The sequence below is a fragment of the Sphaerodactylus townsendi genome, linkage group LG12 (assembly GCF_021028975.2).
Source record: "Sphaerodactylus townsendi isolate TG3544 linkage group LG12, MPM_Stown_v2.3, whole genome shotgun sequence".
Taxonomy (NCBI): Eukaryota; Metazoa; Chordata; class Lepidosauria; order Squamata; family Sphaerodactylidae; genus Sphaerodactylus; species Sphaerodactylus townsendi.
In genome coordinates this window covers 8,062,603-8,204,576 of record NC_059436.1, presented here as the reverse complement: position 1 = coordinate 8,204,576, position 141,974 = coordinate 8,062,603, and the positions used below count along the sequence as shown (strand labels likewise).

At 45.1% G+C, this 141,974-nt stretch overlaps 6 protein-coding genes and 1 non-coding gene across 9 annotated transcripts in view; 3 read left to right on the top strand and 4 right to left on the bottom strand.

Moving 5' to 3' along the window:
- The window catches only part of ATP6V1B2 (ATPase H+ transporting V1 subunit B2), a 17,892-nt gene extending 984 nt beyond the window's left edge, over positions 1–16,908 (bottom strand). Inside the window, exons 1-14 of the mRNA XM_048512860.1 lie at positions 16,764–16,908; positions 10,362–10,417; positions 9,452–9,550; positions 8,718–8,811; positions 8,530–8,607; positions 7,119–7,258; positions 6,424–6,525; positions 6,118–6,215; positions 5,085–5,208; positions 4,082–4,232; positions 2,733–2,815; positions 1,861–1,965; positions 840–969; positions 1–750 (exon numbers count right to left, since the gene is read on the bottom strand). The exon at positions 1–750 is cut by the window's left edge and continues 984 nt beyond it. Coding sequence (XP_048368817.1) covers positions 608–750; positions 840–969; positions 1,861–1,965; positions 2,733–2,815; positions 4,082–4,232; positions 5,085–5,208; positions 6,118–6,215; positions 6,424–6,525; positions 7,119–7,258; positions 8,530–8,607; positions 8,718–8,811; positions 9,452–9,550; positions 10,362–10,417; positions 16,764–16,887 — 1,527 coding nt within the window. The 5' untranslated portion in view covers positions 16,888–16,908 and the 3' untranslated portion in view covers positions 1–607. The remainder of the gene's footprint in view (positions 751–839; positions 970–1,860; positions 1,966–2,732; positions 2,816–4,081; positions 4,233–5,084; positions 5,209–6,117; positions 6,216–6,423; positions 6,526–7,118; positions 7,259–8,529; positions 8,608–8,717; positions 8,812–9,451; positions 9,551–10,361; positions 10,418–16,763) is intronic.
- Positions 16,909–22,477: 5,569 nt separating this feature from the next.
- Positions 22,478–41,620, top strand: SLC18A1 (solute carrier family 18 member A1). The gene is made up of 16 exons (XM_048513037.1): positions 22,478–22,558; positions 23,826–24,021; positions 24,396–24,756; positions 25,982–26,040; positions 27,424–27,507; positions 27,757–27,849; positions 29,721–29,810; positions 31,000–31,043; positions 31,358–31,418; positions 31,667–31,762; positions 35,992–36,070; positions 36,341–36,392; positions 36,920–36,983; positions 38,029–38,148; positions 39,238–39,371; positions 40,613–41,620. The coding sequence occupies exons 2-16, from the start codon at positions 23,898–23,900 to the stop codon at positions 40,724–40,726; spliced, it is 1,575 nt and encodes a 524-aa protein (XP_048368994.1). The 5' UTR covers positions 22,478–22,558; positions 23,826–23,897; the 3' UTR covers positions 40,727–41,620.
- Positions 41,621–45,944: 4,324 nt separating this feature from the next.
- Positions 45,945–53,756, top strand: MAK16 (MAK16 homolog). Its single transcript, XM_048512285.1, has 10 exons — positions 45,945–46,082; positions 46,975–47,024; positions 47,283–47,392; positions 47,894–47,958; positions 48,166–48,317; positions 48,493–48,547; positions 49,891–49,965; positions 52,425–52,535; positions 52,947–53,003; positions 53,305–53,756. The coding sequence occupies exons 1-10, from the start codon at positions 46,068–46,070 to the stop codon at positions 53,500–53,502; spliced, it is 888 nt and encodes a 295-aa protein (XP_048368242.1). The 5' UTR covers positions 45,945–46,067; the 3' UTR covers positions 53,503–53,756.
- Positions 53,747–62,189, bottom strand: TTI2 (TELO2 interacting protein 2). The gene is made up of 7 exons (XM_048512283.1): positions 60,841–62,189; positions 58,027–58,213; positions 57,108–57,200; positions 56,615–56,802; positions 56,358–56,501; positions 54,741–54,903; positions 53,747–54,010 (listed from the first exon to the last, which is right to left on the bottom strand). The coding sequence occupies exons 1-7, from the start codon at positions 61,521–61,523 to the stop codon at positions 53,891–53,893; spliced, it is 1,578 nt and encodes a 525-aa protein (XP_048368240.1). The 5' UTR covers positions 61,524–62,189; the 3' UTR covers positions 53,747–53,890.
- Positions 62,190–62,499: 310 nt separating this feature from the next.
- LOC125442326 lies at positions 62,500–62,597 on the top strand. The gene has a single exon (XR_007245979.1). It is a non-coding gene; the product is annotated as a small nucleolar RNA U13 (small nucleolar RNA).
- A 5,077-nt stretch (positions 62,598–67,674) lies between these two features.
- RNF122 (ring finger protein 122) lies at positions 67,675–103,373 on the bottom strand. 2 transcript variants are annotated; one of them, XM_048512287.1, is made up of 6 exons: positions 103,013–103,373; positions 81,082–81,238; positions 75,924–75,969; positions 73,268–73,309; positions 70,209–70,288; positions 67,675–68,716 (listed from the first exon to the last, which is right to left on the bottom strand). In XM_048512287.1, the coding sequence occupies exons 1-6, from the start codon at positions 103,035–103,037 to the stop codon at positions 68,602–68,604; spliced, it is 465 nt and encodes a 154-aa protein (XP_048368244.1). In that variant the 5' UTR covers positions 103,038–103,373; the 3' UTR covers positions 67,675–68,601. The 2 variants fall into 2 exon arrangements, with proteins under 2 accessions (XP_048368244.1, XP_048368243.1); XM_048512286.1 differs by having other exon boundaries at positions 70,209–70,291; positions 103,013–103,367.
- A 14,892-nt stretch (positions 103,374–118,265) lies between these two features.
- On the bottom strand, positions 118,266–128,669 carry DUSP26 (dual specificity phosphatase 26). Of its 2 annotated transcripts, none has more exons than XM_048511959.1 (4): positions 128,485–128,669; positions 121,937–122,207; positions 120,156–120,370; positions 118,266–118,941 (listed from the first exon to the last, which is right to left on the bottom strand). In XM_048511959.1, exons 1-4 carry the CDS (start codon positions 128,648–128,650, stop codon positions 118,817–118,819), a joined length of 777 nt encoding a protein of 258 aa, XP_048367916.1. In that variant the 5' UTR covers positions 128,651–128,669; the 3' UTR covers positions 118,266–118,816. The 2 variants fall into 2 exon arrangements, with proteins under 2 accessions (XP_048367916.1, XP_048367917.1); XM_048511960.1 differs by having other exon boundaries at positions 121,937–122,211; positions 128,485–128,611.
- Between the last annotated feature and the right edge of the window lie 13,305 nt (positions 128,670–141,974).

Below are 141,974 nucleotides of genomic sequence, written 5' to 3'. Positions count from 1 at the left end.
TTGCAACTGTTACCGAACAAGCACCAGGCGTACAAACATTTGCAACTTCATCACTCTGCATTCTCTCAGCCAAAATTGCAACGAGCGGTGATCTGTGAGTTCAATGTGCCACGGCAATCATCTTGCTGTGTTATGGATGCCCCTCCTCATCCCTTCAGCTACTTATAGAATAACAAATCTTTGCTACACTGTAGGACAGTCTGGAAAAAAGTTGTGAATGGACCAGGATGACCTGAGGAAGGAAGAGATTTTTCCCCTTTACTTGCTCAACTCAGCCTTTCCATGTGACAAGTGTTCACAGTTCCAATACCCAAACAAAAATGCAGCCTTCAAGCATTTCTAAATGTCGCCCCAATAAATCAAGCGGGCAGAGCTAGTATGATGCAATGGTGAAGATGGACCAACCCCTGGCCACCCCTGCTAATGTAAACCATTCAGGACCCAGCTGTCTAAGAAGGGGGTATATTTTAAACTCTGTCAGTTTAAGCCCATCAGCAACACTGGCACAAATATGTCACTTATTCTTGGTTTAATTACAGGGAGGACAAGTAAACACCAACACAAGGGAAGAAAAAAACCAGCATTTTCACAAAGCTAGAAGGTGCGGCTAGTGCTTTGCAGTGGAGTCTCGAGGATAGAATTCTGCCAGGGTGCTCTGAGGGATTCTCTTCAGCATCTCCTTGGGGAAGATGCGCAACAGCTGCCAGCCGATGTCCAGTGTCTCGTAAACAGTGCGGTTTTCATAGGGCCCTGAAAAGATAGCCATTGGCATGATCACATACTGATAAGGGCTGAGACTCCCACAACAGTAATAAGGGCACACGTTGCCCTACACCTACCCTGAGCAATGAAGTTCCTTTCAAATTTCTGCAGGAATTCAAGATAGAGAAGATCGTCTGAAGTAAGGGCTTCCTCCCCTACAACAGCTTTCATGGCTTGAACATCCTTCCCAATGGCATAGCAGGCATACTGAGAAGAAGAAAAGAGGGGTCAGAGATGGTCAGCTAAGATGCTACAAGTCAAGCTATATTGAGCAGAACAAGGCACCAAAGCTAGGAATTTTCCCTGCAATGGTTCGCCTGGCAGCAAGTCTGCTGAGCTTTAGGCACAAGATCTGAACTTGATCATTTCCCCAGGCATTTGGTTTAATGGCACTGTTTGTCCTGAACTGATTTTTTTATCACCTTTTGCCTTTGTCGTCTCTAAAAGCCAGATCAGCAAACTAAAATAATTTCTGCTTTGTTTTGCATTACGGTTGACACTGGCTTCACTGTTTGCTGCTGTTTAAACTGTTCTCATACAGAATCCATTTTATTGATAATCAATAAATGGTTCAATGGCCGGGAACAGCACTTCTGCTATGCCGCTGCACCACCTCCAGAGGACTTTCAGGTGGCATAGGGAGGCAGCTGACACAAAGAAAACCTTGGCTGCCTGGAAAGCCCTCTACAGCCTCAATGGAGATGACATAGTCCAAGGCCCTGGCCATGGTACTCCCAGCCCCAAAGCCCTGGTGGAAGCTGACTAAAGTCAGTTCCACCCCTGGGAATGCAGCAGCTCACCCTCCCCTGCGCTGGTGTCCACCTGGATGCCAGCACAACTTTGTGGTGGCACCCCACTTCTGAAATTTATCACTGGAAAGGTAAGGAGAGGCTGGATCCTGGCATATTTGCGCTCTTTGCTGCCAGCGGGGGGTGCCCCTTGCGGTGGCAGAGGAGGCAAACATGTCAGCATAAATCCACTCTGCTCACAGGAGATGTTTCGCCCCCCACCCTTTGGATCAGGCTGTTTAACAAACATGTTTAATATTTCCATTGCACTGCACCTCTGCCTGCACATTGGAATTAAGGTCACACCTACCAGCTGGTTTGAAACCTCAGCATGATCCTTTCTGGTCATCCCCTCTCCAATAGCAGACTTCATCAGTCGAGACAAAGAGGGAAGTACATTGATAGGTGGGTAAATCTGGAAGGAGACAGACAAGTTTAAACAATGGCTGAAAACAAAGAACTGTAGGTTCATGTGTGGCTGGCAAGAGATTAAACCTGCTAATTTAGGAAAGTGAATGGAATCCTTGACCAATCCCTGCTTGTCACTGGCTGATCTTGGACCAATCATTCTCTTTATGCCAAAATCCACTGCACAAGGCATTTGTGAGGATGAACTGGATGGCCATGTGTCCTCAGAAGCAGGGAAGGATAAAAGTGCTGTGGACAAGGCAATGAGCCAGGATACTGCTCCCAAACATACGTCTGCCTGATATCTCTTACCCTGACCTCAAGGAACAGTCCAGATGGGCAGATGTTACTATAGCAGCAAAACAAGAGTCTACAGGCACCATAAAGATTAATACAATTTATGTCAGTATTAACTTATGACAGATCTTAAGGTGCTCTGGACTTGCCTTATATCAAGGGACGTGACTCTAAAAGCAGGTCATTTGCTTCCAAACAGATCTAAATCAGTGCAGGAAACCTTCCAGCAGCAACGGAACAATAGAGCTTCCTGCAGTCTTAAAAGAACACCAGTATTCCATGGCTGAACTGAAACCTGGTTAAACCACTCAGTGGCCTTCAAGTTATGTGCTAATGATACACTTTTTGTGATCAAACAACCTGAAATTTTGAGGCATGCAGCACAGTGTGAAACTACAACTGCCAGAGATAGAGAGGAGTTTCATTCCATAGCCAACTCAACAACCCACCCCCCCAACCCGCATCCAGCAGCCTGACCTGTCTGTTGTGCAGTTGCCTTTCCACGTAGATCTGGCCTTCTGTAATGTATCCCGTCAAGTCAGGGATGGGGTGGGTAATATCTGTGGAAGGAAGGCATGTTAATGTTCCCCATCTTCCTCTGGCCATGTCAGAGGACAGCAGCAAGACTCAGCCAATATGAGGGATGGAAACAAGACTGGTGTTTTCTTCCAGTAGCCAGGGAAATAGCTGCAGGATTGTTGACAACTGAGCTGTCAGCCAGCATCAACAAGAACAGGGATTCTCATAGGACAGGGAAGATGTGTAATGCCTGGGAAGAAGACTGAAAAAGAAGTCACTAGATTCTCAACCAGGGTTCCGTGGTACCCTGGGGTGCCGTGAGCATGTCCCAAAGGTACCGGAGCAACACTACCGGCCCCCCTCACTTTTGTGGTGTCTCCCGTGGGCAGCAGCAAGGACATGGAGCTGGCCCAGGAGGCAGGGCCTGTTGCAAGGTCAGCAGCCAATTCCCACCCACCCCCAGTGCTTCCCTTCACCTTGGGAGGGGAAGGTGAGGGGTGGTGGTGGCAGGGGCACTGAGAGGGGAAGGTGGGGGGATGGCAGGGGTACCGTGAGATATGAAGAGTGAGGTCAAGGGTACCGTGATGTTGAAAAGGTTGGAAAACACTAACCTAGAAGATTCTGTCCTGGCAGAAAGAAGAAACAGGAGAAGGAGAGCAAGGTGCCTAGGAACCTTTCTCTTTGTGGTGGTGTAGTGGTTAAGAGCAGATGCACTCTAATCTGGAGAACAGGGTTTGATTCCCTGCTCTGCCACTTGAGCTGTGGAGGCTTATCTGGTGAACCAGATTAACTTGTGCACTCCAGCACATGCCAGATGGGTAACCTTGGGCTAGTCACAGTTCTTTGGAGCTTTCTCAACCTCACCCACCTCACAGGGTGTTTGTTGTGGGAGGGAAGAAAAGGAGATTGCAAGCCTCTTTGAATCTCCTCACAGGAGAGAAAGGGACAGGGGGTATGAATCCAAACTCTTCTTCTTTGACCACAGGAATGCAAAATTCTGGACACCTCTCAATCTTGCTATGCCCAAACAGTTTATCATCATTTCTAGAATACAAGGGTATTGAACAGGGCCTCCTCGAGGATCTTATGTGAAAGCCACACCATTTAAAGTGCCAAGTTAATGCTCACTGCCATCAAGAAATGGTAATCAGCTTTGGTTCCTCATCTCTTCTAAACTCTTAACTGCACAGGAACTGGGCTGCCCATCGATCCCAATGCAATTACCACCCTGCCTGTCAGAAATAGGGCTATCAATCCCATGCAAGGACGCCCACTTAGATATAAAAGCCCATTCAATGAGGACTCACCATCGTTGGGCATAGTAAGAATGGGAATCTGAGTAATGGACCCATTCCTGCCTTCTACTCTTCCAGCTCGTTCATAGATAGTGGCCAGATCTGTGTACATGTAACCAGGAAAGCCACGGCGGCCCGGAACTTCTTCTCTGGCAGCTGAGACCTGAAGAAAATAAAAAAGGAACTTAGCAAAAAAGCGTATGGGGAAAGGAGGGCATAAAAAGCAGATCACCTGCACCAAAAATCCCTTCAATCCTAGGCCATACAGCACCCCTCCCCCCTCCAGAAAACAATGCTGATCAGAGGCCCATTAAAAGGCCAACACCCACTCCTCCTCTTTACTTAGACTCCCCTTCTTGCACAACAAAGCACCAAGTACACTTGTTGGATGCTTAACCAACTCTTACAACAGCTGTGCAAAGCCTGCAGGACAACATCTCAGGACATCTTTATGGAACAACTCTTAGATGTTGTGCTAGTAGCAGAACACCAAACTGGAAGCTTGGGAAACACAGGAAGAATCCTTCAATCAAAAAGTGAGCATTTCTTCTGCTTCAGGCTCAGAAAACCAGGTGTGAAAAATACCAAGGGCAGCCCTCAACCTTGTCCAGCCCCCAAGATCAGGAAGAGGGGAAGTTATGTATTGCAAGGTTTGCAAGTTTATGACATGCCTTTCTAAATTTCATTCAGAGCCTCTTTGTGGGACTGTCTTAGAGGTAAAAAAGGGGGAAAGGGAGTGAGTGCACAATCAAGCGTTCAAAAATTTTATTAATCTAGAACAATAAGCAGGTTTACTGCAGTAATTTTTGAACACAGATTTCATAATTGGACAGAAAATTCAATAATTTGGTACAATTTGTTTTCCATTCCTTGAATATGATTTTGTTAACTTGAAGTCATTTATGGCCAGGGATACTACTCAGTCTCTGGGAATTAAGAGTTTCCACTTTCTAAGTCATCGCACCCCACTTTGGAATAGCAGAGGCATTATATACTGAACAGGGTCAACAAATACCTCTCTCAGCGCTTCAGCATAGGAGCTCATATCTGTCAGGATAACTAAGACATGCTTCTCACACTGGTAAGCCAAGAACTCTGCTGTGGTCAAAGCAAGGCGAGGTGTGATAATGCGTTCGATGCTGGAAAAGAACATCAGAGGTTGATTAACAGAGTCTCAGACAGTCAGCTAGTATTAAACACAAGCTAAAGGGCACTCCCTGAAAAACCAGTTAAGAAAATAGAAATTAGACTCAACAGTCAAGGAAAGGGACAAGGGTTTCTCCCACATACTGAACGGGAGGATATTACAAGCACAATATTAAACTGTGTGCAAGATCCAGACTTAGTTTTCCAGCAGTGGAACAGAATTTTCCAAGTTTAAAGTTTACTTCACTATAGTTCTCACTTGGGAGCTAATTACTGTTATATACAGCTCGTTACTGTTTTTTATCAACTTTTGTCAACAGAGCCATTCATGCAAATTAATTGTTACTAGAACAGAACTTTCCTCCCCCCCCCCCCCCGGTTCTCCACAAAATGCTTCTTCTGGAGGATAGGAGACCCCCAGGAATGTCATGGGGTGGGGGAGTTGGGTCTGCAGCAAGAAGGAAAATTGGAAGGAACTGTCAATGTAGTCAACCCTTCAACTACAGACAGAACACAGAACAGGATTGCACACCTATACTGCAAACCTGTTTCCTGCCCACTTCTCAGTACAGGAATAAGAGCTCTTTGCACCGTCTGATGACATTAGGGAGCTTCGTGTGTATTGCAGGTCATTTTTCTTTTAAGCAATCGTTCTCAGTGCCTGAGATGGGACCATGTGACTTTGGGCTTTCAATGATGGCTGTCCCGTGTCACCTTAACTGCACTGTAGGAAACTCTACTCTTTCAAATGAGGGAAATGCACAAGTGCAGATTGGAGCTTCTGAGCCGTTCATGATCCACTCCGCTTGCTTCTCCCCACAATGACTTCCTTCAGGAAGAAGCCTTTTCTCATTTCCCATCTTCCTTCCTGTTGGGATTAGTGCCACGTTTTACCTACTTACGTTGGATCGTTTGCCAAGTTCAAGAAGAGGCACACGTTGTCCATGGAGCCATTTTCCTCGAAGTCTGATTTGAAGAACCGGGCAGTTTCCATGTTCACCTACAGCACAGATGATTGGTTGCAAAGCAAAAAGGTGACTTAGACTTCAGTTCTCAAAAGATTTCTAATGCATCAAAAGGCTCAACAAGCTTTATCAGCTCAGACTGCTGTTAATTCATAAGGGATGATTAATTTATTCCAGCTGCTTGCAGGAAGAGCAGGCAGAGAGACCTGCTTCCATTTCCCTCCTCCCCATTCACCCACTTACTCCCATAGCAGCAAACACAATGGCAAAATTCTGTTCGCTGTAGTCCATCACGTCTTTGGATTTCTTCACCAAGCCTGCCTGGCGACAGATCTGAGCTGCTATCTGAAAGAGAAAGGTTGAAAGAGCTGCTCATGTCTTCCACACACAAGGCATTCACTTCCATAAAGAACTAAAGAGGCAGGAGGGAGACACTGGAAACAGTCTGCATTCGCATGTGTCAAGAACAAGACAGCTGTTACGTAGGCTGGAATTTTTCCACTCGGCACCGAGAAGTAGAGCAACTGAAACTCAATTAGGAGAGTGACAAATTCTTGGAAGGATGGGAATTTTTTCCTCCTTGTGTAGAGAAGTTGCTTTGATTGTGTGTTCCTGCACTGCAGGGGGTTGGACTTGATGGCCCTTGGGGTCTCTTCCAACTCTATGATTCTAAGTTAACTGCCACACCCATGCACATCTCTCATACCTGCACACATTTTATCTCTAGATCAGTGAAAGCTAGCTTGAAAGCCAGCTGCAGGAGAAAAGACTGTAGTCTGGAAAGCACTAGAAGATGCGATTTCTTTTTAAGAATTACTGATCTGGCTCAAAAAGGCAAAGTTACAACTAGGGAAAAACCCCACCAACAAATAGTTCCAGGAAATGTACATACAGAAAGCTAGGATTCTTATTGTTTTCAATGTAGTTAAAGCACATACCTCATTATGGGGCAAGCCAGCAGCTGAGAAAATGGGGATTTTCTGTCCTCTGGCAATGCTGTTCATGCCATCTATAGCAGAAATTCCCGTCTGAATCATCTCTTCTGGGTAAATTCGACACTGAGGATTGATAGGTTGACCTATTTCATAAGGGGGGGGGGAATCATTTGAAAGCCCATGCTTCATTTTAACAACAGATTAATACAACTTCAAGGAAAGGATATAAAATCCAGCATTTTGACCAAGAGGCTTGATGGCTTTTATCACTTTTACTTTTATCAATCATGACTGCTGATCAAAAATGTCAGACATTTAAACATAGGTTGAAGGAAACATGGCTGGGTACGTTCTATTAACCAACTGCAAATAAGTCACTGTCCTGTTTAGATACCTATATGCCGCTTTTCTTCCCAATGGGAATCCAAAGCAGCATATATCAAGGCTCCTCAGTGTGATGCTCGTGAGTGCCATGTTACCTGTTCTGGCACCCGCCAGGTGTTTTTAGGAAGTGGGAGGGGCCAAGTAGGACTTTGCCCAGCAAGGCTTCTGACTGACTATTGGATGGGCCGAACAGATTTTTAAAAACATTGCTTTCACAGCAGCTGCCACCATAGCACAAGGATCTATGCTGTGTTGCTGAAGTTAAGCTGTGGCTATTGTTCTGTGGCTGGCTCAGCTTCCTGCGGCAAACGTTTTGTCGCTGTGTCCATCATGCGGCTTCAGAATTTCAAATGTGCCTGCAGGCTCAAAAAGGACGGGGATCCCTGGCTTATGTCATCATTGTCACTTTCGTTCTCAAAACAGCCCTTCAGGGCAGGTTGGTTGCGTGGACCCAACTGGCCTAAGGTAATCCAGAAAGCTTCGTGGCAAAATGGGGATTTGAATCAGCACTTAGTTTGACTCTAACCACTGCTTTTGAAATGGGCTAAAAAGCTGAACATTTCTTGTTTGTTTTGGGTCTTGCTGGTAGATTTCTGCATTGTAACTTTTTTTAAAATTAAGACAGTCACCATTTTGTTTGCTATTTTAAAATAGTAAGAGAATGTTTATCAATGTTTTCAAGAATGTTTGTCATGAGAATAGTTGAGAACATTTGTCAAGAATGCAGCACAGAAATGCTAAAAATACCAAACAGAAACGGCCAACGAACATAACACAAGCAAACTAAGCTTGTGCATGGTAAATGCCATGATTAAACCAAACCTAAAGGGCAGACTTGAAAAGGCCATTTTGAATGCCATTCTCTGAAAGGGTACAGTACAGATTGCCTAATTTGGGGATCAGTACAACAGATATTAACAGAACTCCTTATTTATGCTGGGAAAAAACCTATACGCACTACAGCTGTCAGTCCATTTGTGAACATCAGACTTGCCCCCTCAGTGTTCAATGACATTTTCTTCAAACATACCCATGATATCAAGGTAATCTTCAGCCAAGACCATCGGACCTCTGTCTATGGGCTTTCCTGATCCATTAAACACACGCCCTTGAAAGTCAAGGAAAAAGCAGCAGTTATATTAACAGAGCAGCAATTCTTGCTATATGTGAAAAGCAGGCATTCATGGGAATACTGTCAGTCCAAGGTCTTGTACATACCAAGCATGTCTTCAGAGACTGGGGTTCGAAGGATATCCCCAGTAAATTCACAAGATGTTTTCTTAGCATCAATTCCTGATGTTCCTTCAAAAACCTTTAAAACAAGGGTATTTTTTCAAAAGCTGTGAAGTCTGGCAATGGAAGTTCTTGCTTCAATAATTAAGCAGGATACTTTTCTAATCAACGTAGACACTAGCTAGGAAAGCATTCGGAGAACCTTGTATGTCGATGATGTAGTAAGGTTGTTTTGATTTGAAAAGAAAGGGAGGGTAACTACACCCCTCCCTCCCTCCCTCCCTCTCTCCCCCCCTTCACACAATCACAGGCAAGCTGTACTGCACCACCTGTGGGATGGTCTCTAAGTTTCTGTTCAGTTCATGCTTAAAGCTTCCTTCTCTCAGCAACCAAGTTCTTTGCTCCCAAGGGGGGGTGGGGTGGGGGGTGGGGAGAGAAAAGACAACTTTGTATTTTAAGTTAACCAGGGTGAATAAATCAACATTGCCACCCAAAAATAAAGCTTGGCCCATGTAGGACAGATCGGGTGGTTGCATTTGCAGAAGAATTTGGTGATTTCTGCAATAACTACTAATTACTGCTTAAGGATTCTGTTGATCTAGGTTCCTGAATAAAGGGTTCTATACATCTGTAAGACACCCAAAAGGTCTTCGTCTACACAAAAAGAGAGTCAAAGGACAGGCCATCCACACTACCCAATGTGCTGCTCTGCTTTTTACCTGGACCACAGCTTTGGATCCGCTGACTTCCAACACTTGCCCACTTCTCCTCGTTCCATCAGGAAGTGTCAAATGCACAATTTCTGCATATCTAGGAAACTAAGCCATGGGAATCAAGGTAAGGTAGGTCAACAGTTTCTGTTCAGAACATAAATGAATGCAAACATCATTCGTACCAAATTGTTCATAAAGTTCAGACACCTCAGATTCAAAACAATCATAATTTGGGTGCATGTTACAGTTAGAATTCCAGAGTTCAGCAAGTGTCTGCCACCTCATTCACTTTGATTGAGCCTGGAATTCTAACACTAAAACCAACAAAAATCAGACATAGCAGTGCCCCCTTTCCCAAAGTTTCTTCCAGCATTTTATACCTGATAAATAGTAGTACTGCTAGGTTGGCTTCCTATCAAAGCAAGCCCTGTCTGTAGCAGCTCTCACCATGATGAAAGCATGGAACACAATCTACCTTCATAGCTCTAGAAGATCAATGGTGCTCTATCAGAAACATTGCCTGACACATTTCCTGACACAGAGAGGAAACCTTGCTCTCTGGAAATTCTTCCCTTGGGCTCTTCTACAGACTAAATGACAGGCAGGTGAAACAGGTGACAGAGCAATGCTGTTACATGCCCCACAAAGGCTCTGTATTAGCACTGAAATCAGGCCTCTTGGAAAACATTCAATTGCACAAAATTCTGACTGATGCTTAAGATGCCAGCTAAAGTCTGTAAATCATGAACAGAATATGACCCTTTCAATTGTGGCTGGTAGTTTACAGTTAAAGGCTTTCTATGCATTTTAATTTTGGTACAAGCCAAAGGAAATGCAAATTAGACCTTGCTTGAGTGCCCAGCACAGTGCTTCCCAAACTAACAATCTGTACTATAAAATGTATTAGAAGTCTTACCTTCACTTGATCCAAGATTACTAGTGGTCCATTGACTCCGGACACTGTCTTATATGCTGTAGAAGTTAATCAAAACAAAACCTTATTTGGACAAAGTAATAAGTTTTGGATGAAAACCACATTGACAGAAGGGATGATGCATTGTTCTGCAGCCATGGAGGCAGCACCTATCCCTCAAAGACACCTTTTCTGCATGGGTTCGGCCCTCAGCTCCAGCCAACTACTAGGGGAGACCTCACAGTTCAAAGGCAGGGCCTATGTCTGGCATGCACAAAATCTGAAGTTCAATGCTTAGTATTCTCCAGATGAGGATCTCAAGTAGCATGGCCAAGAAAGACCCCAATCAAGGGAGAAGTGCTGCAATATGCTACATGGCATTATATGGATCAGTGGTTTGACTCCAGGGGAAGTCAGTTTCAGATGAACCATTCTGCTGCTTAGGTTGCAAAACCCTTTTCTTTCAGATGAGTATCATTTGTCCTTTATGAGTGCACAATGCTGGATACAAAGGACTCCTTGCCAGGAACACCAGAAAAGGTTTTTTGAAATCCCGGTTTTTGCTACTACCTATATAACTCCTGGAGAGGACAACAAACTCCCTTTCCTTAAAAAACTAATGCAATAGATTCCCAGCATGGCACAAACTTCCTTGGGAACTCAGCCACCTTTCCATTGCTTCTAACCTCAGGAAGAATGCCTAGGTATAAGGAACACCAGTGTATCCTACATGACTTCCTTCAGAAATTGGCAAGGAGATGGGTGGGGTAAAGACCTATTAGGAAGGAACAAAAGTTCTTCACTTAGGAATTTTCTCTTACCCTCCCCAGGGTCATCAAATGTTTGAGTTCAGTCTCACATGATCTGCGAATACAGAAGTGTTTCAGTGAGCCACAAGGCTCTGCCAGGCTCACAAGACAATGGGCTAATCATGAATCAACCAGCCCTGGAACTTGGGGAAAAGAGGAACAGGCCTGTTCCTACAACAGCAGAACAAACTAATATGATTCATAAGGCAATTCTAAGCACAGTCAAGAGACACAAAACTTAGCAGAATTTACAACCAGGTAAGCATGAACGAGATGAAGCTGAAAGAGCAACATTTGCCAAGTACAGGTAGGACTAAAATGTCAAGCCCATCTGAATGCTGGGGGCCAGTGACTTAAACAGGCTCAGTACGTGTTGAAGAACTGAAACCAAAGCCATTACATCAAAATAGTGTATTTCTAATAGTCATGATCAGCTATTTTAAGTGTTTGAACATTTAGCTAAACTATCCAGCAAATTCATGTAGGTGATGTTTTTTGTTTTGGGACACTTAACTAAGCAACTCAGGGCTTAGCGGCAGAGCAATAAAAGCATGGCCAGTTCAGGTCTATTCCAGGGAGGAATGCACATAAAAGTGGTGTTGTGTCAACACAAAATATTTACACTGGAAATAACAAAGTAACAGTTTTGCTAAGAGATGCTTTGGCCTAAGACAAACCAACCTGAACACAACCTGCCCGCTACATTCAGTCAGCCAGTACTGAGAAATATTCCTCGTAGTTAATTCACAGCCACAAACTATTTATCCCAAAATCGTGCCCAAGTTTATGGCCAAGCCTCTTTGAGGTGTTCAAAAACAGACAATGTGGCTGACTTTTGGCATCTTGTTTTACACCAGTCAGACCACCAATGTAATAGCAAAGGCTTGGGTCCTGCCACTGATTAAAGCATATCTCTGCCTGTCCTTTCTTGTGCAGCCCCCTCCCCAGAATGCTCTCCCAGGGGAACTGGAGGTCTGCCACAGCATGAAAATCACCCCCCGCCCACCTGAATAATGCAAAAATACTCAGCAAGATACAACCCATCATGTGCTGACTGACCAGGTCTTTTTGTTGCATTTGGGCACCTATATGTAGGAAGAGACAGAAAGCTTTGCTGATAAAGTCTGCAGTTGAGAGTATTTTGACGACTGGCAAGGGAAGTTTAGAGCTCAAAGCTGGATTATCCAGTCTGCCATCCTTTTCTTCTCAAACCAGAGAAAATCTCTTAACTCGTGACTCTCTGTCAACACTTCCTCCCTCCCTCCCAATACTGGGCAAAACACTCATTTCCTGGAGTTTTCCTATAGTCAAATTTCTTTCGTTTAACTAGCTGCTTAAAACCTACACACAGAACTGGTATCCTTGGAAAGATGGGGTTTCAGCCGGGGACATTTTAGCTATTCATGAACCAAGAAGGAAGGTGGGATATAAATGTTTTAGCAAACAAATAATAAATAAGATACCCACAATAGAACCTTTGGTTCACTTAGCCTGCAGCCATGTACACTGGAATCATAGAGTTGGAAGAGACCCCAAGGGTCATCAAGTCCCCTGCAATGCAGGAACATATAATCAAAATACTCCTGACAGATAGCCATCCAGCCTTTCTTTAAAAACCTCCAAAGAAGGAGACTCCACCACACTCCAAGGTAGTGTATTCCACTATTGAAAAGCCCCTGCTGTCAGGAAGTTTTTCCTGATGTTTAGGTGGAATCTCTTTTCCTTCACCTTGGAGCCATTACTCCTGGTCCTAGTCTCTGGAGCAGCAGAAAACAAGCTGCTTCAAAATCACAAGTGCTTGAGAAGGGAGAGGGCAGACACCCCAAAGGAAAAACATAGCAGAATGACAACACTAATGAGAAGGAAGTCAGGCACTTAAAGCTGGAGGACAGAATTGGACTTTAAACTTCAGTCTAACAGGTATTCAGGAAGATATCTTTGTGAAGGGAAAAAGCAGTCTGCTAGTTTAGATGCAAACTCTTGGCAAAATTACAGTGCACAAATATAATCCAGTCTGCTTACTTCTGTTCTTGCGCAAGGCTGGGAAGCCCAAGCAGTCTCTGTGCTGCCAGATTTCCCCCTTCCACAGGCTGCACAATTGTAACAGCTTAGTGTGCGTGCTTGTATATACCCCTCCTGCCTACAAATGACAGAAATGGGATCAGGATATACTATTTCAGCCCAGCACTGATCGCTTGAATAGAAAGACAAGCTTAATTTCCTTCCTCATTGGTTTTGTGTTTCTCTACACCTCTGGACACATATTATCCATCACCCAAGCGGGTGGTTTATTTTGCTGCACTCGCAGCCTGCCTTTCCTTCAAGAACTCAGACTGGTTGACAATGCATGGACAAAGCCATTCAGTGAGACTCACTGTAGAAATGAAGACCAGCCAATACGGTAATTCAGTATGAAGCAGGTACACCACTGACTGCAGCCCTAAAAACAAAGGTGATGGGAATTCATGTTGGGTATTGCTTGCCAGGGTTTGTGGATAAAGAACTGGCTTAAAGAGGCTACCTGAATCTGGGCTTCACATACCGTGACTGCGACAAATACACTGTAGCTTGATGACAAACCTGTAATCCTCCTTGAACACATCTAAGTATATGGCACAGAATATTTAGTACACTTGAAGTTATGCCAAAACTGAGCAAGCGTTTAATACCATATATTCTCCAGTGGGTAAACATCAATGAACACATGTCTAGCTTCAACAGGCAAGCTAGATTAAATACAGAACAAAATAGTCCAGGAACATCACGGTCTTTAATCGAAAAGAATAGGAGGATCAGAGAGGCACTGTGGTTAGATTGTTCAATGACTATCCAGATGAGTCAAATCCCCACTCTGCCATGGAAGCTCACCGCATGACCCTGGGGCCAGGCACCCTCAGTCTAACTTGGCTCACAGGGATGTTGAAGAAAAATGGAGGAGGGTAGAATGATACTGTAAGCTGCTCTAGGTTTTCATTGCAAAGAAAAGCAAGATATAAATCATGATTATTTAGGGGAATATGGTGAAAAAAGCACAGGACATCCACAGAGCCAGGGTGGTGCAGTGGCTAACAGCAGGTGGACTCTAACCTGGAGAACCGAGTTTGATACCCCACTCCTTCACATGAGCTGCAGAGTCATAACTGGTGAACTCCTTTTGTACTCCTGCATTCCTGCTGGGTGACCTTTGGGCTAGGTCATGAAGCCTGTACTCCTGTGCATTCTTAAGCAAGCACTTTGGGCCAGCCTAATAGTTTGTTCAGGTCCCTCTCTCAGCCCCACCTACCTTATAAGGTGGTTGTTGTGGGGAGTGGAAGAGAAAGGAATTTGAAAACTGCCTTGAGTCTCCTTACAGGAGGGGAAGGGGGGAGGTATAAATCCAAACTCTTATTCTTCATTGAGGTAAAACATATACATTCTCCATGAAGACAGTGCCAAGATTTCCCAGCCCTTCTGGGAAAATCTCCCCTTTCCAATTCTAAAATGTTTGATCTCTTGTGAAAATCAACACACTGTTTTCAAACCTCATGATTGCTGTCACCTACAAGCTTACAAGTCTTGCACAAATTTGCATATATATTTGGGGAGGGGCCATGGCTTAGTGGTAGAGCACCTACTTGGCATGCAGAAGGTCCCAGGTTCAATCCCTGGCATCTCCAGTTAACAATCTGGTCATAGATAATAGGAAAGACCTCTACCTTGGCATGCCACTGCCAGTCTAAGCAGACAATATTGAGGTTGATGGACAGACAGTCTGATTTAGTACAACCAGCTTCAAATATTAATGTGGGACCAGAGAGATCCTTGGATATTTGCTTGACAGTAAGTCTTACTGAATCCAATGTAATTTACACCGACATGTGCATAAAATCACATCCTCTATTGCCTGAAATGTTCAGCTGGTAAAGCAGGAATGATATAATGGGGCTTTCAACCTTTGTGTAACACCCTGATTGATGCTTCTCTCACTTTTAGATACCACTGAGAAACTCCACAAAGAATAGCCTCTCTCATGTAACAAGATACAGTTATTATACACTTCAGTTTCAATTCTGGTAGCTCTGTTTATCCTCCTCCGCCACATTTCTGGAAGCAAATGACTTCCCACGATGAATGCATACTTGTGTCTTTCCTCCTAAATTTTAATCTGGCAGCAACAAATCTACTTGTCACATGCCTAGGGTGAAATAACAGCTGTTTACACATGCTAGCTTTTTATGCACTAGAATGTTAGTCTTAGGCATCCCATAATACTAGGCCATCTAGCCTCTCTGGGCTGCTACACATTCTGTTTCATCCTGCAGTATGCCACATGACCTTGAGACTCAGAGCAGATTAGTCAACCTACGGAACAAATATTTCACAACCCCTTATTCTTATTTCCCATTCAAATAAGACCCAGAATAGCTGTGTTTGAGGAAGGGAAGGTAGCTTCTTCAAGTCACAACAGAGAGCTGGACCCACCACATGCCCCTTCAGTTGGTATGGAAACAAGAGCCAGACAGCGGGATTCTCTTGTGCACGGAACGGCACCTATCAGCACCAGTGACAAAACAACTTAGCAAGCACAGCCTATTTCAGGCCTTCTGGTTCTTATGCTGTTTTACACCTTTGCACCACCAGGTGAGAATTCCTTTTCTCCACGCAAGTTGCGAAACCTACTTCTAGGTCCTGTTACTCAAAAGCAAAAGTCTCTGTACTCAGTGGGGCTCATTTCCAAGTAGGGAAGCTTAAGACTGCAGTCCAGAAACCGGCTGTTCAAAGCAAGGCTCCAATCTCGTGCCACAACCAAAGCACCCTGAAGCTCCTGGTAAAGCAGGCCTTCTAACCCGATTACCCTCCCTTTCAAAACCATCTGCCCTCTCATATTTGCCCTCAACTGGCACTGCAGCAAGCCCCACATCCGAGTCATAGAAGCAAAAACGTGATAGCCGATCACTCAGACACAAAGGAAAGGATAAGGGCAAAGAAACTATTCTCACTAAACACCCTCCCCCCCCCCCAAAAGGGGGGGGGGAGGCAAGCTATAAAACCAGAAGGAAGCCTGCCGGAGGAATAGGGAAAAGAGAACACACAGAGAACAGAACCAAGACAGACAGCAGGAACCAGGAAGGAATCAGGTCTCGCCAGAAAAGAAATACACAGGGAGATGAGAAAATAGGAAATCGACCTTGGATGTCAAAAGACATTATTGCATCAATATTAATTTAATCCCTCCCACCCACCCACCCAGGAGATGAAGGCTGCACATGCCGTCCCCTCCCATTCATATTTTATCGCCTAGGCTGAAAGAAAATGACTGGCTCACTAAGCTGGGTAGGGAGTTGCAGATACTTTGCACATGCTCAGGAGCACTGTTTACACTGCAGAAACAAATACCAGGTTTTCAGACTGAACCCTAGCCTAGTACCTCCCACTCCCCAAGTTTCGCAGCACCCGCTGCCCTGAATGAGGAGAAGGTTCAAGAACGGAGGGAGGGGGTCGCCTAGTTGCTGGGGCCACACACTGACAGCAGCCTTGCCGCCCTTGGGGAAAAAGACGGGAAGGGTGCGCGGACAGACCTCCCCTATTTCCCTCCCCTCCTAGCCTTGCTACTCACTGAGGCGGGGTTGGGACAGGTAGTCGCGGGTCACTGCGGCCGCCTGTTCGCGCGCGCCTCCTCCGCCGCTCAGCTCGGACACAGCTCCGTTCACCATCCCCCGGATCGCCCGCAGCGCCGCCATCTTGTTTCCCCGTCTGGGCTACGGTGCTACTGCGCAGGCGCTCAAATAGGCTCGCTTCGTTCCCCAGCCCCTCCCTACTGCGCAGGCGCTGAAATAGGCTCGCTTCGTTCTCCGCCTTCCTCTTGTTCAAGTCCAATAGAGCCGGAAGTGCCGGGCGGGGAGAAGGAGCTGGCCAGCGTGCTGATGGGGAGGACCGAGAAGAGCTTAAACTCCTTGGTGGGTGGGTGGAATTAAATTAATAGCGATACAGTAATGTCTCGACTCTCTTGTGGCTCTTTTGACGTCCAAGGACCGAGGGAAGGAGGCTCTCCGCGGGGATGGATTATTTCCACCCCCAGTTCAACAAACTGCGGTGCTCTTATGTACAGGAGCATGACGGTGATACCGGGTGACTTCACTCGGATACGCACTTATATCGTAAGAAAGTTTAAAATGGTCGTTGTTGGTTTTCTGGGTTGTGTGGCAGCGGTCATATAGCCTAAGGTATGTGACATTGTGTCATGGAGAGAAACATGCCTTTGAAGATGCCAGTGGTAGATGCAGGTGAAATGTTGGGAGCAAAAACTACCAGACAACAGCCACACAAAGCCCATAACATCCAGTTGATTCTGGATGTGAAAGCCTTTGACTATACAAAGCTAAAAGTCTTGAGCATGTGCAGAGTGCCTCCTCCCTACTGTAGAATAATGTCAACCAAACTCAAATATGTAAATAGTTTCAGAGGGTAGCCATGTTGGTCTGTAGACCAGTTAGATTCAAGTCCAGTTGCACCCTAGAGACTAGCAAGACTTTCAAGCTGTAAGATTTTGAAGTCTCAATTCCTACTGGTGTCTGATTTGAACTATAACTCTCAAAAGTTTATATCCTAAAAAACTTGTTGATCTTTAAGGTGCTACTGGACTCAAATCCAAATATATAAAGTAATAGAGCTCAGTGCCACCTATCTTCTGCTACAGAGCTTTCTCAAATGCATCCCAGCACATAAAGTAAAAAAGTTTACTGCTTTTGAGCATGTGCAGAATTCTTCCTCTCCACTGCTGCAGAGTAATGTCAACCATAAATGTAAACATAGGAGATAGTGCTTCTGAGAATCAAGCTGAATAAAGGGAAATGAATACTCAGCACATTTTACTTCCTTTTTCACAACCACAACAGTCACACTTTTCTTCTCCTTTGTGGTGGTGGCGGCGGCGGCAGCAGACTAGGGAAAGAAAAAGAATGGCAAATACATGGTGTGGGTACATAACTTTTCCAAATAGAATGAAGAAGTTTTTAATTTGTTTTGTTAGTGTTTAAATACTGGCTCATCATATAAGAGAAACTATGTTTTCCTGGCTCATCATATAAGAGAAACTATGTTTTCCCTCCAGATCGGATCTGTCAAAACAGTTACTTAGAAAAGGGCGCCATGGGAGGGCACAACTGATCAGCCCAACTTTGCATTTAATGCAGGTGGTTTCCTGCATATGGTATGATAACCTGCACACTGTAGCTGTTTTAGGACAATCAATTTCAATATGGTTTGATCCAATCAGTAAATGCTCTTCTCGAACAGTATGATAGGCAGTAACTAGATTATCTACTCAAAATCTTATACACATACATCCTAAAGTGTTCCTTTAATACAGGAGCTTCTTTAACATGATTTCTCCCTCTGAAACATAAATGTTCTGTTCCCCACACGATAGAGAAGAGTGAGTTTTGGAGAAGAGTTTTGGATTTATATCCCCCCTTTTATCTCCTGCAGGAGACACAAAGGGGCTTACAATCTCCTTGCCCTTCCCCCCTCACAACAAACACCCTGTGAGGTAGGTGGGGCTGAGAGAGCTCTGAGAAGCTGTGACTAGCCCAAGGTCACCCAGCTGGTGTGTGTGGGAGTGTACAGGCTAACCTGAATTCCCCAGATAAGCCTCCACAGCTCAGTCAGCAGAGCTGGGAATCAAACGCGGTTCCTCCAGATTAGATACACAAGCTCTTAACCTCCTACACCACTGCTCCTCCTCCTTATGGCCTCATATTCTACACATGGTAGAGAACTGTATAGACTATAGGACTAAGATCTGGAAGAACTGGGTTCAAATCCCCACTCTGTTGGTTAAGTAACCTTTGACCACTTACACAGTCTCAGCCTATCCTACCTTACAGGGTTATAATTGTGAGAATTTATTTATCAGCAATAAAACGCTAAGATGCTGGGATGATTGAAAAGAATACTAGGAGTAATTGCTGCATGTAACTGGGAACTTCTGCAGTAACAATCATGCATTACTACAGATCAAATTTGGTGGGAAAATGTAGTTCTTTGTATGTATGTGTGGGGGGGGGGAGCTACATGTTTCTGTTCCTTCAGATGATGGTGCCTGCTACAGGAATTGTTTTTACTTCCATTTTGGGTTGGTAGTTCTCAATACTAGAAATGGAGGCTGAAACATTTTTGAATTGCCTCTTCAAAATGTAACTGTGCAGTAACACTAGAGTGCCTGTTCAAAAGAAAAAAAGGGGAGGGTTGTTCTTCTATGTCACAGATAACATCCTACCACCACTAGGAATAATTCATTTGCAGCAATAGCATATGGAATAAATGCAACAGAAGAGACAAGGAGAAGAAAACCCCAAGACAAGAGTGGGAAAGTGAGAGGAGGTGAGCAGAAAGATTTCACAAAAAACTTTTCCAATGTTTAACCCCTATAGAACACTGTCTCACAGTTAGTAGTGGATATAAATAATAATAATAAACATGATAAACAATCATCATCATAAAATCTCAGGTTGCATCAAAACTGCAGGGACCAAGATATAGTGTTCCCTTTGAAAAATATAAGTTCTGGTAGTAGTCTGGAATTCGTCTTGCAGACGCTGATTTGAAAATAGTCCTCTCAGACAATTCTTACAGCAGCAACAGGTTGTTCTCCAGAACCTCTCCCTGCGGCCTGATGTTCTCACAACACTATTATGCAATTGTAACCCTATTAGTCTTAAAAGGTTCTGGTTGGTGATTGCAGAATTCAAAATCTGACCAACACTTAAACAGCTTTTATTGAATGGTGGGGAAAACAGTGGGCTTACAGTGGGAGTTTTACATGAAACTGTGTGATTAATAAAATATACTGACCGGGTCCAAAGCCAGAAAAGAGAAGCAAGTTTCTTTAGCCCCTGGGCTCTGACTCCCAAGGTGCAGACAAATCTCAGTGCACACTTGCAGAGGTCTCTCTTCTCTCTTCTTCACAAACTCTGAGAAACTCCTTTTCTTCACAGTCACAGCAGAAGAAGGCAAGACCCATAAAAACTCAGGGTCAAAGGTCAAACAGAAGATGGCCACTCTTTTGCCAACTGTCCTCCTCTGGCTCTCCGGGGTTTTTTCCGTCTGGAACGTCTTCAGAATTTCTCTATGCCCTAAGGAGAAAAAAACCTTTGATTTTCCCTTGCTCTCCTTTGAGGTCCACTCCCCCTCCTTCTCATGTCCTGTTGTCAGGCAACCCCCCCACCCCCCGCCCCACACTTCCCTAAATCACTTCTATTTGAAGAACAGTGTTTCCAGACCAGGGCCCAACCCACTCACAGACTTTAATACATAAAAATTTTACAAGGCTTGTACAATAAATATACATTTGTTTCTGGTCTGTTGCACAATAGTCCAGCTTCCTCTCCCGGCTGTTGTAACTATCATGGGAACATGGTATCTGCACCAGGGAAAACACAGCTCTTTCCCAAGCTAGTGTGTTCATGGCTGTTATGTTAGCTGTGCATGGAAAATGGTTGTGAGTCACCAGCACAAATAGGATTTGTCTCTTTCCGTGTGCGATCTGCAGTACGGCATTTGCTTTGCCATAACTGGCTGAAAGGGGAAGTGTGTATATCTGACTAGTCATCTTTTACTGGCAACATAAGGAGGAACACTCTTTGCTGGAGGGAAAAATGAAACTCTTTCAGCAAAGGTGATGAGCTGCTGTGTGACCTTAGCTTTCATTGCACAAGCTTGGCAAAGCAAACAGGCATACATGGAAACTCTTCCTGAAAATACCTAACACCTGTATTTGTAAAGAAAAGACTAATTTTCTTTCACATGAAACACCCAACAGAATCATTCCTTTTTTGCATGTGTGCATATTTGTGTAGTTAAGGGAGTCTACACAGGCTTTGGAATAAACCACGTTACAGGCAACTATAAAAATCACAGGAAGCAACAAAGCTCCCCTCATCAATTCTTCCCCCTATGCTCACACCGTTCTGTAAACAAGAAATATGGGCTGGATCTAGACCTGCCTTGTCATCCAGGGTTATAGCCTCCTTAAACTCACTGACTTAACTGGACTTGGAAGGATGTAGCCCTGTTTAGGATTGCACTGTAAATTTTCCATAAGTTGTGTGCAACTTTCCTCCTCCTTCTGCATCCCGGTGATCTCAATGAAATGCTGCTCGTGGGAACTCTGATGAATGGCATGAAAGTGCTCTGCAGCGGAATGGGGGAATCAGTGAAAGTTTCCAATTTATTTGAAATTGAACTCAATGCTTTTTTTTTCTTTGTGGACTCCCCCCAGTTTGTTACTATATCAAGCTTCTATTTTGCATTGGCTTTTCTCTTTCCACCTTTACCAGAAGCTCCTCCCTTCCTCCCTTCCTGTTATATCTCTCTTTCTCATAAGACTTATGGCAGCTCACATTGGCAACAATAAGTTGCAGGGAAAATACAACACCACAACAGAGTTATTGTCGAAGGCTTTCACGGCCAGATTCAACTGGTTCTGGTGGGTTTTCCGGGCTCTGTGGCCGTGGTCTGGTGGATCTTGTTCCTAACGTTTCGCCTGCATCTGTGGCTGGCATCTTCAGAGGTGTATCACAGAGGGAAGTCTGTGTGTAACACAGTGTGTAACAGACTTCCCTCTGTGATACACCCCTGAAGATGCCAGCCACAGATGCAGGTGAAACGTTAGGAACAAGATCCACCAGACCACCACGGCCACAATGTCTGGAAAAACCACCAGAACAATAGAGTTAATTTAAAATGACGTCTGTTTCTGTCATTACTGGTTTTATTGCTGCTCCTCTTTGTACTACTACTACTACTACTACTACTACTACTACTACTACTACTACTACTACTACTACTACTACTACTACTACTACTACTACTTTCAAGGCTTGCCAACTTCCAGGTGGGGCCTGGAGATCTCCTGAAATTACAATTGATCTCCAGACTACAGAGATCATTTTTCCCAGAGAAAAATGGTTGGTGGGTGGCAACCCTAGCTCTCTTCCCTCCCCAATCTCCACCTTCCTCAGCCTCATCCTTCAATCTCCAGGAATTTCCCAAGGCAGAGCTGGCAGCTTTAGAGGCTTCTGCTGTTTGCTGTCTGAACACTGTGACAACACATGCATCTAAGAGATAAACCCTGATAAAAAAACCCCATGGATTGCAGGTGCTTCATGCTGAAGATAATCTCTGCAACTTCCCCCCTTCCCAGTCCACATTCGCCCTTCCCAGCCTCTGACGCAAACAGAGCTACAGGGCTGAATAGAACATGTTTGAGCTTCCAATTACATCTTCCTGGATGAGGATTCCTCATATCCTCTCCAGATAAAAGGCTGTAATAAATTTACCAGGAGGGGCATTCGCTTTCTATGCCACCATCAGTGCCAAGGAGACAAGCAGACTGTAAGGCACTCAATAATGGTAAGGATCCCATTTCTAATAGTGAGGCAACAAGTTGGAGACTGAGAAAGAGAATGGGAGCCTCAGGTTGAATCTTACCTGCCTTTTGAAACTGGGAAGATAGCCGGATGAAAGGAAGGAAGCATATGATAGAATATAAGGCATGAACTACAATCTTATTTGCTAGTAAGTAAACCCTGTTTAATTAAATGGGAAAGAAAAGATAGTTTGGGCTGCAGTCTGAAACTTATGTGCAAGTAGAGGAAAGCAAGATCTGTCACTTATATAATTAACTGGCAATATTCAGACAGTTTAGATACACTGATTGTCTAAATGGGAGGGGTCTTGTTATAAGGCTGTAATGACACTGGAGCAAAATATTGGGGAGGCTCCCAAATAAGAGGTAAACAGTATGATGTAATTGACATGATGTTGTGCTACATTTGTTGGCAAAGTCAAAAAATGAAGGTGCTGTGAATGATGATAAACAGTAAGAACAGAAATTGAAAGAGGTAGGCTAGTTTTTTTAAAGAAAGAACACTACAGAGAGTAGATGCATACTGAATTTTCACTCTTAGAAATGTTCAAAGTGAAAGGGGATGCTAAACAGCATCATTGCCATGTTTCTTCACAGATCTGGATTTCTCAATTGCTACACTGGTACAAGGGGGGGGGGGTTATACTTCCTCTACCCCCAGTTATCCCAGTGAACTAATAGGGATGCTTAGTTAAAAATGTCCAAATCAAGAGCCAGCCCAAACAGTGCCCATTTATCAATAGCATAAATGCTCCAATTCTGAATGGAATTATTTCTGACATTTGGAAAGCAATTAGAAAAATTTCTGAACTGTAGGTTATGTTGAAGCTTTGCTATTGGATTTCCTTTTAGCTGGCAGTGGGAGGCATGGAGTGGCAAGACTGACAGTGAAATTGCATGCAGCTGTGTAAAACCTTTTTATTTTTTAAAGTCCAGCCAATGTAGCACAAAATAGTGTGCAAATGTTCAGGTTCCACAGAACTCTTTGGATATTAAAAAGGCAGGAAAAGTGGGAGGCCACAAGTGTAAGATTTTTTTGCGAGCATCCTGCTTAGACTGCCAGGCAAATCTGAATAGATTAGATGGTGCTGGACAGAGCTGGTGCCAGGATGCAAAGGCAGGAGCTATTTAGACTGCTCTCAGTAAAAGGTACTGCTTTTGTTCTGGGATTTAACACTAAACGCACATTCATTTAGGATGTGTTTATTTTGGAAGCTGGATAAAGGTTTGACCAAGTTCTTTCTCTTGCAGGTTCTAGGCTCATAGACTCCTCAAGAAGAAGGGGAAGAGAACCCAGAAGTTGACTACCTTGTTCTTCCAGGGATGTCCAGACTCATGGCGTGTGCTCCCTGGACCTGGCTACAGCAGGGGAGGGAATCTCGGAAACTGGTGCTGTTGGTTGTCTTTGTTGCTCTGCTGGTAGACAACATGCTGTTGACAGTCGTGGGTAAGTAGTGTGCTAGGTTGACTGTCTTTTTCTCAGGGTAGTGTGAGAGCCAGTGGCATGGTGTATAGAATGCTGGGTCTAGGGCTGGAGATACCATCAACAGCAGCCCACTTTTTTTCTGAACCTCTCTTAACTGGCCTACGGCATGGATGGGCAAGGACATACAGGGGATGGGGAAAGGAATGGAGTCATTGGCAGATGTGGCAGAGACATGTGGACTGGCAGCAAATCTGTTTCTTGGAAATGGTTGTCAAGCCCACAGGGAAACTCTGGAGAACCTTGCATGATGGCCATCTGGAAGGAATGTTGTTCAATGATGCTAGGCTGTGTGTGACACCTACTGCAGTCTAAACCTTTTACTGCTTTTCTTTTAGTGCCAATCATCCCTTCCTTCCTGTTTACCACCTACAAAAGTGCTAGTCATTCTGCTGCTCTGAAAAGCATGGTTCCCACAGTGGTCTCTACAGCTGCTTCCTACAATGCGGTCTTCTCTTACTATGACAATACTCCAGTGGTCATCTCGGACCATACTGCCAATATGGATGCAAACAGCACAAGCAAGACCCAAGGGGAAAATGTATCTCATCTCCCTGAGACTGCTTTGATGCCTGGTGACAACTGTACAGAGGGAGCTGACTTTATGACTAAAGAGAACATGCGTGTTGGATTGCTGTTTGCTTCTAAGGCTTTGATGCAGCTCGTAGCCAACCCCTTTGTAGGACCCCTAACCAATCGGTAGGCCAGCTTTTAAACAAACCAGTTTGTATGTGGGTGTGTGTGGTATGATATTTATTGACATGTTTTGTTTTTAACCTCACTTTTCAGAAAATTAGTTCCAAAGCAATTGGCAGCGATTAAAAGCAAATATAAATACTTTATATTCTAATCATTACGTGTGTCTTAATCTGTGAATACTTAAATCTGTGGCTCAGGGCCACACTGACATAAACCAGATAAGTTTGCAAACTTAAGGGATCCCATTAAAAACTCACATGGGGGGGAGCGTTAAATGTCCCCTAAAAACAAATGCATTGTTTGCATATGCACTGCAACATGGGTGCTGGAGGGGGAATGGCTCGTGGCTACAGCAGGCCTGATAGTATTGGTGATAATATGGGTGTGTGTGTGTGTGTGTGTGTGTGTGCGTGTGTGTGTGTGTGTGCGTGTGGAGCTGGGAGCACCAGCAGATGCAGTGGCAGTGAAGGAGATCAAGACACCTAAGAGGGGGAAGAGATTCCCCTCTCAAGTATTGCAGGTCCCCACTTATTAAAGTGTTGCTTGAATTAGGTTGCCATTCAGGCACGATGGAAGTCTGCCTGCCTGCTGCTTTGTCACTGACTGACTTTGCTGAGAGGAACTGATAGCTGCCTGGGAGGAGAGGAGCTCTCAGCTGCACTAGATTCAGAGGGAGGGATACCTGGTCACTGCTTCTTCTCCCTCTCGCCTTAGTGATGTAGTGACGGGCCGCAGAGAACTGGGTAGAAGGAAGTTGTCAGCTTGGGCTGCATCTAGGCATGATTCTGTTTTCTGCCTCTTTGGCCCAACTAATAGTAGCTGAAGGGAGGGAAAGTTGCTAGAGTAGGATCCAGGCATGGTGAAAAGATGCCTCTTCTGTTTCTGGCTTCAGTAATGGCAGATGGCAAATTATTCAGGATAAGTGAACATGTATGAAAGAGATCTCAGACATCCCCTCCCACTCCAGAAAAAAAAGCAGTGTGTATAAAGCTGTTTTGGAAAACCGCTCCAGGATGATTTGAAGTCTCTCTTAATCTTTACAGAAGACTTGACAAGGTCTCTCTGGCCTGTGAATTAATTGTTTTTATCTTGTAACTGAATTAGATGTATTTTAAGCACTTGCATATTATTGACTCCAAGTTGCACTGAGCATTTTATGGCAATGCAATGGATAAATGCAGTTTTGAAAATAAAGGATAGACATAGATTTTCTTTCTTTTTCTAGGATAGGATACCATATTCCCATGTTCCTTGGGTTTGTTATCATGTTCCTCTCCACACTTTGTGAGTATTTTGCCTCATGTTTTTCTGATGGTTTTTAAAACTTATCTAATCTATGTGATCCTGAGAACCATAATGTAAATGTCTGAAAGGAGAATCAGAAATGGGGGAGGAAGACATTCCCCACCCCATGGACTAATTAACTGCTCAGCTACATGTTTATTTTAAATTTTATTTATTTATCAAAGGCAGACTCCCGAATTGCTTTATCAAGGAAAATGGTGGCTTGGGGACAGAGTGAAATTTGAACCCTTTCCTCCCCTGCCATATTATTTTTAGGAAAAATCTTTTCGTTTCGCTGAGGAAAACTTTTTCCCCAGTGGGTGTAAAAGCAGCTTAAGGGTATCATTTTTCAAGGACAAATAAATGGGAGGAGAGGGAAGAGTTTAAGTTTCCCTCTCTCCACACCCTACTTTCCTCCTCAATAAAGCAATCCCGGCAACTAAATTTGCAAAAGAAAAGCAAATCATATGGTAAATTGAGCCCTGTATAAAAACCGGGAATTTTCAAAGGGAAAATGGATACTATTTTGCATATTGTAGTCAAACTCATGTATATGAACACTAAGCCACCATTTAGTGTGCAGTCTGCCATTTCGTACGTGGCAGGTGCTGAGATATCTTTTGAACACTGATAATACAGTGCAGGACAAATTGTATTTTTCTAATATTTATTTATCAGAAGAACAATCTTATCTTTTAAATGAGCCCAACGCATGAATATAGTATACAGCAGACAGAGAAGAGCTCTTGGTAGTATAAATGCTGGGAGGGAGGATTTGAACAGCAATACTTGATACATGAATAAAGGTGTTATATGCACATCTCTATTTACATCTAAGAAATGCTCTCTGTGTGTGAAAATGACCTCCAAAGTGCGATATGAATGGAATACAAATGGTGTAAAGATATCTGAAGAAATGACAGGAAGAAAAATGGGGTGAACCAAAACAGAAGGATGCAAAATTAAAAAAAGAAATTAAAATGACCAAATCAGTTCATCCCCACTTGTTGTACCTTAATCAGAACAGTGACATCATCCAGAAAAGTCAGAATAGCATCCGGCAGACCCAGGTTCAAATTCCCTGCTTGTGCCGTGAAAGGTTGTTGGGTGACCTTGGGCCAGTACACCCTCTCAGTTTAATCTACCTTGCAGTGTTGTGCGGATAAAATGGAGGGCAGGAGAATGACATAAACCACTTCGAGTCCCCCAGGAGGACAAAAGTGGGGTACAAATAAAACCAACAAACAAATAACTCATCATCACCAATTTTGTAATGTTCTTTAGTTTTATGTCCTGCTTGTGTTTCAAGGCCATTAACATATTTCCTCAGTGACTTGAGCTTGTACAAGTCCTGATTCTGCTGTATTTCTCTCCCTCCCTTAGTGTTTGCTTTCTCCAGTACCTACGACTTACTGTTTGTGGCCCGAGCACTGCAAGGTCTTGGGTCTGCTTGTTCTTCTGTTGCAGGTAAGCAGGGTGGTAGATGTCACTGGCTAAAAGACTAGGTGGGATAGTGTGCAGGTTCCAAGAAAAGGCATTGCATTTAATTATTTGAGACTATAGTATGAACATTTTTATTTCGTTTTAATCTTGCCACTTAAAAAAGTGGGCTAACCATTTCTTAGAGAAACAGATAAGTGGTAGACACTACTAAAACAGGTGTGGTACCTGGAGAGAAGTTCAAAGCAGTCTTGACTTTGCTTCCCCTGTTTTCAGGTCTTGGGATGCTGGCAAGTGTCTATACTGATGATGAGGAAAGGGGAAGTGCTATGGGAATAGCCTTAGGTGGCTTGGCTTTGGGTGTTCTTGGTGAGTAACTCTTGGCCCACAGTGTAGAACTTTTATCATATTACCAGATCACATTTGTTGATAGTTCATTTTTCATGTTGCTTCCATCTCAGCTGCAAGATTCCTTTTAGCACCTGGATATCCTCTCCAATGCTTATTTCGTGCTCATTTCTCTTAAACATGGTGAGCATTGGTTGAAAACCATACTAATCTCCTATTTGAGATGGGCGCACATTAAAAAAAACATTGATGCAAGGAATCCTACAACCATCTTGACTTCCTGAGTGACAGCTGTGCCCGAGTAATGTTCCAGGTTTTCTCCAACAAGAAAAATCATGGATGGATGTAGCCCAGAACTCCACACCACGAGACTTAGCTCACATGTAATTTGTCTGTGATGATGACTTGGCAATAGATGAAACATCCCCTTAAATGTCTTCCCCCATGACATCACAGATGAAGTTTCATAGTACAAAATTCAGCAGCTGCTTAAGACATCTGAACTCCAGCCTGTCATCATGACAAGTTCTCTGTTAGTTTTTATATATCACACTATAAGTTTGACAAGTACTTGAGAACAGATGACTCATTTAAGGTAACAGGCTCATTTAAGGTAACATTTAAAGTAAGAGGTAACAGACCTATTTCTCAGGGCTTAAGTAGATTTGAGAAATCTGTGACTAGATCCTCAGATGTCTTTAAAAACAGCTATCAGGAGTACATGATTGCTTTGGATCAAGGACATAGTACTAGGGCACAGTAAATCTCCCCCTTGCCATTTCCCATTTAGCCATTCAGTGTGGGGATTTCTATTAGCCCCAGTAGGGAGAAAAGGTGAGTGGCTTAATTCTGCCCCCACCCCAGCAGCAGCAGCAGCAGCAGCTACTTTTACATGACATTTAAGATACCAGAAAATCTGACTATGGTTTTCCTACAGTTCATCTGGTTAAACTGTTCCTGAGGTGGTAGACCCATGTCTGAACTGTTATGCTTCAGCTGGAGGTTCATACAAAGGAACTGTTCTCTCTACAAAAATAAAATAAAATGTGGGTATGCACAGATTAGGAGAAATGGTTCTAGTCCAGCCTCATAGATGATGGCTTTCTGTCTACATGGAGAAGGAATTGTCCAGTCCAAGGAGATTCAAACCCATGACAGATTCAGTAAAAGCTTATTCACTAAACAAATAGGTAGCAATGCCAGTGACTTAGACCAGGAACCAATGTACAAGGAAGGAGCAGAAAACAAACACGACTGGGCATTGGCTTTTCAGCACCAAGGATAGTTCTCAGTCAAAAGATTATTTGTTCCGTCAAACTTTATTCAAACTGAGCCCTTCTATTCCTCATCTTCAAAGCCCTAAAAGGCCCTAAATATCTTTCCCACTACATCCCACAAAGAGCACTGCACTCATCTAACAACAATGTGATGGTGATCCACCTCTGAGGGTTCCTGATTTCTGAGACTCCTCATAGTACTTGTAGAGTCTGTACCTGGCTTTTCCACAGCTTATATTTCCAGGTTCCCAATGAATTTTGATACCCATCTTTCCAAGTATGTGTCTACATCATTGTTCAGGGCTCAGGTCATGGTAAGAAACTTTTTTTTAATGGTAGAGCACCCCATCATGTGAGATTACCTGAAATGTTACTGCCTAAAACCCATGTTTATCACCTTGGCGAAACTGAGTCTCCATTGTGCAAAACCATCCCTTGCTATCTGCTAAACTGGCTTTGCAGAGTATTAACTTTCTATGCTCACCCTGTCATATATATGTAAATAATATTTTCTGCATCAGATGAAGCAACTTCCTTGCTAGGGCCTTGGAAGAGCCAAGCACTATTTTTTCTCCTGACGACCTTGTTTCTTTTATTCCTGTTGCTTTTCTACAGTTGGAGCACCGTTTGGGAGTGTGATGTATGCGTTTGTTGGGAAGTCATCTCCCTTTCTGATCTTGGCATTCTTAGCCTTGTTGGATGGAGGTGAGTTTTCTTGGCATCCTAGTCATATACATTCACAACTCTGGTCGAGGCTAGACAGGTTGGAAAGGGAGACACAAGGACAAAAGGAAGCTTAACTGTTGGATAGAAATAGGGAGACTGTCAAAGGTCAGGAATAGCAAAGCTGAAATACCATTTCAAAAAGCAAGCTGGCACTGAGAACCGGTGTTATGGGCCATCCTTTGGACCGTGAAGAGGCCTCAGGGGATGTGCAGAGTCCAGTAAGCTCAGACCAGGTTGGGAGCCCACAAAGGCTGAGCTTGGAGCAGCCAAGGCCCCTGCAGGTTCTGCAGGATGAACAATAGGCTAGCCAGGACTCAGAGCTGAAGTGCCTGCAGAAGCAGGCCATGCACCCAACCCTGCCCCAGCTGAACAGCTTCAGGCACATACCTCACCTGAGCTCATGCGACAGCAGAGGCAGCGCCACAGAGAGCTATTGCAGATTACAAGGAAAAGTGCATGCTTGCTGGCTCAAAGAAAGTACCTTCTATAGCAGGGAGAATCCAACTTCTCGTGGGATGAAAGCTAGTATCCTGGGGGGCCCTATATTAAGGAGAATTGCAGTGTGCACCAGTCTGGATATAATGAAGCACATGACTGCTGTATTGCATCCTCCTACTTGTTGACTGGGTTGATTCTGATCCTTGGTCTAGAGTAGACCAGGGGTCTGCAACCTGCGGCTCTCCAGATGTTCATGGACTACAATTCCCATCAGCCCCTGCCAGCATGGCCAATTGGCCATGCTGGCAGGGGCTGATGGGATTTGTAGTCTATGAACATCTGGAGAGCCGCAGGTTGCAGACCCCTAGTCTAGACCTCTTGATGCTGAACTTGTTTAATGGACTCTCAACATGGCTTTCTGTGACTCCTGCAGTCAGCTTCCTGCTTCCTTCTAAGATGCAGCTCTCTGCTGTCACCCAACACACCTGGCCAGCAGCTTAACTCAGGACAAGCAGTGTGGTGTAGTGGTTAGACACAAGGAAGCTGAGGGCAAAACCCTGCTTGACTATGAAGCTCCCTGGCAGATCTTGGGTCAGTCCCTCTCTCTCTCAGCCTACCTTACTGTGCAGGATTTGTTGTGAGACTAAATAGAGGGAGGTGAATATTATGTATTCTTGCAGGAAGGGTGGAAGAAACCTGTAACAGATAAATAATGTCATTTCTCTTTTAGCTTTACAGATGTGCATCTTGCAACCTTCAAAGATTTCACCAGAGGTAGGCACGGCAACAAGAGAGAAAGCAATGAACAGGCCGCACTTTCTGTCTTGATCAGATGGGGCAGGCACCTGGCCCCACCTGCTTTCTAGAAACCCTTGGCGGGTGCCAGTAATGGGGTTGGCTGGTGTCATGGCATCTATGGGCACCATGTTGGGGACCCCTGTCCCAGATTTTAAACATTTTCTACCAGCTGAGACCCTCCCCAGTTCAAGCTGGAGAGAGTTTGTACATGACTGATTGGGGTTGACAGTACTGGGTCTACAGGGTGCATCATGGATCCCTTTGAGCAACCCTCTTTCCCTTTTGTGTAGAGTACTCAAGGGACCCCACTGCTTACCTTGCTATGGGACCCCTATATTCTGATTGCTGCAGGTAAGTCACCATATTGTTCCTATGGGGTTATTGTGGACATTCCAAGGCAGAGTTGAAACTGGGGATTTAAAAGCTTTAGGAAACATTTAGTGAAAAATGAATTATTTCAATCCCAATCATGGGTTGTCTGAAAGAAAGCGCTTCAGAGCATCAGAGACCCGTCCTTTGCTCTGCTCCTCTGCAAAAATCATCAGCCACACTGACAGGTGATAACAAGGACACCGATCCACCATGTTTCCTCTCCCCAGGTTCTCTCTGCTTTGCCAACATGGGAGTCGCAATCCTGGAAGCCACTCTGCCTATTTGGATGATGCAAACCATGTGTTCCCCGGAGTGGCAGCTGGGTAGGCTTCTTTTTATTCCCCTCCTGGTTATTCCTTTGCGGTGGCCAACTGTGGCTTAGGGAATTCTTGGAGATCTGGGGGTGGAGTCTTAAGAGGGTCAAGTTTGGAGAGGAGAGTGCAGCAGAAATGTGACGTCATATAGTCCATCCCCGGACACGGCCATTACCTTCAGAGGAACTGATCTCTATAGTCTGGAGATCTATAGTAGTTTCCAGAGAACTCCAGATTCCACTTGCCGATTGGCAACCCTACGACTACTCCAAGAGTGGCATGTCTGCGTCATGATCAAAGGTGGGTAGCACAATTCGTAGCACTTGGGATCTGCATCAATTACTGCTGGATTGTAGTTAAGTGCAGATAAAACAGTAGCCTTAAAAAGATGCAAGCAACATCTAATGAGATCTGTCCCTCAAACCAGAGGAAGGGGGCACAACTGAATGATAAAGTCCTCGGAGGGATAATTGCTTGTTTTTTCTGTCTGAAGCTGAACAATTTATGCATGCAAAACAATCCTATGCCCTTTCATGAATAGCCCCAGGCTAATTTGATCTCATCAGATCTCAGAAGCTAGGCAGGACTGGCCCTGGATGGGCAACCTCAAAGGAATACTAGAGTTGTGACGCAGAGATAGACAATGGCAAATCCCCTCTATATGTTTCTTGCCTTGAAACCCCTACAGGGTCACCATAAGTCCACTGGGACTTGCCAGCACACAAAATTCCCTGTGCAAATATTTCATTTGGATGCTTTATGTAGGATCTAGAGTTTCTTGAGACAGCACTGGTGACATTTTGCTTTTAAAGGAGAACTCACACAGTTCTGCTGGTATTTTATTCATAAAGAGTCTTGCGAGGATCTACAGCTTAGGGTCACCAGGGCATAAAAACAAAAGGACACGTACGTTTTGTTCTGTACCACAGACTCTTGTCAGATTTCTCTAGATTATCACTGTCTTCAGACTTCAAACGAAATATGTGCCTGACTCTGCAATAGGTTTCATTAGTTTTGCTCCTCTCACTGCGGCTAAGGTGTAATCAATGGCTCCAATTTACAGTGCAATCCTAAACAGAGTTACATCCTTTTAAGCTAATTGAAGTTTATGGACCTAGAAATGTGTAACTGTGTTTAAGGCTGCACTGCTAATTTGATCCATGTAAGTCTTTTTTTTAAAAACCCAGTTCTTTTACTGCTTCTGGAGGGTTTTCCAGGCTGTGTGGCCGTGGTCTGGTGGATTTTGTTCCTAACGTTTCGCCTGCATCTGTGGCTGGCATCTTCAGAGGTGTATCACAGAGAGAAGTCTGTTTCTCACTGTGTCTAAGTGAGAAGGGAAAGTTTAGTGTGGTACATTGTCCATGTCCCAGGGTGGGAAACCAATCATTAAGTGTTTGGGTGGAACTTGCTTTGCAAAGTTGTGGTTGAGTGCATTGTATTGCGGGTGGGGTTATCAGTCCATTTTTTAAGTACTGGGAGCCAGGCCACAGATGCAGGTGAAACGTTAGGAACAAAATCCACCAGACCATGGCCACACAGCCCGGAAAACCCTCCAGAACCAGTTGAATCCGGCCATGAAAGCCTTCGACAATACCAGTTCTTTTAGTTTGTGGCTTGACTGAATCCATTTGGAAAATGGAAGATTCTTATAAGAATCAGGGGAAATTTATTTTGGAGATAACAGATCTTGATGTCACAAGAACCCACCACTCAGTGCTTGCATAGCCCCTTTCTCCACAAACTGACAAAATCATCAAGAGATGATTGCAAATGTGATAATCATATGATGTGTGCACTTTCCTGATGAATGTCTCCTGTACATCTAGACTCTCACCATTAGGAAGCTGTAATCTGGAGAAGGCGGAGATAAAGAAACAATCCTGCTCAGAATTCACTCACTCTATCCTATGAGGCTTTCCCCCAGGAAAATATTTTTAGTGTTAGGATGCTTGGGATGTAGTTACAGTCTGTCAATACAGTCCTAAACAGAGTTACATCCTCCTAAATCCATTAATTTGAGTGGACTAAGAAAATTATAACTCAAGGTGGCACTTTTTGCTATCTGATTTTAGTTCTTGCTTCTTGTTGTTTAATTAAAAGAAACCTATTTTGATGCCACTGACTATGTCAGTTAGGTTTTTCCCCTTGTTATTGGTCACATGTTGTCTGCTTTGACTGTAAAATTGTAATCTACTTAGGGTACCAAATTAAGTAAAGAGAGAGTGGGATGGAAATATGAGATATCTGTTTGGTGCACGTATGCATCATCAAACAGGTGCATGTGTGTTTTTACACGTAACATTTGTGGCAGCTGGGAGAAAGGGGCACTTTAAAAAAAGCTGGGTCTTTCAAGGGAAAAAACGCATGGCTTTCACAAAGGCACCTACTGATTAAAAAAAATTGCAGAGGCAGGAGGAGGACTGATCAGTACATGCCAATTTACTGCTGCCTAGGATACAGGTCAAGATAATGAGATAAAAGTGCCTACTTTTGTTGCAAAAACCACTGAAATCCAATTTGTGGAGGAATGACCTTTGGGGATGCTCTCAGCAGCACTTACTACCCAAATGGAGCAGCTACCTTGGGTGAGCACCGCCACTGACAGCTACTAATCATGTGATTAGCTATTCATCCAGGAGGATCCCTGCGCCAGATAAGGACATCCCATGAGGAGGGGTGGGGGGGAGCTTTTTTCTGCTGGCTTCTGATTTCCTGGAATGGGCAGCACAGCAAAGTTGGGAAAGGTTGCCAAAGCTTCCCAAAGCACTCAAGAATAAATCTGGACCAACACAGATCAAACGTGGAAACGTGTGCTCCAAATAGCTTGTCACACTTGGAAGCCAGACTGCCCCCAGATAGTGTTTAAAGGCAGGCCACCCCATGTATCATGCATCATAGGAGTCAAGCCTAGAACATGGATGTCATGCAAGTTAAAATAACTCGATTGCTGTTTTGCCATTGTACTGAGGAGCAATTGTAACTTTAGATGAAGTTCTTTATTATTTGTGGGAGGCGTGGTAGGGAAGTTAGATACAGAGGAGTCACCATCCTTGTACTGAGTAGTTTAAAAGCGAAACAACACATCAGTTTGAATGGCTGCTTCTGTTAGTTTCAGTGGCATTTCTCAGCAAAATGAGCAGGAAATAGATTTTCCTGAGAACCTGGAAGATAAATTAAAGGGACAGATGGAGGAAATTAAATGTGAATGATCGTTTCAATAAGAAAGAGGTGTTTTATTGGAGCAAACAGAGCAGTCTGGGAGGCATTTATAGTCCTCAGGGGAGTAAATAAATAATAGGCTACTGTCAATCTATAGGAGTCAAATATTTGATTCCAGTTGAATTGTGACTGTAGAGCACTGTGACTCTGGTATGGAGTAAGGGCTGGACATGGAGAAAAGAGGGCAGAGTTTCATTTGGGCTGGGCGCCCAAAGGAGCCAACCCATCTTTTCCAACACTGTGCAGAGGAAAATACAGATATGGGTTGCCAACAGGCTTAGAGAAAAATGTCCTGCCCCTTTAATGGAGCTGAAGCTTTTCACGGCATGGAGATAAACATTGTCACCTGGAAATAACATCCCACTAATCTTCTGTTAAAGAGATAGGATGTTTTTGTCCAGCCATTTGGCAAACCTGTCAGTCCCTGGAGCATTCACATTCTGAATTCTCATTCTAATTATTAGCTTCCAAGGAGTACCACCATGCACACAGCTCACAACTGGATTCTGGATTCATGTCCAGAATCCAGACATCCACACATGGCTCAAAACTGTATTTTGGAGAAGAGCAATGTAAGCTGTTGTAGGTCCCCATTAGGTTGAAAGGTCATGTACAAATGAAGTACATTAAAAAGGCAAATAAACCAGAGGCTATGGCAAAAGGGACAATAATGCTTTTTAATGATAATGATTAAATGCTAATATTTTCTAGATGAGCCTTCCCTGATAGAAAGTAGATTTATCCAAATACCCATCAGTGACCTCCCTCTTCCAGGTGGTGACAAGCATGTGTTGATGTGAAAAGAAACCCCAGTTTTAGATTCTAACAGAAGCAAAGAGACAGTGCTGTGAGTTGACAGGAGCGTCTTGCATATGGGATAATGGATGTGCTGTGCCTCTGCTTGTGTACTCTGCGAGTACATTTGCAAATAAAGCAGATGCTATTAAAAAGCCATAACCCTCCCCTGAGCTCTGCTATCTCTATTACCTTCATTTAAATCTGGTGGTTCTGTTTTGCAGGGGTAGCTTTTCTGCCTGCCAGTGTATCTTACTTGATTGGTACCAACCTATTTGGGTTTCTGGCCAACAAAATGGGGCGGTAAGTAGAATCTTACTAGAAGCTAAGCAGGGTCAACCCTGGTTAGTATTGGATGGGAGATTGTCAAGGAAGTCTGGGTTGCTATGCTGAGGCAGGCAGCGGCAAACCACGTATGTTTGTCTTTTGCCAGGAAAACCCTACAATAACTTTCAGTTGGCTGTGACTTGACAGTGCTTTCTGCCACCAAGCGGAATCTGTCTGTCTGTTTCTTCTTCCTTCCCCTTTGATGTTTCCTCATTTTGTTCCTAATACCTTTTTTATTTTTAAAAGGTGGCTTTGTTCCCTGATCGGAATGGTGCTGGTGGGGATCAGCCTCTTTTGTGTGAGTATGATGAGTATGATCTATACTCCGAAATTGTCGCACAGGGTAGTCAGCTGGGAAACTACAAATAAATCCATTCTGTCTTCCACCACCTGTGCTGGGACAGGAACCTTGGAAGAGAATTTGGTGGTGGAAGCTTAGGTGAGATTTCCCATTCGATGGGATGAATACAGGCATAGGCTCCACTCTTCCATAGAAATCTATCCTTGAAACAGTATGGTTAGAAGGTGGGTCCCCTTAAAGAATGAAACATGACTGAACATCTTTATTAAATTTGTTAATAAAAATCATGCTGAGTGCTTGAATAGTTATGCTGGACTGAAGGACACCTTCTCTCCTGTTTGTTCCTGCTGCCAGCAAGGCAGAAAAGGAGGAAAGAAAAGAGATGGTGCCCCCCCCCCCCACATACCTGAATGTTGCATTTGTCCATCCACTGTATTAGTTTGTAAAGCAACCAAGAGATAGTGCTGTGAATTGTAATCAGTTCCCTGTGCCACCTTTCTCCTTCCTTTCTTCTTTCCCTGCAGATTCCCTTGGCTCCAAATATCTATGGACTCATTGGGCCTAACGGTGGGGTTGGTATTGCCCTTGGTAAGATTATGAAGGGTTCTGGAGTATTTGCACCGAGGTGTTCACAAGCAACGCTAAAATCATGAAGTCATGCATATGTCTTGGGCAGGGGCACACATGCAGTAACTGTGCCTTAGGTAGCAAGAGGTTGGACCATGTGTTCTGTTCAGGAAATGCATCCTACTGTGATATATTTTCTTGACTCACTGGTAAGAAATTCAAAGACTTGAGAAGGCTCTTTGTGAGGTGATATTTCACATTTTGGGAGGAAGGCTTCACACAGTATGTATATGTATTTATGTGATTTATAGCAAAATTCAAAGGTCTGTTCTCAAAGAAACATAAGATTCAACTAAAAAAACAGTCTATTTTAAGATCAGTTGCTATGGTTATTTCACAGTAGCCTGAAATATGTACCCCAAAAGAGTAATCTTATGTGGAACATGGCTTGCAACATGGGGTGCTTGGCCTTTTCTACACATGCCATTTATGTCATTTTGAAGACATTTTGAAGACATTTTCAATCCCAATGTTTACGATGTAGTTTGTCCGCACTACCCTTCTCAAAACATCGTTTCCTGCATTGTTTTCTAGCCACCAGTTTTTTTCCACTCATGCGCTGTAGCGATGCTTCATAGCATCAATGATTTGTTAATACCAAAAGTGGGGGGGGGGGAGCACCAGAAATAATACAATTTTCAGAGGAGACGGGTGAAACTGAGGCGAGGGACCAAAAAAGTGGTAGAGCAAGAGCTGAAACTGAGGGTTGGTGATTGCACAGGAGTTGTGGGAAATGGGCCATGGTTTTGGCGGGAAAAATAAAATGTTTCAGTATGATTGCTCTGTGAGGAAAGCCAGCTCAGAAACGTTTCAGCAAAAATAAATGCCATAAAAGTGTTTTCAGAAGTGTTTTGGAAACTTTTCCAAACCTAAAGGAAGGGAAAGCAATGAAGAACTCAGTGAACTAAATGTTTTATTTCTAGTCTGAAAATGTCATAAATGGCATATGTGGAAAAAGCTTATGTATTAATTTCTCATTGCATTTTTCCCCCTGTTCTGCGGATAGGCATGGTGGATTCCTCAATGATGCCGATTATGGGATACCTGGTAGATCTTCGGCACACCTCTGTCTATGGCAGTGTTTATGCCATTGCTGATGTTGCCTTCTGTATGGGCTTTGCTATTGGTATGAATGAACATTAAGTCACTTTGATGCTGGTTTTGTTTATTCCTTTCATTCCCCTGTTGTTCATTTCCAGTTTTTCAATCTCCCCTCCCCAATTTAAATAGCTTTTAGGGTTTTGGTTTTTTGATCAATTGATCTTCAGAGCACTGGCAATAAGCTTTTGATCTTTTAACAAGCAGCCTTAATGCAGTCAGGGGAGGCAGAGATATGTATTATCCCAGACAATGAGGACAGTTTCCGCTTGGGTGCACCAACCCATTGACAATGAATAAACAGAACAATCTGGGTACTGCACTTCCCCTAGCCAATAGCAGTGCACTGAAACAGCATGGGTTTGGTGGGAAGATGCAACAAGTATACACCATAAATGGGGGCGGTGTGTTTGTGTAAGTGTTTATAGTATAATTCACTATAGAGCCTATAGACCTGATTTCTACGAGGTTGCATTGGCGTAACTGCCAAGAACTATACTCTAGGAGTTAGTGAACGGGTACACAGATGAGTAGAAAAGGGAAGTTAAATGGCACTGAATTTGTGCAAAAAAGGAGAGAAGATAACATGGAAGATTGCTGAGTGGCTTTGGGCCACTCACACACTCTCTGCCTGACCTTTCTCACAGGGTTGTTGTGAGAATACAACAAATGAGAGGAGACTGACGAAAGTGACTTTGGGTCTCTATTGGGGAGAAAGGGGGGCACAAATGTAGTAAAATAATTTTTATATAAAGAGGTGTCTTTTAATTTTTATGCATGTTCAGGGAGATCATTTTTCATCCCACTGATTTGGGGGGGGGGGCATTTTCTTGCTTTCAGTTGCTTCCTGGATGGTGTTTCAGTGCTATTGATACATAAATTGACACAATAGCAAGCATCATTTTTAACGGCAATATTTCTTATTAAAGTTCACTCAGGTCTTAGGATAAAAGGTGATGGCAGGTATGTTTTAGGTGTGGAGAATTGGAGAAGAAACTTGTCTGGATAGGAGACCACTAGGGAACCTTAGGTATGTTGCCATTGGTCCAATGAAGGAAAGATGGGATATAAAAGTGATAAAAAATAAACAATATCTTATGTCATTCATTATTTCCAGGTCCTTCTACCGGGGGTGCTCTTGTACGAGCCATTGGCTTTCCCTGGCTAATGGTCCTCATTGGTGGAATCAACCTTTTATATGCCCCCTTGTGCTGGTTCCTACGGAGCCCTCCAGCCAAAGAGGAGAAGATTGTAAGTTTTCCTCTGCAACTTTAAACTGGCTGAATCCAAGGAGTCTTCATATTTTGTAGGTCACACCTACCTAGGAGTTAATCTCATGTCATGTATGACTCCTCTATGCAATACTGGAATTGCAAGAAACATTCTTCAAGAAGACTGTGCAAAGCGATGACCACCCAAGTCAGTCTTTCTAGAACACAGGTGTCAAACTCGCGGCCCTCCAGATGTTATGGACTACAGTTCCCATCATCCCCTGCCAGCATGGTTAATTGCTCGTGCTGGCAGGGGATGATGGGAACTGTAGTCCATAACATCTGGAGGGCCGCAAATTTGACACCTGTGTTCTAGAAGATAGATTGTAACTTTTTTGCATAATTAGGACAACGCTTGGAGTTGAGGAGGAAACACAGAGCAAGGGATCCTTTCTTTAGATAATCTATTCAACTAAATTATCAAAATATTATGATTGCCTCCTTTGGGGTTGCTTTAGCTTGGGTTGCAACACCCTAAGCACCTGTTTACAACAGCTTAGGAATTTATTTGCAAGGCACAGATGTACCTATAATTTTGGAAAAGCAAAGGAGTTGGTTGCATATAAGGTGTTCTGGAAAGATGTCAGGAGAAACTATTGATAATATAACCTTTTATGTGCCTTTTCTATGGGGTGAGGAGCAATTTACTTTGATTTTTATCCCGCCCAGAAGTCATTTTTTATAGGGGAACATTTAATCAAAACAGACTCTATTGGTACTTCAGTCCAGGCACATTTATCCTCTCAGTAAGAACTAGAACTTGGATTCTGCAGAACTAGGGAGAGTTTCTAGAGAATGTGGAAGTTGCTCCCATGGTGTGCAAAATGTACCTGAAATCTTACATGCACAAGCAGAATAGGATGGCTCTCATAGGCCCCTTCCACACATGCAGAACAATGCACTTTCAATCCACTTTCACAATTGCTTGCAAGTGGATTTTGGTGTTCCGTACAATAAATCCAGCTGCAAAGTGTATTGAAAGTGCATTATTTTGCATGTGTGGAAGGGGCCATAGTGTCATTCCCCATAAGTTGCAAAAAATTTACAAAGGCAACACTGTGGCTTAGAGCCATGGACTGTGGCCCTAGCTGTCACTGGGTAGAACCAATAGGTGCATCAGTCTACCTAGAACATTTTTTCATTCTTTATAAGCATCTAAACTGATCTGACTTAGTGTAAGGCAGTTAAATGTGACAGTACCTTGTTCCCTTCACCCTTCAGGCAATTCTTAACGAGGGATGTTTGATGCAAACCAAAAGCTACACCACCCAGAAAGTTCTCCGAGACTTTCCATTGACCGACATGAGTGATGAGGAAGTGGAGAGTGAAGAATAGAAGGAAGCTCTGTCAGAAGTCCCCCGTTAAAGCCATGAAGCCCATCTCACCTCCTCCAACAAGTGGAGAGCTCCTTGGTTTGCTGTCTTACCTCTGTGAGTCTATGGGGGCCTCTCAGCATTGGGTCAAATGCCAGGACTTTTGGATTCCACCTGTAGCTAACCTGCACCTTTTGCTATTGGAACTCAGAGACAAACATCAGTTAGTTGCCTGTCTGCTTTTCATCTAGACAGCAGCAGAGGCTGCAAAGCAATTTCCTTCCACGGTATCACCTGTGCCAGGGGTGAACTCAGTGATATCAAGATGTATTGTTTAGTGTGTACAAAATACTTAGGATTCATGGCTGAAACACACTTGCGGCTGCGAAATAAAACAGGAGTTCAGCAGCCCCTGAAAGACTAACAACATTTATTGTAGCATAAGCTGTCAAGAGTCTCAATGCATCCAGTGCGTTGACTGCTACAAGCAGGTTCTCTTTATTTTTTTGCCTTGCCCATTATGGGTTTCCTTGATTTAGAAAATGTACAGGCTGCCTCTCCAGAGACCTACTCAAGTCACAATACAATAAAACCCAACAAGCCATTCAAAACGCCAAACACTGTGCTGATTAAAACAATATTCATAAAACAGTCTTCAAGTCTGCAGGGCAGGGTACCATAAAACCAATTTTTAAAAAGATGGAAGCCTTCGATTAAAAGACTGGGTGCAATGAAATGTTTTGACCTGGAGCCCAAAGGAGAGTAAGGTAGGTACCAAGTGATGCTTAGCAGGGAGGGGAATTCCAAATGTAAGGTGTCACTCACCACTGAAAGACCCCTGCTGCCACAGGCCTCTGCAAGCTAGGCTACAGAGAGTAACTGGTAGGTTGCAACACCATGAAACCAATAAAGAGAGCAAGATGATATGACTTGGATCAAGCTAGCAAAGTAATACCTATGTGTACTAGCCCATCATTCAGTACACTGCTCTAAGAAGTGTATCTTTATCATATATACACTGATGCCTTTTAGGGCTTTCATTTTTGATAGAAACCTTTGTAGGGGATTGAGAAGATCACTGTGGGAGAAGAGCCTTTGACCTAGATTTGCTGGATCCAAGAGGGCTTTGAGGCTGCCCTCTACATCAGACTCGCCTCACAAAGATCATCCCCCACATATCAGATCTGAGCCAGGAGAGACTGAAAAAAAGATCAGTGTGTTCCCAAAACTGATTGCATCTCTCGGTCTGTGTCACTGGAAGAACTACAATTTCTGTTTGGCACAGTCACGGCGCAGGACTGGGAAGGGAACCAGGTGACACTAATGCTGTCAGGTTTCCAAAGGAGCAAGGGGAAGGGCCATCAGAGATGACCTACTATCAGATGACAAATGAAAACTTCACATGCTTGACTTCTCCCAGCTAATGAGGATTTTTTAACTGTGAGTTCCCCCTGTGGCCCTTTAAGCAGTGAGAGCAGTTTAGGAATGCTGCAGGAAAACTGAGATTTGTCTGGAGACAGAGGCGATCTTTATTATGAAATGCAAGAAGGGCATTTGGCAAGCTGGGGGTGATCTTTTTATAAAAGGCTATACGGGGCTAATACTGAAGCATGTTCTTTATAGCTGCTTCCTAGTCTCCTGGGTAAGTGATGCAGTGGAAAATGACTGGAACAGGAAAGACAAGCCCTTCCCTGGGGTTAAATGATAAACATAAGAATCTGCCTTGTAATGAATCAGACCCATTGGTCTATCTGTTGGGATTATTAGATTAGCAGAGAGCTCAAGTCATGTCCCTGCAGCAGAGACTATCTGGTTTGTGTGTCCTGCTAGAAACAAAGTTACGCACAGAGCCTCTTTATCTTTGCAAAACTAATACGAGTCCCTTGCTGTAAGGAACTCCATTCTAGACAGAATAGAGGTAGGTTTCTAATATAGGCTAATGAGCTAGGATGAATATTGAGGCGTGCCCTGTCCTTGTAGTTCCAAGATGGAGAAAAGAGAAGTGTAGAGGGAAGGTGTCAGGTGGAAGGAAGTTTCCTGAGAGTAGCAATCTACATATCAAAGGGATAGCATCTGAGTGGTAGAAAGGATGTTCAGTGTCCTGACTTATCTGTCTGACTGTTTTGTAGTCCCCTTCTGAAGTCTGAGGTTAAGAGACAGTGCAAATTCCTTCGCTCCCAGAACTATCAAAGACAATATTGTCTACTGTGACTGGCAGTGGCTACCCAGAGTCTCCGACATAAATATTTCACATTCCTTACTACAGTAATTTTCCCTGAGTGGCCAAGGATTGATTTAAGCACTTTCTGCACTCTAAGCTGATACTCCACCATAGAGCTATAGTGGTGGGATCAAAAATTTTTAATAACAGGTTCCGATGGTGGTGGGATTCAAACAGTGGCGCCACCGCACACACGCACCTCCAGTCCCTATTGGGCAGGGAGGTTGCTTTAGTAACCCCTTCTCGGCACTCAGAAAAAATTAGTAACCACTTCTAGGGAAGTGGTGAGAACTGGTTGGATCCCACCTCTGGCTATAACAGCATCCCTTCAGTTGAGGGTTGGAGATGTCTTCAGCAGCAGCAGCAGCAGCAGCAGCAAGAATTCAGTGGTAAAGGCTGAACACTTGAAACTCATCCGGTCATGCCCAAGTTTAATGGGGCTCAATTGCATACTCCTCCACATGCTTCTTGCTGGGTGACCTAGGGCTGGTCACAGTCTGTTCAGAACTCTGTCAGCCTCACTTACAAGGTGTCTGTGGTGGGGAAAGGAAGAGAAAGGAGTTTGTAAGCCACTTTGAGATTCTATGCGGTTGTGAAAAATGGCGTATAAATCCAAACTTTTCTTCTTCTCTTCTTTAAGGATGTATGTGTGTGTAGGAGCAGACAGGTCCCTTGAATGCATGGCCTGAATGCAGGCATTCACCTTAGGACCAAAGCAAACACGACACTTGACATCTGTGATGTTTTAAAATACGATTTAAATGGAGCGAGCGGGCATGGGCAGGAATTGGATCAGGACTAAGCTCTGGGAAAAGTTTCTCTTAGGGCTTTTTCTGTGCAGTATTCCTGATTAAAATCAGTCCCTCTGGTAAAAAACAACAACTAGTCAACCAACTCATGCATAATAGACATAAAATCTATTTGGAGAAAAGTCTGAAGTTTTCTTTTTCATCTCCAGCACAATAAACAAGGTGTTTAGAAATGTTACGTTTGATCTGGCTTTTGAATAAATGGGGAGAAACTTCCATTGTGGGGAACCAGAGGCAGACATGAAATGGCCTGCAGATAAAATGAAAAGTGGAGAACTGTAAGAAAGATCTTTTAAAATCTAATGAGTCAAGCCAAGGGTTTACTTGCATATAAGGACCTCTAGTGGACAAATTTAACAACAAACCATTCCAGAAAGTGAGGGGTTATTGTGTCAAAAACCTAAATCCATGTAATTCTATGTATGAAAACCAACCAAAATGACCCAAATGATGTGCAAATTTTTGAGTCCTGGAATTCCATCAAGTTGGACATTAAAAAAGCACACACATCATGCAAACAGACTAACTTTTATATCCACAACAGAAGAAGAAGAGTTTGGATTTATACACCCCCTTTCTCTCTTGTAAGGAGACTCAAAGGGGCTTACAATCACTTTTCCCTTCCCCCGCCCTCACAACAAACACCCTGTGAGGTGGGTGGGGCTGAAAGAGGTCCTAGCCCAAGGTCACCCAGCTGGCGTGTGCACAGGCTAATCTAATTCCCCAGATAAGCCTCCACAGCTCAAGTGGCAGAGCGGGGAATCAAACTCAGGTTTCCAGATTAGAGTGTATCTGCTGTTAACCACTACACCACTGCTACTCCCTGGAGGTTACTGGTTTCCCCCCACAAACTTGTGGGTGCTTGAGACATACTGTGTCCAGGATTGTAGCATCTCCTAAATATTTGCAGACAGGAGCTGAAAATTTTCTCCCTACTTTTTTTTGTTAAAAAAAATCTGTCTTAATACAGAACTATAGACAACTCAAAAACATGCATGCTGTTTTGTGTCATTTTTGTTTGCCTTAATAAAGATGTCATTTAAAGATAATGTTTATGGATTTTATTTTAGACCAACATTTATTTTAGACCAACCTGGAACTTGTAACTGGTTACTGAAATGCTACTGGAAACTCCATATGCTCAGAGGCACTCTCTTTTTCCTTGTTACTTCACATTTGTGTGTCTGCCCATGTGTTTGTGCCCTATTCCATAATATGAGAAGTCAGGGAACCCAATAAAGATGATGGGCAGAAGATTCAAGAAAGACCCCCCCCCCATGCCAATATGTTCTCATGCATAATCACTTCATTGCACTTACTGCCACTGAATGTATTGGTGGTTACTGAGATGGCTTTAAAAGTGGATTAGACAAACTCATGGAGATTGAACTGGTTCATCAGCTAGGATGGCTCAAGCCCCCCCACGTGCAGAAAAAGTGGAAGGGCTGCAGCTCAGAGGGAACCCTAATCATGCTTGGCAGGCAGGAAGTCCAGATTTGATTCCCAGCATCTCCAGTAAAAAGGGTCAGGGAGCAGGTGATGTGAAAGACCTCGAAGTGAGATCTTGTTCAACTGCTGCTGGTCTAAGCAAACAATGCTGACCTTGATGCACCAAAAGTCTGGTTCAGTATGAGGCAGCTTCATTTGTTCAAGTGTATTGCTGAATACTATGTCCCAGAATAGCATCCACTGGTAGGGTCGGCAAGTCAGGGCTGGAAAATTCCTGAATATTTGAGAGGTGGATCCTGGGAGGGGAAATGTTTGGACAGTAATGGAGCTCAGCCACGTATCAAGTTGTGAGAAGAGCTTTGATGGTAGTACTACAGCTAACCAAACCATGCCTGTTAGGAGAAAGGAGGGATATAAATACTGTAGATTAATAAATTGTTAAGCTGTGCTGGAATTCTTAAAGCACTTTGCCTCCATTCAAACAAACTTTATATAAACGCATAATAAATTATAGACAGGTGCTTTCATCTCCTGGAGATGGCACTCTTCTAGCCCCGTCCCCTTTTCTCCAGCCAGAAACAACAGCCCTGCAACACTACACGATCTTCATCAATCCACCAAACAAGAATAAAGGGGGAAAACCACCAGTTTTCTGATTGGATATTTGGCAAGCAAAGCCCCGCCCCCACCACTGCAATCCATCCAATCCAGAATAATCCCCAACCATGCTCAGCCCCGCCTGTGCCAGGGCGGATGTTGTAGCTGGCCCGACCTTTTTTCCTGCCGGATGGTGTCGGCGGAGAAGTTATCGCGAGATTTTGTTTATGCGTAATTTCTGCATGTGCAAATGAGTTAAGTGGGTCGCCCTCGCCATCTGGAGCAAGATGCACTCCGATGATGTGAGTCCGGGCAGAAATTGGGGTCGGGGGCTGGGACAGGCACAAGGAGTGGGTTGAGGGGTGGGTTTGTGCCCGGCTGTTCTAGGTTCAGGCCTTTGCCTGCACCCAGGATGCCTTAGTTTTCCACGTGGGTAAGCTGGGTGGCTGGGCGGGCTGCAAGTTGACTCCTGTTTCCAGCCCACCGGGATCATGAACAGCATAGAGTGGTTTAAGCATGTGCAGAGTAGTCGCTGTCTTGCCATTAGAACACAAGTCATGAAAAGAACCATTGCTGGATCTAGCCCAGCTTGCTGTTTTATTCCCACGTTGGCCAGCCAGGTACTGCCAGGAAGGCCGTATATAGAACATGGAGCCCCCACTTCCCCTGTAATTGTGATCGATGTATACTGCCTCTGGAGGTTTCATTGAATCATAGTGGTTAAAAGCAATTAGAACTATCTCTTGAGAGTCGTACAAATTTAACACCAAACGGAAAGTTAGACCCTTTCCACACAGATCCTAGCCTGACACCTTAACCACTACACCATGTTGCCTCTTTATGTTACATCTTAGTTCCAGGTGAAATTAGAGCAGTAACTTTATAACATTCCTTAACGTCTGCCTATTTCCTTTGATAGTATGATAAAAACTTGGGACAGGCAGTCCAGTAATATGACTCTTATTTTTGTTCAGGGTCACATCACCAGATCATTTTTTTAAAAAATTGAGGATCTGTGAAAATTTTTTTTCTGATACAGTAGAACTCCCATTTGTGTTTTGTTCCTGATCTTCTTCTAACTCCTGAACCCATACCAAAGTTCATCCCAGACAGTGTCAAGTGACCTTTTTTTATTTGGCCTGGAAGGTTAGGATCATAGCAGGAGTAATACTAACCATACCTTCCTTTTGTCAGATTGTCTGGGATACTCTGGGCAACAAACAGTTCTGCTCTTTCAAGATCAAGTGAGTATTCCTTCCTTGACTTCTCTTGTCTTAATGCTCAGCTGCTGTGAGGGCTAGTATTCTGTGCCAGCAAAATGCAGAATTGTTAGATTGGACGACCAGCTTCTGCTGACAAGCCAGAGGCACCAAAAAAGATATTGGGGCACCATGGTGTTCACAGTGTTCACAGTTACCATGGTGCAGACCCTGGATTTGAATTAATTTTCTGTGCATAAAACTCACTGAACAAGTGACTCACTTCAGGCCTCTTTTTTGTAGGACAAAAACGCAGAACTTTTGCCGGAATGAGTTTAATATAACTGGCCTGTGCAACCGTTCCTCCTGCCCCTTGGCAAACAGCCAATATGCAACTATCAAGGAAGAGAAAGGTGAGGGTCTCGTCTGTCATTCTTCACAGTTGTATTTGATGAGTTGGTTCAATCTCTGGTCTGCTTGCCTAATCAAGGGGAGAGGAAGGTAGCATGGTTATCTGACGCACATTTTTAGGAGTGCCTTGACTGTGTGCAGTTTATTTTAAAAAAGGCTGCAGATTCCTTGGAATCATGCAGTTGGATACCGGGGGGATGTGGTCAATCCTGGTAAGCAAATCGGTTGATTTGCAGGGCAGAAATTTTCCTGTAGGTTTTCTTTGATCTGTTCAAAGAAGCAGCAAAAACAAAATGGATGTAGTCGGTTTTTGTGGTCCTAGTTCAGAAGAGCTCTCCCTTATCAGACCTGTAGTTCATCTTCACACAGTAGCCAATCGTGGATCTGGAGGGCGATTCACTAGTACTTGTGAAGCTTCAGTCTTCTGTTACATGATCTATGCTGTGTATGATTTACAGCAGGCCTGGCAGTAACGCTTTATTCTGCCTCTGTTCTTTTGTAAGGGCAATGTTTCCTTTACATGAAGACGATTGAACGTGCTGCTTTCCCCAATCGGCTATGGGAAAGGGTAAGTCATCCCTCCAGTAAGACCTCCCTTATCAAGAATGGTGGATCTCTAGTCCTTAATGTGAAAGTGGTTTGGAAATCCTGCCATAGACATTCTTTTAGGGCTAAGGTTTATATTTCTAAGGGGTCAGAAATGCAGTATTTTAAATGTGGATTTCATATATTGATTGGGTCCTACAATTAGACTGATTTGGATGAATGCCAACAGGTTCGGCTGAGCAAGAATTATGAGAAAGCGCTGGAGGAGATTGACGAGAACCTCATCTACTGGCCTCGCTTCATCCGGCACAAGTGCAAGCAGCGCTTTACCAAGATCACACAGTATCTGATCAGAATCCGCAAGCTGACACTCAAGAGGCAGTAAGTGGTGGGACTTGGTGGGCCTCTCTTTGCAGGTTTGGGGTGTTTCCATTTGAGCCGCATAGAGGCCTCTTGCTAGCGGATTTAAGGGAGTGCTCAGCCTTGATGCGTTCCTAGTTTTGTGTTGGCACCTAGCTTGCAGAATTGCTCATTAACGGCTCTCTCCCCTCTGCAGGAGGAAGCTCGTCCCCTTAAGTAAGAAGGTTGAACGGCGAGAAAAAAGACGAGAGGTAATACGGCTGTTGCAGTGGTGGCTTGTAGTTGGTCTGTCATGTTGCCCCCTTCCTGTTCTCCTTGCATGCCCGCTTTGGGGGGGGGGGGGGGGAAAGTAATCTAGGAACGGGTTAATCTTCTCAGAAGGGTGACTTTCCAGAGGGGTGTCATTTTTAGTTAGACAGTCATGCTATGGATTGATACAAAAGACTGTTAAAATTCAGATAACTAACCCCAGCAAAATTAGCACAGCAGCCATAAAGCCAGGGGTATAATGGCACGAAAACAAAAGCATACCAGCATGCTACAGACACCCACTACTGTTGATTTGGAGACCTTCTCCCTTAGGGCTTGGGACTATCCTTCCCCCTTTTCTTCTACTCTCAGAAATCTGCGTGTAAAAGTGATTCATTCGGGAGATGGGCATGATAACTCTAAAGGGGATTTGTGTGGCGGGGGTGGGAGGACAAGAAAACCCCCTCAGTACCAGTGTGTAATTGAGACTGAGAAAATACTGCATGTGTCCCCCTGCAATGCTCTTCCTGAATTGCCTGGATCGCCAGAACATGACTGGTCACACTTGAGGTCTGAGGTGCTTCTCTGTGGTCTTGAATCATGAGCTTCTGCTTGAATTTTCTTTCCGTAGTTTCTGAGAAGACCACTCATCCTACGAGACCCTCCTTAGGCTGATCTGTATTTGTGGATGCAAAGTTAGCATCTATGAAAAGATCAGGGCTGCTTCTTCTGTAGCTGCCCCGATATTGGTGGAATGCTTCTGCCCAAGAGTCTTGTTTGCCCTAGATACTCTTCTGCTTTTGGAGTCAGGAAAAGTCCTCCTTTCTCTTTGAGACCTTTTATTCGAGACCACGGTTCTGAATTTGATCTAGCTGCTGTTTGAGTAATGTTATTGGTATTAAAGTGTTGTTAATTTGATAGGAAGCTTGGTGGGAAACACCATAGGAACCAGTAGTTAAGACGGTACATGAATATACTAAGTAGATAACATGACATGGCTACCAATCTTGATCCTCTTTGATCTGAGATTGCAAATGCCTTAACAGTCCAGGTGCTCGGGAGCAACAGCCGCAGAAGGCCATTGCTTTCACATCCTGCATGTGAGCTCCCAAAGGCACCTGGTGGGCCACTGCGAGTAGCAGAGAGCTGGACTAGATGGACTCTGGTCTGATCCAGCTGGCTTGTTCTTATGTTCTTATGACTGTGGCTCTAGAAGTCCTGCCTCCTGGTAGAGCTGCCCTGTTCTTGGGTGCTGTTCTTCCCTGAGAAGGTGACTCACTGCCCATCTGATGCTCCTATCTCTGAATTACTTTCCTATTTCTTAGCTCTGTGTCTTTCCTGGCAGGAAAAAGCTCTGATTGCTGCTCAGCTGGACAATGCCATCGAAAAGGAGTTGCTGGAGAGACTCAAGCAGGAGACGGTATGGACTGCTATAGTATCTCAATGTGTTGAGCTGGGGCTGTGTATATGCAGTAGCTTGGTTACAAGTCTGCTGGCAGTCTAGGAAGGGAAATGACCCTGACATGCTTGTCTAATTATCGCTGGACTGTTTGAGTAGGATTTTGTTCGTGGTGTTCAAGCTGAAATGGTTAGGAGGGGGCCCAAAGAAGAGGGGGCAGATTCTGAATCCTCGTGCGAGCTCCTGGTGCTATTGCATTCTGTAGATTAGATCCTAATCATCGTGTGGGTGGGTAACTACCGGGAGCCCCATAAGTGGCTCAAATGTTAAAGCAGCAAGTAAATGTAACCGCTTGAATGTGGCTGTTAGGTTTACAAGATTTATTTTGCCTTGAGTATTGGGGGTCCATCACTGTCACGTTCAATGCTTAGTGGTACCAACTCAGTGGACCCTTGCCACTTATGCTGTCACTTATTTGCAGTCTAGTCACATGATGCATTCTCAAGCCTGTTTACTCCCACCATGTCATAATCAATCATAGTTAAATTTTGCATGGAACTGGGTTGTTTTCCAGCAGACCTGTTTGCAGTGATCCTGGGAATGGAACACCTGTAAATGGTGAGGGTCTCATGTAACCTCTCAAGGTACATGCTTTCCCTCTAGTATTGGAGATCTTTAGTTTGTATGCTATAACAGTGGTGGCGAACCTTTGGCACTCCAGATGTTATGGACCACAATTCCCATCAGCCTCTTCCAGCATGGCCAATTGACCATGCTGGAAGGGGCTGATGGGAATTGTAGTCCATAACATCTGGAGTGCCAAAGGTTCGCCACCGCAGTGCTATAACATCATTAAGACTTTAATGAGAAACAATGAGGGCTAGAACCACGTTTATGGTCTTAAATGAAAGTAAAGGCCACTAGGGACTTTGTCACATAATTGCTAGATTTTTTTTTTTTACAACCCCATATGCTTTCTAAATGACCTTAAGAAAACAAAAGCAGGCACAGTGAAAAAATGCAGTTCTCCCTAGTAACCCAGTATGGGGAGAGCTTTCCCTGTTTTTTTCATTTACATGCTGATCTTTATGAACAGTCTTCTATTCATAACGAAGCATGCCTTGTTGGAGCCATAGGAATATATCTAGCTGTACGCTGTCTAAGAGCATCTGCTGTTTCCCCTCAGTAGGTAGTGATTTTCCACAATGCCATTGGATACCAATTGCATCTGCTCGAGGGGTATTCTGTGGTGGCAAGCATCTGTCATTTCTCTAATGACTTGATTTTAACTGTGGTTAAATACCAGTTATGTAATTGTTTAAAACAACTTTCCCGAGAGCTATTTGAAATAAAATCTGTAAATTCTTTAATTTATGGGCCTTTCTGCCTCTTTTTTTAGATCGTCTGGATGCTATGTTTTATATTTTGTATGCTGTGTTTTAAATGGCCTTCATTGTTTTAATGTTTAGAGCCCATATTTATATTGTATTTAAATTATGTGAGTGCTCTAGTTGTTGGGGTTTTTTACGTTGTTTCTGTTGTACACCACTCAGAGCCCTCCGGGGGTGGGCGGTATAAAAGTTTAATAAATAATAATAATAAAAAAATAGCTTCCTGTTCTGTCTGTTCTCTGCAAACACACATTTTAAAATCATACCCCCCCTTTCCCCTCCAATTTGTCCCATGTCAGCCTTCCATAGTCTTCAGAGAGCCTCAAAAATGAATGCTACATTTGTGTTAACTCGATATTCTCTTATGGAACTAAAATCAGTAGCTTGGTACCTGTCATGACCCTCGCCTGTGACAGTACCTTTATAATCTTGAATTATTCAAGAGGGCTTTTCTATGCAGGCAATAATCACACTGTGCTATCTCACAAAGTTACTTGGATAAATTATTACCGACTAAGGTCTGTGCTACTGTATACAACTTGCTGAATCTTGGATTCCACGGTGTAGTTTTTGCACCATTCAATGTGTCCTGTTCATACTTCTGGTTCTTCTGTTTTTAGACTTCTGGTTGGTTTTACAGCCCTAATTTCTACTGCATTTTTCATTGGAAGTCCCATATTGTGTATTGTATTGACTCATGCTGTAATCTGACTTGAATGCAAGTGAGAAAAGTGGACTATAAATAACATAAATAAAAACAATTCTATTGTTAATGTTATCCAAGTTCAACAGCCCCTTCTGACCAGGCTAGCTTGAACTCATCGCATCTCAGAAGCTAAGCAGCATCAGCCCTGGTTAGTATTTGGCTGGGAGACCTCCAAGGAATACCAGTGTTCGGACGCAGAGGTGCCATAGATTGGCCACCCTTGCCCTATAGGGTGGCCAAAAGTCAGCTGCAACTTGACGGCACCAAAAGAAAAAAAGAGTTCTGGAGGACTCCGTAGGGTACAGAATGCCTTGGGCTATGTCAGCTCTTTTTTTTTTTTTGGCCTTTTTTGGAATGCTAACGCCTTTTCTCTTTTCTTGCAGTATGGTGACATATACAACTTCCCCATCCATGCCTTCGATAAAGCTCTGAAACAGCAGGAAGCTGAGAGCGAGTCTGATTCGGATACAGAGAAGAATGAAGAGGAGGACGAGGTAATGATTCTGAAACTTGGGGATGTTGGTCTCCTAACAGGAGGACCTACAAATCTCTGCTACATGTACATTGCACTTGTGAGATATTTCTAATGAACCCTGCTTTTGTTCTCTGTGTACAGCTCCTTTAAGGTTTGGGGGAGGGCACTATGAGATCTTTTACCGGTTTCCTCCTTCCGTAAAACTACTTCTTGTAAAAATTGTGTCATGGAAACCCTAGAGGGCGCTAGTGTTCCTCATCCACTTGCCAGGTTAGGTTTAGGAGACCAGCCTAACCAAGACAAATGCATATGGGGTATTGAAGATTGCCGACAGTATTGGAATTCAAGCATCTTGGTTCCTTAAAAACCAGTTAGATTCTGGATAAACTGTTCCTTCAAATATTCAGTTTTTGCTTGTCTTTTACTGCAGGACTCAAACAAAAGGGAGTTTGTGGAGGTAGATGAGAGCGATCTCAGTGACTTTGAGGTAAGTGCTGCCCTTTTGAGGCTGTAGTTGAAACTTTCAAAGGCTCTGTTGTTGGGAGCTCATGCTGGAGGGAGATCCTGAGCTGAACCCATTTTTTTTCTGAACAGCGGTGGCTCTGTTAATTTTGATACATACAAAGCTGCTGTCTAGGGTCAGAGAAGAAAACTCTGATGTGTAGCTCTAAGATTGTATCTCAGGAAGGACTTATTAACAGAGATGGGGAGCTTTAAAGCAGAAGCGCTTTGGCAGGGGAACTGGAAGCAGGCATGATTGTATTTAACCTCTTGGTTTCTCTGTCCAGGATATGGATAAGCTGGGAACAAGCAGCGAAGACGAGAAAGAGGCCACATCCACTGAGGAAGAGGATGAAGAGAGAATTGATCAGCCCAAGTCTAAGGGCAAAGATCCATTGAAGGGGCCAGTCAGGCGGAAACGACCCTATATCGAAATAGAATATGAGCAGGAAACAGAAACGCCATCTAACTCAAAAGCGACGTGACTCCTCTGGGGAGGAAACCAAATTTGAGAACTGTACTGGGTGAGGAGATGCCTGTGTCTCCTCATTTCTAGGACTTTTACAACTTAATAGACTACCACAGACTTCCTACCTGAATGAAAGCTATGGCGGCAAGACTAAGGAGAAACTAAAATGGAGATTTTTTGATATGTTATTTTTATATACAGTTCTTGTATTGAGGTTCTAAGGAAGCGGTATCTAAATAAAACCACATCAGCCTTGTACATGCTCTTAAATATTTTACTTTGCTGCCTTTTTTTGGGGACAAGAAACAGTTTTTAGCTGTATTGGAGCAAAAAACAACTGCCTTTCAGGCGGGATTCTTAAAGTGTAGAGGATGCTTGTTCCAACCTTGCATGCATTTTCTTCATTAAGACTTCCTCTTGGGTTCTGTAGGAGCAAAGCTTTCTGCCGGCTCCTCTTCAACTTTCCTGAGGCATTCCTTAAGGCGATCATCTTGACAGCTGAGCTGGACTCCTTGCAGGAGAACCTGGAAAGAGAGGAAAAGTAATACACGGTCAATCCCCTCAGAAGTGGGAAGCAGCACCCTTTTGCGCATCTTAAAAAAAAATTAAAAACCACATAAAGTTATGACAAAACTATACAACACAAACAACATGAAACAAACAATACAAATCAATACAAATGTTCTGCTGCATTCCCATGCCCGAGGGAGCTTGTTCATCATCTCTAGTACTCAGAACATTTGAGCCGTGGTCTCAGCTCAGCCAGATGTGCTTCCTCTCTTCCCAGGACTAGGAGTTTTCCACACTAAAGTTTCAACACACAAGGGACTCAATTCCCACAGGTCAATGTGGGGTCTCAAAGTAAACTGTACCGGGACTGCTTTATGCTCAGTCAGACCACTGACTTAGCATGAAAACACTCAGTTGGCTTATACTGAACCAGACCGTCGGTCAACGGAGATCAGTGTTTATTCAGACTGGCAGTGGCTCTCTGCTGCCTGGTTATTTTTGATGGAGATGCCAGGGATTGAACCTGGGAATCTTCTGCATGCCAAGCAGATGCTCTGCCGTTGAGCCACGGCCCCTTCCCTTATTACCCCAGCCATGAGCTACGACCCCTTCACAAAGACACACATTGTGACAGCAGGCAAAGAGAGATGCACAGGGGCCAGTCAGAAGCACTTGCGGGGATTGGGCAGCTGTCTGTGGTTTATTTTTTCTCCTATATCAGACACTTCTCTTGATGTCACTCACCTTCACCTGCCCATGGGAACACCGGTCCAGCAAGAGAAGGCACTCTGTGGCTCCTTGCAGCAATGCCGCAATTACTGGCTCCGGGGTCGAGCTCTGGTCAGTGACTGTGTCCCACATGAGCCTCAGCAAAGCTTCGAGCAGTACGGCGAGGTGGCACGTCATCCTGAAAGGAGGTGATGGGGAACAGTGCTCAGTCTGAAGGGAAAGCTGCAGAGCCACCTTGTATCCCAGGAGGACCTAGGAACACAACTGGTGGCTACTGTTTGCTACCAACAAAGCCAAATTCACTCACTGAATATCCTCTCTTATTTGACACTTCTAGCCTTCTTGTTTTCCAAAGGGACTTGAAGGTGAGTCACTCTTAAACAGGAGCAGAACTGCCTCAGCATTCCTTTTGTGGCACTGCCTAACCTCAAGGCCATTCTAAACTCTCATCCTAAAAGCTACCAAGTGACTGCAGTTCCCAGATTCATTTGTTTTGCAAAACCTCTAAAAAACCAGTAGAATGAGGGTCTTGCTGGCATCCTGAAGGAACCCCATTCTACCATCGAGAGGCTTACAAAGAGCAGAAGGTGTTCTAAGATGCCGGCAAGATGAAACTTCAGCCATTATCTGCTGGGGTGCCACCGAATTATAAAATATGGATTCTCCGAGCTTGTCTTCCTATGGTTCACCTCACTTTGTTTTCAAAGGGAGATCCTAGCCTACGGAGTTTCAAGACCCCAGCATCATGTAGTGGTTAAGAGCAGTGGATTGTAATCTGAAGAACCAAGTTTGATTCCCTGCTCCTTCACACAAAGCCTGCTGGGTGACCTTGGGTCACAGTTCTCTCAAAACTCTCTCAGCCTCACCTACCTCTAAAGGTGCTGTTGTGGAGGGGGGGAAAGGCAGTTATAAACCTATGGTAGAGAAAAGCGGGATCTAAAAGCAAACTCTTCCCCCCTCCCCACCCCCACCCCCCGTAACACTTTTTGTAATGGTAGGGAGGAAATCAGAGATCTAAGACAAAGATGGGAGCTCCCTCTGCTAACAGGCTGGGGGATCACAGCAAAAGCATCAGGAGCCATTTGCACAGTGGCAACCTTGCCAATATTTCAGTGATGAGGATAGGGGGAGATGAGTTCTGCAGTGGTTGAACTGCAGTGCTTCCCTACCTTAAAAGCAAGATTTCAGCCCAGCAGCCACTCAGGCCCCTTCCGCACATGCAGAATAATGCATATCCAATCCACTGTTTGAAAGTGGATTTTGCTATTCCACACATTAAAATCCAGCTTCAAAGTCCATTGAAAATTGCATTATTCTGCATGTGCAGAAGAAGCCTTAGAGGCCAACAGTATTTTCAGGGTTTGAGCTTTTGAAGGTCAAAGCTGCTTTAATCAGATAGCAAGGAGGTTTGACTTTCAAAAGCTTCTACCCCGAACATTTTATGGGTCTCTAAGATGCTACCGGACTCAAATCTACTTGCTCTGCTACAATCCAACGTGGCTACCCTCTGAAAATATCAAAGGAGGTAGATATCAAAGGGTTTTTTTAAGGACAGGTTTTTTTAGCTGGAGAGAACTATGCAACTAAAGAAGCCTACAGATGCTGAGAGATGCTGTGGGCTTTAAAATATACCTGGGCCATGCGTGCTGAATGGTCCGCTTCAATGTTTCCAACATTGCCAATCTAGCTGTTTCCTCTGGTCCATCGTTGACCTCCAGGTATCCCACAATCACCCGCTGCAGCCTCTTCAGATGACGAGCTATCTGGATGCCCAGCCTCTCAAAAGAATTTGTTAAATATCAGAACATTTGCACAGAGGGCTGCTTGATTGCAAAAAAAAGAGAAGCAAAGTACAAAGGGGCGGAAGGGCTGGCAGGTGCATCTCTCACCTCTCGACAAAGGCAGGCAGGTTCTTGGCATACACCCTCCGCAGAGCGAGTTGGTGCTCTGGTTCCATATGGGTCAAGACCAGCCGGAGCACCTTGTCAGAGGGCACCGCGGATGGGAGCCGGTGGGACGGCTGTCCAGGGGCCTTTTCCAGGATTGGTAGCAAGTCCAGTAAGCATGGCAGCACAACCTATTTTTGGTAACAAGGATGAAGTCAATCTACATGCTTTCAAATATGTTTCCCTGGAGGGCAGTAGAGAACTGGATAGAACTCTTTTCCTGAACGCAGGAAAAGTAGGGGGGGCGTCCATTTCCCTTCAAGACCTCACAGCCACCAATTCTTTTTCAAAACAGGGAAACCACTAGGGAGTAACCAGCATCTAACATTAGAGGCTAGGGAGGGAAGAGGCTGTGTAGTCTTGTCCTTGATCCATCAACCTGGCTAGTTCATCAGAGAATGCAGAAGACTCGAGTGCACGCCTCCCCGCCACTTACTTGAATGAGCTGGGCATCCTTGCTGTAGAGATGGTTGGAGAGGGCATGGTGCACCACTTGTGCCCTGTTAAACTGGCAGAGATCAGCTCCTGGCTGCAACGAGAGGAAGCCGTTGGGATAATGGGACTCATCGGTCTGCGGATGCATTCTTTTGCAAACAGACGTTCCTTGAAAGAGACAAGGTTCACCACCGTTCCCTACCTTAAGACACTGGGTGGTGACGAAAGCCGGGATCTAACATGAGCTAAATGAGTAACAGAATGAAAGGAATGCCGCTTACAGGCTCTGGCGATGTTTGTGATGAACAGAAAGGTTATTGCCTCTATTTGCAAGTTTTCTGAGAAAACTGGTTGGCCTCTGTCAGAGCCTACGCTGGATCCGTGGGACATGAGGTCTCCTCCAGCAAGATATTTTTCAAAGAGTTAAGACAATACGGGTCCAATATCGAAGTCTCATCCAAGAATGGCTGTAGCTGGGTCACTACTGCTCTCTCAACTACCAGAAACGGCAACTTTGAGGCTGGGTGATAGTTGGCTACAGTCAATGGATCTAAGCATGGCTTTTTCAAGAGCAGTTTCACTACCACCTCCTTCACCCTCTCCCCCAGGGAAAGTCCCCATTTCCTGAAAATGGTATAGACTCTCAGACTAGGATCTGGATCCTGGGGTTTGAATCCCTACTTCCATCAATCTTGCTGAATGACCTCGGTCCAGTCAATCTCAGCCTCATCTACCTAACAGGGCAGTTCTGAGAATAAAATGAGGAAGGGAGAGACATGAACTCCATCTTAAAATCCATAGAGGAAGAATGAGATAAAAATGTATCAGATACAAGACAACAGAAGCAATGAAGCGACTTCCCAAGGGTTCCAATTCACAGCGCTTCAGTGTTGGTGGACAGGGCAGTGTACATTTCTTACCACATTACAAATGATATGGTGCAGGCACTGCACGCCCAGGATTTTATTTTCTACCCGGTAGTCATCCGACAAGAGCAGCGATGGCGGCAGAACTTTCTCCAAATGGAGGCCAAGCCAGGGTCGAGTGACCTGCTGGAGTGTCCATGAAAACACATGCTTCGTGGCTGGATTGCGCTGCCACGTCTCTCTGATAAAGATCAAAAATAACTGTTATTCCCAAGCTCCCACCACATCGTCCAGGTATCTGATATAGCCGTGAGTCAACCCATGACCACAGAGTAGAAATGGACCTTTTAAACATAGCACATACTTTAATTTCAAGCAAGGTGGAAGAAACAGAATGAACATTGATTGGAAGTATACAACTTGAGCACCTTAGGAGAGGTTTTCCAGAAGGTACAAAATGAAACATGTGAACACTTTTCACTTGTAGGGACACACTAAGTGAGCAGTGATCAAGACAAGATAACTGCTTACAAGGGCTTCCCATCTCCAAGGCTTTGATTGGATGAGGTAGCTGAAGAGTTGCGAGGGGCCACAGCCTTCTTCTGCCCAAAATGTCAATAGGTTTTAAGTGGCCATCTTCACACATAGAAGCTTTTAATTAAATCTTTAATGAACTTCAGTTCTTGGTGACCAAGTCGTTCAGAAGGACAATTTTGTCAGCATGCAAAGATTACTAAGATGGCTGTCCATGAAGATCACGGCTTCGGCTGTGATGATGCCTTGTCTTACAGACAGCAGATACTGTCTTTCTCCTCTCTTCTTAGTTCTCCACATATCACAAACAAGTCAGAATGGAAGAACCTGCAGAATAAACATTCTGCACGGTTATGTTATGCTTAAAATACGTTTAGTTTGTTCACACTATTTTCCAGCTCTCTAACCTTAGTGCTGTGGCATTGTTTATGGGATGCCTTTCGCTGTCTGATTTTTTAAAAATCTGCTTTCAATCTTAGAGAGATAGGTGGGCTATAAATGAAATAAATAGATACTAATGAAAATAAATTAAGAGTCCTGGCACAAGAGTCCTGCCTGAAGTCCTCTAAGAAATTGAGGGGAAAAAATCAGGGAGAGGTTGGATATTACTTCATTATTTCTCTTCAAAGCATAGAAACAATGTGTTATTCATTTAGTTTTTTTAGACCATGTCTAAAAAGTTTTCAAAAATACAGCTGTATGATAAAGCTGAAACAGAATAAAGCAATAACTACACCCGCACACAAAGACAGTGGTAATTATCCAGCTGATTCCCAAACACTGGTGACAAGAAGCTCTGATCTTCCACTAAAATGAGACAAAGAGACCTTGAGGGCATATTTCCTAAATTGGGAATCACCATCACTGCTGCTTCTGCCTCCCTTTCAATGTCCAGAACAAGATGACAGAAAACACCCACCCCTAAGTCCTGTGATAATACCTGAACAAGGGTGAAAAGTCAAATATCTTGAGTTATTAACTGGAGATGGATTACTACAAGGGCCAGATGTAATACTTTACCATCTGCCATTACAAAGGGTCGATATTTATCTATCCCTCTCCAGGATTGGGTCTGTCCACATTGTAAGAATCAAGGGGAGACTCTTGCTCGTAATATGCTCGACTGTCCGAGATATACGGTATCAGAAATTTCTCTCCTTGTCTGGTCTTAGAGAAATCTGTAAGTAACTCTAACAGTTTTGCAGTGGGACTCCTGTTAAATAACGCAGACATTGTGCTCTTGGAAAAAATAGCAAAATTTATCTTTCAAGTGATGGAACTCTGTAACGTCTAATGTTAGACGCAGTTCTTCTGCCTTTGTCTTGATTATAATCTCGCTCTGTACATTACAAATGTTTTGGTAATGCATCAAACTTCATTTTATATGCCTAATAAAGGTTGCGGCTGCTGAGAAACACAAAGAAATTGTTGGAAAGGATTTCTTTTTGGTTCACAATGAGCTGTAACTTTTGCTTAGAAACAAAGTGACTTTCATTCCGCTGACCTGCAGATTCCAGTAGACAGTGAGAGTCAAGACCCCCTCCCTTTTCTCAAGGCACAGGCAGAGAACTTGGGGGAGGGCTTAATGAGGACCACAGGTAATGGCTATTATGCAGGGCTGCCAAGTCCCTCCCTGGCCACCAGAGGGGAATGGGGAGTAGGGCTGCCAGATCCAGACTGGGTAAGTCCTGGAGATTTGGGGATAGAGTCGCGGAGGACAGGGACCTTAGTAGGGTACAATGCCACCTTCCAAAGCAGTCATTTTCTCCAGGGGAATCGATCTCTGAAGTCTGGAGACTAGCTGTAATTCTGGGGGATCCCAAGGTCCTGACTGGAAGCTGGAATCACAGCTATTAGGCCAAGTGAATATTCATGGCCTCCTCTCCATTTGATGATCTCCAAATGTACAGACACATGACGCTTCCTATTTATCAGGTTCTCTATAGATTCAGGTTGCTGATTGTCTGGGGCTCAAAAATAAAAAGGGGGTATCTTTGATACTTCAGAAGTGACTGGAGATGCTCTGCTGAAGAAGGCATTGCTTTGAAGAAACAGAGTATGTGAACAATACCATGTTCCCCCTGGAAAACTTCTAAGAAAGTATCTAATGCTGGGGGTTCTTTTTGTTCATTTGAGGATAGTTCTAGGGAAACTATTGCCCAAGGTGAAGCTGAACAGGTCTGGGAGAAATCCTCATGGCTCACTTTACTGGGAAATACAAGTTGTCACAGGACACAAAGCAGAAAACACTAGTGTGCTAAAACACCTCCCCATGCTTATTTCTTAGCTTCCTCCCTTTGCCTCCATAATGCCCTTCAGAGGGTGTGCACTCACTTGGTCAACTCTGGTTTCAGGCACTGCATCACGACTGTAAACCAACCCTCTTCATCTTCAGTGGCCCCTCTGAGGAACTCAGGAACGGACTGGCAGCCCCCAACGTGAAGCAGACTTTCCAGCAGCTCCTGGGCCAGGGACTGAGTCCTGGGTCTGCTCCATGGCTTATCTGCCCCATGAGTCACAGCAAAAATATACATGGGTCCTGCCACTTGGTGCAAGAATGAGCCAACTGCTGAGTCAACCACCTTGCATCCCAGTTCCTCCAAGCCTTTTGCCGTGGCCACCTTGTCCAAGATGCTCTGGAAAACGAGGCTGACGTCCGCTGCCCGATCAGCTGCTGCCGTGTAGGATGAGTCCTTGTAGGGGAGCTCTCCTCCCTCATGTTCCTGCTGGGGCAGCGCGGCATGGATGCTTAGTGCAACCACCAAGTCTCTAAGGACAACCAGGGTGGAGTTTCCCTGGCAACCCCCCAGCAGCCACTGGCAATCTCCAGCCTCAAGGATGGCAAAGAGGTCTCTGACCATCCCTGCCTTGGCTTTGCTACCAGCCTGCTGAGCTCCCACACTTGAAAAGAGCTGCAAAAACTGGGGGAGAACCTGCTCCGCTGGGGGGTACTCGGGGACTCCTTGCCCCCCTGGGAGGGTCAGCTGCAGGGAATTCAACAGGGAATGCTGCTCCATTGCTCTGCACAGCCTCCCAGTAGGGTCGTACTCTTAAAAAAGAAACTTCACGCACTATCCACGCTTGCTGTCCTCCAATTGACACCCATCTCCCATCCTCTCCCTCTAGCGCTTAGCTTTCTTTCAGATTCTTCCGAAGAGGAGCTTCCAAGGGGATGCAGCCCTTAAGGACACATCCGGTGTCACACAAAACTGGAGACCCCTTCTGTTTTCAACACCAGGCACATAAACAAGAGCGCTCACTATAGAGACGTTAAGCGACAGAGCGCCGCCACTAACTCTCACGGCCAATGGCTGGTTCCTGTTTCAAAGCCGGAAGATCAAGTTCTTTTACGAGACTCTAGCCATAGAGATCCAGAAAGCCTAGAAAGGGTACCGCAATTTTAATCCTTCCCCCATTTTAACATCCCATAGATAGGATTTCAACATAGAGCTGACACGGGATAGAGACACTTATGCGGAATTACGACAACACGACTTCCGGTTTTATACCCGAAGTTCCGGGGGCCTCACGGTAGGCCGCGTCTGTTTTGACTGTTTGCGTCTCTCCTTGTGGAAATATGTCCCTCGTCCTAGAAAGACCTGCCACAGCTTCCCTGTCCACTTTTACACCGCTTCCAAAGACCGGGGGTGGGGGGTGGGGTAGGGCTCCTTCCTCTCAAAGGCCAACCGCATCCTCCTGCTGCCGTCAAGCATCAAACATTTTCCCGACCCTGTCGCAAATAGCTTCTGGAAGAGCCGACTTGGGGGCGGAGCCATTGATGAATATATTAGCATTATAAACACCGTAGCAAACCGTGAGAAATCAGAACATATGCTCTATACTGAGACAAAAGGAAGCCAACCAAATGTTGTCTGTGTTTGAGTATAAAGAAGAAAATGTAGTGCCGTTAGGAACAAAAGACAAGAATGTGGTCGCTGTGACCTTGAAGTTCGCTGTTCCAAATGGGTTAGCGGACGTGACAAAACTCCTACGATCCTTCAGGTTCTTAAACGTGATGAGTGGGTTGGGCACGCGCATGCGTGAAATGTGCCGTCCCTATTGTTACGACGGGGCACATCACCCATCTGATTCGAACCTATGGGGTTTCTTTCCACACGTCAAGAAAATAATGACTTGATTATAAATATGTCTGTACTCCAATACTCCAGATTTTTAATGATTTTTTTTTCTTGTAATGTTATAAATTAAGCATCTATGGTTGGCATCTTCAGAGGTACAACAGTTTGCTGTTATTTTCCAAACATTTATATACACACAAATACTTGTACATACGCAAACACAACTCAGCCAGTCTCTCTTATCTTTATGGGTTCATTTTTTCCCCAGCACTATTGAACTGAAGGAAGGTGATCTTCAATTCAGTCCTTCCTAGAAGGCAGACAGTTATTTGCCTTCCAACCATTATGTAAGTATTGCCTCATCCAGCTCTCTGCTCTGGAGCTTCAGCATCAAAGAATTTACCCTTGGTGACACAAGTTTCATTTTATTAATTTAGTACATCTTCATTGCACCCTTCTTCAAGTCTACATCAATCTCCCCCCCCCCCCATTTTTTCTTCACAGCAATCCTGCGAGGCTGGCTAGGCTGTGAGTGCCTGGTGCAAGGTGATCCAGTGAGTTCACATCAGAGACAGGATTTAAACCTGGGTCTGACAACCTAACTTCTGTACTACACTGACTCTCGCATTTTTCTTCTTTGCCTTTCACTTTAATATGCTACAAATTGAGCAGGAAAATGTCCATTGTGCCCGCCCCCAAACATTGTTGTAGCTCCTTTCACTCGGTCTTTTTGTTCTCTTGTATCGTACAAGTTCCCTGGTGAAAAGTTCTGGGGAAGTTAAAAGCTTGGTCACTGGTGACCCTTCACACTGGTATTTAGACTGACACAACCCTGGAACATGGGGTTCTGTTTGTTTATCGTGACTAATGGCTGCCAATAGGACTATTCTTCTAGGTCATGATTCCTCTTTAGTTGGGGGAACACATCCTGAGTTAAGGAGGGTTGGAGTTCACTTCAGCTCAGTCCTACAACTCATTCCGCAGGCCAGAGGCGTAGGGGGGGGGGGATAGTGCCTGGGCAACACCTGCTTCGGGCGCCCCCCCACTTACCTTTGCTGGTGGGAGCCTGCCATGGGCCGCCCCTCGATTTGGTGGAGCTGAGGGGCACCTGGCTGTGGCCCAGCCAGACTGCTCCTTTGGCTGGTGGAGGCTCTGAGAGTTGAAGGAGCAGACAGGCGGGGTGGGACCGAGGGAAGGGATATGGGGGCGATTCCCCCCCCCCCCCGTGACCAGCTGGTGTGCACCCAGGGACATGTGACCCCACATGTCCTCATATAAATTGAGGAGATAGAAAAAGTGCAGAGAAGGGCAACAAGGATGATTGAGGGACTGGAGCACCTTCCCTATGAGGAGAGGCTGCAGCGTTTGGGACTCTTTAGTTTGGAGAGGAGGCGGCTGAGGGGGGATATGATTGAAGTCTACAAAATTATGCATGGGGTAGAAAATGTTGACAGAGAGAAATTTTTCTCTCTTTCTCACAATACGAGAACCAGGGGGCATACATTGAAAATGCTGGGGGGAAGAATTAGAACTAATAAAAGGAAACACTTCTTCACGCAACGTGTGATTGGTGTTTGGAATATGCTGCCACTGGAGGTGGTGATGGCCACTCACCTGGATAGCTTTAAAAGGGGCTTGGACAGATTTATGGAGGAGAAGTCGATTTATGGCTACCAATCTTGATCCTCCTTGATCTGAGATTGCAAATGCCTTAACAGACCAGGTGATCGGGAGCAACAGCCGCAGAAGGCAATTGCTTTCACATCCTACATGTGAGCTCCCAAAGGCACCTGGTGGGCCACTGCGAGTAGCAGAGAGCTGGACTAGATGGACTTTGGTCTGATCCAGCTGGCTTGTTCTTATGTTCTTATGACTGCTCTGCCTCTGCCCAGGCCAGTTATGGGCCAAAGGGCAATCTTGGATTTTGTGCCATATCATGTAAATATTAGAGGCCTTCAGCCAAACAGTTGGTGGTGTAAAAAATATATGAATCACAGTGACATGAACCATTATGATTCTGCAGTGGTAGCTGAACACGTAACTGGCAGAGACTCCTTCCAACACAGCACTTTACTGGTGAAATACTCTTAAAATAACAGTATCTTCTCCTAAAAGCCTGGTTCCCTTTAGGTCAGTGATGGCGAACCTATGGCACGGGTGCCAGAGGTGGCACTCGGAGCCCTCTCTGTGGGCACGTGCACACAGAGTTCATTATATGGGAGGCAGAAAATCACCCTCCCACACACACACACATCTAGGCTGGCCGAGGCCACTGAGCACGACGTGCAAGCACTGCGGTGAGCAGGGAGGACTCGGCTGGTGGGCCTGGTGCCTGTGCTCCAGGTGGCTGCTGCCCGAGGGGGGGGGGCGCGCCGAGGAGGCAGAGATGCTAGGGAGGCACAGAGCGGTGCGCACTGGACTTGCTGGAGGCTACAGCAGGCTGCCCCCTGCTCAAGCGGGTGGGACGGAGGAAGAAGCAGCCAACCGTTTTTTTCTAAACTAAAACCTCAGCATTCAGGTTAAATTGCCATGTTGGCACTTTGCGATAAATAAGTGGGGTTTGGGTTGCAATTTGGGCACTCCGTCTCAAAAAGGTTCGCCATCACTGCTTTAGGTGCATAACCCTCCCCCCATCCCCTGCCAATACTTCCACTTCTTTCCTTTTCCTCTACCAGTATGTGATAACATGTAGATGACTGTGGAAGGCAATGGAAAACCATCCCTACAACATCACCTGCCTAGTAAATGTTGGCATGTAATATCAGCCCATGGGTCAGTAATCATCTGGTGTTTGCACAGGGGACCATATACCTAATTTCCTCTTGGATCCTTCATGTTTCCATTACCCGTTTTTGATTGAGGTCTTTGTTATTCAGCTGCCTTTTGCCACCATGTCTCTGGGGCACCCTCTGTCTATTTGTTGCATGTCCAGGCTGTCCTGCTCAGGGAAGTGGTGTGGTGTAGTGGTGCCTGCCCCCATGCAGTGGACTCTAATCTGGAGAACGGGTTTGATTCCCTACTCCCCCACATGAGCAGCGGACTCTTATCTGATGAACTGGATTTGTTTCCCCACTCCTCCCCACAAAGCCTAGTCACAGTTCTCTCAGAACTCTCTTAGCCCCACCTACCTCATAAGTGTTTGTTGTGGGGAGAAGGGAAAGGAGCTTGTAAGCTGGAAGGAAAGGCGGCATATAAATCCAAATTCCTCTTCTTCCCTCCATTTTATGTGCAGTTAGGTTAAGCTGTGAGAATGGTTAGCCCAATGAGTTTAATGGCCGAGTGGTCATCCTAACTTTATCATGACCTCGACACTTGCCTTGCAGTCCTGTCTCACCTCCCCCAGACACACTGAGGAGTTTCTTCAGCATGTCCTTGCTTCAAACCCGTCTCTTCAGCCTTCCCCACTATTGTCTGCTCTTTCACCAACTTAGTCCCATTTCTTAGTTCATTTCCCTTTCTGCACTCTTCTGCCAGATATTTCCCCCACGCTCCCTCTCAGCTTCTTGTCTTCTTGAGCGTCTTTCCCACCTGACGCACAAAACTACTCCTGATACTAGAACCCACGTTGATGCTTTATTTCCAGCTAAACTGACAACTGTTCCCTCCCACAAACCACTTGGCTGTTCTGAGCAGCCCATTGGTGTTGGACCTTGCAATACAATCCTGAAAAAGCCCACTGAGGGTAAAAGCGGGCGTTATCCAAGTGCAGAAAATTAAATGCAAGTTCTATGACACGTTAAAGGTTCTGGGCCTTGCTGTGTGTGTGTATAAGTGCCATCAAGTTGCAGCTAATTTATGGTGACCCTAGCGAGGGGCTTTCAAGGCAAATAAAAAGTAAAGGTGATTTGCCGTTAACCTCCTCTGTAGAGCTTTCCTTAGTGGTATCCCATCCATGAACTAACCTGTGTGTGGAGGCGTGTTGGCAACCTGCATTGCTTCCATGGGCTCCGTTCAGTGCCAGCGTGGAGGCATGCGAATGTCCCGACGGCAACAGCGGGTTGCTTAACCCTGACTGCAACCTGCTGTACTTTGCCCGTGCAAAAGGGGCCTAAGTGACTGTCACCTTGAAATGAGTTTTCGCAGATGTACAACCTGGGCAGAGGATGCAAAAGAATGACCAAGAAGTGGTATCAAAGTGAACACACAGCTATGATCTCACCCAGTGGAATCATCTTTCTGGGAATGTGTGAGTATGCACACACACACCATCTTGCAAGTGCTGGAAGGATGCACAGCTGGATTTTACCCAAGGCAGTGTCAACTGTCCAACCAAAAGTTACTTTGCAGATTAACAGTCCTCTCCCTCGATTCCTCAGCTGATTCCACATGGGGATTTCCCCCTCGGTGGTATACAGCTTGCCACTCCAATTATCTCAAGAACTTTCACATGACAGTATACTCTTTCTGAGCACGACTTGCGGGCTGTCCCCTCCTCTGCGGCAGCTGCTGGCAGAGCTTTTTTGTGAAGCCAGCCTAGAAGGGGTTTGGAGCTTAGTGCCACCTTCAAAATGGTGACGACCAGCTCCCCTTTACAGCATTTTTAGCACAACAAAAACTCAGCCACAGCTCAGCAGTAAGTCTCAGCACAGTGGCAGCGAGACTGTCAGGTCCCAATGAGCAGGGAGGGGCAGTACCAGCAGTATGTGAAAGGGGGTTGGTGGAGTGAAAGCCCTCCCCCCCGCCCCCCATGGGTGTCAATTCCATTCACTGCCCCGTGCACAGCAGAGGCAATCTTTCCCAGTCCTGTGTGAAAACTACCGGGATGGATAAAACCGAACAGCCAAAGTGGACCATTAAGGCTTCTTTCACGTATGTTGGATAATGTGCTTCTAGTGCATTGGAAATGTATTATCCAACGTGTGTGACAACAGCTCATTTGGGAGAGATGGATATAATAGCTCCCTGGGGAGCTTTTTTCATGAAAAGCAGCCTTGTGCAACTGCAGTTCTGAGTGGAAGGACAATGACGCAGAGGGGGAGGGAAATTCCTCATCCCTAAGCTGCTTTTCCTCCTCTGGCAACCCCCCCCCCCCCAAACCAGATCAGATGTGCAGGAGTGAAGTTTTGTTTTAGAAATTCGAACATGTAGGTTTCCCGGGAAAGAAGATTTGTTTATTTTTCCTGTTTGAGGACAGAAAAGGAAAGGGGGGAGGGGACTTCAAAGGCCACTTAAGAAAATACATCCCACCCATCTTTCAAAAAGAAGAATCACTTTTCTTACGCCTGATGATGCCGCCTCCTTCCCCGACAGCTGCCAACAAGGAAAGGCCAAGAGTCAAGACGTGGCCTCTTCCCACCTGCCCAAGCCACAAGTCTGAGGCAGCTGTGCAAAGACTAACCCTCTGCCCGTCTGCTAGTTGGACGGAGAGCATCTTCAGCAGAGCACATGGTGCTTTCCCCTTTGTAAACTCAGACCATCGTTTGTCAGAGAAGAATCGGAGCAGAACCTAGCAAATTGGTTTGGATCAAGCAGTGTCCTGGTGACAACTCTTGTTTCTAAATTGGAAAAAGGGATCCTTCCGCAGGGATGAGTCTGTGGCCTCGCAATGGGGGTGGAGGCCTGGCTTTCTATGAAAAGTATGTGTGTGGGGTATTAGACCGGCTAAAAACAGACGTACGAGATGCTGAGCGATTGCCTTTGTTGGTTGTAAATCTTAGATGGAAGACTTGAGCTGGCTTCTGGAGCTCACAGCTTTGACCCAAAGTGTCCAGCTTCAGAAATCTGGTGGCAAAGACTTGTATCGTCCTCATGGGAGGTGTGCCCAAAGCTCTTTATGCATCAGAGAATGGTGACACACAGCTCTTGGCATCATCCGGCATCCTCTTAAGATTGCTCCCAAGCTGCAGACGGGCAGCAAGGCCTGCTTGCCTTCCGTCTTGGCACCCGGCACGGCGATCCCCGGCAGAAGGTGTTCCTGGCTGGGAAGCGAGCGTTAAGTGCAGAGTCTCCAGGCAACAGTCCGCTTCAGCAGAGGCTTTGCTATAGGGCAGCAGTTGTGGGTGGGGGGAGGCGAACGTCACACCAGCTCATCCAGGAGGGTCCCGATACTCTGGTGAGGCTCTGCCGGGCCTGCAATGGGCTTGTTGCACATGGGACAGACACACCGGACTTCCAGCCACTTCACGAGGCACCTGTAGGCCAAAAAAAAACGTAGTGAAAGACTCATACTTGTCTAGGAGCATACCTCTCTCCTACGCCTCCTAGTGGTGTAGGAGGTTAAGAGCTCGTGTATCTAATCTGGAGGAACTGGGTTTGATTCCCAGCTCTGCCGCCTGAGGTTTATCTGGGGAATTCAGATTAGCCTGTACACTCCCACACACGCCAGCTGGGTGACCTTGGGCTAGTCACAGCTTCTCGGAGCTCTCTCAGCCCCACCCACCTCACAGGGTGTTTGTTGTGAGGGGGGAAGGGCAAAGAGATTGTAAGCTCCTTTGAGTCTCCTGCAGGAGAGAAAAGGGGGATATAAATCCAAACTCTTCTTCTCTTCTAGGATTCTTATTTTATTGGGGAGGGGGTGTTATCTGGAACCATCCTCATCTTGGCTGACTGCTGCTACTCCCCCAGCTTCAGTTTTCTTTCGATGTTTGTCCTGTCCCTCCCTTCTTTACATACCACTTTTCTCCCCGATGAGAACAGCTAAAATAGTCCACCTTTGTCTGGGCTTTCCACAATCAGTATTTGGATGGGAGACCACCAAGGAAGACAGGAATCGCCACGCTGAGAAAGGCAAGAGCAAACCACCTCTGCTCATTTCTTGCCTACAATCTCCCTGTGAATGAATTGGCCATGAGTTGGTTGCAACTCGATGGCACATTCTTCTCTCCTCCATTTTATCCCATAGCCTCTACCCTCAGAGACAGGTTAGGCTGAGAGGATGAGACTGGCCCAGGGTCGCTCCCAGTAAGCGTTCATGGCACAGAAGAAGAGTTTGGGTTTATACCCCACCTTTCTCTCCTGTAAGGAGACTCAAGGTGGCTTACAATCTCATTCCTCTCCCCACAAAAAACACCTTGTGGGGTAAGTGGGGCTGAGAGTTCTGAGAGAACTGTGACAGGCCCAAGATCACTCAGCAGGCATCATGAGTAGGAGCAGAGAAACAAATCCAGTTCACCAAATAAGAGTCTGCTGCGCATATGGAGGAACAGGGAATCAGACCCAGTTCTCCAGATTAGAGTCTGCCGCACTTAACCGCTATACCACGCTGACTTTCATAACTGCTACACCGTCCACTAACCCAGTGTCCTGATTTCTCTGCAGGAAATGCGTTAACTAAGAGTGGCTGGAAATCTAACCTAGGAGGTCATAGTTCTGGAGGCTTAATCCCCGCAGCCCTGGAACTTGAGACACTGAGGGGTTAATCCTTTGATAACAATAATAGCTGACGTCAGTGGTACTCATGCTATTATCTTCACCTTCATCATTGCCACAATCCAGGAAGCATCTGGCTGATGCCTACTTTCAGCCTCTTTGGCCCAAGCTCCTTTAATGTCAGGCTTCTTGCCAGTGGAAGTGCCCACCTCCCCTTCTCAATCACAGGCACAAAGGATGCTGAGCCAGTGCCGGGCGGTTGGCAGAGCTGTGTGTACAAAGGAGCTATTTGGGCTGTCCTTGGCAGCTACTCACTTTCTGTGGAAGGCATGTTGGCATGGCAACACTCCCAGCTCATCTTTCACTTTAAAGTCTTCTAGGCAGACGGCACAAGTCTGCTGTGGGAAGAGAGGAGAGAGAATTAGTAGGCATTACAAAGCCAGGCCATGCTTCAGCTGGTGCAGAACTCGCAGTGAAAGATGGGTCCCCAGTTCATTCACAGTGGGGAATGGAGACATGCACAGAATAAAACAGAGTCAAGGGTACCCTCCAGTCATTTTGCTGCCAAATTATTTGATACCAATCACTATGGAATAGGGCCTAGACCCACCATTTTCTGTGCCCGACGAAGGTTTCTTAGGCCTTGGCGACTCCCAGAGTAATGCACTTTGACATTGGGGGCTGTGATATTCTGACAGCATTCGGGCAAGGGTTTATCAGTCCCCTTACATTCCAGAGTAGTGGAAGTGTTTAGTCTGCTGCAGACAAAACCCCAAGAGTCTTGTGGCACCTTAAAGACCCACAGATTTACTACAGTATCAGCTTTTGTGAGCCACAGCCCATTTTGTCAGATGCTTGATGAATAAAACTGTGTCTGCATTGTGGGTGATCTCTGGGGCATGTTTATACAATGCAGCTGGTGTGTCGAGAATGTGGTTTGTGTGGGTCTGTGAGATTATGCTGAAATAGCCATGGGCAGAGATGTAAATTCTGGGAGGGCGGCAGAAAAAAATGTGTTTTACATTTGCAAGTTTAATTTTTCTGACTGCACAGATGGTGAAAAACAAACAAACAAAAACCCGAAAACCTAAGCTACATGTGCTGAGGGAGCACGGGATGCATGCATCTCTTTGCAACCCTCTCTTTAATACTGGGCGTATTTGGAACGTTGCTTGCGCAAAACATGGAAATCTGTAATTTGGATTTTATAAACAGCTCAAACAGAACTATTTTATATGCCAGCTAAACTATAAATCGTGTGCAAAGCGGCTAAAGCAGTGCCAGAAGTTCATACTTGACAAGCAAGTCATGCAGCATTTTTCATTCCTCTCCCTTTTTTTAAATAAAAAAGGTTAGTTTCCTCCTCCCCCCTCAAAACCCGTGTCTTCAAAATTTCCAGGAATTTTACTCTTCTAGTCATCAGAATGTAGTTTGCAGCTCAGCCCGTTTTCAACAGTTTGGGGCAGCTTCTGACTGTCACACTCCATTCAGACAACTGAGTACCAGGGCATTGTGGGACAAATCCAAAACAAACCCGCAAAAGGGGTTTCCATCTCACAGAGGATGTAGCTTTGGGCATGCTGCTGCATACACTTGAAAAACGATGGTTGCAGCAGTGTTGTCATAGACCACTACAAGCAGCAGCGGATGGACACACACAACAAGTGGTGCTGAAACTTTTCTTAGGACCAGTGTGTGCCCAGATTTTTTTATTGATTGACTTCTACCCTGCCCTATCCCCACAGGGCTCAGAGTGGGTCACAACATAACTTCTAAAATACAGCCATTAACTTTAAAACATTAAAATATATAATAATAATAATAATAATAATAATAATAATAATAATAATAATAATAATAATAATAATAATAAGAAGAAGAAGAAGAAGAAGAAGAAGAAGCAGCAACTGGAAAAACTTACACGATACGAGGATTTAAGGATTGAACTACAAAGACTCTGGCACAAACCAGTAAAGGTGGTCCCAGTGGTGATCGGCACACTGGGTGCAGTGCCTAAAGATCTTAAACGGCACTTAAAAACAATTGGCGCTGACAAAATCACCATATGTCAGCTGCAAAAGGCCACCCTACTCGGCTCTGCACGCATTATTCGTCGATACATCACACAGGCCTAGATGCTTGGGAAGTGTCCGACGTGTGATGTAATACAAAATCCAGCATATTGATCTTGTTTGCTGTGTATAACTGTTTTGTATCATAATAATAATAATAATAATGCAAAAATATATACTATGGTATTAAAAACCATGATGGCCGTGTATGGGGCAATACCAAAGTTTGGAAAATAAACCACCTTTTTTCCACACCTACACTGACTATTGCTGGGCATGTGCTGCGCCTACAGTTACGCACATGCGCGAGTAAGCACTGATGCCAGCTCAAGATTGAGCCTCCTTAGGCAGGCACTGCAAATGACACAAGCATGTATTGCTAATTTATGCACAAAACCAACTTAGACGACGATACTGAGTGGATCCAACCATTTACCAGCTAGCCTTTCTCTATCCTAAGGAGTCTTCCTCCATCTTAAGCGGAAGAGACATTTATTTTGGGAGGAAGACTCCTTAGTTTGGGGCAAGGCATCAAACTTGCCTTAAAGGGAAAGGTGGGGTATAAATACTTGAACAAATGAACAAACTTTGCTCAGTGAAGGGACAGGAGAGGGCTTGGATCCACCCCATTACTTCCAACAAGTTCCATCCAGGGTGGTTACTTTTTCACCTTATATAGTACAGTTTGCCCAATGGAGAAATAGGAGATCCCAGAGAATGTGGTCTGTAGGAGTTGAATGCACATTAATTATTATCACCATTATTTTCTTAAATTTATATCTGGCCTTTCTCCCGAAAGGGAATGAAGTTTACACCACTCTCTTCTCCATGCTATCCGCACAATCTCCCTCTGAAGTAGGCTAGGCTGATTGTGTGTGACTGGTCCGACATCACAAGGCTGAGTGTGTGTCTGGTTTAAGCATATGCTTCTAAGGCAGATTCGAATTTGGATCTCCTGGATCCTAGTCCAACACTCTGACTACTACCCCACACATTTGAAGACATTCAAGATATCTGGGTAAAGGTCAGTTTTCCATTAATCAGGGCTAGGATTTTCTCCTCCGGCTGCGGTTTGCTTGAATGGTTTGCATCTATCTGCTTTTGTTTAGCTCAGTTGCATGGATATTCCTCGGGCTACTGGATATTTGCGTAGATTCACAGACACATGTTTCAGCAAGTAATGATTGCCCTTTGTATTCTCTCTGCGGCCCAGGAAGAAAACACAAGGGAGCCCTGTTTTCCAAAGGCTGGGTAAAATGCCAGCCGCTTCTCTCAGTTAATCAAAGTGTGCTCTGCACTCACCCCATGCAAGTTTAGTTTTCTGGCATCACCTTTCAAAACCACCTGGGAGGAAGACAGGAAAGAGAAGCAGACAGATTAGGATCAGGACACGGTGCTAAATAACCAGGGCAGGTATTTTGATCCTGCTGATCAGCATGCAGGCAGACAGCAGCAGCTATTGAATACTGAAAATCTTGGCTTCGACAGAAACCAGACAGACTCACTGGGTGGGCACACGCCTGCAGACTATTTTATTTCCCCCGTTATTAAAGTTTCTTTTCTTTCAAACTCTTTTTGTTTTAATTTGCTCCAGCCACTGTTTTTTGTTGTTGTTGTTTGATCTCTTGGAACATATGCTCTACAGGCAACTCTATTTATATACTTTATTTATGCATTTATTTACAAAATTTCTGCCCTCACAAGGGTCGCCAAAGTAGCTTAAAACATACACTATAAAAACCATATTTTAAAACAATTAACTACCTTCCCCCCTCAGATTATTAAAACAATTTAAAACCAGAGCTAAAGATACAAAGAAAGACATAAAACCAATTAAAAACATTGGATCAGGAAGGAGGGATCACTGGAAACGCCAAACAAAACCAAAAAAGTCTTCACTCACTGGTGGGCGATCACAACAGAAGGGGATAGAGACACTCTAAGCAGCACGTCAGATCTCCAGACCCACCTGTGGTTTAGACCACAGGTGTCAAACTGCGGCCCTCCAGATGTTATGGACTACAGTTCCCATCATCCCCTGCCAGCATGATGGGAACTGTAGTTCATAGCATCTGGAAGGCCACAAGTTTGACACCTATGGTTAGACTGTACAATTTACAGCCTAATCCAAAACAGACCTAATCAGAAGTAAGTCCCATCCAGTAATAGACTCCAGGAAATATCACAGGACTTGAGTTTAAGTCATGAAGCAGGGCTGGCAAAAAACTGAACTGTGGTCTGTTAATGGACAACTTGCCACTTTCTGGGGAATCTCCCAGGTTTTATTCAGAAGTCACGGTAAGCAGCACCAATGAACGTGCTTGTTGCCGGGTGTACGCCTATACCTTGTTCCTTCCTCCTGTGGGGCTGCAAATTGGTCTGGACAAAAATATCCTGTCTTTTTAACTGAGACTGAATGTCTGAACATGGGAGGTTAAAGGGTTTCATGGAATGGAACAGCACCTGGTAAATAACAACACTTTAAGCTTCTATTAAAAATAAGACATCTTTTTTTTCTCCAGGCCAGCTGGCAATGCTACCCCCTATTGATTTAAAGACACCACTTATTACTTTAGACATGAACTTAGCTACACATCTTAACTGGAGTTAGTTCAGCCTCTGAGCACACACAAACTGAGTTTCTAAGCCTGGATTAAAACCTGAACGACAGCAGCTGGATTCTGTCTTCAACAAGGCTAAGCTTGGCAAAGGCATAAAGTTATTCTCGTGGGTGGATTTCCAGTCAATCAGAGGCAAAGAAGCGCATAAGGTTTCTGCAGAATGTTCTTCTTGGTGGTTCAACCATACTGGGAATAAGAGAAATGGTATCTGTTTCACTGATTGCTTGATTACAGCAATGTGAACTGCTTTGTGTCTTAGTGGTCTTTAGAAGAAGAGGAAGAAGAGTTGGTTTTTATACCCCACTTTTCTCTACCTTTAAGAAGTGTCAAAGTGCCTTACAATCACCTTCCCTTTCTCTCCCCACAAGGGACACCTGGTGAGGTAGGTGGGGCTAAGAGAGTTCTGAGAGAACTATGACAAGTCCAAGGTCACCCAGCAGGCTTCACATGGAAGAATGGGGAACCAAATTCGGTTCTCTGTTAGAGTCCACCATTCTTGGGGGTTTCCGATTGAGAAAAAAAAGGAAAACTTTGTGTGGGGAGAAAATAGTACACTCACACATAACATGGGGAAAATGGAGAAATAACTTTTTCCTTCTCCTCTAATTTTAGAACTCCGGAAGGGGACATTGAAGCATTGACTAGCAGAAGATTTAGAAGAGAGGAAAGAAAACATTTCTTCACACAAATGCACAATTAACCAAGGGAACTCATTGCCACAGGATGTAGTGATGGTCACTAGCTTAGCTGTCCATAAGTAGGGGACAAGACTGATTAAGGAAAGGGGTGAAGAATCAATGGCTGTAAGCCTGATAACTAAATAGAACCTCCACGATCAGGGGCAGCACACCAGCTGTTTGAGATCAACCATATGGGGAGGGTTTGGATTCCACAATTTGCATGGAAGCATCTAGTTTTCCACTGTTAGAATACCGATAATTAACCTCTGATATTGCTAACAGGAAATAGTGGGCCATATAACTTACAGAGGTGGCAAAGCATTCCTGTTTTGTCCAGAATACTCCCTCTACTTCCGACTGTGCATTAGGGGACTAAACCAGTCCCAGAAGTCTCTGAAGGTTCAGTAGGAGGAAACCCTGCTCCTTCCCATACCCATTCACATATAAAACCACTCATTTGACCTCAGGCCAGAAAACATCAGGAAAACTGGTTGTGGTCGGTTTTCCAGGCTGTGTGGCCGTGGTCTGGTGGATCTTGTTCCTAACGTTTCGCCTGCATCTGTGGCTGGCATCTTCAGAGGTGTATCCCAGAGAAAAGTCTGTTTCACACTGTGTCATGGAAAACTATTTAAAAACCAACCCGCCCAGCTCCCTTACCTCTTTGTATCCAAATCTTTCACTCTGCGCCTGGTGCCGAAGTTTGCTGCAAAGAAAATGAACATTATCAGAAACAGTTAGCAAAAGAATCCCCAGTGCTCTTGGAAAGCCCTAATACTTGCCTGCGGCCAGCCATTCAAAACACACCCCTTCCACATCAGGCATTACGCTCCTAAATAACACTCTTAGACTAAACCTCTGAATGCAAGTGCTAGGAGGCAGCATCAGGAGAAGGTCTTGGCTTCTATATCCTATTTGTTGGTCCTCTAGGGCAACTGGTTGGCTGCTCAGTATGAGGAGATTTTAGAAATGCCTTTTGAAAGTGCACAGGATTCCCTCCACTTTCCTTCCACACACCCCCTCTCGGCAGATGGCAAATATTGCCAAATGCATCCGAGTTGCAGATATTCTATATTTAGTGTAGCACCATCTGTCATGAGATTAAGTATTCTGTTCAACCTTTGTAAGTATTTTGAAGAAGAATATTGTTATCATCAGTTCACTAGTACCCTTTCCGCAGATGCCCATGCATGGAAGGCTACTGCAAAACCTCTAAGCATGTGTGGAGGAGGAATGGCATACAGGACTTGGTAAGAGAACATACCACTACATTTGGGCAGCAAAGGGTTGGAAGCATTTGTCCCCTTGTTAAATTTTTAAAAAACATCAGATAAACAGACAACGAAGCACATCAGGTATACTGTAGCCCATCTCTTCTCATACTGTGTTGGCTTCCACCTGCAAGGAGTCTGTAGTGGTGGAAGCATGCAGGATCAGGATTTTCCTCATCTCCTGCCTGGCCTAGGGCAGACCACTGCTGCAGTCTAACATTCGGTTGCCTCTTTTTGCAGCTCCTTTTTAGATCTTCATAAGTATACACAGAATACAGCAGCAGTTCAGCAGGCTTTTGCACAAAGATACACTCCTATGTTGAATCTAGTTTAGTCCTAAGAGTTGCAAAAGCAAAGTGGGATCATTTCACCCCAGGGCATTTTCAGACGGGCTCTTTAAACTGGATGCAGAGCACATTTAGATCCGATTTTGAATTTCAGATGGTTTCATGTGGTCACATTTTCATGATAGTTTTGCTCACTGTTGGTCTATGGGAAAACTGTTTCACTTTAAAAAGCTGAAAGGGGCAGGGAAAATAAAGTAGCTCATTCTATGAAGAACTACAAACAATTCAAGACAGTAATCTGCCACGATTCAGACAAGTGACAAGGCAACCAGAGAAAGGGTTAACAAAGAATCAAGCCTTCCTAAAAACGAGACACAAAATGCTTGCACTTTAAGATGTCTGAAATAGAATACCCCCCCCCCCCCGTTCTCTTTCAGGTATCAAAATAAATTAAAGAGCCCATTTGAAAGACGTAGGAGCATTCCTTCATTTCACATATAATGGAACCTCCGTTCTGTCTCTGACTGTCTACAGTGTAGGCTTATGGTACACACAAGGCTGGTCTTGGACATATCTCTGATTCACCAGCTCAGCAGATTCCACCAAATAATGCTGTATGGGTAAGAGGGAGAAGCTGACGTTGATAACAGCAGCAGCGGTCTCTCCTGCCCTTTCTTGGTCCCTGGACACCAAAACCGAACGTGCTGAGATGAGTGTTTGTTCCACCAGAGCTGGGCAGCATCCAAACCAAAGATGGGAATCCTTCACCCGGCCGTCACTCCTGCTTGCCCCTGAACCTTAGACCTAAAAACCCTGTGGTGTGGGCAGAGCAGTGTCCTCTTCCACCATCTTGGGTGTCTTGGACAACTTTGGCCCATGGGACCTACAGAGGCCAGTGAAAATGTGCAGCAACAATTTCTTGGGGCTGGTACAGATGCATCATGGTCCATGGGAAGCGCCAAAATGATGCCTATTTTTTTTCTGTACAGGGTGGGTAGCAAGCTGTGTTAACTGCACAACCTCTGCTTAATACCATTCTGAATAAGAGGGACCAGACAGGGTTGACCAGTCTCAACACATCTGGACAGCAGCAATATGAGTGCTGAAGCAGAACTGTGGGCTTAGTTTTTCCAGCAGTTTCTAACTCTCTGCCTGAGTTCTTTTGCAGCCCACATTCTACTGCCTGATCTGCAACCAAGATCTTAGATCCTCGTTTAGCCTAGCCAACCCATGCCAAGGAACTTGGCTTGATTACACTTCATTTCTCGAATACTTCCCAGAAGCTCCCACAATAATGCCAAGGAAACCTTGGCAAAGGTGTTCTGAACAACAGCACACTCGTTTCAAATCGAAGGGGTGGATGGGAAGATCAGCCTTAAAATTGGATGCCTCTCTCTCAAAGGAGTGGCTGATTGTGTGTGACCGGTCTGAGATCACAAGGCTGAGTGGGTGTGACTGGTCCAAGCGCATGCTTCCAAGGCAGAGTGGAGATTCGAATTTGGATCTCCTGGATCCTAGTCCAGCATTCTGACTACTACCCCACATGTTTGAAGACAGTGGTCTGGTCAGTTGGTCTGAAAATGCCAGATGGAACCAATCTCCTCCCACAATGGCTCACTGAACTGAAGTTCCAACAAGTCAGGAGACCGTAGCCCTATGCAATCTGCTTGGTTCTTTCTAGATGTCCTAGCTGCTGATGAATACATAGTTTAAAAATAACTTTTCCTGAAATAGAAGATGGGACCAAGACATCTTCCCTTCTATCTTCAAAACAATACACAACCACATGAACAACACCCTCCGCCAGCTTCCTGCCATTTCCTGTGATCAGAACCAGCGCTAGCTATCTCAGCTTGGCAGCGTGCCTTGCAACACATTTGCTGTTTGATGTCCAAGAGACACTGCTGCTGACTCAAACAGATGGGAGGACAAAGGTGCTATGAAGATTTTGGGAACATCTGGAACCACATCTGAGTCCAGCAGAACCTTAAAGGGTCAACAAATTTTCCTAGGAGTAAGCTTTCGTAAGTCAAAGCTTGTCATTTTTTTCTGATAAAATGAGCTTTGACTCTCAAAAGCTTATTACCTTGTAAAAAATTATTGGTCTCAAAGACAGTACTGGATGAATTTTGTTGTACTATGGCAGATTAACATGGCTATCCACCTGAAACAATCTCCTGAAACTCTGGCTAAATGTTTTTTTTAAAGAAAGAAGAGTTTGGACTTATACCCCACTTCTCTCAGTCATAAGGAGTCTCAAAGTGGTTTACAAACTGTTTCCCTTCCTCTCCACACAACAGACATCTTGTGAGGCAGGTGGGGCTGGGAGAGTTCTGAGAGAACTGTGACTAGCCAAAGGTCACCCAGCAGGCTGCATGTGAAGGAGCGGGGAAACACATCCAGTTCACCAAATAAGAGCCTGCCACTCATGTGGAGGAGTGAGAAAACAAACCTGGTTCAACAGATTAGAGTCCACCGCTTGTGCTAAGGAGTAAGGGATGAAACTTGGTTCTTCAGACTAGAGTCCACTACTCTTAACCACTGCACCATACTGGAGATTTATTCTATTTTCTCCTTCAGATTCTAGGAGCCCACCCCATTAGTGGCATGCAAAGCATTTGGGCTTAATATTTGGTCTTTTGCAAGTGATTATGTTGGGCATGGCAGTGGAAGGCCACTCTAAGCATATGATGGGGGCAGTAGGCCTCTTATGAGCAGAGCCTTTTGTCTGCCCAGCCATGATGACTTCGTCTGTGGGTTGAACTGCCATGGAGGTCAGTGCCCCAGGTCTGGCTTAAAATGGGAAGTAGCTCTAAAATCACGTTAAATTTGTATTTGCTCAAGAGTCCTAATAAAAAAGCTTCACTGTTCTGAAGTCTAAATCCAAGAGCTCAGGGACCTCACAGGACAGAGCCACATTTATACAGTCTCTAATCTATTAGCACATCCTATGTGGCACTGGCAAAGTCTCCTCCAATCAAGGCTGCACCCAGCACTACATTCCAACACCCACCAGCTGCTATAAATTCATGACCTCAACAGAAACAATAGTCCGCTCTGGTTAGGAAAAACCAGACCAGTCTTGAACACTGCCTGCACAGTTGCTTGAACTTGGACAGAGCCTACTTCCAAGTCTTCCAGGGCTCAGTCCCAGAACATATTTTGAATGCCAGGGACAAACCTCAAGACCTTAAAAATTAAGTCTGCGCAGTTCAACTGGGCTGGTGTGGGAGACCTTCCAAGGGATTGTGTGCCATGTTGATTGGACAGAATGCCATTTAGAATTCCTGCCCTGGCTTTCAAAAATGTCTTCAGCTGACTCAGAGCTCAGCAGACTGTAAAGAGATTGTGTGATTGTTCTGTCATGATTCTGGTTGGCAGGACATTTCCCACTGAGTGCTACCAACTTCAAGATGGGGCCTGGATTTCCCCTGGAATTGAACATCAGTGGCTACTAGCCTTGGTGACTAAAGGGACCCTCCCCAATCAGAAGCAGGAAACCTCTGAATACCAGCGTCATCAAGGATAAGCCTTAACCTCTTTGCCCTGTTGGACATCCAGAGGAAATGGTTGGCCACATTGTGAGACAGGATGCTGGACTAAATGGACCACTGGTCTGATCCAGCATGGATCTTAATTACAAGTTATCTCCAGATTACCTTGGAGTTTTAGGCAGAGGTTAGATGGCAACTTGATAGCAATTATGATTCAGTTAACATAGATCATGAGAAAGATGACATGAAGAGATGGACAGAAAAGAATAGGTTAGAAAGGAGGAGTCTGGCATATTACATACTTTTTGCTGTTATTGACTTGGTTTTTTTTTAATCTTTCCTGTTCTTGAAACAAGATATTGCATCCCGAAGTTTAAAACAACACATGAAGCTAATTTGTACTAAATCAGGCTGTTGTTCTATCATGGTCAACATCGTCCACTGTGAATATGTGCAAAGGAGATGCTACACCATTGGGTTTTAGTTTCTTCTCAAAGATGTGATGACCCGATTCCAATAAAGCTATTTGAATTTGACCCAATGATCCAGGCAAACCATCCGTTGACCACCATTCAATTTCAGCCCTGGTTCTGAAAGAAGGATTAATTCACTGATGGGTTTGAAAGATGTGAAGCCTCATTAATCCCGCATGACGCCGAAGACAAATAGGCAGGGCCAAGTGCAGTCAGACACCCAGGTGTGCCTTTTCTAAATTCCCCACTGCTGGACCATCTGTGCTTCCAAGTCCCCCGAAGTTATCACTCACCTAATGAAGTAGCAGCAAAAAATGAGGCTAAGGACGAAGACGAAGATACCGGTGCCAAAAATCACCATGTAGATGTTCAACGGTAAATCCTGGAAGGTGATGGGAGGCATCGTGCAGGATTTGTTAGTATAAATGAGCCCCAAACCGCAGAAGCATCCTTGAAACAAGGAAAGAGACAGGAGAAAAATTACTGGAGTGAAGACAGGCAGAGCACACAAGGAAGATGTTCTTCACCAAAGCAATAAATTTGACCCACCTCTTCTTCCCCCAACCTGCCACTCTAGGATAATTTAGAATATATACTGGTGAAGCATCAGAACTGGTTGACATATTTATGTAAATAATTTATATTCTGCCTTTCAACTTTAATGCCCTCAAGGTGGCTTGTAAACGAAACTGATAAAAACAGAGAACAAAAGGACAGAAGAGCAGCCCTGCTGGATGAGAGCAAGAGTCTGTTTAGGCCAGCATCACATTTCCCACAATGGCTCAGCAAATGATCCCAGAAGTCCATTTTTTAAAATTTAGATATTTACATCCTGTTTTTCTTCTCATTTGTGACCCAAACCAAATGACAGCAATGTTCTCTTGTCCTCCATTTTAGGCGCACAAAAACCACCCTGTGGATGTCATGCGGAGAGAGAGTCGCTGAGCACAGGTCACTCCAACAGTTTCCACAGCAGAGTGGGGATTTGAACTTGAATCTCCCAGATCGTGGCCAGACATTCCAAGCACTACACCATGCTGGATCCAAAGCCTTCCCCTGCTGTTGTCTCTCACAGCATTGCTATGCTAAGGCACGCTGCCTGTGAACACTGATAGCTACTGATGGACTGATCCATTTGCTTGCCCCCCTTTCTAGCCTAGATGAAATAAAACACATACTAATCAGTATATAATCATTTGGAAGTAGCAAAATCATATGCATCTGCTCACGAGAATGTGATGAGAAAACAGCCACCCCAAACTGGGCTCTCCATTACCATTCTGAGGCCCCTTCCGTACATGCAGAATAATGCACTTTCAATCCACTTTCAATGCACTTTGCAGCTGTGCAGAATAGCAAAATCCACTTACAAACAATTGTGAAAGTGGACTGAAAGTGCATTATTCTGTATGTGCAGAAGGGGACAGAGAATAACATGGTTTTATTCCAACATAACATTTCACGGACTGCAGTTTTATTCTGGGATAAAAACTTGGGTCTTTTAGGTGCTTTAAGTTTCCTGTTAATTTGCAGCAACAGACAAATCAGGCAACCCTGTCCAAGACTGCTTTACATTAAGCACTCTACAAAGAATCTCATGATACTGATTCTTGCAAATAGCAATAACTAATACATTAGTTGTTCACCTGCACATATGCTTATGCACTCCAGCACTCAATTTCTGTGTGCTAAACTGATTAGGTTATGTAGCTGAGTCAACAGTAGAACAGATGACTGATCAAACATTTGAAGGAATCAAAGGTGGTATCTTGTGCTCATTGCCTTTGATCTTGAAAAGGCAACTGTCCAGCAGCGCCATTTATTCCCTTCGTCTCTTCCCAACACAGTTCCACCTGGAGCGAGGAATGGGAGATCAAGGTGACCTTTAGATACACTTTATGACTACAGTACGACTGGTTTGGTCATGACTTCAGCCCATCCCAAAATCAAAGGCAGAATTATGTACTTCTGTCCTCAAAAAATGCAGCCCTATTTAATTTTTTTTTGGGGGGGGATCAAAAGAGCATGAAAGTATTTCCTATAGTGGGGGGGGCATATCAGTCTGGTGGCCGCACAACTCAGACTGAGGGCAAAGGAACTGGCTCATTTACCAATCTGATACGGTCCTGCAACCATCTGATTGGCAACATGGCGCTACAATAGCATTATTTCTGTGACAGGATCCTTGACTGTATGGGCCAATTCAAAGCGGAACACGGAGAAAAAGGCTGGGGCCAAAGCAAACGATTCATGATTAGTACATCAAAACAAATGGCCCACATCTCTTGGTGACTCAGGGAAAGGTTGGCTCTGAAAGGCTCCTACAGGAATGTACTCCATGGCCAGTGCAAATTTCGTTGGCTCAAAACCAGATGGTTTTGGATGCAGCATGAAGAGAGAGCTGCCTGTCAGCCATGAATGATGGAAGGGCGGTGGTGATAATTTGTGACAATAGAAGAAAAACTACTTGCCTTCAAATATTCATCATACCTTTGAACAATTTTTCTTATGAGAAAAAAACACACCGAAACATTGTTGTTTAACATAATATGTAATTAAACATTCAGAAAAAAAATAAAGGACTCAAAATGCAACAGTTTCTATTCATGTTTGACTGACTGGGTTGCTAGGTGGGGGGAAATAGCAGGAAGCTCAGGTTTCAACATAAGCAAAATCCTGCTGGATCAGACCAATGGTCCATCTAGTATCCTGTCTCTCACAGTGGCCAAGCAGTTACCCATGAGAGCCAATAACGGAGCATTAGAAGCCAATGTCAAGTCTTTTTATTTCTAACCAGACCTTTCTCCAAGGAACTCAGGGTGACGTACATCAGGGGAGTCCTGCTGACTTAGATCAATGGACCATCTAGTCTACTTCCTTTTTCCCACAGTGGGCAATTTGATGACTCCGAAGGTCTACAAGTAAGGCATAGAGGTCAAGGTCTCTACCTGCTGTTGCCATGTAGTAGATAGTATTTAGAGCTATACTACTATCAAACATGGAGTTTTTTTTAAGTTGTCATGGCTAAAAGCCATCAGTTGACCTGTCCTTCATAAATTGATCTGATCTCCTCTTAAGGCTATTCAACCCAGTGGCTATCATGACATCCCGTAGCAGTTAATGCAATAGTGAAATTATGAACTGTGAGAAGTGTTTTCCTTTATCCTGAACTTTTTTGCCTTTCAACTTCAACAGGAGTCTCCAAGGCATAGTACTACAGAAGAGGCAGAAAAAGATCTTCAGAGTTGGATTAATGCTCAAATTAAGAAAACTACAGTTTAGGGGGGGTCCCCAACATGATGCCTATGGGCACCTTGACACCCACCAACACCTTTTCTGGTGCCCCTGAGTGTTTTTTAAAAGTGGGTGAGGCCAAAGCCAGCTTTTACCTAGCTAGGCTTCTAATTAGCCATTGGAGATCTGATTGGGTGCATAGATTTTTTAAAAAAACCAATGAGTGGTAGCAGTTGCCATCTACTCAGTAACTGAAGGTAAGCTGTGAGGATGCTCAAAATATTTCAAAACAATATGTTCATTTAAAAAGGCTTCCTGTTAAGCAGAGCAACTGCTTGAAATGCGGAAGAGTTATTATTGAAGTTATGCATACCCTCCCTCCGTGATATTTGTGATCGGCTCCACTTCCTGTGGCAGCCATATTGTAGGCGGCAGCCATTTTATAATCGTGCCCACAATTCTGCATCGGAATTCTAAAGTGTGCAATGTCAACAAGATTGAAGACTCCTGATTTAGGTACTAAAATTATGAAAGGCCTCTGAATAATAAAAAAAAAACCCAAAACCAAGTGATCAACTGACCAAGCTTCAAGGTCAACTGGGGATTTGACCAGCAGGAAACAAGTATTTGGGGAAGTCCCCCACCCCAACTGGGGACTTGGCAGCTCTAATTTGAACCCAGAACTCTCCAGTTGTAGCTGAACACATTATAATTCATTGGCACCATACTCCCCCCCCCCAAGCACATGATATTTCCACACTTAGTAATATGAAGCAACCCCCACCCACACACAGAATCCTAAAGGTCCAAAGGAACTATGCAAATGTAGGTGCTGGTGCAAAAAGGAGAAAATGCAGATGAATTGGGACCCAGAAAGCTGGTGCAGCCCCAGCCATATGGGCACGTATGTTAATCAGTGCCAGCAGCAGCAGCAGCAGCAAAGACAAGATGGATTGCTTGAACAGCTGTCTGTTTCCTGGCCAAAAATAGAAAATGATCAAAACATGATCAAATCCACTATTTAAAGAATCCCTCCACAACAAGAGGTTATGTTGCCTTTTCTATGAGAATCGGAACTGCTGGAAAGCTTGTTACAGGAAAGCTTGTTAGAAAGCAGGAAAAAATAACAAACCCCAGCAGTGATTAATACGCATTCAGAAATCATAAACAATATATCAAGGAAAAAAATAGGATGTCCAAGCAGGGGGTCCAATTCTCTGAGAAATGAGTTTCTCTCTATTAGCAGTTGCTGAGCACCGGCCATTCAGCACCAAGCAACACATTTCTGCCAAAATGAGAACGAGAACAAGACTTCAAGGAGAAACGGCTACCTTAATTATATAGAGACCAGAAATGTGTCTGTGGGAACACTTAATTCTTGATGCGGGGGACAGCAGTGAGTTGCTGGAGTACAGAGTACAAACAAGACTGTGTGTGCACACACACACACATACAAACACTATACCACAGTGAGAATTGCTCTCTAATTCAGGTGTTGAAGGAAGAGGGAATGTAAAGTAAAAATAATAGTGAGAATTAGCCTGGAACAACCTTCTCCCTGTTCCTTCTCTTGTTCTGCTCTTAAGTTATTATTAACCCATCCTTCACTGGGTTTATATTCTTGGCTGCCATTATAGTTTACTACACTGTTTTGTAGTTTTATCATGTTAAAAGCCCAGTTCCGAAGGGGGCGGGCAACTTTTGATGCAAATAATACTCAAATATTTTTCTCAGTTACCAGCACTGTCCTGAATTGAGGGTCAACAGAAGCTTTCATAAAATGCAGTGTCCCCTTACCACTACCAATAACTAGGCTCTGGCTTAAGTCTTTGCTCTTAAGAAGTCCATTTGCTGTAACATTCCAGCTGTGTTTATTCTAGTGTAGTACAGAGACAAGCAGGAGCTTGGCAGAACTTTAAAGATTTAACAGATTTATTGCAGTAGCAGCTTTGGAGGGCAACAGTCTGCTTCATTAGATGCAAGAGTGTTTAAGAAAGGTCAGCTTGGACAGAGCTGCCATGCCAAACAACAAGTCTTGCTTTGACAGCCAGTCTTGCTTTGACAGCCAATACCCAAGCTGAACTAGGTACCACTGATTAAGAGGGAGAACAAGGTGGATTCTGCACAGGCCAAAAATAACAAATGTAGGCGCAATACAAACTGATTTGGGGTGGGGGTGGATTTCGCACAGGTCCCATTCCCAAAACGAGTCTGGCCAGCTTTAGTTCCCTCAACCCAGGATTTCTGAAAGTCGCTAAACTAGCAATTCTTTTGCAAAATCCAGATTTGAGCCAGACAGGAGATGCTTAATTTCACTCCCTCCCACCCAGTCATTGTAAGCTCCTACTGTCCTCCACTGGGGAGAATGCACCCGCCTGCCATTCTGTGCGGATCACCCAGCACGTTGTGGGTAGATTCTCTGTGGGCCGCACAGGGCACACAGTCCCCCAAGCATCTTTTCTCCCCGTGGCAGCAAGTATGACCGATGTACAGCAACACACTCATTATTGACCTGTCATTGTAGGGAGATCTCTTTTTCCTTTTTTATTTTGTGTGTCGCACATGCATAGTTACACAGGTGCAGCTGATTGCACTTTGGGACGATCGGTATGGCTGCAGGAATTCATTTCTGTATGGCTGCTCAGCTATGCACGTGTTGCAGGAATTTTTAAAAAAAGAGAGCAGCATTTCCGTGTGAAGGCATGAAAGGAACCTGGTTTGTTTCCAGGGGCTCCAACTGCTGCCTCTATGGCCAGCACGTGGATGAAAAAAAAGGAAAATGGGTTCCTTTTATAACGACTGCAACACGTTATACATTTGCTGTGCAGAATCCACCTCAGCCTGTTGGAGGATCCCTATTCATTCTGCATCAGAGGCATAGCAAGGGGGGAAAGCGTCCGGTGTGCTGGTGCGTCCTCCACCCCCGGAATGCCCTTGCCACACCACACAGGGGTGTGTGCCCGGTGCGTTGCACACCTCCTGGCCCCCTTGGAGCTACGTCTCTGTTCTGCATGTTTGGGTTGGTTCTGGCAGACCTGGTTCAAATTCCCACTCTGCTGTGGAAGTTTCTTGGGTGATCTTTGAACCGTCACACACTCTCAGCCTCACCTACCTCAAAGGGTGGTGGTTGTGAGAACAAAATGGGGGGGGGGGGAGCCATGGCATACATAAAGTAACTAAAATCAATCTTGCTTAGAGGAATGACATTGCAAATGTATGGGCACAGGGGTGGGAAAATGACACTCACAATGCAAACCTACGTAGGCTGGTGTAGCTCTGCAATCAGCCCTGTAGCTGGTAGGAGTTCTGTTCTCATTTACCAAGCTGTTCCCTCCAGCTTTCATATCTTATGCACTTGAGTCGACAATCCATTTGCCACAGGGATGCTGCCAAAAAATGGATTTTCCGAAGCAAATTGTTGATGTTTGCAAGCTGGAGCCTTTCGTCAGTTCCTCAGTTCAATATCTCACCCTGCTGGTGAGAGTCTCTTTATTGACTACATTTTCCATCACACTCTTCGCTGAGGGGTTCAAGTGGCATTCATGGTTCCCATTTCCCCATTTTATCTTCTCAACAATCCTGAGAAGGAAATTAGGCTGAGAGGAAGGGTGTGACTGGCCCAAGATCACCTGCGAAGCTTTGTGACAGCGAAGAGACTTGAAGCTAGATCCCCCAAATTCTAGCCCAACAAGCTCCCCCCTACCAACTCTCATGGAATGTGCAGCGACCTTAGAGTGTTTTCCACAGAGGTCTTCCATCCACGGGCTAACCAGTTTTAGCCCTGTTTTAACTTCAGCAAGATTGCTGTTTTGTGTATTTTCCAGGTGGTGGGACTGTGATCTGAAGGATGATTTCTATGTGGAGAAGAGTGGGCTGAAATCCTAGTTCTGTTCGCTGGCTGAAATCTTTATTCTAAAATATGCAGTCTTAGTCTGAAAATATGATTACAACCCTACATTGCCTGTCAAGTGATATGATTACCCTGTCAGTGCATACAGTGCAGGGAATGCAGGGGCACCTTTTAACTGATGTCACAGCCCTAAAAACCCGAACAGGGCCATCACCTGGCTGGAGGGAAAGGCTATACCACCTGCAGTTGATACATCCTGAAGTCTAGCCCTTGAAAGATGGCCAATACAGACAGCCTCTCATTTGCTGGAGGTCACTGCTTTCTGTAATATTTTGGAAATTGGAAGGCATAAGGCCAGGCCACAATTCCAAAAATATCCATCTCCCACAGGGACAGATATCCCCTTTCCAGAATCTGAAGCAGCTACTGTAGTGCCAAACCAGAAATAGAGGTGAAGCAATGGGAAATCATAGGTGCCCTGGATAACATGAAGGGTTTCCTGTTTCAGTGGCTTTTTGAAGCCACAAGATGCTTCCTCACCAAAATACAGCTGCACAGATCCACTCCAAGAAGCCAACCATTCAGAGGAGCAATATTTTCTGATATATGGCCTATCATGTATCAGGTAAGAGGTCTGGAGTCCATGTCCCAGGAAGAGAGGCTTAGGGAGCTGGGGATGTTTAGTCTGGGGAAGCGAAGGTTAAGGAGGGACATGATAGCTATGTTTAAATATTTGAAGGGATGCCATGTCAAAGAGGGAGCAAGCTTGTCTTCTGCTGCCTCAGAGACTAGGACACGGAGTAATAGATTCAAGGTGGAGGAAAAGAGATTCCACCTAAACATTAGGAAGAACTTCTTGACCATCATGGTTGTTCAACAGTGGAATTCACTGCCTCAGAGAGTTCTGGATTCTCCTTCTTTGGAGGTTTTTAAACAGAGGCTGGATGAACATACGTTGGGAGTGCTTTGATTGTGTGTTCCTGCAATACAGGGGGCTGGGTTTGATGGCCCTTGGGGTCTCTTCCAACTCTATGATTCTATGAGGACTAGCAACTACAGCTGTAGAACCAGGGTTGACAGCCATTTCCATTTTGCCAGCTGCCATTTATCACTGGAACAATATGAAGAAGAATCCTTGGTCACTTCCCTCTCGTGGTGATCACACTAGACAAAGTCAGCAAGACCACACAGTCCCTTTGTTCAATAACACTGATCCTCCACAAAACCCACCTAGAGAGAAGGCAGCATGACACAGCTCAATCTTGTCAATCTTATCAGATATCAGATATATGGGTCAGTTCTTGAACGGGAGACCTCCTAGGAAGGCTCTGAGCAGGCAGGCAACAGCAAACCACCTCTGCTTCTCACTTGCCTTGAAAGCCCCTTGCTGGGGTTGCTACAAATTTATGTGTGCATGCTGTCAAGTCATAGCTGACTTACAGCAATTGCACAAGGTTTTCAAGGCAAGAGATGTTCAAAAATGACCCCAGCAGTCCTTGGAGATTGCCCGTACAATTTCTAACAAGGGCTGACCCTGCTTAGCTTCTGACGAGACCAGGCTAGCCCCACTTCCAAATAATGCATGCAAGACACTCAACTAAAGCTCCTGTAACAGGGCCTCCAATTCTGCTGAGCCTGTGAGTATTTCTGGAATTTTGAGAAAGGCCAGTGAGCTCTACCCCAAAATGGCTGCCAGGGAGATGGGGCCCAGCACAAAATGCTGGAAGTTTCCAAACCTTGCCCCATTCTCTAATGGTGGCAACTGGCTCCAACTGGCCATTCCCTGCAGATGCGAGACAAGGCCTTGTGATCTCTTTTCAAGGACCTTGTTCACTGAAGATGGAGAAAGCTCAGATGGATTCTTTGCTGTAGGGAAGAAATGCAGTTGGGTTCCAGTTTTCAAGGAAAAGGGAAGGGTTGCTCCCCCATATCCACAGGGAGATGAGTCCAAGAGAGGGTGCATGGCTGTGATTTTACCTTCTTGGCATGAGCTCAACAGGTGGCTACTCAGTGTGTAGGGAACAACCCGTAATTCCTTGTATGCCCCTCCCCCATTCCACCAAACATCTTTGGATTTTTAATCCCAAGGTTCAGCCAGCAAGCTGGCCTCAGGAAATTTATAAGCAGCTGCCACAATGGGGATCACATTTCCTCCTCAGGAATAGTGCTGTCCTATCAGACCCCAATACCTTTTGGTCTGCCTGCTGCATCAAATCAAAGTAAAGACCTGCAGGAAGAACAGCAGCCTGGGAGCTTCAGAACTTCATTTACGTCAACAATTGAGCTGCGGCTCAGCCAAATCCTATGTACCATATGTAAGTCTCACTGAATTCAGTGGGGGTTACTCCTACATGCAAGACTGCAGCCTGGGCCTTTTGTGGAATGATGAAATGAAACTCTAGCCTCAGAGCTTTGGAATTCAAAAGGAAACTTTGGGCGGCCTGGCAGCTTGAAAAGAAACACATCATAACTCAGCCTGTAATTTTCTGGTTCGGCAGATGAACTGTGGGGACTCCGAACACATGCCTCCAATCTGAGAAGAGCACTTGCAGCTTCTGAGCTCTGCTCAAGCTTGGATTGCAGCTCAGCCAGTAAGGACATTATGGAGTTCAGAGGAAAGTATGTAGGATAGGATACTGGCCCTGTTACATCCCAGATTTACTGTGAATCTGAACAGGGTCTGAACTGAGCTAAGAAAAAGCCCTATTTTCTGATTCTTCCCCTCAGGAAAATAACCTAGTGAGTTAAGTTCAATTCTCAACTGAATTTGCCCAGCACTATGAACAAGCCAACCTCTTCTCTCACTTCCTCTGCAATTACCGGGAGAAGCAGATTGTGAGAAACACAGGGTTAAGACCTGATGAACCAAAAAACTTAGTAGTCACCCATTTATAACGGGATGGAACATTCCCTTCAGTTATATCAGGGCTCATAGGATAGAAGGAAAAATCATGAAGTCCAGCTAAATGGTGTAAGTGTGAGAAAAGAGGGACCCCAGAAATAATCAGGAAGCATTTCAGCAATGAGTACTGCACTGTAAATTAGTTTCCGGGGCCAGAGTGCTCTTGTATCATCCATGGTGAAAGAGCACCATATACGCAATCAGTCGCTCTGGACACCATCTCTGATGCCTCACCAATTATTATCTACCCTTGACCAAAGAACAGTGCACTCCTATCTGGGGTGGTTGTCCTCTTCCATTCAGTGAGCAGCTTTGGGAGGGGCACACATGGAGGGAGGGAGGCAGACAGCCAGATCAGCCGAATCAACCCTAGAGATCAATGGGGTGACACATGTTGCAACCAGATCGCCCTCAAAATCCAGATGCATTGCCAATTAATAAAAATGACTTCAGACAGCTGTAGTACAGTTGTCGGGCTGCTAAAAATTCATCTGGAAACAAAACCTATTAAAAGCATCTGGAGACAACTCTACTCCCGCACTGTTCTTTCACTATTATCTACTGCTTATAGCAGATGGTGAAAGGGGGTGTGGGATGGGACCACAACTACAGCCTCTCTTGGGAGTCCAAGGGCACTCCAAAGGAGAGCCAGCATACAATAGTTAGGAACAGGTGGATTCTAATCTGGAGAACCGGGTTTGATTTCCCACTCCTCCACCTGAGTGGTAGAGGCTTATCTGGTGAACTAGGTGTGTTTCCACACTCCTACATTCCTGCTGGGTGAGCTAGTTACAGTTCCTTGGAACTCTCTCAGCCCCAACTACCTCACAAAGTGTCTGTTGTGGGGAAAGGAAGGGAAAGGAGCTCATAAGCCACCTTGAGTCTCCTTACAGGAGAGAGAGGTGGGATATAAATCCAAACTCTTCTTTTTCTAAAGCTACTCCCCTAAGGGAGCACCTAGACTCCTTGCATTTGATCTTGGATTAACTTAAGCAATAAATTGTCTACTGCTGCAAAATCTTGCATAGCTCTGTTAGGTCACTGTACCTCTTTGCTTTGCCTGCCACCATGAAGAAAAGTACTGGCCAACTTATATTCCCACATAGCAAATAACAGAGACACTGTTATCAATGCTATTTACTCATTCATTTATTCCAGAGGCCCAATTCACACATACAGGATATCAAGGTAAGCACAAGGCACTATGTCATTTCAGAACAAAGAGAGCAGATTCCTTTGCATTAAAAACAGCAGCCATAACTGTGTAAACAGAGTGTCAGTTCAGTAAGAGTTCTCCATTCCTACTTGTATCTAGAGAAGTGGGTGGGAATTCACACTCCACTTTTCTCTCCGGTGGAGACCCAGCTTACATAATTCCCTTCCATTTTATCCTGTGAGGCAGGTTAGGTTTGACAGTTTGCGTGACTGGGCCTGCAAGCTTCCATGACACAAGTGGAGATTCAAACTTGGTTCTTCCAGATACTTGTCCAATAACCTAACCAAAAGCAAATGGTCGTTTCCCATTTGTAAGAAACTCCCTCTACAACTCTAAAATGGGGCTGTTCTTATTATTTTATTATTACCTCATTCTTTGGCAGATGTGAACCAGGTTGGAAAATCCAGACATTCCTCCCAAATGGCTGCATTGCCACAATGTTGCCCCTTCTGTTTTTTCTTCCCCAAGTGCTTGTATCTGGGCCAACAGATTCATTCCTTTCTAGGATGAACTGACTTGTGCAACAGTGTCACCTGCAGAAAGCTGGTTGGCAACACAGTGTGTGACTCTGCCTTCCTGGAACTGTTACCCACCCCTTCTTTTATTCCTATGAATAAAACTGACAATGTATAGGGAAAACTTCACATTTCTTCCTCCCCCATTCCCCAATCTTATTATATAAGGAATGAGACCTTTGGGGGAGGGGGGGGGGGAGCATTCCATTTAGATGTTCAGGACCAGGAAGACGATGTTACACACTTCCAGCAAACTATTTGCCATGCCTCTTCCAACATTCCTAGGGGAAACATAATCAAGTGACTAGTCAGTTTGCCAGCAGTACATAAATACTAAACTGCTGCTGGCTAAGCAGAGCTATTATGGCTCAGGGGTAAAGCTCCTCTTTTGCAAGCAGAACATCCTGGTGAAATCCTCAGCAACTCCAGCTAATGGATGCTAGGTAGAAGGTGCTGTAAAGACCCTGGATAGCAGATACCAGTCAGACTTGGCAAGGCCTGACTTGGCAACTCAAGACAGGAAGTGGCTCAGTGGTAGAACATGCATTTTGCATGAAGAAGATCCCAGGTTCAATCATCAGTATGAGGGCTTCGCCTGTTGGGCAAAACCTTGGAGATCTGATGCCTGTCTGAAAACAGACAGGACTCAATTAGATGGAACAGTGCTCTGACCTGGTAAAAGGTGGGTTACAATCTCCCAGATCTCTTTGGAAATACGACCTATGAAGACACTGCATCCCTGATCTTCTCACAGCCAGCACAGGCTCACAACGGGCATATGAGAGCCAACACAGAAGCCTGTAGTTATCCAAGGTTTATTGTGGACTGAGATGATCAGTTTCACACCACTTACTGTGGAGTGATCTGGTAAGAAGGCAGCGTAAGCAAGCTCTCGCCAGCCCCAATGCAAAGGGTCAGGAAAGACTGGCTTTTTTTCCCTTTGCTTGGCAAAGGTGAAGAAAAACACATTTAGAACCTAAGAAATCAAAGTGGAGACAACAGCTTGAAGCTGCCCTGGTTTGTTTGTATCAACAAGCTGGAGTACCTATTCATGTCATTCCTAAGTGGAGTGCTATTCTTCTCCCAACAAGGAAAGACCTTCAAAAAGGAAAAAAAGCCACCCAGTTTCTGGCAACAACAACAACAACAAAGAAAGAAGTTCGCTTCATTGTGTAGCGCAGTGACCTAGATATTGTCTGCATTTGTCATAAATCAGTAAGAAACTGCAGGGTGGGAGGAAGAGAGGAAAAGAACAGGGAACTTTTAACAGGCATGCATGAATCAACAGCTTGCCAAACCTCTCCATAACCATTTTCAAGCAAGAAATCCAAGCATGCTAGTGCTGCCAACTTGTTCTTTTTTCTGGCAGGATAGTTATGCCTTTAGCAGCTTCATGGCCAGCAAAAATTAGGGAAGAGAGTTTCACAGGCAGCAGATTTTTTTCTGTAGGTTTTTTCACCCCACCTTTCTCCCTGCTGCAGATCCAAAACTTCCACAGCAAAGAGGGGATTTCAATACATCAAAGGAATACACCAAAGCATACATACATGCATAGTCTTTTTGTGCATACTGCAAGCATAAGCCGAACACATGTACATGCAATATATGAAAAAGGCTAGGAGGGATTTTTAAAAAGGGGATTAGATGAACTCATGGAGAGGAGACATATCTATGATTATTACCCATTATGGCTAAAGGGAACTCTTGATGCTCAGATGTAGTCTGGTCATTAACTAACAGTTGCTGGGGTAGCAAAACACAGGAAGACATAGAAATGGCCACTAATGTAGATGGCTTTAAAAGGGATTAAAAAGACTCATGGAGAAAAGGCTAATAGCTATGGCAAATTATGCACAAGGTTTCTGCCACGCTGCCGGAGTGAATGTCAGTCACTGCAAGATTTCTTGTACGGATGTATCTTCCTGGGCCCCACTTTTACTTTGCATTCTCCCTGCTGCAAGCACGACCACTTGTAGCGCGACTTTAATATCCTTACTGATCACAGTGGGGCAAATTTGCCAGTGAGCACAGCTTTGTCCCATGCATCTTTCCTCTGCCACAGCCAGCCAACCTACCTTCACCCCTCCCACAGTCCTTCCACGCCTTCAGTCTTAGCCTCCTCCCTGTTGCTGATGCCTTCCTTTTAACAATCTTAAATGTCTGGGCTTCTCTGGCACACTGGGGAAAGAATGATCAGGAATCTGGAGAGATTGAGAAAAGGCGGCTCCCATCCCTTTGTGATTGGGCACACCACCATTACTCCCCCCTCCCTTCCCGCCACAGAAGAGTGTCAGTGACTTGGTGCTGAACAAACAGTGATCCTGCATTCAAATGTTTAAAAATAAATATATTGATATGAACATGGTGCACCAATGGAAAAATCATGTTTCTTTTTGTGAAGGGGGCGGCTTTTTGGTGCCTTTTCTCCATTGGTGACATGTCAAAATGGTGGATCCCCTCGCCCTCTTAAGTCCATCAGCCTGCCTTGCTGCAAAGAGGGTGAGAAACCATGGGGGGGGGGGGGGAAGGGGCAGTCGATAATAATAGCCAATGTGCCCTAAAACAAAAGACTCTGCGGCAAATTCTATTTGGGACCGCAGCAAGCTTGCCATGCATAATGGGCCTCTGATAACTAAAGGGAACTTCAATGCCAGCACTAAGGGCACAGGCCTAGTTCATCTGCCTAGTTCATCTGCCATCCAGGATAACTGTGGCCACTGTGCAAAACAGGATACTGGACTATGCAAACCACTGGCCTGATCCAGCTGTGTACCTCTTTGGCTCTTGTGGGAGGATTACTACCTTTCTGTTCTACTTGCGCAATTCTCTGGGGCATCTGGTTAGCAACTGTGATTAGCATGATTGGTCTGATTCCACAGGGCACTTTTTGATGTTCAATTAAACCTTCCTCTGACTCTCCCTTGCAATTGTCCCTTTCAGCTGCCAGCCAACCATGAGCTTGCTCAGCACAAAATGATAAAACCCTCCCATTCTATTCTGCAGCGGGCAAGCTGTGTTTGAACTCACCATGGGCCAAGGTCATGCCCACAGGGTCCCATCGCATTAGTCTTCTGATTATTCATTCAACTCTGCTTAGGGGTAAAGCACATGACAGGTTTTATTTAGTGGAGTCACGAGTCTTTGGTGGGGGCTGGGTGGGGGTTCACAAAGCACATCTGGATGGCAGGTCAGTGTCTCCCAGAGAACTTTCAAAAAGCAGATGGAGCCAGGAGGTGGTGAATCAAAAACTTGGGAGTACGCATTTTTATTTCTATTGCCAGCATTCCACAAGACAGAGCATGGTATTGACTGTTACAATTTTGCTTAACACTGTTATTGAAGAAGTGATTAAAGGTTTCCATATTTCTTGGAACTGCTCATAGATGCGAGGCATCATGCCCATGTTTTAAGAAAAAATAACTGGAACACTATCGTAGTGATCGCAAGCACCTGAAGGGAAGGAGCATTCTGTTCCCACGCTACAATAATGACTATCGTAACCACTCTGAGGTTCTGTTTAGGCACCTTCATGATAAAAAGTGGTTTAGGCAAAATGCTCTGGTTAGTCCATGAGGAATATATTCAATCCCTTATTAGTTTGCTTCTGACCTCTTTACCCCTCTCCAGCAAAGAGGATATCTTCTTGCCTCCATAGCTTTAGCTATGGCTCCATAGCTCTAGCTCCAGAACACAGCAGAGAGGGTCCTGATGGCAGGCACATATTCAACCAGTGCTCTGCCAGCTGCACTAGCTCCAGGTGGAGCACCAGACATAGTTCAAGGTGCTTGTACTTATGTACAAAGCCCGAAACGGTCTGGGGCCCACATACTTAACGGGCCATCTCTCCTGGTACATTCCCAAAAGAGCACTTAGATCTGGGAATAGTAATCCACTGGTGGTACCTAGTGCCAGTGAAGTTTGGTTAACCTAAACCAGAGCCAGGGCTATTTTTTGGCCCTGGCCCCAGTCTGGAGAAACACTCTGCCTAGTGAGACAAGGGCCCTGTAGAACCTTAATTCCTCAAGTCCTGTAAGACAGAGTTGTTCCACCAGGTGTATGGTTGAGGCAGCTATAATACCACCTGGCCTCCCCCTGCCCCCCTCCATTTTCCTATCTGGCTGTTATTGAGTTTATTCCACCCCTTACAGGACTGCTGTAACTTCCCCATCTGGAAAAAGTAGTTGTATTTTTTTTGGAATTTATTTATTTTACTGTTTTAATTTTTAGACGATTTTATGTTTTATATACATGTTGTAAGCTGCCCTGAGCCCAAAAACCAAACAAAACTGTTAACAGGTTGTTGGAAGGATGGCAGCAGTCAACAAATTGTGTAGTCTGTAAATTTAATAATCACAACAAAAGACTATTATTATAAACCAAGGCTAACTGTCCAGCTAACAATTTGAGCTTGAAATCCCAGTTTTGGTGCCAGCCAACAAGCCCTGGATCATCTGTATTCAGACATCCCATCTAAACCAGGATTTGATCAAACCACGATTTATAAATTCAAGGGTTATCTGAATGCAGCCTAAGAATATTTCCTACTGTCGAAGGCTTTCACGGCCGGAATCACTTGGGTGCTGTGTGGTTTCCGGGCTGTATGGCCGTGTTCTAGCAGCATTCTCTCCTGACGTTTCGCCTGCATCTGTGGCTGGCATCTTCAGATCCTCTGAAGATGCCAGCCACAGACGCAGGCGAAACGTCAGGAGAGAATGCTGCTAGAACACGGCCATACAGCCCGGAAACCACACAGCACCCAAAATATTTCCTACTAATTCTTAGACAACCTTGACGAGCCAGGAACCAGAGCATTCACAAGTCTGCTCACCAAGCAAAAATTATAAATGATCAACTTCTATTAGGTTTACCGAGTAACTCTGCATAAAAACAAAACAAAATGCACAGACTTCAGAAGCATCGACCAACTTCAGAGCATGCAAGAACCAACTTTCTCAACTAAGTAACAGATGGGCAGAAACTGCTGACACTGGAAAGGTTAAAGGTCCAGACCTAATTAAGATGTATGTAGATATCAAAGCCCTGGGACCTCATTAGGGTTGCTAATTTGTTTTCTGGCAAGTCTTCCATCTTTTGAACAACGGACTGATAAGCAACTGAGGCTTTTCCCAGCATCCAATTGCCATGATGGGAAAAGCTTTATCTACTGAGTTTTTGTTTCTCATGTGGTGCCCTAGTGTTGCGCAGATACTTTGTTCATCTTTCCTACTTGCTTTGCCATTATTATTACATTTTTAGACTGGTCTTCTGCCAAGAAGTTCTGGGCAGCAGACATGCCCTTCCCATTTTATCCTCACTCACACCCTGTGAGGTAGGCTAGGTTGAAAAAGTGGTACATTCAAGATTAGTGAGCCTTATGGCAAGGTGGGTGAGCAAGGCTGTCAGTAGCTCTCAAACCAAGTGTCCCAAGCCCTAGCATGATCCTCTAACCCAGTGGTTCTCAACCTTCCTAATGCCACCACCCTTTAATACAGTTCCTCATGTTGTGGTGATCCCCAACCCTAACATTTATCCATTTTACTGATGGAGAACACTGATGCAGAGAGTCTTAGGCGACCCCTGTGAAAGGGTCGTTGGACCCCCAAAGGGGTTGCGACCCACAAGTTGAGAACCGCTGCTCTAACCATTACAGCACACAGAGACTGGGATCTCCTTGTTCAAGAAAGAAATTAGGAGAAAGGGAACACTGCGGTGGTGGTGGTTGGTCTAGAAGACCCAATAACAAAAGAACTTGGCTATCTGACTTTAAAAAAAAAATCCCAACTAAGTTGTGGAGTATTTTCTCTCTTCTACGTAACCAGCAGAACAACCCTGTTAGAGGGATGTTAATTACTCACCTGGAGAGTTAACTAATTGCTATAGATGGCATGGATAAACCACTGATCAGAGAGAAAGGAAAAGACAACTGGGGAGGATATGAAGCCCGGTGTGATGAGTGAGCAGCTGCTGCAATTTCGTTTTGTGAAAGCGAACAACAGGTAGACTGTGATTGCTCTCTGGAGAGTCAGCAATAGTTATGCCAAAGCTGGTCCAAAAATCGTTCTCCAGTTCGGGGGAGGGCAGTATACAAAAATTAATAATAATAATAATAATAATAATGATGATGATGATGATGATGATGCAGATGGGAGCAGCCTGAATGGATAACTGAGATTTGAACAACTTGGCAGCTGAAATGAGTGTTGGGCTGCTCCAAACGAAACCCCTGTCAAACTCACCCTGGTGTAATGCCACCGCTGAGCATCTGGCCCAAGGCATCTTTTGCTTTGTAAAAACTCAGGCAAACTGTCTGAAGACAGATGTCAGTGGCAGCAAAAACACAAAAAAGATGGAATAAGCAAGTTGGGGAAGTATCTGCAGAGGGAGAGAGTCATGCTAGTTTGTTGCAAACACAAACAGGGAGTCTCAGGGCACCATAAAGACAAACCAACTTGCTGTGGAAGACATTTCATGGAGCAGAATGTATGAATTGTGTCCTTAGCTGGCTGATACATAAACACGGATGCAGCAGTTGGGGGACAACGATGACTTTTCGTTTTGCATGAAAGATATAATATTTGCACATTTCAAGGACCTGATCTAATTCACAAACACTTAAATCATAATGCCTGTGCTAGCCTTTTAGGATCACTCTGTTAAAATGTCAGTAGTTTCCTTAATTAGAAGTTTGAACTCATCTTGAAATGTCAGTTAGCTCATCAGAGTTTAAGTCTCAAGTTTTTATTTAGGAACACATACAATTATTAATTTCATGCTTAGTTTCTAACACAAGTTGGCAGCTACACCTGGGGAAAAGCTACATTAACAGGCGTAACAGGGGAAAAGCACACTGGACATGCTCAGAGGCAAGCACGAATTGTGTCCTCAGCTGGACACAATCCATATTTAGATTAGTCTGAACCCCGCCTTAATTTTAGTAATGGTTTCCTCATTCTTAGAACAATCCTCCAAGGTAGATCACTCATATTCCTGTTCTGCAGGCAGGGAACCAAGACTGGAATAGATCAGATTGCTTGAACTTGCTCAGTGATTCAGAGGCTCTGCTTTAACTTGAACACAAGACCAGGATGCTATTTACCACTAGTAGCTCCCAATGCACCTTATCTACTCTTCTATTCTATCTGTGCTTCTAGATCCTAAGGCCAGAAATTCAACTTCAACCTATAGGCCACCCAATTTGAAAGGTTTGGGGCAGCTAATTTGTTTTCATTTGGGACTTTGAAAGTTACAGCAATGAAGCTTCATTGCTTGAGACGGATGATCTGTATAGAAGAGAGTCTCCTGAAGAAATGGGTGTTGAATAATTCATGAAGAACTTGGCTTCTGAGTTCAGGGGAAATTATCAGACATTGTTGGGTATATATGCATATATATTAGCAGAGGAGAACAGAAAAGACAGATTCTCAGTTGCTTTTTATAAATGAGTTCACTAACTATAAGGGAGGGTTACATGGAGATAAAATAAGAAATCCTTTCTTTCCTGTTACCCATCTACATTACTGTATGTTGTTTTCATCTTGCTACCTATCTGCTGTCTCATATGATGTCGTCTACCTTGTGTCTCCTCTCTGGTGTTGTGTCTGCTCAAACAAAGAAACAGAGTTAACTTTATAACTTCAGATGTATGTGCTCATTAACATGCAAGCAATGGCGATCTGGCTGACCAATAGCTAATCAATAGATCAGGTCATAAACAGTGACTTCAGCAACTTGTTTAAATACAAACAGTTAACCCTTTTATGGCTGAGTTGTGACAGACACTTACAAAACCCCAACAGACATCCCACTCTCCTGTCAAACCACTAGGTTCATGTTATTATTAATTCTATTTCAGAATGTTTGTTAAGTAACAAAAAAACAGGAATAAAGAACAATCGTGACATTTTAAACATTGCTAGATTTTCTGCAGTAAAGTGTGATGGCCTTAAAAGAACCTGTTTCACAATGTTTTAAATTCTATTATTTATGAATACACATGTGTGTGTTGTTGTGCATCTGATGGTGTGGGGGTCTGAACTCACAAAACCTTCTGCCACAGTAGATCAGTGGTCTTCAAAGTGGCACAACAGCAGTTTTCATTGTAATACTGGCAGCAGATGTCTTTGCAGATGGAGGGGAGGAGGCCTTCGTGCATTAGGTTTTGGCTAGCTGGTTGTTCCTGTGAGTACATTAAGGGGCAAATCTCTGCTGTGAGTTTGAGCCATGCTATTTTTTTTCTCCAGCCAATACGGTCAGATTTCCTTTGCGTGCAGAAAGTCCCAAGGTTTGGTCCCACTCATCCCCCAAAAGGCTCACAGGATGTTATGTATGTGTGTGTGTGGGGGGGGGGGGGACACCCCATCTTGTTTCAAAGGTGTCACAATAGACTCCAGCAGCAATCCTAAGAACACTTTCCTGGGTGTAAGACCACTAAACAAAGTGGAAGTTATTTCTGAGTAGACTTATAGTCTGACGAAGATGTGCATCTGTGGACCAAGGGGATTCAAAACATAGCAAAACAAACAAACAAATAACTCAGGCAAACCTATCCTAAATCCCTATGGATTTAGAAGGATAGTTCAAATTAGTGGCTGCTTGGGATCACATTGTTCAGGCCCCTGTGTTTCCTGTAGCAGTGGCTTTGGGGGATGTTCAAACTCTTTTTAAGACTGCCAGCACGGTGTACTGGTTAAGAGTGGTGGACTCTAATCTGGAGAACAGGGTTTGATTCCCCACTCCTCCATGTAAGCAGCAGACTCTTATCTGGTGACCTGGGTTTGTTTCCCCACTCTTACACATTTAGCCTGCTGGGTGACCCTAGGCAAGTGCCAGTTCTCTCTGCCCTTTCTCAGCCCCACCTACCTCACCAGATGTCTGCTGTGGGGAGAGGAAGAGAAAGGAGTTTGTAAGCCGCCTTGAGTCTCCTTACCAGGGAGAATGGCGGGGTATAAACACAAACTCATCTTCTTCTAACATACTCTGCAATTAGTTGCTGCTGGCCCCAATAACTTTTTACCACTCTTACCCAATTCCACATGAAAACATAGAAGCGGGAAGGGGAAAATAAGATGAAGAGTTTGGATTTATATCCCACCTCTCTCTCCTGTAAGGAGACTCAAGGTGACTTACAAGCTCCTTTCCCTTCCTCTCCCCACAACAGACACCTTGTGAGGTAGGTGGGGCTGAGAGAGTACTGAGAGAACTGTAACCAGTCCAAGGTCACCCAGCAGGAATGTAGGAGTGTGGAAACACATCTGGGTTACCAGATAAGCCTCTGGCCCTCAGGTGGAGGAGTGTGGAATCAAACCCGGTTCTCCAGATTAGAATCCACTTGCTCTTAACCACTACACCACGCTGGCTCTGAAGAGCTATAAAAAGCCACAGCCACGTGAGGCAGCGGAGGTGAATAGCGAGGCAGGCTTTGATTCCTCCCTGCCTGGGCGGCCTCCAAACAACCCGGCCCCCCTCCCCTGCCATTGTTGGGAGGGGGGCACATGGCCCAGCGGCTGCGGGCGTCGTTCAATGACGCCAAACCACAGCTGGCCGACAGGGTGGCGGGTCTGGGAGGAGGAGGAGCCGTGGGCAGCAAGGGCGCCTCGACCGGCATCCTTAATTCGGGCTCCTCCCCAGCCCGAGCGCGGCTGGTTTTTAATTGAACCGCCGGCCCCGGCAGGAAAAAAAGCATGTCACCATCTGTCACGCCTTCGGAGAGAAACCTCGCCAGCCAGCCAGCCAGCCAGCCTCAAGGCTCAAAGAGGGTTATTTCTTTTTTTAAGTAAAAGCTTCTCACGCTAAATCGTGCAAAGGCCTCCCCCCCATCCCATTTACTGATCCACGCGCGGGCCTCTCCAGTCTTGGGTGGGGAATCCACTCACTCTTATCTCCCCCCTCCCTGCAAATGTCCCCCGAGCAAGAACACGATCTGAGAGGGGAAGAAAAGTTTAGCGAAGGGACGCAGAAACCCGTTAGCCGTTCTTGGGACTCCGGTGACTTCCATGGGAAGGGCCGTGCAGGCACGGGAGAGTCCGGGTGATCGAAATGTGCAGATGTTTGATCACACTGGGAGCTGCAATGCAAGAATTGGGAGCTGAACGAAGGGGAAAAGAGCCCGGCAGGCCAAGCAGGGCTCTTTCGGAGTTGGGTGCAACCTCGAGGCGAAGGGGAATCCTTTTCCAGGCGTGGCGGAAAAAGGAGAGCGCGGGGCTGGGCTGGCCAGACCGCTCGAGCTCGGGCCGCCAGAAGGTGCTGTTTGCAAACAAGAGACCGAAAGTGGAAACAAAGGCAGGAAAGCCCTGCTGCCTCGCGCCCAGGAATCCTTTCCCTTACCCCGATCCACAGCGCCTTCCTCCGTGCAATCTGGGCGCATTTCGGTTGCAAAGGCTGCCTGGGCAGAAATCCGCCTTTCGCCTCCCTAGCCCCCAGGGCGGAGCGCTTGAGAAGGACAAGGGGGCAAGCGACACAAAGCGGATCCTGCCCGGGCCGTCTGCATCTGGCCGCGCCGGTGGCTTACCGTTACACCACTGGAACGGGTGCATCAGAGTCCCCAGCGCAGCCCTCTGCAAGGAATCCAGATGCGCAGGAAACGTGATCGCCCTCCGTCCCCGCGCGGCTCTACCAGCTCCCTGGAGACCCCGCTTTCTCCAGCAGCGGCAGCAGCATCAAGGAGAGCCAAGAAAAGGGGGGCTCCGAAGGAACAACAGAGGCGACTTGCAAGGAAAGGTGGCTGATGCTCCGGAGGAGCTGCGCTCCGCTTCTCCCAGGCCTTTTAGCAGTCTCTCGCCGCCGCCTGCCCGTGCAAGGGATGGTTACTGGCGGAGACATTCGGCTGTGGCTTTGGAAACTGACCCTTTGCAAGTCGGGCCCGCCCCTCCGAGCCAGCCAATGGTAGGCCCGGCTTGCACCATTTTATTTGCATATCTAAGATCTTTTTTGTTTTGTGAACAAGAGCCGCGTGGGGATAGGCTGTCTCTTCGGAGCGGGTCCCCAGCCAATGGCGTGCCAGCCCCAGTTGGCTTTGTTGAGCTGAAGGGTTCGAGAGAGAACTGAAGTTGGGTCAGCGTAGGGCAGTGGGCTCCAACCTGGGTTTGATTTTTTTTTCTGGCATGCAGTGCTCAACACATTTCTTCTAACCCCACTGCCCTGCAGGGACTTAAGAAGAGTGTCACTTTGTTTAGGATGGCAGATATCCTAAAACTAGTGAGCTGTGATGTATGCTGTCCCGAACATCCTGGAAGAAGGATAGGATCAAAACTCACCACTAGGCAGTACAGTTTAGACCTCAGCGGGAAATACCATTTTACATAGGTTCTGTTTCAAAATAAATATTTGACTTAAATAATTTGACTAAATGTTTGGCTGCTTGAGCATACCAAGGAAACATTGCTGTCATGGATCTAGCTCATTTTGTCAGAGGGGAAACTCTTTAAAAGAATAGTACTTACCTCTCAAGATGGGACTTCCCGCTCAGTGGTGGGATTCAGCAGATTTGCACCACGTCGGCAGAACTGGTTGTTAAAATGGTGATTGTAAACAACCAGTTCTTAAATTATTTGAATCCCACCACCAGAACCGGCTGTTAAATTATTTGAATCCCACCACTGTTCCTGCTCCCTTGTTCCACACTTTCCCTTTTCAGTTCTGGCCTGCTTATTCTTCCACAGGGTGTCCTGTAGGTTTCATGGTTGCTTGTCCAGTTGCCTTCCTATTTGGATTTCATATTATTATTGTACAGAGCAGACGTAAACAGAGTTACACCCTTCTTACACTGGTAATCCTAATCTTACACAGTAATTCTCATTTCGCAGAAATGAGAGGAAGAAGAGGAAACACGAACTGGACGAATGCATGCAGCTGTCTTATACTGAGTCAGATGATTGGTCTGTCAAGGACAATATTGTGCACTCTGACTAGCCTCTAGTGTTCAAATGAATCTGGAGCCCCTTCTGCACATGCAGAATAATGCACTTTCAATGCACTTTGCAGCTGTGCAGAATAGCAAAATCCACTTGCAAACAATTGTGAAAGTGGATTGAAAGTGCATTATTCTGCATGTGTGGAAGAGGCCTGAGGCTTAACATCCTTGTTGAAAATAAAGGCACGCTCATGCCCAGGCCTCTCAGAATCCTAGTGGTTGTTCTGGTGGGTTTTCCGGGCTGTGTGGCCGTGGTCTGGTGAATCTTGTTCCTAACATTTCACCTGCATCTGTGGCTGGCATCTTCAGAGGTCTATCACAGAGGGAAGTCTGTTACACTTCCCTCTGTGACACACCTCTGAAGATGCCAGTCACAGATGCAGGCGAAATGTTAGGAACAAGACCCACCAAACCACGGCCTAACAGCCTGGAAAACCCACCAGAACCAGTTGAATCCAGCCATGAAAGCCTTCGACAATACCTAGTGGTTGTGTTTCTCTTACTCCTCATCAGCAGGGGGTGCTACTGCTTTTTGCTTCCATTGCTTGAAAGCAGGATGGCGGAGCTTCTTAAGCTTGAGCAATGGGATTGGGATGGCCTTTTACGTTCGGACGTGAAATCCGTCAAGATATACCCCCTGTTGTGCATTGCGCAATGATATCACCCAGTTGCTGCATGCGTCTAAAGCTTCATGAACCTGTCTGACCTTGTGCATCGGCTGCTGCTTCTTCTCTCTGTCTCCCTTCCAGGCCTTCAGGTGGTCTCTGGTGAGCTCCCTGAATTAAAACTGACCTGCAGGCAACAGGAATCCATTCCTCCAGAGAAAATGGCTCCATTGGAAGGTGGACTTTATGGCATTATATCCTGCGAAGGTCCCATCCTGCCCCAAACTCAGCCCTATCCAGGCTCCACTCACAAAATCTCCAGGAATTTGCAAACCCAGAAGTGGCAACCCAACTTGCAGCTCCTTGGAGGAAGAGCAAGATAAAATGCACTGGATAGAAAAAGAGAGAGCCCACTAATAGCACCCAAAGTCTGACTCCTCGAGATGGGTGCCTCACTGTGCCTCAGGCTCGGTCCTGAACTTTGCACAGGTTCAGCTGGCGCATGAGGAAGGGGCTTGCCCTGGCCTTGCTGATTCCATCCCCCTCCTTGGTTCAACAGCTGATCCACAGTCAAACAGTCTCACCCTCCTGCTCCACGTCTCCTTGATCCCAGCTTTAGCAAACAATAGCCGTGTTTCTGATTAGCAGGAAGATACACAATGGGAGTAATAAGACAGGCTGAGCTTCCACAAGCAGGTCATAAAACCATAAAAAAGGTCAAGGCGCATTCAGACACCTTTCCTAGGGCTCTGTCCCATCTTTTCCCTCCCTTCTCTGCTGTTTCTAACCTTACCTGGTTACGTTCCAGTTCCAGTGGAATAGCACTTGCATAAATCTATAGTCGTTGCTAGCTAGCTGTCACATATGTGCCTCTGTAACTGAATGTGTACCACCCAACTATATGGTGGCTGCAATATTTATGCAGTAGCTCTTAAGGCAGAATTGTACAATAGTAATTCTTCTTATCAGCATTTTTGTTTGGGTTCTTGGTTTAATTTCTTCCACCATGGAACTTGTAACAATTCAGAGCATTTCCAGGAAGTCTAGAGTTCAAATGCCAGCCAAACCTAGCCCTGCTTAGCTTCAGCAAGAGGGCGGCATCAAGTACCTTCCAATATAGATGCTAGAAGACCAGTGTGGTGGAAGCGTGGGATTCTTTGCTTTATTTCCCTGTTGCAGAGCTCTGCTCCCGAGTACACCATCTCAGTTGGATATTCTATATTGGGGCACCTAGTGCGGTGCCCGTGGGGACCATGATGCCAACCAACCCCTCTTCTGGTGTTCGCCAAGTATTTTTAGAAAGTGGGTGGGGTCAGGTAGGGCCTTTGTTCTGATTGTTCTTTGATTGGCTGTGCAGATTTTTTTAAAAAAATGTTGCTGCCACCACAGCATAAGGATCTTCGTTGTGCGACTGAAGGTAAGCCGAACAGCCTTTTTGTGGCAGTCATTTTATGGTGAACGTTTTGTGGCTGCACACAGCACCATGTGTCAGAATTCCAAAGGTGTGCACAGACTCAGGCGACTCCTGCTGTATATTACATTTGGTCTCAACCGGCAAGATTGTAAGTGCCAACATTCCCTGAGCTGTCTGCCTAGACACTGCAAGGAACATATGGCTAGTCCACCACACTGTCTCTCATAGAAGTCTGAGGATGATGTATCTTCCAACATTGCTGCTCGGATTGCAGTTCAAAGGATAAGATCAATGTGTGGTGTGTATAATCTGTACTGCCTCTCCTCAACTGTTCTTCACTCATGTTAGAGAAAACCAGCAGGTATCTGCCAGTTTTGGAGAGGAAAATAAAAGCAGTGTTCAGCTAACAAAAGGGTTAAGAAGCCAGGTTTTTTTCCAACGTGCTGATCGCTCTCACTTTAAACTTCAGATGCACTTGGTTTAAAGAGAAACATCAGCGAAAAGAATCACAAATTGTTTCCTCCAAATGCTAGTTTTCTTGTGACTTTGAAGTAGGTCTGCACCAAGGAATACTGCATTTTGAAACAGATTCTGGAAACAATGATCTTTTGAAGTTCCGTTTAAATAAAAGATACCATCAGTATGTTGCTGTAGCCTCTGGATTTAATCAAAACATATCTTCTACATCAGTGGTGGCGAACCTATGGTACGGGTGCCAGAGGTGGCACTCAGAGCCCTCTCTGGGCACGCGCGCACAGAGTTTGTCATGTGGGGGGGCTTGCTCCTGAGTAATCCCTCCTAGGGTCATGATTCACCTATTCGAAGTGTTGCACGGTTGCTTCAAAGCAAAGCCACTGACTACCACCAAGCTTACTCCCGAGTAACGTGTTCCTTGGAGCAAACCATTTTTTCTAAACTAAAACCTCAGTATTCAGGTTAAATTGCCGTGTTGGCACTTTGTGATAAATAAGTAGGTTTTGGGTTGCAGTTTGGGCAATCGGTCTCGAAAAGGTTCGCCATCACTGTTCTACATGGTAGGGAAGTGTTTCTGTGCATGTCTCCAATAAGGGTTCCTAACCTTGTTGAACCTCTGGCACTGTAGGGATTTTGAAAACTGGAACCCATCAGAAAATGACTGCCAATGGGAAGGATGACAGATCATACCATACCTGCCAGTGGGGTCAATTACAATATGTTGTGAGGTTCCAAGCTGTGCATCCTCCTATTTTCAGAATGGGTTCTTTTTGCAGACTGAAAGGGGTCTTTTGAAGAGCCTTCTGCTCTGATGACATGGAGGTAGAGGTGTATCTAGGGGAAATGTAGCCTGGGGCAAAATCTGACACCCCCACCCCCCGTATGGGCGGCCGCTCTCCCCCACCACGACCAAACAACTTGTTTTGCACCAGGTCTTGAAGTTTGTCTATGGCCCCGGGGGGAAGGAGGAGGGATGTGTGTGTGTGAGGTGTGTGTGTGTGATTTTCTGCCCCCATGTGACTAAATGGCCCTAGCCCGGGGACATTTGACCCCATATCACCCCTGCATGGAGGAGAGCCAAGATCAGCTCTTTCTTTGGGTGAGAAGCAAATGGGCACCAGGGAAACGGGGATCTCTAATCTACAACATTCTCTAGCAGAACTTGCCTGCCCTCCAAACCCACAGCTGCAACTTAAACACATTGCCTACCCTCTCTCTAGGGTGACCAGCTGTGGCTGGCCATCCCCTAGTAGGAATGGTAGGGTAGGGACATAGAGTTTCTAGGAAATGCTAGAGCTTCTGGCAACACAGTGATGTCATTTCTGGTTATGCAGCTGGAAGTGAAATTGCTGCATTACTAGAACACTGTTCATGTGGGTCTCTATCTCCCCCCCCCCCACACCCCCAAATTGCCCAGAGATTGTTGGCTGAGGGCTGGCTACCCTATCTACAATGGTGCAGACAAGGGAAGCGAGGAGGATACATGAAAATCCCTTATACTGCATCAGATCCTTGGTTGAGCGAGAAAAATATCTACTCAGACTGGCAATGGCTCTCCAGGGTCTCCGGCTGAGGTGTTTTACATCACCTACCATTTGGTGCTTTTAACTGGAGATGGGGGGGGGGGGATTGAACCAGGATCTTCTGCATGCGAAGCAGAAGCTCTTCCACTGAATCACAGCCCCTCCCCCAATCCCTGCTGTCTCCCAAGCTGCCAGTGGCTGGGAGCAGGCCAAGCCCTGGTGGTACGCTGGCAGCCTGCCCACTGTGCTGCTCTAAACCATCGCTTCAATGGTTCGGCTGAGGAATTAGTCCTGCATATGCAGTCTTCCCTCTTGCTTTAACACATTGCATCTCATTTCTAACCAAAAATGGGTTCTCAAAGCACACAGCAATTAAAAACCAACACAAACATCAAGTAAAAGACAAGATGCTTCTGGGACTGAAAGGTTTGTGGTGAAATCCAGGCTCAAGCATGGTGGAAGACTATCTGTCTTCAATTTAGGGATGCCAACCTCCAGGTGGAATCTGGGGACCTTGCTGGAATTACACCTCATTTTTAGATTGCAGAGATCAGTTCTCCTGGAGAAAACAGATGGTTTGAAGTATTGACTGTATGGCATTGTATCCCACTGAGGTCTCTGGGGCTTTCCGCACTGGCAGAGTTGTACTGGTTTCGATCTAGGTTCACCTCAGTGTATCCACACTGCAACTGAGCTCAACGTTGTTTTGTCTCAGCCCCCCCCCCTCAGAACTGCGACATCCCTGTCGCAGTTATGAACTGCACCTTTCTGCTGGAACAAGGTCGATACCGCTTCGAAGCTTCGAAGAGCAGACGCATCGAAACGACACCTCATCCGTTCAACCAATCAGGAGCCACTTTTGTGGCATGCGTATAACAGGAGAGTCGTGGCGGGCATGTAACTGTAAACTGTAAAAACTAAAAAAAAAAAGAACGCTCCCGTTTCCTGTAGTAACACAAGCTCCAATCACGATTGAGGAGCGAAACAGGCACCAAGATGATCCCGCCCACTTAGCTCGGTTCCAGGGGGCCAAGTAAGTTGCTGTGTGGACAGCCTGGAATCGCCCCCCACTGAAGGGAACCGAGTCGACCTTAGCTCCCTTCTGTAGTGCGGAAAGCCCTTCTGTCTGCCCCAGGCTCCCATCCCCAAATCTCCTGGAGTTTCCCACCTGGGCCTGGCAACCCTGCTCCCCATTCACCGCTGGTGGCTAGAGGGGATCTGGCAACCTTAATTCTGTCAGGCCTCTCTATAGATTAGAAAGAACCTGTGAGCTGAAAGCATGAATGAAAATAAGCTTTTCCATTGCCTGCCCCTATGACATTCACTTAACACTGGAAGCCAACTCCCCAACTCAAATGAACCAGGTTGCCAACCTCCAGGTGGAGTCTGGATATCTCTCAGAAGTACAATGGATCTGCAGCCGACAGAGGACTGCTCCCCTGGAGAAAAATGGCGGCTGTGGAGAGTCCCTTCCCTTCCCAAACACCACTTTCTCCAGGCTCCATCTGCAAAGATCCAGGAATTTCCCATCCTGGAGTTGGCCGCTGTACAAATTAGATATGCCAGGTCTCTTATGGCAGAACAGGGTGAGAGGAAAAATTGGTATCATCCTGACATCGTGATCTCACTTCTGGCACGAAGTGGGAACTCTATGATTTTACTATAGAGTTTTGGGTGATTTCTAGAAGATTATAAAGCACAATGTCATTACTTCCAGGTTTGTGTTGGAAATGCCATTGTGCTGCTGTTTAACTTTATTTATACCTAGCATTTCTTCCCAATGGGGACCCAAAGGGGCTACATTGCTCTGATTTCCTTCATTTCATCCTAAAACAACCCTGAGAGGTAGGTTCGGCAGAGAGTGTGTGACTGGCCCAAGGTAGCCCAGAGAGCTTCCATGGCAGAATTTGGATTCAAATCTGGGCCTTCATCTGACACTGACCACTACACCACCCTACCCCCTTGAAGGAAAATATATGAAGGTACTTTTCCCCTGCAAGGGACCAAAAAGTTTGCAAGGGAACAATTTGAAGCACCTGGTCTGCCTTAGCAGACCAGGTGCTCAGGAGCAGCAGCAGCAGAAGGCCATTGCTTTCACATCCTGCCCGTGAGCTCCCAAAGGCACCTGGTGGGCCACTGCGAGTAGCAGAGTGCTGAGATGGACTTTGTTCTGATCCAGCAGGCTCTTTCTTATGTTCTTATGAAGGTGGAAAACCATCAGAAGAAAAAAGTTAAGGTCCTTTGGCTGGAAAGGGGAGATAGCTTCCAGTAACAATAGAAAACATCAGACACATGATAACAGTAATCTGAACCTCAGTTGCTTGTGTTAATTGTTTATATGATACAGAATTAGTTTGTAAATATTCCTCAGCTGAGAGATGGTTTACTAGTCGCACTCTCATGGCTGTAATTGAGAGATTGCGAATATTACAAGTACACCACAGGGATCTTTCCTCAGCCCTGTGAACTTGCTCTATGTTTGACAGGATTTGATCTCTCAAATGGAATGGCTGTCATCCCAAATTCCCATTGGACCTTGGCTGGATCTGTTATCTGGATACAAGACCCATTTATATACACATTTCCCTTATCTCAGCACAGCAGTGACAGAGCAGCGGGATAGACCAGACAAAAGATGACCCCAGGGCACTGTTTTCATTGCGTGCACATCCACAACAATACTCTGTTATTTCGCCTCACACTCTGGCCTCTGTTGCGGCAAGAGGAAGAGCAGATATGGCCCTTTGCCTCGTAGCCACATTTGGGGAGGTTTTTCCTGACCTCGTCCCTTTCCCCACCTCTCCTTCTGCATACAAATGACTTCTCAGAAGACAAAAGGGTGGATGTGCTTCTGACGAGGAATTCCTGCTGGTTTGCTAGGCACCAGGCCAAACCGTAGCACTTGTCTGGGATTATAAGCAAATCCAGACGCACGACAGGTGCTTGCTCGCATCCCATCCCACCCTCCAGGCTGAGCTCCGTGCCCTTCAAGGCTGTCCTTTTCTCTATTGTCTGCATGCTGCGGAAGTCCAGACAGACAGCTGCCTGGCCCCACAAAGAGCCTTCAGTGCCAGCGATTATGCATCTCTCTGTGTTGCATGTGCTTACTCCACATCACGAAAACCATATGCGAGTTTGCTAGTGGCTGAGATCCAGTCTTTATTCAGAGCTCCTCTCTCTGTAGGAGCTCCTTCCAAAGTACTTTTTATTTTATGTCCATAATTTGTATGCCATTTAGACTAAAATCATCCCAACCTGGATGGCTCAGTGTGGGCACTAATGTCCCTGCTGTGAAGGGGCCTCAACTGTATATCCTGCCGCCATTGGGGTGGAAGCAGGAGATCTTGAGGCCTGCCACTCACTGATTACCAGATCCCTCCCAGGCCACTGCCAACCCTGTGGAAGCAGATCTTGGCGAGGTGGGCCCGTCAACTGCCATGGATCTCATCCAGTTTGGACAGTGACTCATTAAGAGCTAGATGGTGCAACATCAAAGCGATGACTGCCCTTTGGGCATAACTGGTCCCTATTGCGTTTTGCAATTCAAAGAAAAAGCACAGGACGTAAACCTGGAAATCATTACACAAATAACAGAGCCCACCCTGTTGGAAATGCCAAATTTAATACAGGTTGCCATTGACTAATGGAAGGCTACCATTCAGGCTGTTAGTGATATCGATCTGTTACAGCTAAAAACAACCCCCCGAAAATTAATGGCACCTTGAAGGCTAACTGATTAACTGCAGCCTCGGTTTTCATGGGCTAGAGTCCAATTCGTCAAATATATTAAGCATCCTCAGCCCAGAGAGAAAGAGAGAGATGGATTCACACACACTTATAATAGTCAGACGGATGTAGAGGAAACAATGTGAACAATGGGCTTAATAGACCATGCAGTAAAGAGGTACAGTCTGACATTTCTGTGCAAAACTCAGAAGTATACAGGAAGCACTAACAAGCACTAAAAGTATACCATAGAGAAGCATCACACCCTGTTATGGCACAACACTGCCATCTTGTGTCTGTTGCAATGAGAATAACTTTTGTATGAAAATAATCTTTCCTTTTACTGGGCTACCCCAGGCAGGCCTGATCTTGTTGGATCTCAGCTCTTTTCAGATGCTTTAATGTGTGTGAAACAATGTCACAATAGCTGTCTCTGTTCCTAAACTCTAAACACGAGCTCCAAATTTGAAATTAAGACATATGGGTATCTATCTGTGCTTGCATAGGGATTTTCAGTGTAACTGAGAATCCTCTTAAACAAGGGGTACCTTTATACTGTGAGCAACTGGTGTACGGTCCACGAAAGCCCTGCTGGAGTAAAATCTTTCGGGTGCCAGAAGAGTCCAGTTTGGTTTATTTCCTGAGAAATAAGGATTCCCAATTGGGCTGAGGTCAACTCATACAATCCTATTTTAGGTCTTGTACTAAAAAATGAGAGCTCTAAATTGCCTGTCAGGCCACGTGTCAGGGTTGGAATGTGGGCGGCATTATCTTTTGCCTAACTGGAATATGCTAATGCTGGTGAAAGTGGTCTTTTGTGGTGCTAGTTTTCCTGAAGAGCTTTTGAAAATTCTCGTGTTATTTGAAAGTTGTGCATGAAAGTTGTCAATGTAGCATCCAAGAGGGCCATTTAAAAATCAACCCTACGTTGTAGCTAATATTTGCTTTATATTCAGGTTGCAGATATGAAAACATACGCCTCCTGTTTGACAGTAATGATGTCGTGATTAAGAAGAGCAGTGGACTCTAATCTGAAGATTCCTCACTCCTCTGCTTGAGCTGCTGAGCTAGTTTGTTTCCCCACTCTCACACATGAAGCCTGCTGGGTGCACAGTTCTCTCAGAATTCTCTCAGCCCCACCTACCTCACAAGGTGTCTGTTGTGGGGAGAGGAAGGGAAAGGAGTTTGTAAGCTGCTTTGTGACGTCTCATGGTTAAGAAAAACAGGGTATAACTCAATCACTCAACGAACCAATCAGTCAGTCAGTCAGTCAGTCAGTCAGCTCTATGGTGGTCAAAGACCAGAAGTTATTAAACACAGAGTATAAAACCACAAGTTAACTCCAAACTCCTCCTCTTCTTCTTCTGATTGCTGTGGATCAGTTCATCCTATGAGTTAATCCTTGAGCCCAGAAGGATCAAGTGGCAGTCTGGGTTGCATAATGGTTAGTGAGTCAGACCAGGATCTGGGAAGGGAACGGGTTTGTAAGCCGCTTTGAGATTCCTTATAGTTGAAAAAAGTGGGGTATAATTCCAAACTCTTTTTTTCTTAGTGTCTGTAATCAGTTAGGAAGAATTATGCAAAAATGTAATGCTGGTAATGAGTCAGCCATTGTTCTTATTAAAAATCTACTTTTGGTGGCTGTTATTTCATGAAAATTGTACCTTAGTGGTGGTTGGTGCGGTTTTAGGTTTGGTCCTATCGTGAGACCAGGGGAAAGTTAATTACCATATACTTCACCTATTCCTATTTATAGTGGGTAAATTACTGACCCTGGGGGCTTTCCTTGTGAAAACGTGAACACAAATGTCCCTCTTCAGGGTTCAGAGCCCTCTTCTGCATCTCTAGGAGTTAAATCCTCGAATGAGTACTTTTTGGATTGCAGCCTACCTTCCACGTGGTGCCATTCCACATTTTGCAGCAGCTGCAGAGGCACAGACTGAATTTTTGATAATGCATCATAGGGAAACCCTGTTGTTTTTCAAATATCAACCCAAAGAACAAATCCTGTCTTGGCTCTGAAACCCATGGAAGGTGGGCTGTTTGGCAAAGTAAATGAATGAAGTGCAACACTGGTGGAGTAGAGCCTTCCATATTGTGAAATACTGGGCCTTTCCCCACTTACCTTAAGCCCCGTGCTACTTGAGGAGAGTAGCGCGGGGTCTCCCGGAACTCCCCACGACAGGGGCGGCGACAGCACAGCCACCCCGATGCTGCCGCTGTCACGCCAATGCCTCAGCGTCAAGCGCATCCCGAGGCTCTCTTCTCCTAACGGCACCTTTTATTATTATTATTATTGTATGACCTTCGCAGCAGGCCAGCGGGGTCGTGGGGACACCTGGGCGGGCGCCTGGGATGCTGCGCGCTAAGAGCAGCGCACGGCATAGGGGGGATCGAAGAGAGTGGGGAAAGGCCCACTGTGTAGAGGGATCTGGGCAGTAATCCTTGAGAATGAGGGAGCTGCAAGAATGTGCTTGTTTTCACCTGTGACATTTTTGGAGGGCATGAACCTCTCAAACATCAGGTCACCCCAGCTCTGATAATGCTCTCTAGATCAAAGCGAACGATCAACTAGCAAGTGACCGTCTCTCCTTTCATTGTCTAAACACATTAATGTCATTTGGAACGACAGTTCAGCCCCAACACACCTTTGGCACCTCGCTAACAAACCTCCTTTGCCATCCTAGAATTTTATTTATTTATTTATTTATTTATTTATTTATTTATTTATTTATTTATTTATTTATTTATTTATTTATTTATTTATTTATTTATTTATTGTTGTATTTATAAACTGCCCTCCCCTGAAGGGCTCAATCTGAATACTTCATAATCCACTGGCAATTGTTCAATAAAATTTGACACCTTTTAAAATGGAACGTTGGTGATGCTAGCTATGTTTTTCCAGAAATTCTTCGATTTGACATTGTGATTCCCAGGACACAACATATAGGAAATACAGGAACTGATTACCCAAAGTGAACTGGAAGATTTCTACCTGCTCTTCTTTTAGCACATGCCATCAAGCATATCGGGCAGTGTAGATGCACGGACGCAGCTGCCAAATCCATTATTATTTTATGGCTCTTTCCGTCTCTTGCCTACCATTCCAGGAAGAGAAGATGCATATGTGCGGAACTGTGGAAAGATTGCTATCAAGACAAAGTACAGACTTGCAATAGAATAGCGCAAGACCATCGTTGCTGATGCTGCTGATTTACCAGTCTCCACATGAGACGTGGGATCTCAGGTCTAGAACTGTACTGTTGGAAAGTGTCCTACCCTCCAAAGCACCTGTTTTCCCCAGGGGAAATGATCTCTGTAGTCTGGAGAGGAACTGTAATTCCTGGAGGCTGGCATCCATATTCATAGATGACCACATGCATGTGCTGCTAAAGTGGTTGCCAGTAATATCAGCAAGGCAGAACCAGGACAGCCACAACAGGAAGGAAACCAGTGATGATTCCTGCTGTGGCCTCTTTGTCGATCTCTTTTTTATTCCAGCTTTCGGGAGGCAAAGGTGCATGGTGTAAACAGAACAAAATGAAAACTGACCCCAGCCATGACGATCTCTTTCTGTTGCCTAATATCTTCGAGAGACATTGCTTTATAGGAGTGGGGGTAAGAAACTGAGCTTATTGCAGAGTTGCAGAACAAAAAGATGGTCCTGCCTACCTGGATTTACAACCAAACATCTCTAGATCTGTTATCTATAGAAAAGAGATGCTTCTTTTATCTTATAAGGACTTTGGGATTTTGAGTGTATGCTGCCCCCTGGTGGCTGATATGAAGTATGGCAGCCTGAATGCCATAGTCAGGACATTTTCACATTTTCTAAAATATATGAGTTTTAGATCGTTGTTAATGGTGAAGCAGAAGCCAAGAAGAGACATTTGTAATGTGAATGAGTATTCTGGCCCAGACAGGCTTGGCATTTGGATTATAAATCTGATTGAAGCACGAGATATTTTCAGGCCTTTAGTCTTTGGGTTAATAGAGAGGATAATTTGAAGCCAAGGGAATGGCTTTCCTCTGCCAGCAGTAGCATGTTGATTATAGAAGTGGAATTGGGCAGGGGAATATAACTGCAAGAAGAGAGCACCTTTTAAAAATAAGCAGAGTGTTCAGGTACTGAACAAAATTAACACACTTTGAACACTGAGTCAGCATGGTGTAATGGTTAGGAGTGGCAGACACTGATCTGCAGAACTGGGTTTGTTTCCCTGCTCCTCCACACAGAGTCTGCTGGGTGACCTTAGGCTAGTCACAGTTCTCTTAGAATTCTCTCAGCCCCATCTAGCTCACAAAGTGCCTGTTGTGGATGGGGGAGAGAAGGTGATTGTAAGCCACTTCGAGACTTCTTAAAGGTAGAGAAAAATGGGGCAAATAAGCCAATTCTTCTTCATAATTACCGGTTAGTAGATAAATCTTGGAGAAATCTGCTGCTAAACAGCTTTGCACAGGCAAAGCCTTTAAAAGTCTTTCATTCAGATCTCTAATTGGATGTGGGATGGAACTATTACACTTCTTTTAGAGATTAAAAAAAATCATGGAAAAGGCTGATATTTTTGCCTTAGTAGAGATGTTGCAGGAATTGTCCCATAGGCAAATGTGGAAATTGTTCAATAAAATCTGAAACCTTTTAAAATGGAATGTTGGTGATGCTAGCCATGTTTTCCCAGAAATTCTTTGATTTGACATTGTGATTCAGGACACAACATATAGGAAATACAGGAATTGATTACCCAAAGTGAACTGGAAACCAAGGTGTGCTAGACATTCCAGTATTGCTATTGTTCTGTTCTTCTACTGTTAAGCTAACGAACTGTATCCAGGCTCTGCCTCACATGACAGCAGTTCTCTCTCTGGTTGAATCCCCACTTGAAATTTGCATGCAGATCTAAATCTGTTTGTTGTGAAACTGTGTCCTCTTCATCGGAGTTTCTCCCTCCCCACCGCAGCGAGCACACAGCAGACACACCCGGTTGCAGAACTCTTAGCAATCCCCACTACCAGGCGAGCTCGCTTTGCCAGTCTCCCCTGATTGGCTGGCATGCCTTGATGGGGCGGGACCTTTTCCCACTGCGGAAACGTACATTATAGGGGCGTGATTAAAAAAAAACCAGCATGTAAAAGTTTAATGTTTAACTGTGCAAACAGTTAATTATTACCTGTGTAAACCATTAACGATTCAAAGTTACATCTTTGACTGTTTAACGTTTGCGTTCCCTTCTGCTGGCCAATCACAAAAGCGGAAATGAAACCAAGGAAAGGCTGCACACGCATCGCAGCGCGGATTGGTTGCCCGAATTCTGCGTCACACTCCAGGGCGGGAAACAAGTCAGGGTTTCAACCCTCATCCCTCCCCTCGGATCAGCTCTGAACAGTGTCAATGGGGTCTGTGCCACTTGCAACCAGTCCTGCCGGAACGCGGATTAATGGGGAGAACGAGAGACAGAAATGGAATCTGCCACGCAAGCAATGATGAGGCCATCCCTCAAACCTGGTTAGTTTGTGTTCTGAAACCTGGCTAAGATGGTAGTGGGGATAGGGTGTCTCTCTGGTGGTAGCCAAACCAGGCTATCAAACCTTCATTGGGAGCAGGAGATCCTCCACCGTTGGCTCCAATTCCCTGCCACTGCCTTTGCAGTTGGCAGGAGAAAAATATTTTTTTAAAAATCGCCATCTGAAGATGGTGTGATGTCACTCCACTCAAGGAAGCACTCCAGTCAGGCAATTCCTAGGGATATTTGACACTACTTACGGATTTCTCCCAGAATTATATGTCACATAATTTCTGATGGTGCACCCTATATTCCTGTCCCCCTGGTCTTTGGCTGGTTTGTAGGTCATGCTTGGCTAACCATTAGGGTTGCCAACTCCAGGTAGGGAAATTCCTGGAGATTCAGGGATGGATCCTGGAAAAGTCAGCCAGCATGTGATGTCAGAGAATCCACCTCCTGAAATTGCCACCCCCCCTTCCTGGGGAATTGAACTATATAGTCAGGAGATCAGCCATATTTCTGTGTGCCACCTGAAGTTATCACATCAGTTTGTCTGTGTCTTCATTTTCTACACCTCCGAAAAACAGTAAAGACTCTTTGAGATGATTTATCTCAGCAAGATTTTATTCTGATAGATAAAATACATTGGGAGGGGAAGGTACCCAAACTCTTTGACAAAGGTTACAAGCAATCAGGAGGAAGCAACAGGCCATGTCACATAGAGCTCCTAAAAAATTTAGGCAGCTTAAATCTGCCCCAGTCTCAGGTTGAGACATCACCTAGGAGAATCTCGTTCCATGGATTCTCAAAGCCAGCAAAGGGGGAAGAAGAAAGACCTTCAGAAACCTGAGCTGGCTAGCACCTCTTAGTGACACCTGAAGCTAAGATTGGGTACATTAAAGGCAGGTGGCCTTATAGGCCAGGGAAGCTTTACAATTGGGCTTCTGTAGGGCAGGATCCATGAAATCTCAGGGATACCAGGACCTGAAATCTGGCCCAGTAAGAAATGCCTCACACCCACCGACAGATTTGGATCACACATGGTTTCCCCATGACCCACCCACTCACGGTCTTCACTTTGACCTGAGGGAGTTGTCCATCACAGCCAACAAAGCAAAAGAGAGAGAGAGAGAGAGAGCTATTTGGGGATGCGTGCCTCACCGGTGGTCCTTGACGGTCTTTATGGCCTCCACCAGGGTCATGTGGTGGCAAATCATGAGGTAGGCGAGGACCAGGGTGGCTGACCTGCTCACCCCGACGGCACAGTGAACAAGGATCTTTCCTGCATGAAGAAAGGGGGTCAGGGTTTGGCAAAAAAAAAATCAGTATCAAATGTCAATATTGTTAGAGGGACATCAGGAGGAGGGCTGCCTTACTGCAGAATTTAGGAGGCGTGCATGCCAAAGAGGTGTGAATTCAGGATTGCAACCCTTGGTGGGGTTTTCAAAGCAAGCGATTATGCCGAATTTTCCAAGCAAGTGATTATGTCAAGGTGGTTTGCCACTGCCTCTCTCTGCCTCCCTTCCTTGGAAGTCTCCATTCCAACTACCAACCCAACTTAGCTTCCAAGATCAGGCTATATAATATCATTGCACATTCCCGTGTGGTGGGATTCAAATAATTTAACAACTGGTTGTTTACGAGCACCATTTTAACAACCGGTTCTGCCAAAGTGGTGCGAACCGGCTGAATCCCACCACTGTGAGTGTGTGTGTAAGAAGCGTTCAAGCATGATCTCCAGACAAACTCCAGGGAGCATATGCTGTGGCATTTCTGCAGTTTTATACACTCCATCCTCCACTGCTGTTGCTTAAAGACAAAATAACAGATGTATCAAAGCCTTTAAGATGTTGTTGTGCACCTGATCCCGGATGCATGCATCCTCCTCTAAAGCCAACAACAACCCTATTTCAACCATTTAAAAATCCCAACAATTTTTCATCCCTTGGAAAAAGAACTAAGTATTTTGGCCACAAGGACATGCAGGAAGGCTTGTTTGGAGCTTAGCATACTTTGGATGAAGAGATGGTCAAGACGTGAATTAAATGATGAATGTGTGTTGATGCAATCCTATAAGCCCAGCCTGCATTTCCAGATGCAAATATTCAGTGAGGCAGCTGGAACCGTTGAAGCAATGGGGTAAGAAAAGACATCCTCTTAGGCCCCTTCCGCACATGCAGAATAATGCACTTTGCAGCTGGATTTTACTGTGTGGAACAGCAAAATTCACTTGCAAACACTTGTGAAAGTGAATTGAAAGTGCATTGTTCTGCATGTGCGGAAGGGACCTTACAGGATGTACTCAAGAGATGGGCTGTTAATGTGCCACTTTCACAATGGTTTGCAAGTGAATTTTGCTATTCCGCACAGTAAAATCCAGCTGCAAAGTGCATTGAAAGTGGATTATTCTGCACGTGCAGAATAACCCACTGCTTAGTCTGAACAGAAAGAATCCTCTGATGATGGGGAAAGCCGGTTTACCCTGCGCTCACTCACCTCCACTCTTGCTCAGAGCCTGGCGGATGAAATCAGCTGCAGATTGAAAGTAGGGGCTCATGTCAAAGGTGGGCGAGTCGTGTGCCTCGATGCCCAGATAGCAGATGCCCATGCCCTCATAGTAGTCAGGGCCTCCCCGCCACTTGCTGTGTGAAGCATTGAGGATATGGTTGATGCCTAGGCGTGTCAGCTCACGACGGTTGGCTGCTATATCTCTGCATGGGAAAGAGGTCGAAGCAAGTGACTTCATTAACTTAAGCTTCCTAATACCAACAGACTGAATTATCTAGTTTCTTTCCCATTGTGGGATTCAAAACGATGTTTGTAGGGTTCCAAGAGAGCCAGCGTGGTGTAGTGGTTAGGAGCACTGAACTCTTATCTGGTGAACTGGATTTGTTTCCCCGCTCCTCCAATGAAGCCTGCTGGGTGACCTTGGACTAGTCACAGTTCTCTCAGAACTCTCTCTCTGCCGCATCTACCTCACAAGATGTCTGTTGTGGGGAGAGGAAGGGAAGGAGTTTGTAAGCTACTTCAAGGCTCCTTACGGTTGAGAAAAGCAGAGTACAAATCCAAACTCAACTTCTCTTCTTCCCTCCAGGAAATGCCCAGACCCAGACTTTCATAACTTCAACCACAGGTGCTTTCAGACCATACTCTGGAGTCTGAGTCACAGCCTCTGCTTCAGCTCATTCCACATCTGCCTCCACCCTTGGCTAACTCAAACAACATGTTGCTGATGCTGGGGTGGATTCAACCATCCTTCCAGTAGCTTTCCTCCAGCCTAAGGAGGCTTCCTCCAACTTAAGTGGCTGTCCTCCAACAGAAGAAGAATGCACTGCTGAATTGCAGAGGACTCGTGGAGACCCCACCCACGGGGCTTTGCCGGCAAGAGACAAGCAGAGGTGGTATGCCTATACTTTTCTCCATGTAGTAACTCCTGTCTTCCTCAGTGGTCTTTCATCCAAGTACTGACTGTGGCCCATCTTGCTTAGCTTCCAAACTCTGATGAGCTCAACCTAAGCTGGACTATTCAGGGGGCTTCCTCCAACAGAAGAGCCACTTAAATTGGAGGAACACTTCAGACCCGAGCCAAAAGGAAAGGAGAGGTGTGAACAATGCATTAAATAAACAAACTTTGCTCAGTGAAGTGGCTCGATAGGAGTAGGATCCACCCCACTGTGATTGTTCCTTATGCGCTGCTGTTTAGCCATTAGCTTGGGTCAGCAGGTGCCATGCTGTCATATTTGTAATGGAACTTGACTTTTAATTACCCTTTGGATGATATACAGGCCAAGTCGAATGTGCGCTCTGACCACCTCCCTACTACCTAGTCTCTGGCTATTGTGGGTTTTCTAGGATGTGTGGCCATGGTCCTGGTACATGATACCGGTGCCTCTGAAGCAGTGGTGGGATTCAAATAATTTAACAACTGGTTGTTTACAAACACCATTTTAACAACCAGTTCTGCCAAAGTGGTGCGAACCTGCTGAATCCCACCACTGCTCTGAAGATGCCAGCCATAGATGGGGGCAAAACATTAGGAGCAAAAAATACCACACAGCCCAGAAAACCCACAACAGTGGGTTGATTCCAGCCATGAAAGCCTTCAACAATACTTTATTCTCTCCTTATGTCTTATCTGTGCTTGTCAGCCAAGTTCCCTCTGTTCTTACCCTCACCTTTGGTTCATCTCCCCAACTACTGTGATGGCATCGTTACCCTTCCACCCTATCAGCAGCCACTGTGTAAGGCCCAGATTCAACTGCCAAGCTGTTACGTACTGATCTCCCAGGTATAGTCCTGGCCAAACTTCATCGGCATGGTTGCAGGCGGTCTTTCCTGTGTACAGCAACCTCTCCAGCTCAAAGACGCTGAGGGTGGGGTGGCTGACTGTGTCGTCATGAGTCCTCCAGCTGGGAGTCCTGGATCCACTCCTGGAAAACCGGGACGCGAAGGCCATTGATGATGCCAAGCCCCCTGGCGCATCCCGGTGCTCTTGTTGGGGCTGGGCTGGGGCGGTGTTTCTGCTGCTACTTCGACCCACGGTCGGTTCTAACTGGAAGAAGCAGAGACCGGGTTAAGAGAAACCCATTTCCTTCGAGAACTGCTACCCTTATGTACCTTTTTGAAACGGAGCAAGACAGTAAATCAAAAATATTTTGATCCTGTAACAACAAAGTAATGGAAAAAGGAAACCAAAACCGCAGAACCTCCCTGTGGGTTCAGGGCACTTAAAGGACTGCTAGAACTTTAACCCTTCACTTGTATCGAGTGTTTATTGTACACAGTTATTTTTTTCCAGGAAGGACAATTAGATTCGTATTGCAAAGTGGGGCGATGGAACACACATTTCTTTTGCTGCGTGACTGCTGGAACACGCAGAGAATTGTTGCTTCCTGCTGTAATATTTATATGTACATGTCACCAAATAATGAGCATGTTACACTTTGCTGTGTAGCTGCAGACAGTTCTTCTATACAAAAGAGGCGCCCATGTGGGAAAATCTTCTTGCACAAAACAGCCCTTGGGGTTCATTCATTCCTTCCACCAGGATGGCAAAAGCTAGATATATCAGCCAATGACCCACTTTTCTGGATGAGCTGCTTTTTCCTGAAGTCAGTGTATTGTTGTCTTGAGTTTTGTGGCCTCTCCATTTTAACAAGGCACGCTGTGCATCACATCCTCACTGCCCATGAAACATAACATTTTTTTAAAACCATCATGTCACAGTTGACTTACGGTGATCCTGTGTGGTTTTTAAAGCAAGAGATGTTCCGAGGTGGTTTGCAATTGCCTGATTTTGCGTCAGAACCCTAGACTTACTTTCTGGTCTCCCATCCAAATATTAACCAGGGCCAACCCTGTTTAACTTCCAAGATCTGTCAAGAAGGGACTATCCTGGGATATTCAGGTTCAGAACTCTGAGCTGGCACCTTTATTGAAGTAGGCATTGTACTGAATACAAAAATGAAGACCCTTCTTTCCAAACAGTTCTCTAATTCTGTGATCCAGCTTTGATAGGTTGTTGTATGTGTTAGACTGTTTTTCTCGGGGCTAATTTTATAATCCAGCTTTACAGCCCTGTTGACCAAACATATTCTACTGTTCTTAATCCATTGCTTTAAACTGTGTAATGTAGCTTGAGTCTCAGTGAGAAAGGTGGTCCATAAGTAACTAAATAAAATTACCACAAACTAGAAAATAAGGAAAACACACAAAAAAACAGCATTGTTGAACGGGTCACTGACAAAGTTGCTTCATTTACAGCAATCCGGTACAATGGTCAAAGCGACAGATAGATTAGATGACCACTTGTGCCATGGAAACTTGCCGGGTGATCCTACACTGATCACAAACTCTCACCCTGATCCTGGCTAGTATTTGGATGGGAGACCTCCAAGGAATACCAGGGTCCTGATTTGTAGGCAGGCAATGGCAAACCATGTCCGAAAATCTCTTGCCTTGAAAACCTTACAAAGTCTCCAGCCCTGAAATATATGGCATCTCAGGAGGCAGAATACTTGTCCGGAGCCCTTCAGAACTCTTTGCTTTTTAGCCTATCTGTTTACTTATTCACGGTTTGCTTCACGTTGGACTGCGAGTAATCTTGGCTATGTTTCTGGTTGTCCTTTAAAAAACAAAACAAAAGAGCAAAACCACCTCGCTGCAAATTAGCTGTCAATAAACTCCTTTTGTGTGTATGTCATTTTCAGTCAATTAACATAAGCAAATGAGAAAAGGCCAATCTGTTTTGACCTACCGAGTCAGGGATAAAGGGAGCTCAGCTGCCGCCTTCCTTCATAAATGTTTGCCAGCGCAATCATGTCTGTTCAGGGACTGCCAAGGCTAGGATGGTAACAAAAATGACTGGCAGGAGCTGGGAACTTTGGGCACAGTGCCACAGACCAGGGGAGGAGGAAGAACATCCCATGATGCCTTTCTGGCCTTACATGTGGAGAAACAATCCCTTGTACTCTTGCTGTATGGGATGGGCTAGCTCTGCATTTTAAGTAAGGAGGCAAGAAGAAGGAAACAACCAGACATCTTCCTGACTTACCAGGCTGCTGAGATTGAGTGGTTTTACAGCCAAAGGGGCCACTTTGGAGCATAAACTCAACCAGAACTCACTAGAACATCACTCTGGAGTCTCTTTTCAATGTCTTGGAATGTACAAAGCCATCATAAAGAAGGGCGTGGCTTTCCCTCAGGATGCGTCACATTCCATTCTTTTCTCCAATAATTTTAGTCAGAACCAGTGCCTGGTGGTGTTCTTATCATTTTGAAGGAATAATAAAAGATGGTTTTCTTATTCTCGTGTATCTGTGTTGTTGGAGCCTAGTTCTGATTTGCATAACTATGGGGGTGAAAGAGTTAACCCCCCTCTCCCTGACATGACCCTGATTCAGATCTGAGTACCAACATGGCTGTAATTTAGTTACTGGGATAACCTGGTGGCCGATAGTGTCCAGTCTGATCTCTTTTGAACCTCAGTTCCTTTGCTGGTTGCTGAAGTAGCAATGTGCAGGTGCGGCTGTAACCTCAGCTTGTGGGTTCTGTGGGGCAGTACTTGGAAGGAGTTGCAAAGAACCAAATTTAAACAAAACAGTTTACTTCTCTTTACAAATAACATTAAACATCAACATTTAACATTACAATTCAAGGTCCTGTTCAGGTTGCATTTCAAGTCCTTCTAGTTACAGTCTACTGATACTGCCAAGTCCAATTCTTCTTTGCAAGTGGGTTGGCTCCTGAAGACTCCAAGGGCTTGATGAACAGGATGCAACATGATGAAGGTTTCCAGGAGAACTCTCACCCATTACAACCACAATGCTAAAGTCCCTTAACAAGGTGTTTAAAACCCCACTGGCTTAACCAAGGTCCGAGTCTGGTAGCCTTGTCTCCTCCAAACTAGCTCTGCAGCCTTTCTGCTGCTCTGAGTCTCCACCCCCTTACTGGTTCAACCCATTCTGGGCATGGGGGTTACACGGCCTCCAAGGGTCCCTTGAGCATTTCTATTTTTTTTCTTTTTCATTTATGCTGCTGCATACTGACTATTTTCTCCAGACGCCTGTCTCCTGGGAAGGTTGCAGCCGATCTGACAATATTGGGGGTTAATAGAGAGGCTGGACATCAACAGCAGAAAAAACAGAAGCTAACTTTGCTTCCCTCCTCAGCTGGATTCAGGGATGTCACTTGCCATTCGGAGGCAGCCGTCAAGTACCTCCGGCTATTTACAGTGCAGTTTCAAGCAAAATCACACCCTTCTAAATCCATTGACTTCAGTAGACTCAGAAGAGTGTAAATCTGTGTGGTGGTAAAGTAGAACCCCTGGCATTGATGAGTCCTTGCAGACTTTTGCTCTGTGCTGCAGCCCAAAGCATCTTCCTGAAGCCAAACACAAGTCAGCACTGAAAGGACTTCAAGGAACTCCAGCTGTGGTACTTGAAAGCACCCACTGGGAAACTCTTCCAGTTTTCTGCAATTTGTATAGCAGTCCAACCAGAAGTTTTCTCCCATTGAGCACACTTTTGCACTATCTGCCTTTAAAGCAGCCAGGGTGAGCCCGTATGCTTTGTAGATGCATAGGTGGAATCTCAGTTGACTTGCCTGAGTAAGAGAAGGCTGGGATATGGGATAGTATAGCATAGTCTGCCTTCATCAGAACTGAGAAACTAAGCTAGGTTGGTACTTGAATGGGAGACCACTGAGGAAAACTCTGCACAGAAAGTCAGTGGCAAACCATTTTTGCTTCTCATTTGTCTTGAAAGCCCCTTGCTGAGATCACTCTAAGTCAACTGTGACTTGATGACACTTTACTTACACACAAGCACGCAGGCACGCACACACGCACACACACACATGCCTTCCTGGATAAGCACTCTTCCAAGAATTATGAGGTAGGCAATTATGAGGTAGGTAATTATGAGCTTTGGCGAGATCGCTATCCACAGTGCATCTACCCCTCTACTCATCACTAACATCTCCAGATTGCATTTATTGCTCAAAATGAACTCTGCTAATAGTTTCCATCAATATAATGTGACAGAACTTCAGCAGAACAATTGAGAATCCAGAAAAATTGCAGACGAGCGGATGGAGTAGCGTTAAAGAGGGACAGAAGAGCATTTTGTCCCTTTCCTTCCTTTCCTACCAGTCACCTCCTGCTTTTCCACGAGCTTCAGCTTAAAACCCTAATCACAAGGGAAAGGACCAGTGGAAAAGCACTGCAAGTTAGGCCTACAAAACTCCTGGCAAGTTTATTTCAAATGACAGGGTGACAAAATTGTCCTGACATGTCTGGAACATCAACAACTCTTCATCAGGGAAAGACTCTAATGTGCTTGCTGGTAGACCCACAGCGCAGTGTGCTTGCAGACATTTGCACAAAGCTCTTCTGACAATGCAGAAGCCGGGCTGCAAACATTCCCGACATTTGAGTTGTTGGAATGTTCACAACTGTTCTGTGCCAACTCCCCAGCTCAGCCAATTGGAGTCTTCGCTGCCTCAAATGCAATACAATATAGATGAAAATTAGACTTATGGCTGTGGTCCTAAACATGCTCACTAGCAATTAAGCCCCATTGTGGCATTCATCTCTAAGTAAACACCTTTGACTTGGTCTGCCAGTTTAAATACCATATGTCGTCCAATGCAAACAAATCGTGCGGTAGTGTTCTTTGAGAATGCTGACCAAAAAAGTAAGATGCTAATGGCCTCTCCCAGTTCATGGATCTGGAGAGTTCAGGAGCACGTGTTTATGGAAGTTTTCAGTTCTTTCTTCCCAAAGACCAGGGATATCTAACCATATCTAGCACACTTACATAGTACTTCACCTGCATTATATTACTGTAACATTGTACACCAATGTTATTTTTCTCATCCTGCAGATTGGAGGGGGCTGACGCTCAGATCAAAAGTCTTGCCTGAGGTTGTCTAATTTGATTTCATGGCAGAGGCAAGATTTAAATTAAGAACTGCCAGATTAGTGGACCAGGTTCCTGGTCAACTCTGGGCTCAGCCCAGTGGTGGGATCCAAAAATTTTAATAACAGGTTCCGATGGTGGTGGGATTCAAACAGTGGCGCCGCCGCACACACGCACGCACCTCCAGTCCCTATTGGGCAGGGAGGTTGCTTTAGTAACCCCTTCTCGGCACTCAGAAAAAAATTAGTAACCACTTCTAGAGAAGTGGTGAGAACGGGTTGGATCCCACCTCTGGCTCAGCCCCTTCCTTCCTTCCTTCCTTCCTTCCTTCCTTCCTTCCTTCCTTCCTTCCTTCCTTCCTTCCTTCCTTCCTTCCTTCCTTCCTTCCTTCCTTCCTTCCTTCCTTCCTTCCTTCCTTCCTTCCTTCACATTAGCAGGAATGCCAATGGATTGTTCTTTTAGCATAATGAGAGTTAAGCATTGGAGGATTCTGTTCTAGGAGGGTTCATGAATGCAATTCGCCTGCTGGTCAGGATATCTGCAAGAGCTCTTTTAATCCTGCATGGTCTTGCACACAGTGAATTCCTTCTTTCATGTCCTAGCAGAGAACCAAATAGATAGCTTCCCATTTGCTCTTTTTCCTGCTTACTCCTCCCCACCCCCAATTGCCAAGCGAAAAAAGGAAGGCGCGTCTCAACCCGTACATCTTTCTAGTTGCTATTAATCTTTTGCATAGCATTTCTCATGCACAACACATTTTACAGACCTCACAGCAGCCCACATGGAGTTACCATTCTTCCCATTTTACAGCTAGGGAAAGCAAGACTGGACTCCAAACAGTGGTGTCTTATTCAAGCTGTCCAGCGAGCCTGGAAACGCGGTGGGGTTCAATCACCTTTCTTTATAGACCTCAGTCCAAACATCTATTGGTTTCATCCTGCTGGCTCTTGGCCCAACAGATATTGCAACAACAAGGAGCCCTCTGACATGTTGCAGAGGGAAAGACAGCCCATTCAGTCCTGTGTGGCTACAATGGGTGGGAATTAGAAACCTTCCTTCTCAATCAGGGGCATTTCCTTCAAATGGAGCAGGCAGAAACCCCACCCAGAAGCACTCCCTTATCCCACTCCTTTCACAACACTGCTGGGATAAAGTTAACAAACAGTCCATGCTGCTGTCGCCTTCCAGGTCCCAAAATATCAGACCTCCCTCCCGCAAGCATTGATTCTGCCAGAGTTTTACTACAGACACCTGACAAACAGAAAACACCATCTAGGGCTGGCAGGTACTTCTCCTGGCTGCTTCAGAGGTAAGACAGGCATAGCTCTGCCCAACTCTCAGCCCACACATTGTGTGGATAGACACAGAGAGGCAGGAAGCAAAAGAGCCTAGCCCGATTACTGTACCTTTGTCAAAGCTGTGATTTCTCAGCTGAAAGGAAGGGAGACTGGTAGTAAGATCTAGGCGGCCATCTCTCCCTCTCCCTCTTTCTCTCTGTCTCCCAGCTGCTGTTGCTGCTGACGCTGTTGCTGCTGAAGGAGGGGGGAAAAACACGGGCTGTTCTCTCAACATCTATTTTAAGCCTTGGCATGTCCAGGGGCAGATCTGTTTCTACCAGACTATGAACAGGCAAGAGTAAAGGATCAAGAAAAAGACAGGCAGTCAGGTATGTGTAAATGCACAGCACATGAATGTGCCATGCACAACAGAGACGTGCTAGCGTGCACGCTGTTGCGGCTTGGTTTACAAGGGTAACTACCCAATTCCTCCCGTATGTGCATTTGTTCCAATAAGTACAGTTCATTCTCTAAACCAGGAATGGCTAATTTGTAGTCCTCAGGCCAAATGTGGCCTGAAAATGATTTTTTAGTTAGCCCTCAGCTGTTGCATTCATCCAAAGAGGTTTTTTTACTCAGTTTTTTTTAAATGAGATGAGGTAAGACAGTGGCTTTTAAATACCACTCTCTTGTGAGTGTGTGAGAAAGAGCTTTCACATTTCTGCTTGATTATCTAGGTAACAATGCCTCAGTATTTCTTTTGGAGAAACAAAGGGACACCATGTGTACTTCATACAGCCCCTCCCCATCACTGTCTTACGGCATGGCGGAAAAGTCAGAGTACTCAAATCCTTCTGTTGAAGGAACTTTCTAGAAGCATATTGTTGTGTGCCACCCACTTGTCAAGCTGCGGGAAGTTACTGGGGCTGATGCTTACCTGGATTGATTCCCTTTGATGGAGAAAGAGCACAGGCGACCTATGGAATTTTTCTATTGTTAGTTTTATTTTCAAATATAGATTGTAATAATTCCTGGTCCCAAAATGCTGTAGAAATTTGAAACAAAGGTGACGCCTGGTCTGGGGTCAGCTAGGCCATAACCAGCCAGAGCCAGCAAGCAACAAGTGAAAAATGAAACCGAAGCAAAAGCTTTCACCTCAAGGGATCATATTTAAATAAGTATATAGTACAATAAAGGAACATTACCAAATTCACAGTTCCCCACAATATAATAAAGGTAAGCACTCCCATAGGACAGCAGTTTTGCTTCTCTACATCAAATCCTGAGAGACAGAGAGATCCTTCAATTCCAAGGTCATTCAATCAACTACCAGTGTCTGTCTCTTCTGTATCTCTTTGCATCATCAAAATACTGTTTTCTTTTTCACACAGATATGCTAGGCCCTTCTCTTCATCTGGGGTCATGGTACTCATCTCTCCCAAGCCCTGAGGTGTACCTCACCAAAGCAATTTCCTGATACTCAAGATCCATTCAGGAGACATCATTCACAAGCACTACCATTTCTTTTGGCACACAGGATAAACTGAGGCCCCTTCCGCACACGCAGAATAATGCGCGTTCAAACCACTTTCACAACTGTTTGCAAGTGGATTTTGCTGTTCCGCACAGCTTCAAAGACCATTGAAAGCAGTTTGAAAGTGCATTATTCTGCATGTGCGGAAAGAGCCTGAGCCACAGTGATCAGAAAGTGAGACAACAACACTGCCCTGGCCCTCCTGATGACTTTGCACCAAGTGCTTTAGAGACAACTTCCGAAGGCTGTCAAGGAGAAGTTCAAGTCTTGTGACCGTAACTGGAGTAAGTCTTGCTTAGACCTAGTCATGGTTTGTTTAGTTATTTGGCTGTTGTGTTCCAGGAAACACAGTTGTTGAGATCATTGCTGCCTCTACTTCTGATCCTTTACCATGCTAAAGATATAACAATGTAAATACACAGATAGGGTTGCCAGCGGAATGCTTGCAACCAGTGGAAGTATTTCAAGGCAGGGACTTGGGAAGTGACAGCATGATGTTCTATTTGAGTACCTGGAAGTGATGTGACAACTCTTTAGGAATTACTTGATCTATAGCAGGAGTCTCCAACCTGTGGCCCTCCAGATGTTCATGGACTTTGACTCCCATCAGCCTCTGCTAGCAAGACAAATTGGCTGTGGGAATCAAGCCTATGAACATCTGGAAGGCCATAGGTTGGAGACCCCCGATCTATAGTAAAATCACCAAGAACACATTAGTCTATCAACTCTGTTAAAGGCATCTATCACAATTTCTCCTAAAAATCCAAGTGAGCTGTTATAGGGGCCAGTGTTGTTTCAGTTCTCAAATTTTCTTGAAGCCGTTCAGAATGGAAACCGGAAAAGCTGGAGCTCGATCCAGGCATGATGGGCTAAACAACTCTGGCTCGGGAAACTCCTGAAGATATGGGAGTGGAGCCCAAGGAGAGAGCTCAGTAGGAATGTGATGCCATAAAATACATCCTCTGGAACTGATCTCTGTAGTTTATCAGTTAATTCCTGGAGTGCTCCAGGCCCCACATGGAGATTAATATATCTGAAATGGAAGGGAGGAGGGCATAACAACCGTGTGTCTGTAGTCCCTGGCTGCTTCTTGCTTTTTTGGTCCACCAGTGCCAGATGGAAAGTGGAGACAAGGGGCCTTTCATTGGAAGCTGCATCTAGCCATGTTGGATGTGTATAACTGCAGAACATGAATAAAGCTGAGTGCGGTGAAGGGGCAGTGTCTCATTCTTCTATCAAAAAGGGACCTTGGGTGAAAGAATGGAACCCTCACTTCCAGTTGGGGTTGCCAACCTCCAGCTGGCACTTGGAGATCTCCTGCTTTTACAATTGATCTCCAGATGACCAAGATCAGTTCACTCAGAGAAGATGGCTGCTTTGGAAGGTGGTCTCTATGGCATTATACCCTGCTGAGGTCCCTCCCTTCACCAAATCATGCCATCTCCAGATTTCATCACCAAAATCTCCAGTTATTTTCCAACCCAGAGACGGCAACTCTACTTCCAGAGTACCTAAAACTGCACTGGTCTGGTTAGTGCCTGAATGGAAAAACCTCTGAGACCTAGGTATGGAAGAAAAGTGGGAAATGTTATTGGAAACAAGAGCAATAATGCAACTTATGTATTTTGGACAGTTAAACATTTATTTAGCATACTCTTCTGGTTGTGGCTCAAGCCTGCTGTTCTCTAACAGAATCATTTCAGGAGGTTTGATGCTATAAATAATACATTGGGTGTCTTTTGAAAGAAGAGGCTCAGCCAAAGCTGGGCTATAGCTAAATGCGTGTAGTGAAATGAGATGGAAGTGGGGAGGCTACAAGGCCAAGATTTGCTAGAAATGTTGCTCTCCTTATATCACCACTGCTAAGGTTACCAATCTCCAGGTTAGGCATGATATTCTCCTGGAATCACAATTGATCAGTTCTGGAGAAAATGACCACAAAGATCAGTTCTCTTGCAAGAAATGAAAGCTGTGGAGGGTGGGCTGTGCAGCATCTCTTCCTTGTTGAGTTCCTTCTCCTTACCAAACTCCACCTTCCCCAGGATCTGCCCAAAGATCTCCAGGAATTTCCCAACCCAAAGCTGGCAACCCTACCCACTGCCCATTGTATGAGACGCTGACTGGCAGCAACTCTCTTGTTTTCAAGGCAGCAAAACACCATTCCTAAAGTCCTGCAAAGTAAGATCTTTTCCTGGAAGTGCCAGGGACCCTGATCCTGGGACCTTGGACACGTGAAGCATGTGCCCCACCAGTGAGCAAAGGGTCTCTTCCTACTTGCTCATTGGCCACCAGGTATAAACTGGAAAGGACAAACAGCCCTGGAAAAGGCATGCTCTCTGTCCGGGCCACAGCCCCACACTTTGATGGAGGGGGAAGGAGCAAAAGCTGGCTGTCTTGTGAATGACATCTGCTTGCCTGCCCCACCCAGGGCCTGTATAGCTAACTGCTTGTGGCAGCTGTTTACACTCCTCAAGTGGGGCTGTGAGGGCTGTTAGCTCACTGCCCCAGGCTCGCTGCAGCAGCTTCTATGAGAACTGCCCCAAATGGGACAAGTGCTACTCCTCTATCTCCTTGGGGCTCTGGTGGGGAAAAGGCAGCTCCCTCAGGCCATCACCTGGATTTATCCTGGAGGCCATAATGATGAACACATCCCTGTTGACATGCTCATAAGGTGGCACTGTAATCCCAGACATCTTTACTCAGGACCAAATCCCCCTGAACACATTGATTCTCTAAAACAGTGCTTAAGAATGCTTGCAGCCTCCATCGCAAAAGATGCTTATTGCTTCTCAACAGGCTCCCCCTCCAAAGTGAAGGCTGGGTTTTATACCCTACGTTTCTTTACCTTTAAGGGGTCTCAAAGTGGCTCACAATCACCTTCACTTCCCCTTCGGACAAGAGACACCTTGTGAGGTAGGTGGTCATGAGAGAGTTCTGAGAGATTTGTGACTGGTTCAAGGGAACAGTGGAGTGGAGAATCAAACCTGGTTCTCCAGATTAGAATCCACCTTAACCACTACACCAGTGATGGCGAACCTATGGCACGAGTGCCAGAGGTGGCACTCAGAGCCCTCTCTGTAGGCATGCACAAACAGAATTCATCATGTGGGGGGAAATCACCCAAACACACACACACATCTAGGCTGGCCTGGGCCGCTGGGCTTGATTATTAACATTAAACTTAAGACCTAGTTTTGGGGAAGCAGTATAGGTAACCCTGTTAAGCGCTGTTAGACCCCACTGATTTTCATGCAAAGAACTAAAGTGCGATCCTTTACCTGAGAGTAAGCTTGGTTGCTGGCAATGTGGCTTGCTTCTGAGTAAACCCTCCTAGGGTCGTGATTCACCTGTTCAAAGAGTTGCACGGTTGCTTCAAAGCTAAGCCACCTTCTACCACCAAGCTTACTCCCGAGTAACCCATGCCTCAGAGCCAACCATTTTTTCTAAACTAAAACCTCAGTATTCAGGTTAAATTGCCGTGTTGGCACTTTGTGATAAATAAGTGGGTTTTGGGTTGCAGTTTGGGCACTTTGGTCTCAAAAAGGTTCGCCATCACTGCACTACACCATGGTGTTGGGTGACACCAGCTCGGATCCTTCCATGCTTGCTGTTCCACGCTTGTGTTGTTTTTTCAACCTGGTGACAAGACAGCCTTTCTGCTGCGAGGCCTTCTTCTGCCATAGCTTTCTCGCCAGTGCGCTGCTCATATTCTGCAAAGGAATTTGTTTAATCCTGTCACTCAGCTGTAAATCTGAATGGAAAGCTTAAGAGGCTTTGAGAAATGAAATTAGGCGGATAAATGTTTTGGCTTTTGTGCTGCCTGCAAGGCTCTTGCTGGTCATTTGACTGACAGGCTTGTCTGTTGGATTCTCATTGGGTGCTAACGGAGAGGCTTTGAAAGAGAGAGAGAGCGCTTATTTTGCCAGTAATGAAAATGGAGGGTCTCTGGCAAGTCTGGGCAGCTGCATGGAACAAAAAGTCAACATGTCGTTTCCTGAGAAAATGAAAACGAAATCATTTGGGCATGAACGTCCACGCCATTTCCATCACAATCTCTCACTTCTGCTGAAGCAGGCAACGCTTTTGTGCGCAGTTTGAGGAGGAGGCGTGAATGGCTTCTTGGCTGAGGGGATCCTTTCATTGTTTTAATTAAATGTGGACTCCTGAGTTTTTGGAGGTAGTCTCGGGAGAGCCGAGATTACCTTTGAGCTCTCGGCAGTGGGCTGCACGGCGCTGGGAAGGGATTGTGCTCCCGCTAACATTTCATCAATGTTTGTAACTCCCAATTCTCATGTGAGATATCTTGGTCCAAGCTTCCTCCTACGCTATTATGCTTGGCTGAAGAACCTACCTGCTGTATTGGTTTATTCTACAATAGCTTATTCTCTGCTGGTTTAAATCCAAGAAGGTGATTGTTCTTTCGGTAAACCTGTTTTCCTTGCAGTGTCCCATCAGCCTTGCAAAATGCATTTCAGCAACCGTAGTGTATGAAATCTCAAAGAAAACACTGCATGTCGCTTTAATGTTTGTGTGCATGAATTTGCGTGCATGAAAATCAAGAGGTATCCTTTTACTATTATCTTACATTCAGGCTTGTCTTCCTTTTGAGTAAATATGGTGCCTCTATCTGTCTGCCTGTCTGTCAATTTCACCCTAGGTCAGTGATGGCGAACCTTTTCGAGACCGAGTGCCCAAATTGCAGCCCCAAACTCACTTATTTATTGCAAAGTGCCAACACAGCAATTTAACCTGAATACTGAGGTTTTAGTTTAGACAATACGGTTGGCTTTGAGGTGCCCGTTGCTCAGGAGTAAGCTTGGTGAAGCAACCGTGCCACACTTCGAATGGGTGAATCACGACCCTAGGAGGGTTTACTCAAAAGCAAGCCCCATTGCCAGCAACCGAGCTTACTCCCAGGTAAAGGATCGTGCCCAGGACAGCCTAGATGGGTGTGTGGGGGGTGATTTTCTGCCACCCACATGATGAACTCTGTGCACACGTGCCCACAGAGAGGGCTCTGAGTGCCACCTCTGGCACCCGTGCCATAGGTTCGCCATCACTGCCCTAGGTACTCCTTTCACTTGGTGATTCCACGCTATTGGGGGCAAAAGTGATCCCAGGGCTGTAACATTTTCTAGCCGTGCAAATAAATAAATAAACAAACAACTTTATAGTTGTGTATAAAAATAACAAGAAAGGGATGAAAAAATGGACCTCAAGACATGTGAAAGATTAAGATTATGTTTATGCCCTCCCATAAGTCAATTTATTCCTACCTTTTGGTTTAGGTCATAGGGGGCATGTCACAACTTGAAAGCAAGTTTTGCTGCCTGAATTTTGCCTGCATTCTTTCACAGTGCTGAAGGTTCAGTCAATTGACACTAGCTGTCTCCTCTGTCACTGACAGCTGGATCACTCATTGATTCTCCCCAAGGCATTACATTTCAGTGTTTTCCCCATTTCCCCCCTTCAAGTGCTGCTGACCTATGATGGTTTATTTGGCTTCAAATGTAACTGCAGACTTTTCCTTTTGGATGGGACATGGCACAGTGTCGTTACGACTCCTAATATGCACGAAAACTCGTTTATTTCGTTTAGAACTTTATGCCCTGCCCCCCTCCCCAAAGCAGCTTACTACAATGTTACCCCTTCTCAGAGGTGGGATCCGACCAATTCTCACCACTTCTCTAGAAGTGGTTGCTAATTTTTTCTGAGTGCCGAGAAGGGGTTACTAAAGCAACCTCCCTGCCCAATAGGGACTGGAGGTGCGTGCGTGTGTGCGGCGGCGCCACTGTTTGAATCCCACCACCATCGGAACCTGTTAAATTTTTTGGATCCCACCACTGCCTTTTCTCCATTTTATCCTCACAGCAACCCTCTAAGGTAGGATAGGATGACAGCGTGCGACCGGCATGGGTCACCCAGCAAGCTTCCATGGCAGAGTGTGGGAATTCACTCTTGGATATCCCAGATCCTAGCCTAACATGCTAACCACTACACCACACTGAATTTCAATTTGGTGAGCTGACAATTCTTCATTCTTTGCTTCCTACTTTCCTGCCATTTTTAAAATGTCCCCTCACCCTTTTTCAAAGCAGGAAAGCTTAATCACTCTCACCAATAACCACTGTTGCATTACTTTTTGCAACAGTGATGTTGTGTTTGAAAGAACCCCCGCCCTTGTACCCCACTGGTGCTTTCTCCAGTAGTAACAACAATAACAGCTGCTACAGAAAAGAGGAGATAGATGCAGCTTCTCTAGGCATCCTCATAGCTCTGGTAGATGGGAGAACAGGTGTTGGGAGACCTTTAAAGAAACCTACCACCTACTGTGTGGTAGGTAAAGGTCATTACTGACCTGTGGGTGACGTCACATCATGACATTTAGGCAGACTTTGTTTATGGAGTGGTTCGCCATTGCCTTTCCCAGTCATCTACACTTTTATCCCCAGCAAACCGGGAACTTGTTTTACTGACCTTGGAAGGATGGAAGGATTGAGTCAACTAGCTGAAACCGACTTCTGTTGGGATCGAGCTCAGGTTGTGCATAGAGTTTGGTTTGTAGTACTTTAGCTTACCACTCTGCACCTCAGGCCTCTTACATTGTGTGGTCCAGGATTCTAAATACAAAACTCTGTTGAGGCCACAGTGTGAATGTGGAATGTGAAGCTCCTGGAAGCTACCGACAGATTACTCCTTGTCGACTTCTCCTGTCCTTTGGACAGAAGACAGTCCTATGGTTTATCACAGAGCTGGTCTAAAGAGGGCTGGAAGACATCTAGACATCTAGAAAGATACCATCAGAAAACTTGTACTGAACAATAAAGTGCTTTTGAGGCTATTGGAAGACCTACGAAGTGGCAGCATTGCTTCATGTGCCCTGAGTTTAAATAATCTCTGGGGAAGAGATGGGGCTGTGAGTGGCCCACAGAAGCAGGCAGGCAGGCAGGCAGGTTGGGAGCAGCAGCCTGAGGCAGTTGGCAGTGGAGGCTGGTGGCACCGGGAGGGGGGGGGACTGGAGTGGCCAGATGTGCCCCCGTCTGACACATGGAAGTGGCACCTGGCATCGTCCCTCTCTGTCTCCCCCTAAGTACGCCACCGAGTCCTTCTCTTTTCCTACTGCTGCCAACTTTTCCAAACATTACTGTCTTTTTCAATAAACAGTTACAATAACTGAAATCCTGGGGTGAATTTTTGAGTGGAGGACTGTTCTCCACAGTCCTAAATTTGGTTTACTTTTCTAAACATGTATAGACTCATTTACTGTACAAGTGAAGGCTTGTTGTTTTGATTAAAGATAGATTAGCAAAAAAAAAAGGGGGGGGGGAAGAAAAAAGTGCTTGCAAAAGGTTATCAACAATTCAAAATACATCTGTCAAAAATGATTGAAATGGCAGACTGTGCTTTGCATAGTGTTTTCACATTCATGCAGAAGAGGGCATGCCTTCCTTGACATATGTATAAGTGCCGATTCAGGGTGACTCTATGAATTAATGACCTCCAAAATGTCCTACTGTTAAGCCTTGCGCAGGTCTTGAAAACTGAGGGCTGTAGGTTCTTTTGTAAAGTCCGTCCATCTCTTGTTGGGTCTTCTGTTCCTGCTGCCTTCAACTTTCCTTGGCATTATTGTCTTTTCCAGTGGCTCTTGTCTTCTCAGCTTGCTATGTAGGCTTGCAGTATTCTCAGTGACTGGTTTCCTTCAGGATCACAAAAGCACACAGGGGATCTTAATCTTGAAAAATGCACCCCAGGCCAAAAGCAATCCTAGCTAGAGTTGCCAACAACCTGGAGATAAAAAAGTATTGTCCCTTTAATAGAGGTTTGCTGGGATGTCATTTTCCTCCATGCCACAGAAAGACTTTATTTGCTCATTACTATACTGTATTAAAGCCTGTATTCAAGGGGCAGCTGTATACAATCTCTTTTCAAACCAGTAATTTTACTTCTTAAAAATGAGTGATTATTTATATAAAATATTTGAAGGTGCTATGTTATAAATGTAAATGCTTGTCCAAAATAAATGCCTTTCAAAAAATTATTAGGTGGGGCAAGCTTAAGATTGCCAACAAGTCTAGAGAAAAATGTCCTGTTCTTTTAACAGAAGTTTTTTAAAATCTTTATGCCATTAAAAGGTTCAGCTGTCCCTTTGTATATGTTCAGCCTGTACTGAAGGGACAGAACATTTTTCTCCAGACCTTTTGGCAACTCTAGACAAACCAGCCCCAAGATAATATGAGGAAACAAAGTTTCTGGTTTCAGAACTCTTTGCTCTCAATACCCTTTGGTGTGATGTTTGAGTCTGAACACTTTAACACATTTTTCACTTGCCCAAAGACACTACACAAATAGTGGTGATAATTCTGGCTTGGGAAATTCCTGGAGCTGAAAAAGGGGTGCCTGGAGAGGGTGCAGTTGGGAGAGAGAAAGCTCTGTAGGGATTTTGTTTTATCATTAGACCAAATCAAGAAGGAACGTTTGCAGGTAGTAATAACTTGCATTCGATGAAACTTTACAATGTCTGTCCACTAGGGGTTGCTCTGATTATATGTAAACCTGCCTTTCGTCTTTATAGAAGTAAACCCTTCTGCGAGGATGTGGATTGCCTGGAGTTTCTCAGCCGTTCTGCTTTTGCACTTAGGGTTGCCAGCTGCCTGGAGAAGAAAAGCCCTGTCCCTCAAAAAGACATTTAATGGGATGTTGTTTACCTCCATGCCCGCTGGTCTGAATGGTTATAAGGCACCTGTACAGGTTTCATAGAATCTAAAGGGCCCAGTGGTACCTTTGCCCTGTGAATTTTCTTATTTATTTATTTCATTTATACCCCACCTTTCTCTCCAGTGGGGACCCAAAGCTGCTTACATTGTTCTTTTGTCCTTCATTTTAGCCTCTCAATACCCTGAGGGATAGGTTAGGCTCAGAGTGCATGGCTAACTGAAGGTTACCTTGCAAGCACCCACGGCAGACCTGGGATTTAAACCTGGGTCTCCCCTAGATCCTAGTCCAACACTCTCACCATTGTCCCATGCTGCTTTATAGCATGCATCACCAATCACCACCTCATACTGTATCACTTTTTGGAGGGTGTGGAGCAGAGTTACTGCAACTCAGCAGGCCGCTCAGAAGGGGATGAAGGAATTTCCCAGATCAGTCTGGAAGCCAATGAGGTGGGCATTACTGTAGTGTCCCTGTCTTTGTGTTTGTTTCTACTTTCTGTCTCAACCCCCTGCCCCAAATCACAAAGCATGCTGGTTTGACCAAGTCAACAGGGCACCTTCTCTAAGGAACTACCCAGTGGTGGGATTCAAATAATTTAACAACTGGTTGTTTACAAGCACCATTTTAACAACCGGTCCTGCCAAAGTGCTGCAAACTTGCTGAATCCCACCACTGGAACTACCCCATTCTCCCCGCAACACATAATGTAACCCCTTTCCCCCTCCTTTTCTTTACATTCTGGGTTCTCTGCTTCTCTGTTTTATTTTCCAGGGTGGATCTATGAAGTTCTGTTTTTATGATTGGATGCCAATATAATATTATTGATTGTTGTTTTAATGGGGTTTTTATTGTAACTATTGTTTTATTGTGTTGTTCACCGCCCAGAGCCCTTCGGGGGAGGGGCGGTATATAAAACCAATTATAAATAAATAAAATAAATAAAACTATCTGGTCCATCACCAGCTTAAGAAGTCACCCTAACCCTCTCACTTAGCAACCAACAGAGCTTGGGGATAGGGTGTCAGGGGGGAAATGTGGTGAAAATTGCCATTCATCTAGATCAGGGGTAGGGAACCTGCGGCTCTCCAGATGTTCAGGAACTACAATTCCCATCAGCCTCTGTCAGCATGGCCAATTGGCCATGCTGGTAGGGGCTGATGGGAATTGTAGTTCCTGAACATCTGGAGAGCCGCAGGTTCCCTACCCCTGATCTAGATGGTGTGATGTAGACCTGCCAGGGTTCCTCGTCAGGATGGAGGATCCCTTATTCTGAACTCCTGTTCCCTGCCACCTCTCTGAGGTGAATGAAGAAGTTCTGGATGTTGAATGAAGAAGTTCTGGCAGCCATTGATAAGATAAATGTTACCAAATCCCCTGGCCCAGATTGCATTCACCCAAGAGTTCTTAAAGAGCTCAAGCATGAAATTGCTGATCTTCTCACTTTAATATGCAACTTATCCCTGAAATCAGGCTCCATCCCTGAAGACTGGAAGATGGCCAATGTCACACCAATCTTTAAGAAAGGATCTAGGGGGGACCCGGGAAATTACAGGCCAGTCAGTTTGACATCTGTTCCTGGTAAATTAGTAGAATCTATCATTAAAGATAAAATTATAAAACATGTAGAAAAGCAAGACCTGCTGAGAAAGAGTCAGCATGGCTTTTGCAGAGGCAAATCCTGTCTTACAAACTTACCAGAGACTGTTGAGAAAACTCAGCAATGAAGGAATAAGAGGGGAAGTCCTCCTATGCATTAAAAACTGGTTGAGAAACAGGAAACAAAGAGTGGGTGTAAATGGGAAGTTCTCACAATGGAGAGATGTCGGGAGTGGTGTCCCTCAAGGATCCGTTTTGGGACCAGTGCTCTTTAACCTATTCATAAATGACCTGGAAGTAGGGGTGGGTAGCGTGGTGGCCAAGTTTGCAGATGATACCAAATTATGTAGGGTGGTGAGAACCACAAAGGATTGCGAAGAGCTCCAAGCGGACCTTGATAAATTAGGTGAGTGGGCTCAGAAATGGCAAATGCAGTTCAATGTAGCAAAATGTAAAGTGATGCACATAGGGGCAAAAAAATCCAAACTTCACATACACGCTACAGGGGTCAGTGCTATCAGTCACAGACCAGGAAAGGGATTTAGGCGTCTTAGTTGATAGTTCCATGGGAATGTCAACTCAATGCATGGCAGCTGTGAAAAAGGCAAACTCTATGCTGGGGATCATTAGAAAAGGAATTGATAATAAAACTGCCAAGATTGTCATGCCCTTATATAAAGCAGTGGTGCGACCGCACTTGGAGTACTGTGTCCAGTTCTGGTGGCCGCATCTCAAAAAGGATATTGAGGAGATAGAAAAAGTGCAGAGAAGGGCAACAAGGATGATTGAGGGACTGGAGCACCTTCCCTATGAGGAGAGGCTGCAGCGTTTGGGACTCTTTAGTTTGGAGAGGAGGCGGCTGAGGGGGGATATGATTGAAGTCTACAAAATTATGCATGGGGTAGAAAATGTTGACAGAGATAAATTTTTCTCTCTTTCTCACAATACTAGAACCAGGGGGCATTCATTGAAAATGCTGGGGGGAAGAATTAGGACTAATAAAAGGAAACACTTCTTCACGCAACGTGTGATTGGTGTTTGGAATATGCTGCCACAGGAGGTGGTGATGGCCACTCACCTGGATAGCTTTAAAAGGGGCTTGGACAGATTTATGGAGGAGAAGTCGATCTATGGCTACCAATCTTGATCCTCTTTGATCTGAGATTGCAAATGCCTTAACAGACCAGGTGATCGGGAGCAGCAGCAGCAGAAGGCCATTGCGTTCACATCCTGCATGTGAGCTCCCAAAGGCACCTGGTGGGCCACTGCGAGTAGCAGAGAGCTGGACTAGATGGACTTTGGTCTGATCCAGCTGGCTTGTTCTTATGTTCTTATGTAGTCAGAGAAAAAAAATCCCATAGAAGCATTATTGATTTCATCATGCCCCTGCTGGGTACCATCCACGTGGGACAAAGGGTAATTGCTAGAAACTCTATGGTGAAATCATAGAGTTTCTAGTGATTCTTAGAGCTACCAGTTGTGCCCAGAAGTGATATAGTGATGTTGTGATGCCCAATCCAACTCCCCATGTCCCCACCTGGCATTGCAAACCCAGAAGTGATATATTGGTGGGACAGTTCTCTAGGATTTCACTGATTTCACCGTTAGCTCAATGCAACAGTGTCAATTCCATTTTTGTACCAGAAGTGATGTCACACCACTAGAGCTATGGCAATTTACATATCCCTACCCCTTCAAGCCTTCACCTAGTTGAGAAAAATCCCTGGGTTCTGAGCAATGGTGGGATCAAACATTTTTAGTAACAGGTTCCCAT

Coding starts and splice junctions, on each gene's coding strand:
- DUSP26 (XM_048511959.1), bottom strand. CDS start 128,650: ATGTTGAGAGAACAGCCCGTGTTTTTCCCCCCTCCTTCAGCAGCAACA. Junction 120,371..121,936: donor GGACTATACCTGGGAGATCA/GTACGTAACAGC, acceptor TTTCCCATGCAG/AGATATAGCAGCCAACCGTC. Junction 118,942..120,155: donor GGCTCTGAGCAAGAGTGGAG/GTGAGTGAGCGC, acceptor TTCTTCATGCAG/GAAAGATCCTTGTTCACTGT.
- RNF122 (XM_048512286.1), bottom strand. CDS start 103,037: ATGCACCCGTTCCAGTGGTGTAACG. Junction 81,239..103,012: donor CCCGTTCCAGTGGTGTAACG/GTAAGCCACCGG, acceptor CCTTGTTTCAAG/GATGCTTCTGCGGTTTGGGG. Junction 70,292..73,267: donor GAAAACTAAACTTGCATGGG/GTGAGTGCAGAG, acceptor CTCTTCCCACAG/CAGACTTGTGCCGTCTGCCT.
- MAK16 (XM_048512285.1), top strand. Junction 48,318..48,492: donor AAGCTGACACTCAAGAGGCA/GTAAGTGGTGGG, acceptor TCCCCTCTGCAG/GAGGAAGCTCGTCCCCTTAA. Junction 52,536..52,946: donor AGAATGAAGAGGAGGACGAG/GTAATGATTCTG, acceptor CTTTTACTGCAG/GACTCAAACAAAAGGGAGTT.
- SLC18A1 (XM_048513037.1), top strand. CDS start 23,898: ATGTCCAGACTCATGGCGTGTGCTCCCTGGACCTGGCTACAGCAGGGG. Junction 27,850..29,720: donor CTTGGCTTTGGGTGTTCTTG/GTGAGTAACTCT, acceptor GCTTTTCTACAG/TTGGAGCACCGTTTGGGAGT. Junction 38,149..39,237: donor CTGTATGGGCTTTGCTATTG/GTATGAATGAAC, acceptor CATTATTTCCAG/GTCCTTCTACCGGGGGTGCT.
- TTI2 (XM_048512283.1), bottom strand. CDS start 61,523: ATGGAGCAGCATTCCCTGTTGAATTCCCTGCAGCTGACCCTCCCAGGG. Junction 58,214..60,840: donor CTGAAACCAGAGTTGACCAA/GTGAGTGCACAC, acceptor GATCTTTATCAG/AGAGACGTGGCAGCGCAATC. Junction 54,904..56,357: donor ATTCAGCACGCATGGCCCAG/GTATATTTTAAA, acceptor ACCTCCTTTCAG/GATGACGTGCCACCTCGCCG.